Here is a 119,278-nt window from a genome sequence, read left to right as displayed (position 1 = left end):
GAAATAGTCATTAATAAGCAGTTCAATTGAGTTTTACAGTCTATTAATTTGTAATTGGTGGGCCTGTAACGGCTGTCTTACAAAATATTAAAAAACCCCATAATTCTCTTCGGTATTCTCACCCCGTTGCAAAGTAAGGCCAGAGCAACTATTATAGTTCGAAGCACGGCCATAGCAACTAGTTATACTAAATCCCACCATTGGCTTTTGGATAATCAACAAGCTGTAGCCAATGTTTTATTCAAAAAGAACAAAAATAAATATAAGCTGTTTAGCGTTTAATGCTTCCAACGATCATAAACATACAATAAAGTGTCTTAAGCTGATCCATAAAGATAGCAAGTGTGGGTATAGGTAAAAATAAGAGTAGATTAATCTACATTTCTACCTAATTTTAATATTTAAATATCCTAAATAATTTTAAATTTAAATACTATAAAATCTAAGAGTCTGTAATTCTTCTCTCGATGCAATAACACTGGACCAATCTTCGCAATCATAATAACTGCTATTATTTTTTTTACTGTGACACTCACCAACATCAGTCTTAAAGCAGTCTGGTACTAACACACCACACTCTTTACCACTCTGCGCACAGATAGATACTGCCCACTAAGTCTACGATACCGGCTCGAAAACGACTGATAAGGATTAAGAGAATACACCCCTATAACATCATCAGAAGACTCATCACCTACGTCTCAGCTTTATCTTGACGTCACGTCATTGACGACTGTCAAAGTCCCGATGTTTGGTGCCCAGTGCAGGGTATAGTAGTGGGTCAAAGTGCACTGCAGTCACTCTCATGCCGGCACCGGCCGGCACCGCTCTCCAACGTCAACATTTTGTTTATTTATTTTGGTTTATTTATATTTGCGAAGGTTCGTTTATTAGTACAACTAATCATCAAGATGTTGTTACAAACGTAAATGTGAATTAGGGGTTTTACAAGGCAGTGTTCCTGGTCCTACATTTTTTATTTTTTTAGTTTCTTACTCTTTGAACGTGAAAATAATAATGAACATGATATGTTAATGCTAATGGACAGGCAAACAGAAGATGATATATATTGGTTTTTGGATGTCAAAAGTTCCATAGTTTAACAAGGTTTAAAAATAACAACATCTAATTAGTACAGATTAAAATAATATTACTGTACTAGTGTACTATAGTTTTGGAACGGTCAGAGTGAGGCAGAGGTTCACTAATCGGCTTAGGTTGCCCGGGTCCGACTCCTATTGTTGGGGCGTCCGCACTGACATCCAAGGAAACAAGTGGCACTGACTCATAATAAATATGTCCAGTATAAATATGTAGCTTGGACAACTTTTGATGATTTACAAAAACAAATATCACTACGTTCTTTATCATGAAATTTTGTGACATTTGATATCAAATTTCGAACAAATCGGTTTAATTTTGCCTTTACAAGTAAATACTGTACTACAAGTACTGTGTAGATTTATTTTAATAACTGAAAACCACAAATATTATTACGTCCTCTGCAATGAGATGATGTGAATTTCGATATAAAATTACAAACGAATCGGTTTACTTTTACAAGTAACAACTACTGATTGATATTGACAAATCTGAAGGTTTAATGTTTATTGTGAAATTATTGTTATAGGTTAAAAATAAAAACAATAAAATATGTCAGTATTAACACCAGATTTAATTTTAATAAATACTTTACTTTTACACGTATCTACTTTGTACTATAAAAACAATAAAACTATATGTACATATTGACCATAAAAATTACATGAATATTAGCACCAGATTTAAGTTAAATAAATATGTTACCTTTCACATGTATTTAAAACAATACAGTATTAACTAGTATTTACAACAATATTAAGCAGCAAAGCAACCATTAACGCTATAACATTACACGAGTTCTGGTCTGTATCACGAAATATTATCACAGTCAAACATTAAAACTACATTTAAAAATACTAAAAAACCAAATCAAGACAAATACTATACAAATGACGATACTTTGATTGCTAATAAACTATGACTATTAAAAAGCTTATATATAATAATTATTACAATTAATTACAAATAGGAGGAAAATCATTTACAGTATCATTATATCTATCTGTTAGATAATGTAATTTTGAAGCTAAAATTTTGATGGGCCAACATATTACTTTGTATAAAAAAATATATGTACACATAAAACATTAAAATTACATGAATATAAAACCATATTTAAATTGTAACTATTTTACTCTTCCATGCATTTAAAACAATGCAGTAAACAGAATTTACTACAGTAGTAAGAAGTGGAGTAATTATTAACACATTAAATTTTAACTTTTAACGAATTTTGATCTGTATCAACGCTGTTGTTACAGTGTTGAAGACTTTTTAAGAAAACAATGATCTTAAGTTTTTAGATTTCATCCATAAGAAATATTGTTTTTATTTGTAAGATATTTTGTCTACACTATTACGCAGTTTGTAACGACTGTCAAAATAAAGATGTTTGAGTTTGAGTATCACGAATCATACCACAGTCAAATATTAAAACTACATAAACAAACCTTAAAACCCCGAATCAAGAAAAATACTATATAAACAATATTGAAAAGCGAATAAAGAGAATACTTAAACAAAATATATACAATGATTGCAAACTGTAATAAAAAACCGTTTCTACTGTCGTTATTTCTGATTTTCGATCAACATAATTTTGGTGAGAAATTGTTATACATATTACTTTGAATTACCAAAACAATAAAACTATATACAAAATGTCAAAAGCGTCCATACCAGTTGAATTTAAGGGTGTAGAGGAAGTGCCAAATCGTCCCACGAACCGTCGAAGTCATCTTCTTCATCGGTCTCGGTGTTGTAAGACGTTTCATCTTCTGAATCAGCATCATTCCCTGCGTCTAAAACGATTATTCTATCTTGAAGCTCATCAGAGATTAAGTCCATTTTCCACATCATTTCTTCGACGTTTTCGACATGAGCGACGAACTTTTTCCAGTCTTCAGAAGAAACTCTGTCGAGGGCGTTGCTTAGGAGAGTTTCGACAGATTTCAGTGTGTAGTCTGTATTGTTTCTTGCAACTTCACTCTTTACTTTTGCCCATGCTAGTTCAATAGGGTTTAAGTCATAGTGGTACGGGGGTAGACGCAAAACGCAATGGCCACACTCTTCCGCTAATTTGTCAATTTTGTACTGTTTCGCCGCCTGTCGAATGTGTCCTGGGATTCGCAAAAGGAGTTCTGCCTTTACGTCTTGGTGGTTAAAACTGACGCTATTTTCTTGTAACCAGTCCTGGATTTATTTTTTTCTCCAACTCATATTGGGAAGTTTTTTCACTGTCTCACTGTGGTAGGAAGCATTGTCCATTACAATTACACTATCAGAGGGTAGTAGGTGTAAAATGCCCGTAAACCAACTTTCAAATGCTGCAGCATTCATTTCGTCGTGGTGCGTAGCGTTCTGCATGTTTGCTGTTTTTTTTGCTCTGTAAACCCAGCGAGCGTCTTTGTTACTTGTGGGGTCGGTGGGGTCTTTTAAAAACCCGTTCTCATTTCCAATGTGAACAACTATATACCGTCCACCTTTTCCTGGTATGTCCTTAAGTCCTGTTGTCTCTCCATCCAAAAACGCTTGCTTCGCTGATTTAATGTAAGTTGGTGTCCAAGCTTTTTTTACAGTATGACCAGCATTACACCAAGTTTCATCCAAGTAGAATATATTTTTCTTTTGCTCTCTATACTCTTTTATTTTGATTAGATATTGTCTTCTCCATTGCACTATGTCCTCTCTTTCAATAAGGATCGATTTCCGCTGCCTTTTCACGAACTTAAAACCTAGATCGTTCATAAGTTTTCTCGTTGTACGAGCACTTACATTTGGGAGATCAGCATCGGCGTTTATCATTTCAGCTATTTTGTCTGATGTTGGTGGAATATTCTCCCTATACAACGAGTGCACTATTCTTCTTATTCCGTTCTTTTCAAAGTCGGTTAATTTTTCCATCCTCGTTCGTTTTCCTACTTGATGTGGTCTCTTCTTCCCGGGGGTTACAGGAGGTCCTTCATCAAACTCCTTTCGTAGCCGTTCTACAGTTGATCTACCACACCCTGTCAAGACTCCAACTCTTTCAGCAACATTTCTCTTTGACATATCTGGATTTTCTCTCCGCAAAACTGCATAAACATTTAATATGATTCGTCGCTCTCCACTTGTATACGCACGTTGAGTTTTCGGCGTGATGTATTTCTCGGGCGACTGCGGTCTCGGGTCTTCCTCTTCCATCGTCTACGTAAACTAAACACTCAAACGTTTAACACTAACACACCAACTCACACGAACTATAACGTTATATTAGCCGAACTTCTCTATGAGACGAACTAACACTGACTGAAGATCATAGCGATTTTCGATCATAACGAAGATCGGCGACAATCTTTGAATGGTTACTCACGAGGCAAAGGTCATCATGAGTCACTGGAAGGACGACTGAGAACAAATACGTGACAGCCAGATTTGTCAGACTGAAGCAGTAAACATCTGACACATCTTTTAAATATCCAAAATTATGATAATAGACACGATCATGACTATACTTCCTAACATTTTCAAAAGATTGAATGCAAGGCAGTGAATGCCTGGTTCGTATAAAACCGTTCATATTAAGTTTTTGATATTGCCTAGTCTATCACAAATCAATATTGAAAGTAACTTTTAAACCTGATTTGAATCTCTGCTGTCACCGAGTTCAAAAATAAGTTGTCAAAGATGTGTTTGTAGCACAACCAACCAGTAAATATAATATTTTTTTATTAACGGTTAGGTTTTCTTAATAACAATTCAATTACCGGTATTTGTTGCTTGAAAAGGCAAAATTAAACCGATTTGTTCGAAATTTGATATCAAATGTCACAAAATTTCATGATAAAGAACGTAGTGATATTTGTTTTTGTAAATCATCAAAAGTTGTCCAAGCTACATATTTATACTGGACATATTTATTATGAGTCAGTGCCACTTGTTTCCTTGGATGTCAGTGCGGACGTCCCAACAATAGGAGTCGGACCCGGGCAACCTAAGCCGATTAGTGAACCTCTGCCTCACTCTGACCGTTCCAAAACTTTAGGCGAAATTTGTGTGAGGCTATGAGGTATTGTAAACCATAGTTATTTGGAAACTCGTGTTACACATTATATTCTTCCTACAGTTACTATAAATCATATAAATAATACCAAGTCTTTCAAACACTGTACAACGCGTTTTAAGGTAAGGTTAATTAAATCCAAACATTGAACGAAATTGGAAACGCTTCACTAGCTGATCGTAGTCGAAATATCTCATCGAAATATAATTGTTGCCAACTTATTTTCAAGCGTACACGGATTACGTGCATAATAAAAGCACACTGTTTTTTGTTTGTTTGGAATACTGTACTGGTGTGCGCCAAAGCAAGAACTGTGCGCCAAAGTAAGAGGCTTTCTGTACTATAATCTGTGCAAGGAAGCCCACATTTTCGGATGACTGTAGGAAAAATGTCACCCGACAAAGTTGGCTTCCTTGTACTGTTTATAGTACAGAAAGCTGCTAATTGCTGCATATTTATACTTTGCCGTACGGTTTATACTTTGCCGTACGGTTTATACTTTGCCGCACATCAGGATTCCAACGAAACAACACAAAACAGCGTGGTTTTATTATGCACGTAATCCGTGTACGCTTGGAAATAGGTTGGCAACACTTAAAGATAATAATACTATGAGCAGCTAATTGACTATTATAACTACGATTTAACCTGTCATTTCGTGTTTATAGTTTCGGTATTTCTGAACTTTCTGGACTTTTCTTTTAAACGTTTTTAAAACATTCCTACCATCTTAATAAACAAGAAAATACCTTTAAAGCATTTTTTTTTAGGTGCGGAAACCACTTCAAATTAGAAAAACATACGGAACTATATTCTCAAAACGCGGAGCACTTTTCTTGCCGAGGAAAAATAGCGGAGTGATATGGACCGCGGGTACTACTTTCTCTAGGGCACCAGTTGTGTTGCCAGCTGAACCTAAAAACGTGTTGTATAGTGTTTGAAAGACTAATTATTTATATGCTTTATAGTGACTGTAGGAAAAATATAATGTGTAACACGAGTGAAAAAGGCCTTTGCTGCACTCGAGATCATTCCGCTCCGTCATTGCTCTCGTGTGCAGCAAAGTGCCACTTTCACCACTAGTTACACAAATAACTATTTCGTATCATTCAAAATTGGAAAGATAAGTAAATTTGATATACATTTGCCTACGTTGGTTTAGGCTTAGTCTTTTTCAGAAGAGGGCCGCCAGTTTTTAAACTGTGGAATAACCACAGTTCAGGTTGGTTTGGTTTAGGTTATGTTTGTTTATAGCTTTACTCACACTTTTATTTATTTACCGGACAGAAATAATCACAAAATCTCAAAAATCAACAAACCTAAACTGTGGTTAACTCATTATTAGTTCAGTAACATTTTACAACGGATAATGTTGAACAAATATTTTTTACAGCCAATAAGAAAATATAGTTTTTCCAGAAATTTAAATTAATTTTTTTTTTGTTTTGGATGTGGAAATGCCATCTGTCAGAACAACATCCAAGCCGTCTGTTCAGAAGCATTCGAAGGTATTTTTATTCATTTGATGTTGAAGCAAAAACGTTTTTAATGTGATTTTAGACAACTTGAAGGGATATTTATTTTGTATCTACATTTATAACGTTAGATTTGAGACGACAAACCTAAACCTATAGACAAAAGTCAATATCTAATGCAAACAATGATCTTGTAGTTTACTGGTTGTTATTTATATTTAATCTCTGCTTGCATGACTGCATGGGTAAAGTGCTACACTGTACAATCTTTGGGGAATAAAGTAAACAACATAGGCGGAACTCATTATTAAATAAACATAAACATTAACTGATATTGAACTAGAACTACACAAATCTATAACAAATTGATTCTGTTTTAATGAGATGTTTTAATTATCAAGAAATTAATTGTTATACTTTAATACTTTATCCTGAACAATTTTTTTTTGTTCGATTACTCATAGAGCCTATGCTAAATTTATTTCTAGCTCTTTACCGTCAGCTTTGCCCGACATACTGTTGAGTTTGGCTATGAACCGGCTGAAGTTGTGACTTCACTACGGGCTAACAGTGCCGGATTTAGGGTACTTGCGGCCCTAGGCCAAATTACTTGAGCGGCCCTCCCCCTGTGGTGAAAATTCCTTGCAATCGCGAAAGTAAGAGTGAATATCTTCTATGCATCAAGGGGACATCATCATCGACACCCGTGATCGTGGACGAAATCGTGGACCTCTCCTAAACCAAGTCAAAGCCATCATAGGTATCCGTGACCGCGGCAAAATCGTAAACATCCCCCGCGGGCTGCAAAAAAGGGACATCGTCCTCCACATTCCCGACCGCGGCGAAATCGTGATCATATCCCGTGAGCTGTGACCTTGAGGACACCATCACCGTCACCCGCCACCGCAGTAAAATCGTGAACATCTCCGCGGGCCGTAATCACGGCACAGAAAACGTAATACTATAACCAGTACGTTTTCTGTGATCACGGGGACATCATCATCGTTGTAACTAGAATTGGAATTGGCCGTCGGCAGGACTGGAAGTAAACTGAATCAGGTTCAGGTTATGACGGACCGATGACGTAGTCTCTGGATTGTCGTCTGCGTTTTCAACAGCTGGTATTTGACTATTGTAGTGACTGAGAAGAAAATATAATGGGATTCATAATTATTTGAGTGTTTTCACTCAACAATTTTGTGCTGTTCCTGGTTTTGTATTCATATATTTCAAACACCTAAAAGTATTTAATAAATTTCCTTTCGCACAGTACTGTACAATTTAGAGACCATCATTTATATCAAGCATATAAATTGGTTATTATTGTAAATAATTCATATTTATTTGAGTGTTTTCACTCAACAATTTTGTGCTGTTCCTGGTTTTGTATTCATATATTTCAAACACCTAAAAGTATTTAATAAATTTCCTTTCGCACAGTACTGTACAATTTAGAGACCATCATTTATATCAAGCATATAAATTGGTTATTATTGTCAATAATTTTGAATGGAAAACTCAATTATGAATCCCATTATATTTTCAACACTCTCCTCCGTCCCTTCAATAATTAGTCCAATATCAGCTTTTGATAACACAGACGACAATCCAGAGACCACGTCTTACCGTCATAACCTGATTCAGTTTACTTCCTGCCCGTGGCAATATACACGCGTGAACTGATCGTTTCGTGTTTTTTTTTTTTTTTTTTTTGTACAAACGGATTGTCTGACAATTATAAGATAACTTCACTTCGTCACAAAAACCTTTTGTACTGGAGGCAATTAAAGCATTGTGGGTATTTTGCCCGGCGATTTTTGTTGAAGGCAGCCTGGGAGTGGCGAGCAACAAAAGTCTGTCTAATTTCATGACTCTGCCTATAATTTTGAAACAAGATACTTTTTGCCAAAGTATTATCAATGCACTTAAAGCTGTTTTAATTCTTAAGCCCTGTAAAAATTAACGCCACACTGTGTTGGAGTAGAGTAATTCACCGAGTATATTGTTGTACGTTTTGAAGACGTTGTCTATTGCAATACTGAGCACATGTTGGCTGACAATACAGATCATGAATTGTAAATTGAAAAACTTCTAATTCGTGTATTAGTTAGATTAGATATAATGATGTATTTTTAAATGACGTTTCCTATTAAGCATTTAATTTTTATTATCAGCAAGTTTGTTTTTTGTACCTCAAATACTAAGTACTTGTACTCAAGTACTAAATACTTGAAATACTCTTTTTATGAGGTAAAGGAAAAATTGTCAGATAAATTGGTGGGGGGAGGGTAGGTTTAAATAGACGGCAGCATAAATTGGGGGGAACTACTCCTGTGGCTTGGGGGGGGGGATTGCGCCTCTGGGTTTGGGGGGATGGGCACCCTTGCTTCGGTGTAGGGGACCAAAGTAAACAATTACAGACGAACAAGTAACCTCAAAATTACGGACCCGCGTCGTGGTGGCGGAATTGTATCCCCCTGGAATTTCCCCCCTGAGCAAAACTGACGAATTCTATAAATACTGGTGGGGAACATAATATTATAATTTGTCAGCAAACCCAAAAAGATGACAAATCTATAAAGCGTATTTCAGTCCATGGTTAGTTATATTTCCCATTCAATTTTTTCTATTTGTTAATGCGTTACAAATACATGTAATCTCTTCCTGGATATGCATAGGGTTTAACAGTTCTTGAGAAATTACATCAACTCATCGTTAATAATACACATTATGTACTACATATGCGAAATAATCATCACGGAAATATTTTTGACATACTTCTCCCGTACTGTCAATAGTTATTTTGGATCAGCTGGAGTTGAGTTTCATGTTTACGTTGTTTTGTCGTCGGCTCGGTAGCTGTCACCGTCAGCACCAGCAATGCACCATTGTTTGTAATTTAACAGTGAACTAAAAGTAAAATTACCTTTTTATTGATAAAGTTTGTAAATCAAATTTATAACATGTAACTTTATATTTTTAACGTATTCTATATTGCATGCTTACTGTACAAGATTGGGTCAACAATGTGTTGTTAATAATTTTAGTATTTAAAGGTTAGAGAAATCAGTGTCTAGTAACTTAAACTTTTTTAGTGAATTTCTGTATCCAAGATCTTAAGTGAGTAGTATTTGTTAAAAATTGGTAATCTCAAGAAATTGTTAACTGTTGCTGGATGCCATAAACATGATTGATGATCAAACTTTGCTGATTGGTAAAGGTGGAACAGTAGCCCCTCTACATGGAAGTTCAAGAGACATGTATTTATCAAGTACAGATTCTGATACAAATTTATTAAGTTCAGATGAAAGGACAAGAAAGAAAAGTGTAATCAATATCAACACGGGTGCTTTATATACCACTGGCAAACCCGAAGTTAGAGATGGACTCTTGAATGTGCGAGCTCTCTTCTTCCTCATTTTATGGTACTTTTTCAGTGGATGTACATTGTTTCTGAACAAATACATCTTATCTTACACCGATGCTGACCCAACAATATTAGGTAAGAAAAAGCTTGATATTCTTCGATTATCTCATTTAATACGACCTAAAAATTGTAAAAACCATGAACAGTGTTTTGAGCATTAAGTTTAGAGTACCTAGCCTAAGCTACTCACAAAATATGGTTCATAGGTTTCACAGCAGACTCCCACAGAGTATCTGTAGCCTATAGCTGAGTTGTTAGGGCTTCTTCATATATGAAGGTTGTAAGATGAGTTCTTTGAAGAGCACACTGCTCACCACAAATATAGGCACCAAAATGAACCACCACTTTACACCATACACACACACATTAACATCCAACACTAAATGACATAACAAGAAAAAAGAAGATGACGATTCGATTCCCTAGTCTCTACGACTACGGTGAAGAGGACCAAGGTAAAAGGTAAAGGTAAAAGGTGTAAATTTTATCCTAAGTGGGATCAATTCTGAACATAGATGCCATTTGTCATAGAGAGACTAAATCAACGCCCAGGGCCTGGACCGTTCCATTAGGCCTACCTATTCAAAACCTTCAACTAATCTTAATTAATGCCAATGGCATAGAAAAAAAACCGACATGATTTTAGATCTGAAAATCTATTCTCTCTGTAGTTTTATTATTTTGGCAATCGTTGATTAGACAATTTTTAGAGTTAACACTAGGCTACGATTAATCGACAATTGGTCCATCTGCAACTTAATTTTGCAACATCCAATTTTGTTTTACAAAATGAAACATTTTGAAATGTATTAAAAAGATCTAGATTGATCTAAGTTTTACTTATATCCAAGTGATAGAAAACACAGTACTGAAGTACTGTAACTTAACTAATTGTAAAAGACCATAAGTTAGGCTATTGTAAAAGAAATATGCCTAGGGCCTACTGTCTTCACCAACTGGTTACCTACCTTCACAATTTTAGGCAAGTATTAAAACCACTCCACTACCTGCCACCGCACCGAATGGTCAATAAGGGATTTCAAAATAAATTAGGCTAATCAAACAAATTTGTATCAACAATTTGACTGTAGAAAAATTGGATAGAAGAATTGCCTGCCTGTCAATAACAAACGTTAAACTTAATAACTATGAATCGGTTTCAATACATTTTAAGCGAAATTATCTACCTACGCCAAAACCAAACAAATAGAAATGTTGGCAGCACAACCTAAGTTAATCTAACCTTACTTTAAATCATGAATTTGAAATACTTGATAATTGTGTGTTGTTGTTAAGGCTGAAACATTTACGTTTCCAGGTACATTCCAAATGTTAACTACCACGGTGTGTGGTTTCATCCAGCTGTATATACCTTGCGGCATGTATAAGCCGTCACAACGACTCTCCCGACCTCCCGGTTTCTATAAACACATGACCTTTGTTGGATGCACTAGGTAAGCTTTAGACTAATAACCTAGCTCAATATTATACTTAATTAATATTGTGACATTCACATTACAGCCCTATTTTTAGGAGTGTGTCACGTAGTGGTGTTTCTTAAGGTGGGAGGTAAAATACCTCAAAAGAGCTAAGCCTGTTGTTTAGCTCAAAATCAACTATAAGATATCAAGGTGATTTACATTTCGTCAAATATTAAAATTAGAATTTGGCTTTTCTTCTTTAGCACAAACGTAGAAGAGATGTTGGGTGCAGACATCTTTAGTAAATAATGGCTTGTTGTTATTAGTAATTATAATTATATGTAGTTTGGTGTAGACAAATTAAAATTAAAAAACTTGGTGATTTAGGTACGTCTAGTGTGGTACATAACAAGACAATGACATCTACATTCTTACTTTTTGAAAGTAAAACGCTATGGTTTTTAACGCCTGTGTAACAAAATAGTGAACCTAAGTGGTTAGTACAACTACCGTGCACTTGATTTTTCCTCTCTACAAATTTGATTTTTCTAATGTTATGAAATTTACTATATTAAAATTTAATAAGTATTGTTTTTGGTTCCAGGTTTACAACTGTGATACTCGGTCTAGTTTCCTTAAACTATGTAGCTGTAAGTTTCACTGAAACAATAAAAAGCTCGGCTCCAATTTTTACTGTCATCATTTCAAGAATATTGCTGGGTGAGTATATTTTTTAAGTCCATCAAACTATTATATGGTGAGATATTAATACAATTTCAGTCAAATACTTTAAGATTAAGTATCAAATGGTAGGCTATCTGAAAGTACTGTCATTTTTATATCCATTGACATTGCTATATTATTTTAATTTTTTTTTAACTACACCAGTTTTATTTAAGTTCTTTTAGGATTGTTTGTTTTTATCTGTTTATTTGAATGATATCTATGATATCCATCCATTCAATGGGGATTAGTAGCACCAAAAATATAATTGACTTTAGATACATAACAGAAATGGATATTGTCAAAGGTGATATCGTTGACTATTGGAGTTATTAATAGTCAAAGGTGATATCTAACAATAGTTCGTTAATAACAATTAGTATAGATTGATCAACAGGTGTTTAACAGTTGCTTTATAAGGTTGTCTGTTTCAACACAAGAGAAAAGTTAAAATATAGGCTAGCGAAAAAATACAGTATACAACTTTTAAAAATTATGGTAGCCTATCTATAGTAACTATAACTCATTTTCATGTACAGTAGGTACTTCCCTTTTTATTTTTTTAAATTTTAAAATAATAAATAATGGTTTAGTAATAAATGCATTTTAAAATAAATACCTAATAATGTAGTAAAATAATAAACGAATAAATCGGTGTTGTACATCAGTTTAGTTTTGTTGTTTGCAGCTTCTAACAGTCAACGTCTTGTTAAACTTAAATCAATCACAACCCTACAGTACGGTCCACGAGAGTCTGCAGTTGAGGGAGGAGCCTATTTACCACATGACTTTGAAGGAGCCAATGAGGACAGTGCGGTGTTGCCAAATCTAATAATACCAGCTGATTTGAAAATATTGTTTAGTATATTTTAATTAGTGTCGTAAAGTAGTAAACGGGTGATGTTGCAATGCCGCGCCAGTCCAGTCTTGGTATTTGCTGCCGCCAATACCGCCAACGACACGAGTCGAAATTTTAAGGTACAAACCTTGGCAAGTGCCTTAAAAACTTCTACGAGTGACTTTAACACTGTTCACGCGAGTTGCGTACACTACTTTACCTACGTCAGTGTTTTAATTACTAAAAATCACAACTGTACAACTCATAACTTCTAAGAGAGGTTATGTTTTCATTTATAACCTCTCATTGCCACTGACAGTGATGCAAAGAAACTTTGTACCAAACACTAATTGCACGGGTCTGACTTAGGGGAGGTACGAATGAGGCATTTAGTTCAAAATTCCTCCGCGAACAGCGCTGTAGTAGAGAGCACTTTGTCAATGAAGGTTTACTATTCGCAAAAATAGTTCTGTTCATAAAATAAAATTATAAATGCCTCAAATTAAATTTTATAATTTTTTATTTATAAAATTAAACTATCATAACCTAACCGAACTAACCAAACTTGCTGATAATTAAATAATATAAAAAAGATTAGTAATAGAAAAAATAATTATGTTTATTAAATAAATCTAGACATTGCTCAATTAAAATTTTATAATGACCTAATAATAAAATTAAACTGTCATAACCGAACCAAACCAACCAAACTTGCTGATAATGAAAAAATCTGAGACAAAAAGTTAATGCAACCAGCGAGATTCGAACCCGGGACCTTTTGCACGCCAGCCCGGCACGCTAACCACTAGACCACCGAAGCCGTTGTCCACACTCCGTATTGTTACGGTAATAGCGTTCCCTCAGCTAATAAGAAGCCCACAGCTGTCATCGTAGCCTCTTCCGTACCTCCCCTGAGTAAATACCCTAATTGCACCATTCAGCAATTAAATTGGCATGAACAGCTGATTAGTTGAAGTTCGAATCATTACAATTCTACTTATTCTCTTTCAATCCTTGATCCTCATTGGTCCATTACCTGTGTTGTTATAGTGGAAAATTTCTACTAAGGTTATTTCCTGAGTAAAACTATGCTGTTTTGAAAGTAAACAATGCTGTTACTGTATCTGAAACTTTTCAGTTCTACGGCTACTTTAAAAAAACGGTTTTAGGTAAACAAATTTCAAAACTTAAAAGTACTTTTGATTTTCACAAGTCATTATCTGCGTTACTTCCACAGGTGAGCACACTGGGTTATACGTCAACTTATCCTTGATCCCCGTAATGGGAGGTCTAGCTCTATGTTCCATCAACGAGCTTAGCTTCGACTTCCGAGGCTTTCTGGCTGCCATGGCCACCAACCTTACGGAATGGTGAATATAAAATATTTCTTTACTGTAGATTCTCTCTTGTTTGAAACTTTGAACATTACAAAGCCAGATTATTTTCTGAACCTTTAGTAAGTCCAGAAGAAAATGCGTTTGTTGCTAGCCTAGTAGTTAGCGTCTCTGACTTCAGTGTGTGAGAGAACAGGTTTAATCCTGGCTAGTTACTAAAGTTTGGACCCTTTCCCTAACAAGCGTTTGAAATCAGTTCATACACAAAATTCCAAATGGGTAGACACCACAATAAAAAATCAGATCGAAAGTAGAATGAGTTTACTGCACTCCAATTTTCGACAGTTGAATCCTCTTACTGTACATTCAATTAAGATTGTACAGAAATTAGTGGTACTTAAGTATTATCCGGAGGCCACTTATTTTAGAGGTTTTTTTTAATCGGAAACCAAAAATAACTAAACAATTGGAAAGAACATACTTTAATTGACTTACTGTTCACATTTGACATGATTACGATTAGTGGCCTTTGAGTTCTGCCTTCCAGAAGGCAGTGATGTCGGCGAAGATTGAGTTTGAATGCTCTCTGCCGCTAGCTGCCAGATGTACTCTGCCAAGTAGGTATACAGCAAGCTGGATAATACCAAAGTACCGTACCAAGTTAGCCTCACTATCACCTCATACAAAGTAACCTATGCGATTAAAAAAAAGTATATATATATAAGTTAATCACAAGAGGTTTAAAAAATATTGAACATTGTTGTAAAGATTAAAACGTTTCGTTATTTCCCTAAACTTCCATTATTTTAGTTCATTGGAGTTACTTCTATTATAACAACTAAATAAGCAGTATGTTTTGATAATTTGTATAAAAAATAATGCTTAACCTTGATTTTTTCCAGCTTGCAGAATGTATATTCAAAAATGCTAATTAGTGGAGAAAACTTCAAATACACGTAAGTATACTTTTTGTTGACTTTCAATGTTACTTCAGGATGCTTGTGCCGTGTTATTGATCTATCTTTTGACATAATAGCATGAGTATGTGATCAAATATTTAATTTAATCAATACTTTGTTTTGAATCTCAAAACCCACCAATCAAGTCTTAAAAATCTGAATTTTTTAAAAATTTTGATGATTCTGAGATTGGAAATTTGGTTTTGTCAAATCACTATTCCTCTATTTAAATCTTAAAATTTCTAATGTATTAAAACACTTAACTACAAAATAATAATGGTACAGAGTATTTGAAGCAAAATTATAACAATTACCACCCTGCAATCCACAGGCCAGCGGAGCTGCAGTTCTACACCAGCATGGCATCTGTGGTGGTCCAAATACCCGCCTCTGTGTTGTTGGTAGACCTGTCTGGAGTCAGGAGTACCACGACGCTCACACAACTAGCGCTGTATGTGCTCAACGGAGTGTTCTTCCACTTCCAGAGCATTACTGCCTACGTACTCATGGACTACATTAGCCCAGTCACGCACAGGTGAGTCGTGTCAATGTCAAAGTAAAACCTTTATTGTAGGAATGGGTTGATTTTTTAACTCTGTTGTCGGATTCACTGGTTTTCAGAAAAAACCTTAACTGAGAATTGTCAGTTTCGGTTTATCAGTTGTTGCGTAATATTTTCACCGAGATTGCAAAGACTGTATGTTTGCTGTACGTTTCTGTGCTAAGAAGTTGATTTCTACCAGACAACGGAAGATATTTAGGATTTTGCTGTGATTGCAGAAAATGTCCATGTGACCCTGGTAGATATTCATGATTTTCACATGAATGCTGATAATTATGCTAACATGACATGAAGGGTATTCAGATTTTAACGAGATAAAGGATTTCGGTAAACTTAAGTTGATGAGTTGTAGACCAATGTTGATTCTTGAATTTTGATTCTTGGGTTTAATAAACGTAACCTTTTTGTTAAAATGATGCTTTAACTAATTAATTTGATCCTTTTAATAGTTAAAGTATACATAATAATGTAATCATAAGTTGAATTTCTTTGTTTCATCATTTTCACGTATTTGGTAATAGGATACCCTCACGGAGTAAGTGTAAAACTATCAAAATGTATTGAGTTATCATTGTTTAAGTGGGTGTAATTGCTAAGAGGCTATTGTGTAGGCTTTAAAATTTGAAGATTGCTGGTTTAATCTTGAAACTCGAGCAGACCTACCTAAAGAAAAGGCTGACTGTAGTAACAAGACCCCAGTTTTGACTGATCCTTCACAAAAATCTAAAAAATACCAACGTTGAAAACACACAACTAAAAAAACCACCACCTATGTTCCCAGCGTTGCCAACACGGCCAAGCGAGCTTTCCTGATCTGGCTGTCGGTGCTCATGTTTGGTAACGATGTCACGGTGCTCAGCGGACTCGGGACTTGCACTGTCATAGTTGGTGTTCTTCTCTACAACAAGGCACAACAGATTGATCTGCAAATGTACAGCAAACTCGTCAAGGTAGGCCTATTTGAGTATTTTAATGGGTAAGATGAGGTACGGTACTTTAAAACAAGCTCATTTCATGCTGGGTTAAGTTAAATATGGATGAGTGTAAAATAAATTTGAATTTTTGGGGCTAAGCAACTAATGTTTTTTGTAATTGGGGTTGATATATACAAGGGTTACAGAACTGTTTCTGAAATAAAGCATCCTCTTGTCATATTAAAATTCAGATTTTATTCAATCCGGGGGCTCGGATCTCCTATTAGTCTGGGTTGATGAGTGTTTACTGTACAGTCCAAACACAATACCAAACACTGTACAGTTTATGTACTGTACAACCCTTCAATTTGGCCTCAGTCTTAAAGCTATTCATGTTTTGTTTACATTGAGTATGTCTTCAAAGCATGTCAACGGTTGAATTGAAAATTTGAAGAGACGCACACAGACTTTTTGACCGTGTACAATTAAAAAGCCATATTTCAGTAAGCATTATATTTTAATTCCTCAAAATCTTGGTGTAAAACATTTAATTTAAAACCTTCAGAATATGCTTAAGATGATAAAACATAAAATGGACACTTCTAACGGAATGATATACATCGAATTGTTTGTTTTGTGTAAACCGTTTCTTATACAAAAAATATAACAATAATAATAATATAAAAAATATAACAAAAAATATTTATAAAAATATATAAATATTTGTATAACTCAATAATGCCTCAAAAGTTTTTTTATGTATCTATAAATGACAAATACGTGCAAAACAAACTGTATAGTAGACTATAAAAACCTAGTTAGCTAAAATAAGCTCAGTTCTAAATTCTAAGGTCACAGTGTTCCTGGAATATGGTGTTGTGTGTTACGTACAGTAAAGGCTGACAATACCTGGAGGTATATTGACCAATAAATATAATTTTTTTGCAAAAAGTACAATACAATGTGTAATAATTTACACAGCTATGTGTGCTCTGGCTGGATATTGCAATGTCTTAATTATCTTAATATTGCGGTTCGCGGTGTTGCTCTGTCACGTAGCTGCCGTATTCTATTTTTAATTCACCCGACCCGGCCGACGGTTGACCTTGGGAACCACCCCTACCCCAATCACTCCTTTCTCCTACGGCAGTCTCAGCTGAGCTGCCAGCTTAGTTTGATGAGTGATAAGAGTTATTTACACTTAATGTTTAGGATCTCATATCTAAATGTGATAACGTGGTTTTCTTTTATTCTGTATAAAAATACAGAAACGGGCGCCAAAAAACCGTGCGACGGCCCTGTTCATAACCCTCTATTTCCTCTATCCCGGCAACAACTACTAATTACTAAATTATCCCAAATTACTAAATTTCAGCTTATTACCAACTGTGTTTATTGTATTGTAAACAAATGTTTCGTATAATATTTGCTGATATTATTTTACAAGTTTATCACATGTTTCAGTGTACTGTACATTCTACAAGGGGCTAACTATGATGTCCAAGATCTTGTAAAGTGTTCTTTTTATTTCATTAACATTATTTTGTTACCTTTATTCCAAAATGTTGTTTTTTTATTGAAAATATGTTTATAATTTGCAGAAGGAGAACAGTGGACTCCCGAGCACAATCAAGACAAGAACAATTTAAGCCTCACAAGCACGCCAGTTTTGAGGTTATGAGATGCATCACTGAAATCTGTCACAGATCTCGTCATAGATTGTCAATTGCTAACTGTCAAACTATTTCCATCTTTGTAGAACTTTTTATAGTACCATAACTCCTTTAGTTTTTATAAATGCCTATTTTTATAATTTTGTATTCTAGACCATGTAATACAAAGTGTAACAGTTTTTTTTTTTTACTTTGATGTTTTATATAAGAAGTTTTTCCAAATTTTAGTAGTTACTATCACGGTTGATCCTTTCCTTCCTGTTAAAGACAACTTTAAGGTAAAAAAAAGTTTTTGGTAGAGTCTTTGTTTTTTGGGGAAGTGGTTTTGTGGGTAAAGACAGCCAATTTTTGAACTAAAATAGAGCTCATCAATAAACAAATTTACCCAAACATGACAGCCAAAAATAGTGACAAGGTCAAAGTTAATTGCTTGGAACCATCCATTTTGTGACATGCTCCACTGTTAAATGTTGAAGTTCAACTGTCTTGACATATTGTTTTATAGTTTACACAGGCCCACTTTTATAAACGGGCAGACTCGGCATACGCCCAGGGGCGTCGAAGGTTTGTGGGGGCCCCGGGGCGCCCCTCATCTACTGCCTGCCCGCACTAGGAAAAAAGTGGGGGCACTGCTTTTGGGTTTGCCCAGGGCTTCACTGACCCTTAACGCGCCCTGAGTTTACATAACCTCCAAAGTTTATTCTGGCCATTTAATAAATATAGGTAAACATACTTCAACCTTATACTGTAGGGTAACTATAATTTTACAAGTCTGAACCTTCCATTATCAGGTCTAATTAACCTGAAAGTGAACAGGAAAACACATCCAATTATGTTACTGGCCCGAAAATAAACATTATTTAACATTGTTTAAATGGGCCAGTTAATTTGTTTGTGTTAATGATCAATACTGGTTTCTATTCTAATATTCATGGTAGAAACGTATTTACATTATTTGTCTTGAGTTGAATAAAGTTGGGTTTTAAATTTTTATTTTTAACTAGGCCTATTTTCTGTAAAAAAAAACAAATTACAATATGACAAAAACAATTACGGTACAAGTAAGATTTATTTATGCATTCAATTTGTACGATTTAACCCAGTATTATAATCAAGAAACTTCTGTAAAAGTATATTGAAATTGCAGATTTAACCATCTATCAAATTGCCAGCAGTTGATCGATCACAACGATAAGTGTAGGCATATCATTAAGTTTAGCTTTATGTTTTAAATAAACTGTTGCTTATTTTAATATTGCTTCAAACATTCCTTTCAAATCAGAGAAAGAAACCTTGATAAAATAATTAAAAGTATTAGGCTACTTTATTGAAAACAGAGTTTGGATGTCCTGGTTTAAAACTTTTGGTAATCATAGTAAAAAGGGTATTCCTCCTCCTGTTTTTTTCTTTACTAATACGAATAAAAATAAGTACCAACTTGGATTTCTATTCAACAAAGTGAATGGACCCTTACAGGACACCGAACACCATTAACTGATGGTTTCCCTTTATCTTCATTTTGATTTTAAACAGGTTAACACGTTCGCGGCGGCATGGGAGCGATCGCTCCCATACGGAACCCTAATGCCATCCTGGTGGGTGCGATCGCTCCCAAGCTGCAATGCAGTACGAAATGATTTATTTTTAAGCCAGTATTAGAGCTAGAAACTTGAAACCTCGCACAGCACTGCTCAATAGTATACTGTATTTTGTTGTGGTGTTGGTTGGTAGTAAATCTTCCCGTAAATCCCCGTCTGGCAATCTCAAAATTCTACTTTTGTCCCGTCTTTTTCCCTCCATTTGGCAATACAATTCCAATGGGACCGGCTACGTTACAAGCAGTGCTGCTATCTGTTAGTGTTTAGCGAACTACGTCGACTCTCGTTGTAAAGCAGGACATCCTCGCACGTTATTTGCTATTTGTCAGCCCGAAATTGGAAAGCCAATCACACGCGGCAATCGGGTTTGTTCGATGCTGAGGGCTGCGCCGGACCTGGGATACGCCCGCCATTTGACGTGCCGCCGCAAACGTGTTAAACACTCTAAAATCCTTTATAACCAATTGAACTTTTATTTTTTTAAATAATTCAATACAATTCCATCTTAAAAGGTGAATAAATAAGGGTTAAAACTTGTGCAATGGTTCTTGTTAGATTTTAGCTGTTGATGCAACAGTAAAAACTATTAGAAATAGAATTAATGTGATTTAATATCAGTATGAATAACTTTTGTAAATAAAGATTAAGCTGTAAATATATATCACGTATCCAATCTTACAACTTGTTTCATTTCATCAGTTTCCCTGAATAAAAGCCAAAGACAGGTTGTAAATCAAACATTACTACTTTACGTAAAATATTTATTCATGATGTGCTTTGGATTTTTTGCAACATGTCTTCAATCCAGTACTTCATTATAGGTTGTCCCTTCTTTGTTTTTTTATTAAGTCGTTTTAACTTTTGTGCTTTCTTTTCCTTATAACGTTGCAGTGCTTTGTTCATTTCTTCTTTTTTGTGTTTATTTTCTTCTCTTTGTCTCTGTTCTTCTTGCTTTTTAGATTTGTATTCTTCCAGAGCCTGGGCAAGTGCTCCTTTATGTCTGAAAATGTAATAGATCATCATAATTCAATGGTTCTACATCGATTGCGACAAAAAATGTTCAATAGGCTATGTAAAGACAATTAATAACATAAAGCTAGAGAATTGTTTTTGAATTCTAGGTCTACAGCATACTTGATTAATAAGCCTAACTTCTTAACCAAATCTTTACTGATTTGCATTTGATTGATTTAACGGGAAATAAAATGTATTTATTACTTTTATTAAGTTGAATTATTTTAAAACCTTAGATTAACTTAGTTATGATGCTTCCAAAAATTAAGTAGTCCATGATGCTAAGAACAACAGAAGACAGAAGCATATAAATCCTTTTCAAAATAATAAGCAAGTTAACCCTTTTCAATATAATAAAATAACCTTACAAAATCATCATTACAAGATTATAATAAATCTTAATAGCTTGTTTTTACTTACTTTTTATCATGCTTTGGGTTAAAAGAAGTTCCTCCAAACTTGTTTTTTAGTGGTTGAGCTGTATTTCTTGGCTTGAAGTCTTTTTTCTTAAAATTCTTATCTGGAACAAAATATTAATATAAAAAAATATTTAGGGGCGTACGAGTTTTTCTATTTATGTTAAATATACTGTTCAGACATAGATACTACATTTTGAGGTCTGTCATCGGCAGTAACTTATGCCTAATGGCTTCATGTGACTTAGGCCTACTGTGACTAGAATTACTGTCAACCTAGAATTACTGTTACTGTGCTGCTTAGTTTAGTGAAGGTAAGATGAAGAGAGTTAGGGAGAGGATGAAAAAGAATAAGAATATCGTTTATTATAGAATCACTTTCTAAGTGGCTGTAAATGCTTGTACCATTTTTTAAATAATTGTATTTGAATTGTAATATTTTAATCATTGAAAATAAATAACTACTCGGTTCATTATAATGTAAACATTACCTTACCAAATCTAACCTTAAACGCCTCCAGATATCTCGCTTGAATGTTAATCAAACATTTCACTTTTACACAAATTTTGTATACCTATATATATAAAAAAATTAATATATTTCAATGATACAAAGCCTTTCTATGTAAATAAATTACTTGATAACCTGTGTTATACTGTCTCCAAGATTGTATTTATTTTCTTTTTTTTACTAAAAAACGTTAGCGACCTGATTAAATTTCAGAGAGGTTACGTTGGTAATTCATGGAAAAAAGGTAAAAAATAAATAACTAAGCTCTGTTAAGTATATCACTGTAATTGTTAAGATATTGTGCAACAATTAACAAACAATATTTGTAATTTTAAGTAATATTTTTCTTTTTATTTCTTTTTCCATATTAAATATCCCTCAATTTGAAATTGACCCTGAAGCTGGTGATGGCCCGAAGATAAGTCGAGACAAGAAGACACATCCTCACTGGTTCTCAGGAGTCTAGAGATGCTATGGTTACGAGCGTAGTTATTCGGCTGGTATCTCCTTGTGAAGACAGATCTGGATCGAGTGCCCCTTGGAATGGTGAGGTCGATGTCGTTTAATAGCTCAGGACAATCGATGATCCCATTTACCAGTTTCTACATGAAGATGATGTCACAGATCCGTTGTCTCACTGGAAGAGGTTATATATCAAACTGCAGGGCCAGGGCTGTCACTGGTGTTTGCAGGAAGGGGAATCCAAGTTTAAGACCTAGCAGTCTGAGGAAACGTGTTTGGATTCTGTTTAGGATGTCCATGTGGCCTACTTGATGACCAAATGAGGGAGCTGTATTCTAAAATTGGCCTGTGCTAGTGACTTGTACAGGGTAACTAATGTCAAAGGGGATTTAAGGGGTCTTGTAGAGTGGTAGATAAAACCCAACAGAAGATACTCTAGAAGATATATGCACCCAATGTTCAAGTGGGCAAATGAAGGGAGTGGTAATCACACCAAGATACAGGAGCCTACTTAGTTCTCTGGACCATGACCACATTAAGACAGCTGTCATCGATGCAATAAACATACTCATGCATCACGCTACTTCGACTGAAGAACATAACCACACATTTTGAGACGTTGAGTTCCATAGCATTCAATTTACACCAGTTGCTAATGTTGTTGAGCGAGAGTTGGAGTTCTTCTTGGTTACCTATCTGTCGAAATGATTTTGTTCAAAATCTTTATGTCATCAGCAAACAGCAGGAACTTTGTTGTAATCGAATTGCAAATGTCAGGCCTAAATAAGTTACTTTTTAAGTTGAGCAAAGTTATGTTCGAACAGTGTCTAAGCCTACAAGTTACATCTTACAATAAAGAGCCCACCACCACATGTGAAACACTAGCTAAGCTTATTATTAGGCCTAAAGTTACTTACTTTTGTTCTGATGTTTATCATTGTCCTTTGTAAAGGCAAATTTCGGGTTAAGTCCCTTAATATCTCTTGCTGTAGACTTTCTATCCATGAAATAAGATATTGGGTACCGTATGTAAAATTCAGAATAAATAATATGAAAAGCAAGTAAAAAACTTAACAACAGTTAGGCTACCACATATTAAAAATAACAAGAAAAATTAGAAGATTAGGACGTATATAGCAAAACAGAACTAAACTGTATTATTTATTATTGTACAACAGTAGTACACCACTAAATAAAATAAATGTTTATGTTGCTTTTTGAGGTTATGTTTTGACACGGACACGGTCGTGTTTTGATGGGGTGGGAAGGTAGGTTCAGTGGTGCAGGCAGAGAGGAACGAGGAACGTGAGAATGACATATTAATCAAAATTATATTATATCGAACATCGAAGTAATTTGTCTAATCATGATAGACATTATGTAAAGTCCAACGTTTAATCCAGGACTACAAACATACATGTTTGTAGTACTGCGTTTAATCTATGGTATTCTCGTCAGTTCAGTGGAGTGGACTACCTACAAAGTTTTATTTTTTTAATTTACACTGGCAGCTAAAATAATACTACAACACAGTGCTACAACATTATTCTGTCGTAAGCCTACATAACCACAGCCAAGAGGATAAGTACTGACTGAAGTTTTATTTCATTTCTACATTCTTAACTACTTTAGAAAAAGTGCCTATTCCCTTACTGTGATTCAACATTACATTTTTAAATGTTCCTCCTAACAAGACTACAAACTCGCGCCACTTATACACTCTCCATTCATAGCTTAAAATACCTACTTTTGTATGGTTGCCATTTTAGAGTAAAGTAGTGTGGTTTCCTTCCTGGGTTAAAACTATAGAACTGCATAGCATTTTTCCCAGCTTGTCGTAAGAGGTAGTTAACAACTAACAAGGGTTAGGAGGAGATTCTTTTCTCTTTGTGTTCCCAACTTTCTCAGATGCCAGGTTTTAGTCTAATCCTTTGCCAAGACCTCGATATCTTTCTTATTTCATTTCAATCATTTTCCTTCGATCCCATGCGGGATTGTTTCCTCCTTCTGTTTCGACCTGCGTGCATTATAGGGCACTCCACTCATGTGCATGCATAGGGGCTGATGGTGTACAACTGTACATCTCGCACTCTCAGGTGACCCTTTCGGACCCTAGTCAGGGAATGTGTGGCACGGAATGTGTGGAGGTTGGAATCTGTACTGCCCCGGTACTGTGCAAACGGAGACCAGGCTCCGGGAAACTGGGGTAGGGGCTTTGTCCCAAGGTTGCACCATCAGTTTTCTGTTCTTCAGGGCTGTCGCTTGTTGCAAGATGTGCTGGCTCAAATCTTATGAAATTGTCAATTGCAGGAAGCATGGAGTTAACAAATGTAGTTATAACTGGCAACATTTCAGAGGGGATGACGTGTTGCTATATCACACCTAATCCTAAAACGATACCGAAAATACCGTTGGTGCCTTCATTGGGAACGGAACGATAACTTTTGCTAGCCTTGAAAATCTTGACAAAGAGAGTGAAATCGAAAGCCGGCTTCAAAACATTGAGACCTTCAACCATCAATTGAGGCAATGCTGGGCACATTCTACCCAAAAAGGTGTATAAACTTTAGTGGTCAAGAACGGCGTGGCCAAACTTGAGGATAACCTTGGTTTTGTCTTTGCAAGCAAATCATCCCACAGTAAGCTTAATGTCTGCTGAGTAAGGTGGTCTTGGATAAAAATGTATGAGAAGAATAAAACAGAGATCTTGGCTGAAGAATACAACATCAGTCCCTGCCTGAATACCTCAAAGATCCATCTTTTAAGAAACGTATGAGGCCTCCAATTTGGAAATCACTTTGAAAAAGGAAGAGGATAGTACAAAACCACAAGGTTTAAGCATTGGTAAGGCTAATTAGACGGACATTTCAACTGCTGCGCTGAAATTCTCTAATACGATGGCTTCTTCAACAAAGCGTCTCCCACAATACCCCTTAAGAGAAATATCGAAAAGTGGTAAAGTCACTCAGACACCAATTAAAGGCTGCGTGGATAAAGCACCTTTCCCGAAAGGAGGAGAGGCGATTGAGGCAGTGGAGGCGCAGACTACCAGAGAGTTCCAAACTGGGCCTGGCTCAGCCACGACTCCTTAAGTCACAGCTAAAATGAATTAGGACAGTTGCTATCATGGTTTAAACCCTCATGTAGGAAATCATTCACCAAAGCCTTGGGTGTAATCAAAGCCTAGGCTGAACTGGAGCAGACCAATATCCTCCTTGAACTTGAACAGAGCAATGCTTCTATACTAATTTTCGTATTTTATTTTTTGAAAAATTGTTCCTTTTTTGTATACTTATTGTGGAAATAAAACTGATTTTATTTTATTTTAGGTCAAAAGACAAAGCTGCTAACTTTAAGGCAGCTGTGCAACCATGCACTCTAACAGAAGAATACCATAGTCGATGTTTGGGACATTGATTGTGTCGACAAGTCCTGAAACGATTCATCCGGTTGTTGTGCGCCAACCGATTCATCCGATGGTTACTTTAGTTTTCATCTGGATGAACCATCCATTCTATCACTTCCGGACACATGCGAGTCAGCAATCAACTATATCTCATCTGACTGTAAAACCACCCGTTCCACGTTTTCATTCAATTGTAAAACTATCCATGTCGCATTTTCTTTCGTTTAACCTACGAATTAGTTATTTGACAACTGAAACTGTTAAATGAGTGAAAATTTAAAAACGTACGTTTTCAGGAAAAGCACTTTGCAAATTTTTTACCCCTTTTTTCAAAACTTTTATTATTTTTTTAAATTCATTAACATTTTAGGTTTCATAAAATGTCCATGGTAACACAATATCTTTGGTAGTTTTTTTAAAAAAGAGCATCTTTAGTGGAAAAACACAAAATCCTGTCACGACCATAACAGACATTTAAATGAATATTAAAAATAGTTAATATTATTTTTATAACTATGTTTTGCTATAAACTAATTTACTTTTATGACCATTATACAATAAAAAGGTCACTGAGCTTTTGGCATATTTGGTCTTTCCAGAAAAAAATAAAAAACCTCAAAAAATTAAAAAAAAGCCAATAAAATCTTTTTATGTTTGTATAACTCCGAAAAAACTTACCTGAGACCCGAAAAATCGTTATGTTTGTATAGAGGTGTGCTTCTTTTGTGTATAAAACATTGAAATATGACAATATTTTAATTTTTGAAATTTTTATGATAGAAATCATAAACGTGATGGTCAGGGACAAGCGGTACGGTCGTGAATTTTCTGAAATAATCTAAATCTTTCTTAACAATCCTTCAATTATACTGTTAGTTATAATAAAAATATGTGTTTCAATTGAACTAAACTGTTCAATTTACAATTATATTAAAGTTATTGTCACGACCAAACACACTAGAATCCATAAGGCTGGATTGGTCGTGAAAAAAACCGCGATGGTCGTGAAACTTTGGTCGTGAAATTACGTGTTATTTGGCTCTGTTCTGGTGGTAGCCCTGCACCTCATGTTCGAGGATACAAAGTGGACTTCTAGATTAATCTAACAATTGAAATATCTTATAAACAAAAATTAACACCATGTCTACTTCATTGAATGACTACGTACGGTCATGGACACACCAAAATTACAAAAAACACAATCTTTCCTTTATTAATCTTGTAATTCCTCCTTTCAACTCGAAACGACCGGAACTACAATCCTGACGTACACCCCGAACTAGTTTCTTAAACCAACTGACTCCATCAACGCCAGGCTTGCCTCTGTCGTGCTCCAAAGTAGAAAATTTTTCCCAAATGGTCGTGACGCCAAATCGAGGGACAGACTTATTTTGTCATGGTAGTCAGTTTGCAATGACAATAAAATTATAATATGCTCCTTTTTTGTAAGTTTAATAACCATTGATGACATAAAAATATAGCTTTATACATTTCGGCATGAATAATTAGTCTAAAAACAGCGTGAAAGTTGGAAAATGTACCCTAGGGACACGTCATGGTCGTGAATTTCGAGACTTTAAAATTACGAAAAAAATACCTAGAACCTATTTAAAACCAAATAAATGTGTGTAACATGTTGCCCCCGTCCCAAAAAATATTAAAACACTTTATAATAAACTACAAATCTAGTATCTACGAAGTAAAAGGCCAGGGACATGAAAACGTACGTTTTTAAATTTTCACTCAAATGGCGAAATGACAATTTTTTGGTATATGAGTTAATTTTTTTACCTTATTATCCACACAGGGGTATAAAATGGGTTATTTATTCATCCATTCTCGGGTGAATTATCTATTCATGCTCAGCACAACAGTAGCTTAAATGCATTTGCGCAGATATTATTAATTACGTAGTTTAAATTATTATAACTGGCTGGGTAGCTGAGTGGTTATAGTGCTCGCCTAGTAATCAAAGGTCGCCGGTTCGATCCTGAGAAAAGTCAGTAGCTTTTTGATGGTTCGAAACTGGACCCAGCTGTTCCTGATCACTGGGCTTTAAATAAATGATCCTGACTAATGAAACCGCTGATCTTAGTCAGTAACAAAGCTACACAGGTCATCACACACCATTCTACACTCATATTTGGGTTAAAATACGCACATAGGTGGCGTCCCCATCTCAATGATTGATAATTGATATGAAGTCTTAATTTGTACAAACAGCCTTGATACCTTTTTGACGTAAAATTATTATATGAGTAATAAATATCCAATATACCAGTGGTCATAATTTAAGACACATCAAAAGATTAAATAAATAATTGACTCCTTAAATAGTGAATAACAAACCTTAAGAAAACATGAATTATGTATTTTAAATAATTTCAACGAATGAAAAATAAACAAATATGTTTATTATAAAAATAAAATAACATAGAAGAGTAATTTTCTAACAGTACATGTTAGTTCTTTAATCATGCAAAACATAAATTTATCAATTTATTCATGAACGGGTATATTCTCCGAAACATGGCGCTGGATAGGAACGCCAAATGCCACAATACCAAAACTATCTATCTGATCAGGCGCACAAACTGATGGTTTATCCATTCATTCTCTAGTCGGATAGTTTTATCTATCTCCGGTAGCAGCACGGACGCTCCCCACCCACCCCACTACACTAAAACCCATCGGATGAATCATCCATCTGAAGACTATCGGATGAAAGCAAAACCATCAGATGGTTGAAATCAGTTGTTTGTCCCATCACTAGTCCTGATAGAATATGTCCTCGAGCTTGGCGGGCAAATGGCAGTTCTGAGGGTGGCTCACAAAGCCAAATAGCAGCAGATGGCAGACGCCGAAATGGTAAATCATATATTTGGAAATTGCCAAATTTAAACTATAGTCCCGAAGTGGGTGGGAGGTGTCAAAATACTGTTTCTTCAGCCAAGTACCAGCCAGTAAGGTCATGTTGACGAAGATTAGCTAGCGGGCCAGATCTTCTGACGACAGACTAGTTGATTTCTTCCCTTAGTCAGTAAACACATTCAGCTGTAGAAGGCAAACGTTTGCGGTCCAGTCTGTACTCCTGTATGGTGTTTAAGTGTGGGCAGACACGAGAAGGTGGACAGAAGGAGCTAGTGGCTCCGCAAATTCTATGTTTTCTGTATTAATTTGTGTAAGCCTGTTGTTTTAACATATTATCCACCATCAAATCAATATGAATTTATGGTAATTGCGAGACAAATTTGTAGTATTGTAAATAGTATTTATTACTTGAAGCTAACGCAAAAATAAGTTTCATTAATATAAGTTACCAGGACCATGAGCAATGTTAAATTTACAAAATTTAATTGGTCATATCAATAAGGTGAGTTATATCATTGACTATTGGGTACTGAAGTTGTATTAATAGTCAAAGATTATATATTTTGAAATAAAGTAAGAGAATACAGAGAGAAAACATAGGTTGTAGTTAACTAAAAAACAAGCCATATCATAGTTCTACATTTGGCAATTATAGCCACTTATGTGAGTCACAAGACAAATAAATTTTAGTGATTTATGTCAGCCAAAACAGATGATTACATTTTTCTCCTGACTCCCACAGACTGTACAAAAATGCAAGACCTAAGTAAAAATAGGGTTCAGGAAAAAACAGATTAAACATAAAAAACAAATCCCATTTATTATCCTATTGAGAACATAAACGAGACAGTGTTTATCCTTGTTTTTGCGCCAATTCACGAGCCTTGGCCTTCTCCAGTTTAGCGATACGCGCTGCAGATTTGCTGCCCAGCAGACCGCCTCCCCAGTGTCGCTTGATCTCCTCGTAACGGTCATTGTAGTTGGTCTTGACAGCCTCGAGTACCTTCGTAAGTGATGTGCGGTCTCCGGAGTCAACCTGTTAAAACAATATATTATTATTTAAGAAAACATATTCTTAGAATCATGTTCCCAGTGCTTGCTAATAGCCAGTGTAAACAGTATGCTGAGTGATCCCTTAAAAGCTAAGTGTAAGGGAATTTGCAAAAATTAACTTCCTTTATTTTCGGGTGCAGTTCAAAAACAACTCTTAAAATAGTCCTTGGAGCGTAGTCGTGCTAACTCAACTCATAAAACAGTTACAAAAATACAAACAAAATTTATTATTCAATAGCTCCCTTGATGTTTAAATTACCATCACTTTGGTATTCATTGCTCTTATGGCAGGCAAATCCAAAATGGCAGCTATTAAACAAGATTTAGTAGTAAATAACACTGGATAATACAACTTTATTTCCTTACTACTAAGTATCAACCAACCAAAGTCTGAATAAAATTATTTAGGGCTTGCATTACAATAAAACCTTGTTAACCCTCCGAGTGTCACGCGTCATAAAAACGACGCACAACACACTTTGTGTAGGGTCACGCGTCGCTTTTAAGACGCACAAACATCGTTTACGGCGAAGGCTCTATGACTGACTGAATCGGATTGAACTGGATCGAGTTAGGTATCGTTCTTTCCGTAATATTCTAAGCTTTCTCCAGAGGTCTGTCTCTAAGCGCTATTCATTTTAGTTCCGAAAATATTGTAGCAGACAGCTGACGTGCGTGTATTTGTAAACAGCTAGGTTCCCCCGGACCGATGACTGATGTGTTTTATTACGTTTATCATTGTTTTAGTGTTAAAAATCAAAAGTAGTGATATACGTGGTGCATTATAAGAAGATTTAAGTGGTTTTGAAGTGCTGGTTGATGATCCTGAAGAAGTAGGTAGTGATATTGATGTAAATTATCAGCCAGATTCCTACAGGGTGTCTAGTTTATTTCCATTATAAAATTCAAGACTAATTCCAGACTTTTCAAGACTAATTCCAGATTTTTCAAGACTAGTTTTTTCAACAATTAGTGGGTGTTGATACCAAAATGTATCGATTCTCGATTCTTTTAATAGCTTAAACAAATTTTCTAAATAATACTACACCAACCCCTGTCTTTGTCATAAAGTAGTATTATGATAATGTGGTGTTTTCAAGTAAAGAAATTATGCAGCAATAAAAAATTCTAACCAGCAAATTTGGTTTTTTTATCATGAAATCTTCCGCATACCGTACGTTTAGACATCATCATTGCAATCACGGCATAATCATGAACATTTCCCGCGGCCTTGTAGACATCAATGACATCATCGTCGTCTCCCGCGGTCTCGGAAACGTCATCGTCATCATCCGTGATCGCGGCAAAATCATGAACAATTCCCGCGGCTGTTTAGACATCACCTTCATCTCCCGCGGTCACGGAAACGTTATCGTCGACGTCCGCAATCACGGCAAAATCATGAACATTTCCCGCGGCCGTGTAGACATCATCGTCGTCACCCGCGGTCACGGAAACATCATCGTCGTTGTCCGCGATCGCGACAAAATCATGAACATTTCCCGCGGCCGAGCAGATACCATCGTCGTCTCCCGCTGTCACGGAAACGTCATTGTCGTCTCCCACGGTCACGGAAACGTCATCGTCATCTCCCGCGGTCACGGAAACGTCATCGTCATCTCCCGCGATCGCGACAAAATCATGAACATTTCCCGCGACCGAGCAGATATCATCGTCGTCTCCCGCGGTCACGGAAACGTCATCATCATCCGCGATCGCGGCAAAATCATGAACATTTCCCGCGGCTGTTTAGACATCACCGTCATCTCCCGCGGTCACGGAAACGTTATCGTCGACGTCCGCAATCACGGCAAAATCATGAACATTTCCCGCAGCCGTGTAGACATCATCGTCGTCTCCCGCGGTCACGGAAACATCATCGTCGTCGTCCGCGATCGCGACAAAATCATGAACATTTCCCGCGGCCGAGCAGATACCATCGTCGTCTCCCGCTGTCACGGAAACGTCATTGTCGTCTCCCACGGTCACGGAAACGTCATCGTCATCTCCCGCGATCGCGACAAAATCATGAACATTTCCCGCGACCGAGCAGATATCATCGTCGTCTCCCGCGGTCACGGAAACGTCATCATCATCCGCGATCGCGGCAAAATCATGAACATTTCCCGCGGCTGTTTAGACATCACCGTCATCTCCCGCGGTCACGGAAACGTTATCGTCGACGTCCGCAATCACGGCAAAATCATGAACATTTCCCGCAGCCGTGTAGACATCATCGTCGTCTCCCGCGGTCACGGAAACATCATCATCGTCGTCGTCCGCGATCGCGACAAAATCATGAACATTTCCCGCGGCCGAGCAGATATCATCGTCGTCTCCCGCGGTCACGGAAACGTCATCGTCGTCTCCCGCGGTCACGGAAACGTCATCGTCATCTCCCGCGATCACGGAAACGTCATCGTCATCTCCCGCGGTCACGTACGCGTCATCGTCGTCGTCCGCGATCGCGGCAAAATCATCAACATTTCCCGCGGCCGAGCAGATACCATCGTCGTCTCCCGCTGTCACGGAAACGTCATTGTCGTCTCCCACGGTCACGGAAACGTCATCGTCATCTCCCGCGATCGCGACAAAATCATGAACATTTCCCGCGACCGAGCAGATATCATCGTCGTCTCCCGCGGTCACGGAAACGTCATCGTCGTCGTCCGAGATCGTGGCAAAATCATGAAAATTTCCCGCGGCTGTTTAGACATCACCGTCATCTCCCGCGGTCACGGAAACGTTATCGTTGTCCTCCGCGATCGTGGCAAAATCATGAGAACATTTCCCTCGCCCGTGGAAACATCAACGTCATCTCCCGCGGTCACGGAAACGTCATCGTCATCTCCTGCGGTCACGGAAACGTCATCGTCATCTCCTGCGGTCACGGAAACGTCATCGTAGTCTCCCGCTGTCACAGAAACGTCATCGTCGTCTCCCGTGGTTTCAGAAACGTCATCGTCGTCGTCCACTATCGCGGCAAAATCGTGAACATTTCCCGAGGCCTTGTAGACATCATTCGCGGTTACGTAAACCCAAGACGACGATCGCGGCAAAATCATGAAAATTCCCGACTTTGAAATCAAATTTAAGACTAAATCCCGACTTTCAAGACCATTTTTTAATTCAATACTAATTCCCGACTTTCCCGATTTTCCCGACTACTAGACACCCTGTTCCTAGCTATGGTTAGGCTATGCATTCTTAGCTAAACGCTATGTACTGAAATCCGTTTTTCGCTCATAACTTATTTATTTGATAACTTACCTCGCTATATGATTATATATTTGTAATCCTCATTAAATTTAGAACAAAGTGGCTATTTTCAAATATTTATAGGCCTATAATTTATACAATTTCATTGAGCGCGAACTTATTTTTTTTTTGAAAATTTTCGAAATTATATTTTTTTTTACCTAAAAATTTTTTTTTGGAAAAAATGTTCCAAATTTTTTTTTGAAAAAATGTTCCTTATGTTTTATATATAATATTGAAGCCCATGATTTTCCAAACAAAATGGTATATAGAACATTAGAATTAACATTGTTTTAAGCTTCTCAGATCCGTTTTAATAAAACCTTGCAAAGGGGCCAAAAATAGGTGGACATTAAGGCCTAAACTATGGACACTCGGAGGGTTAATTTAGCATCTGGATAACCAGGGTCAGTTTGTAAAACATAAATTAAATTCATTATGCAAATATACACATTTGTTATTCTTTATCGGCCTTTTTCTACTGGCTGGTCCAACTCATTGAGGTCGTATTGTAAAATCTTAAGTTGAAAGCTAACATAGCCAACCATTAATATGACAAAAGACTGTACAATAATACTTAAACTTGTAATCGTAAAGTTTACATACGTTGGTCAGTGCCACTGCAGTGCAAGTCTTGCGATGGACTAGTCTACCAAGACGAGCTTTGCCCTTGACAATACAGTACGGCACTCCCATCTTGCGGCAGAGGGCAGGCAGGAACAGCACCAACTGAGAAAATCACAACAAATTAACCAATACATCAAATTCATATGAAAATCAGTATTTCTTAAGCTCAAACTGCAAAGATTTACAACTGAAGAACCTTCGCTAGGCTGGACAGGCTCCATTCCTTATACAGTTAAAAATACAAACTTTTCCCAAGACTGATTCTGTTAAATGTTGCAGCGTGCTTTTGAAAAGATCATAACTTGGAGCTGGATACAGAAAAATCGCAAGAACATCTTTAGTTTGCTGGCAAACGCAAACATAGACAAAGCTGTAAAAAATGCACTAAGCTATAGGCTAATAAAAAAATGTAATAATCCAATAAAAAAAACGCACTTCCTAGTTCCCAGTCAAAAAATTCACGATCAAATAGAGTTCCCAGTTTGCTCAACACACTGATTAAAGCCACTGACTGCTAATTTAGTGTTTCCATTAACGCCAGAATATTTTTTTATTTCTATATTAAATATCTCTTATAGGTTATGTAGACATTTTTATGTATTTTATCATAGTTGTGTTTCAACGCAATAAGTCCATGTTTAACCTAAATAAAAGCATGAAAAAAAAAGAAAAATCTGTATCCTCTGAACCAATGAAAAAAGAAGCAATAAAGGTGTTGTGTGCAATCCAGCAGTCCTTACTCACTAAATGTCCTCGCACAATTAGAGACCTCAACACTATACCCCAGTGCAATGCCTTAGCCAACTGAGCTACCATGCCACTGTCAGCTGATACACGACACTAGCGTTCATAGTTTAGATTAGCACTTGTGGATTAGCTGTACAGCACCCTTGCCACAAAATGCCTTGACAGATTGCACATGTGAGTCATCGTCACTGAGTTAACAAAATACTTATTTTTAATCTGTAGGTAACTTGGGCTTGACTGATTTAATTAGAAACATTTTTGGATAGGTTTTTATAAAAAAAAAACAAAAGAAAATAATGTACCTCAATAGGCTCAACGTCATGAGCGATGACAACTAGCTGGGCCTTCTTCTGTTCTACCAGCCTGGTGACAGAGTTGGCACCCTGAGACACAACATTAGGTTTCTTGGTAGGAGCCTCCTCCTTCTTGGCAACCTTCTGCTCAGCCTTAGCCTTCAACCTCTGCTTCTTGGCTGCGGCAGTCTCGGGCCTGTACTTCTCCAGGATTTTAAACAGTTGTGTAGCTGAAAAAATTAAACATTGTTTCTGTAACTTACTAAATGGGGTTAACAAATCAGGTCTTTTTTTGAGATTGAAATTTTTATTTACTAGACTGAGACTGTGTTTCTTTACTCACCTCTAATTATCAAGAAGACCAATTAGTTAAATTAGATTTATATAGCAAATAAATTATCAATTAGGGCCTATTTGAGATGGGGAAGCCGTCTAGGTACATACCCAAAAATGAGTGAAGGATGAGTGTAGAAGCTGTGTAGCTTTGTTACTGACTTAGCCAACTGTTTCACCAGTCAGGATCATTTATTTAAAAAGCCGAATGATCAGGAACAGCTAGGTCCGGTTTTAGAACTATCAAAAAGCTACTGACTTTTCTCAGGATTGGACCGGCCAGCTACCCAGCCAATTTTACATTTCATATCACCTGAGTACTCATTTATATGGAGAAGAGAAGTGTAGAATAAAGTCGACTAAGAAAAATAAAAAGCTTTATTACTGACTAAGGTTAGCTGGTTCTATTGCCTATACCATTTATCACAAGCCTATAGGTCAAGGGAAACTGGGTTGGATTTTCATTCATTAAAAAACTTCAGACTTTTCAATTTGACCCAAACAAAACCAACGAATAAACTGAGAAAGGTAGGTAGGACATAAAATTTATAGCCTAAGCAATATGGGAGTGCTCCTGAACACCAGATAAAATACGTTTAGTTAGAGCAACTCTCATAGGCCCATTGCAATTGGTTAAGCTTTAGATAGACTCAAATTTGGTACCTATACAAATTTTATGAGCTGAAATTGTTTGTAATGCCAGTGGTATTAAATAGTAGACTGTGTTTCCTATCAGCCACCATATTATTCTTCTGTTATGCATGCTTCTGTTATAGCCTAACTGGATTTACAAGTAGCCTAATATGAATTGCAAACGGAAAATGAGCTAATGGTGATATTACAAAAAAAGTATAAACTTACCAGTCTGTTTGTCAAGTGTTTGGGTGAACTGGTTGATTGGAGGAGGGACTTTCAGACGCTTCTGTAGGACGGCCTTCTGTCTCTGGATGCGGACATACTTTGGCCATCTGACAAATCTGCTTAGGTCACGTTTGGGCTGGATGTCCTGACCTGGAAATATGCCAGATCCATTTATAATATGGTTAATGTAATAATATAATATGATAGTATTGACTGTTGGTAGTGGCAAACATCCCATTTTCCATGTTTCGAGTTGTAGTTTTTATCACTGCCCATTAAGGTCTCACAACCACAACCTAATCAAAAATCCCGCAGTAAAGTATGTGCGTTGAGCATTGATCTTATAACACTTCAAGTTTGGAACGTTCCCTTTCAATACGTAAAAAATGCCACTGGCGTAAATACACACAAAATAAAATAAAATACACTACGTCTATTATATTTTGTACAGCGTTGACTGTTGAAATCAATAGCAAATTAGGCTATTACTGTCCATACTAGCCATAAAGATATTGCATTAGAAATATCAATATAAACTTTAGTCTGTTTCCACGAACCTACATGATTAGTTCAGAATCTTCTTTAGGACGGGTGAAAACTATGCCTAAAAGGCAGCCAAGTGTTATTGTAAATTAAACATTAAAAGTGCTAGTGACTAGTTTTGTTCCTCCAACTATTTTCCATTTGTAAATTCTTTCTTAAGCCCCGTTCACACGGGGCGAGTTTACAAGCTACAAGCCGGATTTTTTACACGCAGCTAGTAAAATAGCTCAGTGTGAACGACGTACTCGCTCAAAAGCTGCTTGTAAAAAAGCTCTGGAAAAAGTTGACGCTGCCGCTACTTTACACGCCAACTCGCCAGCTTTTGAGCGAGTAGGCGTGTAAAGTAGCCCAGTGTGAACACAGTTGCTTGTGCTTGTGAGCATGTTATTCGAAGATGTCGGAGGAATTAGTTCAAGCCTGCTACTGAGCGAGTGGAAAAAGCATCTTGTGAACGACTACATGCTCACTCGCCGACGTCTTTCTACACGTCGGCGAGTTGGCATGTGGACAAGCTCCTTGTGAACGACAAGCGCACTTGCCAACTTGCCGGCTTCTTACACGCCGGCGAATAGCGTGTAATCTTACAGTGTAGACCAAGGTCCTTGCATTTTGTTAGATAGAGCTATTTTAATAGGCTAGGGGATCGTTAAGTTTGATTTGGTATGCAGGATTCAATGGTATTACCAGATATCGATACTTGTGTCGGTTCAACTCAAAATTATTTTAAACTCACTATAAGGCCTAAGTGAATTAGTGAATAATAAATATTAAAATGTTTACCGTCATAACAATTAAATTATTACTAGCCACGTGGAACTAGATACTAGCTACATTGGGAATACATTCAAATTTACCACTTACCAATGCCAAAGTTTCTTGGCCTCTTTTCAAACAAGGGGTTGACAACTTTCTTGACTTCTTGTTTCTTTACTGCCAGAGGTGCTGCAGCAACTCTCTTGCCAGTCTTCTTCTTCGGCTGAAAATAAAGAAAGATGATGAATTGTGTGTAAACAAAAAGTAGGTGGTTTGTCCAAAGTAGGGATGAGCATCAATGATTTTATTTTTAAATATAAGTTACCCTAACTTAAGAGTTCCAATATTTTTAACAACAATGGTAACTTAAATTAAGAGACAAATTCCATTGCCAATAACAATGCTTCTGACAATTATTGACGTTTTTTCATGATTGAATTGGCTGAAGTTTTAATAAAAAATTTGAAAGCGTGTAATTGCTAAATTAACTTAATTATTCTATCATTGTTCCGCTGAATTGCTGATGAAATGTCCAATCCAAAACAATCCCATCATACAATTGGATTAGACTAACCAAGAATGAGAGTTTGACATTTAAACTTAAATAACTCACACCTTAAAAGAAATTAGCCTAAACCAACTTAAGTTGAGCATATATTGAATAAGTACCAGTAGGCCTAACTTACATTGCAGTCAGGGCAAGAAATTCTTGTTTGAAAAATCTAGGCCTATCAAAACCAATGAATACCTATGTAACTAAATAGATTGCGATGATAACACCCCTGGATGATTATAGGCCTAATTTAACAAGTCGGACAAAAAAACATACACGCAACTAAGTTATTACAAAAACCATCATAAATGTTTTTGCTCAGTAAACACCAATGTTTTCCTTCACTTCACAAGCTGATTTCTGTCATTTTTAATTCCCAACCATTGTCTATCAATGATTTCATATGATAGTAGGCAACATTGATTGACTTACATTGAGGCATTGACTTCAAACTTGATACCTAACCTAACTTAGTTACTTATTTAATGTTTCTCTAAGTGGGCCAAAACATTCAAAGAAGTCTGGATGCTTCGCTTATACAAGGATATAGTAGGCTACCACAGAGAATTTACGATGTAGGCCTACTTGAATAGGTACTTGGTATGTTCATCTTTGACCAACAAGATTGGATAGTAGATTGCATCTATTTACATTACTTATTTAAAACACTACACAGCAACAATGGCGGGAGAGGAGGTATTATTTACAAATACTAGAGGCTCGTCGAACATTTCTTACCAGGAGTATAACGATCGACTGAGCAAACCCTGGTATAAGTTAGTGTTGACTTGAATCGCTTTTGTCAAGAGAACAAACTCTGTGTAGGAGTTTAGAGTGTGACTGAGTCTGCAACGGGCAGGTCAAGATTACAGGCTCTATGCGTCCCGTGATCATGCTGCATGCTTACATCATGAAAGTTGTCATGAAGGATGACTCATTTTCTTTCAGGAGGGAGGTTGTTAAGCACATATTGACTATGTATTGTAAGGATACCAAGCTCCTTGAAAATTTACCGACAATGGTCAGTTGTACCATAGACATAAATAAATAAATATAGACTGTCAGCTGTGCTGCGGTTAGCTTATATTCCGGCGCCGATCACTAGGGGTAATGTGTAGTTACGGCGCACACCGCTGCAGCATCAAGCGCTAGCGACCGTTTCCATAACAACTTGGTAGTTGGTAGTTAGGAGTAGTGTTGCCAACTTTGGAGGAATTCCCCGGGATTGGAGTTTACTGACTTAGGCTACCTATATAATATTAGGCAATTAATTAATTAAAATGCCACCTTTTATCGTATTTTTTTAAACCATATAGGCCTAGCCTTTTTGTTATACTTTTGTAGATTCATTACAATGATTCAAAGTTTTTCCTTCCTAATCCATAATTTTAGAAAGTGGTTTATTGGAAGGTTTTGTTTTATAGGCTATTGCAAGGTAAAAATCTAACTAACCAGGGTGTCTAGTAGTCAGGGAAAACGGGAAAGTCAGGTACCTATTAGTAATAGTATTGAGTTTCAAAATGGTTTTGACAAGTTGGGACTTAGTCTTCCTTTATTTTGATATCAAAGTCGGGAAATTTCATGATTTTACCTCAATCGCGCTAAGTAGACAACGATCACGTTTCCGTGACGGCGCAAGACGATGATGATGTCTACACGACCGCGGGAGATGTTCTTAAACCACGACCATGCTAGACGACGTTTTCGTGACCTCGGGAAAAATGATCACGTCTTTTCTGCGATCACACAAGACGATAATGTCTACACGGCCGCGGAAGATGTTCATGATTTTGACGCGATTGCAGAAGACGACAATTAGCGATAGGCCTATAGTAAGCATTTCATTTGCAAGAGTGGTAGTGCTGGTAAAAGCTGGCGAGTAGTCGACGCCGACACCGAATCGAATACCGATATCGAACGGCGATAACGCTCTAGCGGCAGATCGCAAGACCTATCTTTGACAGTCTATATTTACTCTATTGTCTATGGTTGTACTCAACGGTGTTGTTATTCATACAGCCTTCTTTAGTAATACTTAGCAGCTGACTGCCGGCTCTAGGGTTAAGGGACCTTTAGAGAAATGCTAACAAAGACATAAGTTTGTAGGCTATTAGAAGTTTAGTTCTTTATTTCTATTAATTCATGAGTTTCATAAACTTAGTTAACCTTAAAACTGCAACAGCATATAATGGGGTGGCAGACTACACTCTAGAACTAAAAACACATAGGGTAACAGAAAATAAAACATTTATGTTACAGTACGCCAGACCTATAGGTAGATAGCCTATATTGAAATATTTTAAGTGACACTTATGACAAACTTTCATCTGATAATAGGCCTATACCAAATTCGCAGGTTCGCAGGTTCTCTGCTTAACTGTATCCTAACCTAAATAGGGTCGATATAAGGGGTAGGCCTAGTAGCCTATAGAAATTTAAAATTTTGAGAAGACCTAAACCCCTACGGTAATTGAAGGGGTATTATCAAATGGTGAGGGTAAATCATTTGTTTTAAAATCTTATAAAATAAAAAATACGATCAAAATTAAAAACTAGGGGACTAACAAGCGGTATTTCGTGAGTTGGAATATAACCATAACCTAACTTGTATAATACCAAGGGAAAGGATTTATTTTGCAAAAATATTACGTGTAAAATATAAATACTTAAAAATTTATTACTAATTAACATTAATTTGAGTGTATTACCTTTTTCTGGACCATTGTGGAAAGGATTAATTAGAATAAATCTATGAAAACTAACACACGTAAATTGTGTGTAGAATAGTCAAACCGGATGAAAGGAAAAGAAGTAAATAATCATCTATCAATCAACATCAACTGAGAAGAAACCAGTGGGGAGGAAATCGAAAAACGTGCATGGAGCTATCTACCCAAAGAGATATATAATATCAAGGAATATGGCATAAATAAGAAAATTTATTTTTATATGTATAATTTTAACTAATTTCATGTATATTTATTTTTCGATATGAATGTTACACCTAATGCCCATGTTAATAACTACAATCTTTAATAGCCAATGCTACAATTCAGTATTAAAGTTGAGAGTTGAATACTAATTGATTACACCAGGGGCCCGTTTCATAATAAACTAATAGTTACAAGTTACAGCTTGTAACTTGTAATTTCCATTAGATTTGCATTGGACGATCAGCTGATTTACTAATAATATTAGATTGTAGTTTATTATGAAATAGGCCCCTGCATTTCCCCAACTATAATCTCCCTCCTATAAATGTCCTATATACTATAACATGTTCTATACTATAATCTTCCTCCTTCTGGATATGCCTGCCGTCCCGCCGTAGCCGTATTGGGCACACTCATATCACATTCAATGTTATTAACTTGTAAAAATTGCCTTGCCAGCCATCCGTCCGTACCATGCCACCATCAATACAATATTGTATTTAAAAATAAAATGAATATAATAAAAAGAGCAATTAATTAATAACAATATGAAGAACAGTGCGAGAACAATAAAAACAACTATAAACAAACATTGAACAAATGAGATCATTTAAAAAATCAAAACATGGATATAGTTATTTGTGCAACTAGTGAGAAAAGTGAGCAATTGACTCACTCGAGAGAAATCCTTACTCACGAGCCGTAGGCGAGTGAGGAATGGTTTCTCGAGTGAGGCAATTGTACTTTGAACTCGAGTTGCACATTATACTTTTCCTACAGTTACCATAAAACATATAAATTTGTAAAGAAACATAACCTATTTTTACACAGAAGTGAACTTTTAATATAACATTCAATGTAAAGTGACAAATACAACAGTAAAACAGCTGACCAGCTGATTTACAGCCAGTGCTGCCAACGTATTTCGCGCGCATACGTCGTTGCCTGCATGTTACGCGCTCACTATTTCGTGCCTTCACGTTGCAAATCTGGAGTGAGACAAAGTAATTAGAGTGAGACAATGTTAACATTGTCTCACTGATGAGCGAATTGGCCACTTTGCTTTCTCAAATCAGTGAGAGAACATGTACATTGTTAGGTAACTGTAGGAAAAACATATTTTCAATCATCTCTTCTCTGCAAACAATTTTTTGTACAGCATTTGTTTCTGGTTCAATGAGGTTGTCACAGAAAAGTTGACAAAATAAGAACAATAAATTAACAATAATAACATTATCGTGGGTTCACCCAGATCTGAGACACCCTGTAACATAATTACCGTAATTTAACTAAACATATCCAATCTTCTTATGGTTATAATAGGCTTAATACATCCAAAAGATCTTGAGGGAGCCTTCGACGTAGCCTCACCTGTTCTCATAGTTGCTTCACCAAGATCAAAAGCTAGTGCACGTCAGGAACATTGTTTAAAGACTTCAGAAATTTGGAGGTGGTTTTTTTTTTCAATAAAGGCCGAGATAGACTCCATTCCTAGCTCTTCATGTATATGCCTGTTTCTAAAAATCCAGGGAGCATTAAATAAAATAAATAAAAAAGGTCTTTTTTCATGAGCGAATGTCAGTAACAATATACTGTTTTACAAATTAACTCAAAAGTCAGGACTAAAACTAAACAAAGATTCTTAACACTACAAAACAAAATAAAAATTTAATTACAAATTTTTCAGACAAGTTTTTAATTTGTTAGTGCTTTTAGTTTACAAGGAAGTGCACTGTACTGAGCTGGCCCGAAGTAAGAAAACCTCCTTCTACCAGCATCAAGAACAACCTTGATATGTCAAGCAACAAGTCCTGTCTAGTTCTGCGCTCTCTCAGCGGCCGACCTCGCTTTCGGGTTTTCCTTTAAATATTGCGGTGCCTCAGTCGACAAGTGTCTTGTGGACGATACAGACAACCTGCTTATCACAGCTCTCCTGGATGGAAATTGTATTCGACATCCTACGGTGACTTCTGATGAATACTTTTTAAGGTTGTATACGAACCTTGGAGAGAAATTCTGTAGCCTGTGTAGGATAGTGATCTGTTCTTGTGTTAAACTGTATAAAAAAACAGGTAGGCAGTAATTTAAGGTAGGGAAAATCAGGTATTTGACCAACCTCAACTTGATGTTTGTTGGGAGCAATGTTCTTAACCTACCTATTAAGAACTTTTAATTTTCCAACAACACTTGCTTATCTGTTTGACATGGTTAAAAAAGGTCACATGTGAGTCAATCGTCACCCCAAGAATCTTTTATGCTTTTGGAAGTTGATAGCTCTGAATTATCAACTGTGACTTTGATGCTGTGTTTTTCCAACTGCTCATTGATTGCTGCATTGGCAAAGTGCAAAGTGGAACATTATTCAGGGTTTAGTTTTAACCCATGATCCCTAGACCATTCACAAACCTTTGAAAGGTTACTCACATGTTGTAATGCCTCTCCAACCAAAGTAGGCTGGTATGATAAGAAGATTTGGCAGTCGTCAGCATAAGAATACATAATCTCGAAATCCAATACCTACTATACATATAAGATAGGACCAAGACAACTTCCCTGGGTAACACCGACTGTCTTTTCCAGTGACGACGAGAGCTGATTTCCCACCTTTGTAATCTGTGATCTCCCACTCAAATAACATTCACAGCTATTCTTTGAATTTTTGTTTGGATCACTTGAATTTTGAAGAGTTTGTTTTTTGCTATAGCTAATCCCAAAGATGCATTTGTAATCAAAGGCCGGATTATTGATTTGTAGATTAGAACTGTATACATGCTAGCTAAGAGTAGATTTCCTGATAAAAGGGAAAAGCTTTACAAGGCGAGCATAACCTTCGGATGGTTTTTTTTATTGACGTGGTAGTAAATAGGGACAATACAATACATATCGTTAACAAAAATCAGGTACAAGAATGATTTCCTTGTGGAACACCTTCTTAATTTGACTCGTCGAATACATGATTTGCTATGAATGATGACTCTGCAAACATTTGATGAAAATAATAAATAATTATATGTAATACAACAAAAACTACAACAGTTTACTTATTCTCCATAAGAATAACATGGGAATTTTAAATTTACAATTTTTTGGAATTTTCTCCGTAACCATTAGGCGCATAATAACGCTTCAATATACTAAATTATTTGTTTTTTTAAGCTCTACAAAATGGTTTGGAAAGAAATTGCTAAATTTTATGTTTTTTGGGTCAAAAATGGGAAAAATAACCTATTTTTACCCCATAAAACCCCCCGTAAACCCCCGTTCCCATGGTCCGATCATGCTGGATCGCGAACTCGTTCAAATAAACGTAGGTTTACACGTTTGTACCAAATTTCATCAAAATCGGATCATTTTCGCTCGAGTTATCGTGCTAACGCACACACACACATATATATATATATATATATATATTCATATATATATGAATTTGAACGGATGGTGTTTTTGGCCTCTAGGGACCTCAAAACGAAAAAAAAAATCGGTCCCGCGTCCAGGTCTTACCATGAGTACTACGGTAATAGCTTATTCCCTATATGGGAAATTCGCTAAAAATCAATTAAATAGAACAATATAAGCGATTTTTTACTTTGATAAAAATATTGACAACTGGTCCATATAGGTGGGATGTCTACTAACTGTAGTCTAAACATCTTCATTCCCTTGATATGGTAACACCATTAATATTATTATTATTAAATTACCTAAATATAACGGGTTTTTGTTTAATTAGTGGATATTAATGAAATAAAATCCCGTCATACATGACTATACGACATTTAACATTATACTATTTAGCTAAATACTTAATCGATGCACCTAAGAAGAGTTTGTTCTGTTGACTGTTTACAATTTTCTTTCATATGCATACCAAGGGATTTACTCAAGGGAGGTACAGAAGAGGATTCGATGACGTCAGCTCAGCTGTCAGAAAAAAAGTTGTTGACGTAATCGATTGAGCGATCTGTTGAAGGTGGAATATCGTACTCGTACTAAGTTTATCACTATCGTATCGTTTCGACTTTCGTTATTGTATGGCTGTCGGCTGCCGTTTGTTATGTTTATGTGCTTTCCTCATCACTCATCACTCTCCTCCTTCACTTCAACTAAGTTACTAAGTTTAAGTTTACTATTTATTTATAACCCTACATACAGTTTAAAGTTAAAGGTAAGTAATTATTCCTAATTAACTTTTGAGGTATTAATAATTAGGCTTAAGTTATGGCTATTTTTAATTTGTATTATGGACCACATGATAGTCCAAACCCAGAAAAACCTAATCTTAACCTGATTTGCTTAGTTAATATAGGCATAGGCTAGTCATTGATTTGTGTTTGTAAAAGTCAGGCCCAGAGTAGGATGACCAGGTTGTTTCAGAATAAAAACAGGACATTCAAACAAATCTCGGCCTCCCCCGTAACTTACAACACACACCTGAGTGTCTAATTAAATTACACAGAGGGTCTCTTATTTGCTAATTTTGTTGAGGTAGAAATCAAGTACGTTTAGGCCCTTTTATCAACCTGTTTTTAAGCTTTTAGACCAGTAAACTTACCTAATCTTATTTTCCATTAAAACTTATTTACACATCACAGGATTGTCATAGTTGTTTTAAAAATACATTAATGGCATGCAGCTAGGGGCTAGGCAAGGTAAATACTTTTGTGAATCACCACATAGGCCAACTGAGAATAAAATAATCCAACAAAATTTTTAAGGGTTTTAGATCTTAGGGTACAGTTTCTTAACTGGGCTATGCTAATATCGATTGAAACTATCGATTCGATTAGCAAACTTTCATGCGATTTTTTCACCATCAGCAAGTTTGGTTGGTTAGGTTAGGTTATGATAGTTTTTATAATAGATATATTTTAAAAAATTTAAAATATATAAAAAAAATTTATATTTTAAAAATATCGATTATTAATCAATATTTCCAATTCGATAGTTTCAATTGATATAAGCATAGCCCAGTTAAGAAACTGTACCCAGATCTTATTACAAGATTTATTACGGGTACAGTTTCTTAACTGGGCTATGCTAATATCGATTGAAACTATCGAATTGGAAATATTGGTTAATAATCGATATTTTAAAATTTATCTATTATAATGTAAAATTAAACTATCATAACCTAACCTAACCAACCAAACTTGCTGACGGTGAAAAAATCGCATGAAGGTTTACTAATCGAATCGATAGTTTCAATCGATATCAGCATAGCCCAGTTAAGAAACTGTACCGTACCCTTTATTACTAATAAAACATAGGTGGTAATAGCCTACCGGTATGTGAAACTAAGTTATTGATTTTAAGTATCATGAGCATCTTAAATTTAATTTTGTTATCGTTAATTTGTATGCTGGGAATAAACTTAGGCCTACAGTTAACTTATAAGTTAAATTAGGCCTATAGAAATTCATAATAAACTAAAAAAATGTTTTCTGTTTTGTTCTAAGAATAACTTGCTCACTTGCTTAAGAATAACATTAGGTTAAGTTATCCTTTTCGCAGAGGATACGCAACCGGGACCGTGGACGTGGATTATGCGTCCGGCAGTTATGCCTACAGTCATAACCTAACCTAACCAACCAAACTTGCTGATAATGAACAAATCAAATGAAGGTTAAATTCTGTTCATAAAATAAAAATAAATGCCAAAAATTCTAACCAAAGATGTACAGTTAAGAAGAAATGGGATTCTAAGCAAAATCTTTGACAAAAAGTTAGTAACTTCTAGGGCCTATCACCGATGTGATTCGATCTAGATACCTCATGTACATCAGCCATGTACTTTATCTACACCCCACGAACACCAATGGCTAAATATCGTATCGTTGTGGAAATGGTGTTCCGGTCTCCCACAACCCGGTGACGTCAATGCCGGGTGCTTAAGTAATCCACATTCGGTAACCAGACGCGTATCCTCTAATCTGCGTTTTTTTTTTTTTTATAAAGCAATAGGCCTTATTTACTTATAAAAGTTATAACCAAACAAATTGAAAAAAAAAAACAAAGTGAACTTAACCAATTTCAAATAATAATAGGCCTAAGTTAATACTATCTATAACCCTCTAAGATTTAGCCAATACATAGTGTAGGCTAATTGAGTTAAAACTTTGATATTCAAATTCATCGCCTCATATTACTATTGGTGTTTACAAACAAGTCAATCTATTGATTACCGGTACCTAAGTTATTTCACCTTCAATTAGTTACGGTAATCATATAGCAATAATGGTACATTCATTGAGTAGACCTAGGCCTATTTAATGTAAAACAAAAGTAAGAATGTAATGCATAATACGCTATGGTTGACGCGCCGAGACCCTGAGTCCTTATCTAACCCAACCCAACCACAATGCAATAATATCATTGTTTTAAATTATTCAAAAGTGTTATTATCATTAGTCGTAGAATCAAATCCAATCGACAAATTATAAATATGAACGACTAAGATTGATTAGTAAGAACAAAGTAGGCCTAACTTACTTATAGACTAAATTTTGTGTAGGCTACTTCAATGTGTATCGGCAATCAAACTGTCGATGTGTTCACATTTTGTGTTTTTCATACTAACCGATTAAACTGTCAGCACATGCAGGAGCCCGGAACATTTACATTCGAAGATAATGTGTGTTTTTAATAACTTAGCTGATTTGTTGTCACGTCAATTTATTACACGTTCTTATTAGACTATTTTGAAATAATGCCTTAGGCCTATGCAAATATTTAAATAAAATGAATAATGTTAAACTCTACTCTTTGACAAGCAGTCCTGATCATTCAAGACCCCAGCATGATTAATATTGACTACAATCATACCGATAATTAAGTTAATCTATTATATTTGTTTCAGGGCAAAAAGTGCTGCTTTCGCAACCATCAATGATTAGGATTGGAGTGGACGAAGAAACATTTATTTCCATTTTATTTGATTTTAAAAGTTTTTGTAATTTCTTTACATAATTTGGTTTTAACTTGCATAGAATATAATAAATAGTTTTGTCTAAACTTTGAGTTTTTATCCACCAAAAGTTGAAAAATAGATTTATTTTTTAATGTAAAATTTATAGTTGAAATAGATAACTGAACCAGACACTTTGTGTGTCACCAAAGATTGCGGCTTTTCACTGTTTTAGTCAAATAATCGTAATGTCCAATTGTACATAAATCGAATTACAGTTTTGTATCAAATTGATCATCAATTGGACTAAATATACACATCAATGTTTGTGACGTTTGTACATTCATTGAACATTAAATAGTCTCAATGTGTACAAACATGAATGTGCATATGATGTTCACTAGATGTCCAATTGAATCTTAATTTAACCTAAATTGAATAACAATTTGATGTAAAATTGATCATCAATTGATCGAGATACGCACATCATATGTATATCGATGTTTGTGACGTTTGTACAATAATTGAACGTTAAATAGTCGTAATTTGTACAAACATGAATGTGCATACGATGTTCAGTTGAACATTCTTGAACATAAATTTAATGTTCAATCGTATGTACATGTGTTATATGGGTAGGAATATATTAAAGTGAAGCAAACAAATGTTATGTAAACGGTTAAGGCCATTTACCAAATAAAAATATAGACATATGGAATATCAAAATGAAGCTTAGAGTGTGTTGATTTTCTGAAAAGTTTTGATATGGACAAACTCCCCAAGAGGTCTGTCCCACAGACTGATTTCCAAAGGGCTACGCCTTGCATGTTTTGGAAGTTAACGTTATTTGAGTAATTTAGTGAACAACAGCTGGCCAATGCAATTTACAATATAGTTTGTTGGTTTATGTTCTTAAAAGAGGTGCGGTGAATAGACAGTGAAGCTATCTCTAGCCGTTTGATACAAGTGAGTGGTTAAAGGTGTTCGAAACACGATGAATATGAGATTAACATGTATGTCGTTCGTTCCAAGAGGTTGTAACTGATTTTTAACAGGTCGCCATTTCATTGACAAGTATTTAAGTAAAGTATTAAAGACGTGAAAGAGAGCGGCGAGTTCAGGTACAACCCTACCCACCTTAGGACGTAAGGTTTGAAGGCTCCAATGTTTTTTTACCATCCTTTCAGATGACAATTTCTCGAACTTGGGCCCTTTAAATGAAATATAAAGTCAAAGTTGATTAAATTAATTTAATGGTGGCTTCTGTACACCCGTGAATTTGCGGGTAGAACCTCTTATATTGTTAATAGCAGTTTTCTTAGACTTAATAATATATTTTATCTAACAAAGTAATGTACCGGTAATGTCAAATCTGACGTGAGAAGCGAAGAGAGGATGATATGTTGTGTAAGTTAAGTGCCGTATCTTTTCCTGCAATTTCGTTGATCCTTTTTATTCCAAAAACTACAGTTTGAAACTATTTTATGCCAAATTTATTTTCAAAGTTAAGGTAAGTTTTTTGGATCTATTGTGACTCATACAAATTAGTTGGGGTCTATTATTGTTTTCAATTTAGGATTGTTGTTATCTTGCACTAGGCCTATATCATTATTCTGGTGGAAAGGTTGGTGAGATTTACATCCCTGGGTAAATCTTGACACCATCTTTGACCAAATGAAATTATTTGTACAGGAATATTATAGTAGCCTACCCGTTATAGCTTGCCTATATTCGATTAGGTACGTTAGGTGTAGCCTACCTATACATTATTCAAAATTCTTTATTGGGAGGATACAACTTAATAAAAAAAGCAAGACTTGTCCGCTTTAAATTATCAATAGTGCTGATTTATTAATGGCATTCTTAAAAATTAACTCCAAGACAGAAACTGGCCTAAGTTAATATAAATTGGCTTTGGAACCGTAATGAAAATGAATGCCTTTGAACCAGTCTTTAAAAGCTAAACGAAAAAGGGACCTAAATAAACCATTTTTTGTCAAGTTAACCAATCAATTCAAGCTAAAGATTTCTATTTCAACCGGTATATTTAACATAATTGATAAATGATTGATCTTATTTCATGGAAGCCCCTGAGTCTAAGTTTGGCAATGTTTTTGTAAATAGAGTACCGGTATAAGCATGGTATAAGTTAATACCTTGGATAAAGAACACTCAAACTGATGATTAATTTTTATTTATGTTAATACAGTATGAGTATGCTCCCATAGTGAGGGATTTCGCGGTATATTCCATATACACAACACACTGTCAATTTTTTTCAAGTGTCTGTCGTAACATAACCTAACCACAAACCAACCAGTCCGATTACGATTACGATGACGTAAACGTACGACTACGATGGGCAAATATCGATTGTAGTAGGATCTATCGATTATATCGATAGTTGGCGACTGACGACTCGAGTACTCGACCGAATCAACGATGACGTCATGGCCTGCTGTGCTCTCTAATACAGCGCTGTTCACGGAGGAAATTTGAACTAAATTTGCCTCATTTTTACCTCCCTTCAGTCAGACCCTGCATACCAACTACATTTACCTTTTTTGAACACCTGTCATGTCACTCACATCCGTTTCAATCGCGGATTACTCCTCTCATATTGCGCATGCGCGAGTAAACTATTCCGTGGAACTGTGACATATATCAGCTTTGAGATTTATCTGTTACAACTTACAACGGTCTGAAAGTCGTTTTATGCATAATACAATGATACGTTGTTATTTCACTTGGGCAGAAAAAGTAGGCAAAGTCGCCCAAAGCACTTGTTTGGCTTATTTTAACCTAGATCTATCTATGCACCCTTTTGACTTCCCTCCTCTAAAATCTCAATAATTTTAATATTGACTTACTATCCGTAGTTGCTGCCTTTTTTGGTTTGAAAGAACCAGCTATTGTATTTGAGATCGCCATGTTCTGAGTCAGCTATTACAATTAAAAATTATGGATCTAGGTCTCCATACAAACTTTACAATAGGTAACGAAAGCTAGGCCTGGATTGCAAATTAAACTTGAATTTTAATGGATTAATTGGTGTAAACTAAACTAGCCTAGGCCTGTCTAAAACATATTTAAACTAATATTATGTAAGTTAGTTATGCCAGTTAAGTATTACTAATCAATTAAAACTTATTTTTAGTTTGTGCTGAGACTAACACTTCGCTTCACACTGTAATGTTTGGGTCTTTAGGCCTGAATAAAATAAATAACACTCTTGTTGTTTATCAAAAGTAGTGATTAGGGTACTGTATAAAGCTTTTGGAATAATAAAAAGGAATGTGAGAAATTAGGTTCCTTTATTTGTAACACGGAGGTGAAGTTGGCCTGACCTAACAGGTGGTTTCAGTCTAGCTGTTACCCAGACAGCACACTTTCTCCTCAGGACATCCCACGGATATTGCGACAGGATATGCAAGATATCCCATAGTGGTCCTATGGTCAACTTGGGATATCACAGGATATCCACAGGAATGCCTAATGTCCCCGCCCGGGGATGTCCTACGGATAAGCCCACACGCATATCCGTGGGACATCCGAGGTCATCCCAGGGTAGTCCTCAGGACATTCTCAGGACATATGGGACTACTATGGGATGTCCCTGGGATAAAGTGTGGTCTGGGCCTGAACATAAAAAACACAAAATAATATAGATTTAGTATGAAAAGCTTAATTATAAGTTTAGTAAATTGATTAAATAGTTAATAAACACAAATTTTGAAGAAAAAAACGAGAAAAAAGTTTTTGGCCCAGACGGGTTTCGAACCTGGTACCTTCGCCTTGTGAGCCTCTTATCTTACCTCCTGAGCTATCTGCGCTTGTTGATTATGGGTGTTTTCAAGTGGTTAAAGAGTAGCCGACAGTTGCAATGGTCGCAATACTTGAAATATTTTTGATACTACAGTATAGGCTATATATGATTCTGTTAATCTGTTTAGACCTCAAGTAGTTGAATTGTTTTTCTGGTAGTTGGAGAGGATACTGGTATTTGAATATAGATTATTTAATCACCATTAGATTAGCACTGTAATAATTGATTGTTATATGATTAAAATTAGTTTTTTGTTGTTTTATTAATTTAAAGTTAGAATTAAATTCACATTTCACACAACTATGATAGAACTCTAGTTTTCCTGAACTCAGTGGTAGTAATATGTCAGTAAAGTAAAGTCAACCCTTGCTAGCCATAGCCATAGTATTAACAAGACATATTTTCAATCTGGGAAACCTTAAACTTTTAAAATAAATTATAAAACCTCAACATCTTAATGCGTGGGAATCTTATTTTTAGAAAAAAAAAAACAGACCAAAATTATTTGTTAAATAATGAAAGACGGCCCAATTATAAATTTGGAATTACTGAAAATAATTACATCAAGAACAACACTGTAACATATCCAAAATTCAAAAGATTAATTTTTCGAATATTATTTTTTATTTTTCCAATATCCTTTAAATCATCTGTTTTAACTTTGTTTAAAATTAATTTATTAAGTAAATATTTACTTTTTGTACTAGTGTAAACACAGCCTGAAGATGGAAACCAAGTTTCTGAAAGCACTAGTGAAAAAAACAAATTATTATACATTAGCCTTGTTGAACATTTAAATTTAGATATACATTTCATCAGTGGTAGTAGTTTTTTTTCCTTCAGTTTGTTACCGGGACATTACAGGATATCCAGTGGATTTTATACATGTCCCGGGATGTCATGGGACATATTGGGATATCCTATGGCATTCGTACATATCCCGGGACTTTACAGGATATCCTGAGGTTAACTTACAAATCCCGGGACATTACGGTATATTGTAGGATATCCTGTGGATTTCGTACTCGTCCCGGGATTTTGCGGGATATCCTGAGGATAGCGCACATATCCCGAGACATTCTCAGGACATTTGGGACTACTATGGGATGTCCCTGGGATAAAGTGTGCTGTCTGGGTAATTTCAGAATATAAAGTCACCTATGTTTACTCCGTTTTGACTTCACAACACAACTAAGGCTGCTACGATTGCTCTTGCTACGATCAAGGAGGAGGAGGCCGGGCCGAGGAGGGGTGGCGGTAAAGTAGAATCAAAGAGTTAGTGAGTGTGAGTGAGTTGACTTGGTGAACAAAGTGAGGTTAACCGGTCGCAGTCCTCCTCTTTCACTTCTCAGTACGTTAAGTATCCGTTCCATCCATCCAACGCTTGTCACAGCTCCCTCCCATGGAATAGTTTGTTTGCGCATGCGCATTGGAAAGGAGTAATCCGCGATTGAAACGGATGTTTTCACACATTTCATTTTTTTTATCCTGAATTGTCTATCTGTCATCTGCATTTGACATGTAAGCGATGGGACATGGGACGTCGAAGTCCGTAGATCTCTAGATCGTTGAAGTGGGTGATTTTATGGGCATTATGGCATCAATAAAGTGTCTGTTTTACTACTAAATCTGTGCAAGGGTTTCTGAATAGTATATTACTAACGGAGCAATAGTAAATAGATACATTAATTAGGTGATTTGATTGGAATCGAAGTACATAAGAGTGTAAGTGTTATGGAGTTTGATCAACTAAGTAAGATAGGGAATAAGTCAAAAATGGTCAATAAAAGATACTATAGTTTGGTATTTAAATACTTTATACATAATACAAATAATAAGATTTTTATCTGTTTGTTTTGAATCTAAATATTTGGACGAACTTGAAGGATTTTATTGGTCTCAACAATTTTGGGTAGTGATGTACTTAGGCCTAGGCCTATTAGCCTTAAGCATAGACAAAAAGAATTAAATATAGACTGTCAGCCGTGCAGTGGTTACCACAGGTTCTGGCGCACACCGCTGGGAGCGCCATGTAGTTACGTAGCGCGTAGGCTGTACTACGGCGCTACCAGCGGTGTGCGCCAGAACCTATGGTAACCGCAGTGCAGCTGACGGTCTATATTTAATTCTTTTTCTCTATGCCTTAAGTTAGTAGGCCTAACCAAATCACTACACATAAAAAAAACTTTAGTTACGGTACATATAAAAAATCACTTGCTGAGCCAATGTTATTTTTGTAGAATGCCAATGACGATTATCACTTGTTGAAGTAGGACGTAGTAGGTGACGCGAAATTTGGATTGAGGATTGAGTTATGTCTTGCCCAATAAGTTGTTTTAATGTGGAAGCGTATTTATAAATTTAGTTGAGTAAAGTTTAGTAGTTTAGTTTCAAGATTCTTTGGTAATTACTAAATATAAGTTAGGAATGTGATTAGTTCTATGGATTGAATTTAGTTTAAGTTAGGCCTACAAGAAAAATGAACACTTATTTCATCCAGTTTAGTTTTTCATTCACAAAAGTATTTGTTTATTTACAATCACCAACAAAATATCATCTGTGTTATAAAGCATATGAAAATAAATACATTTGTTATGTACAGTCTTATGGCTTAGCCACAGTAGGCTATATTAGTTATCGTGCCAATATGTAAATTGTGTAGTGTAGCATGATGAGGTAAAAATAGGGTTCTCAGAAACCCTCCATAAAATAAAGAGTAGGCTACAATAAAAACTCACGGGACTTGGGGGATGCTGGGTCACTTGTGAGCAGAGTGACAGTAAGGCAGTGTTAGTGTTGCTATTGTCTCTAAGTTAAGCTTTAAAAAAAATTTGATCCAAAGTGGAAACAAGACTTCTACAATTAAGATATTATTAATTTAGTGCAATGGTATTTTAAATTTGTTTAGAGTTTCATTCTCATTCTTGGTGAAGTTGGTTCAAGTGTTGAAAGCTGATTAGGGCTACGGTATTTATTGTGATTAATAGTGACCATGGGAACTTATCAGGTATATAGATTCAACAGAAACAAGATTTTTAGCTGAAAATAAAGGTGCAAAAATTTCTCTGCGCTCATATATATTAACGGAACTACGGCCGTTTAAAGTTTTGTTTAGCCTAAATTATGTAAAATGACTAGGCCTAACCTATTTCTTAGCCTATGATATTTCCTCACTAGAAACTTTATATCTTACGTTAATTCTAAGTGATTAATAAAGTAACTATTAAGAGTATTAGCTTTGACTAACTTATTAATGAAACTAGACATTCATTCCCATGTTAAATTTGTAGCCAGTTTTTTTACCCAGTTGGTTGATGTGAGCCACCGACAGATTGTGCTGATCTTAATTAGGTACTGATTTCTGTCGAATACACAATCTTCTTTATCAACTCAAACTAATGGAATGACTTATTGTGGACTATAGCAACTGTTATGACCCATCAACTTGGCCAGCAACAAAAAAATATGGTAGAAAATAGAGTTTTAGTCGCTAGCGCATTCTGTGACTAACTCACACAACTTCGTTCTTTTTAACAAAAAATAGGCTACAGCTGGTCCATATAGATGGGAAGTCTACTTTAGTATCCAATAGTCAATGTTATTAGACTCACTTTAAACCTGAAAATAAAAGGGCAATATTTTCGGAGGTCACGAATATTAACTAAGATACCGTAGTTTGAAGTGTTGATTTATTCTATATACATTCTTGTCTGCCTGCAGTCAACTAAAACTGAAATAAAATGAAAATACGAAAACTGAAAAGGAGAAGAGAAGAGGATAAAAATAAGTTAATGCAATGGCATTCAAAGTACATGTTTTACAGACATCTAAAACACAACTGAGTACTGAATTTTTTAATATCTTATTTAGGCATCTTATTTAGACTACATGCCTTCCACACATGCCTTTTCTGCCATAAAACACAACATTTAGGCTTTACAGCAAGTTTGGTTAGGTTATGTTAGCTTAGAACAATTTAATTTTATGATTAACATATTGTCTTAGTTTTGAAAGAGCTTTAAAACTATTCTAAAGCTATATGGTAAAAAAACTTAAGCCAAAGCAAGCATGGCATGGATTACTGGAAATGGATGAGCGGATGTATATCCAAATGTATCATGGCCGCGTTTAGTAACAATCAGTTTAGTTGTCTAGATGACAATTTTGTTGTTTTTTGTTTCCTAAACTATTAATACCGGTATGTTGATAAATAAGCGTATACTTTAAATAACCCATTAACTATTAGTGTGGGCCTAATATTCACTTTAAATCATTTAGAATCAACAGAAAATTGATAACTATAAGTATATAGTGAGGAAACATTGCATCAAAATTCAGTAGATTAAAAAAAGTAAACAAAACTTTAAACGGTTGTAGTTCCGTTAATATTTGTGAGCGCGGAGAAATTTTTGCAACATTATTTTCAGCTAAAAATCTAGTTTCTGGTGATATATATTTAAATATATATAGGTTCCCATGGTCACATTAATCGCAATAATTACCAGGCCTACTTAGGCATGCAGAAATAATTTTTAATTTTCTTCAAAAGTCGAAATCCCGGACGTTTTGCTGATAACCCCCCTGGTTGTTTCTACTTACCCTACCCAAAAAGAAAACGTGCAGAGAAATGGGGTTTTCTGGGATCCCTGGGTAAAATAAAAATAGTGTCCATTGGGTTCGAGCCCATACATTCGCTGGTGGTTTTTGGGTTTGCTTTAAGACAATAATTGTTAAGTTAAATGTTCTATTCAAGAGCATTTATCTTGAGAATGCCTATTGCATGTACATGCCTAACGGATAATAAAGATTTTCATTTCAATTCATTTTCAGGACTGTTTGATCTTATCATCACTCCTATAACATTGATACAATGTGAAATTTGGCAATATTTTTTTCTTAGAACTGCACACAAGTTACAGTTATATTTTAATGACAGTAGATATAGCCTATTTATTTATTTATTCCATCGGCAGTGTAGATTGTGTGTTAAGCGGCAGAACTTAAAATTATAGTTCTTTTATTCTATTAGATTTTCCTTATTAATTGATCTTAGCAATATTTACAAGTTATCAATTGAATTTTATTCTGTCAAAAATTATAAGACACATGCCATGCAATTTTGAACTATTGCTATTTAATAACGTGGTTGGGTTAGGTAGGTCATTTTTTTAACATTAAATAGGCTAACTCTATTAAACATTATAATATGAACGTATTATAATATGAAATGACTTAGATTTTACAATTTGGATATATAGCTTAAGTTGGCGTACTGTGGACATAATTTAAGATCAATCTCAATTTTTAGGAGCCATGATGGAACTTAGCCACAGCCTAACCCTTAACGAAGAAGCTTTAAATCAACTTCCCGAGTCCAAAAGGCCAGTGTTCGTTTTTGAGTGGCTCAGATTTTTAGACAAAGTATTGATTGCTGCACAAAAAGTAAGTACATTTATTTAAGATTTGTTCAATCAATTTATATTTAGCTTTAATCAACCAATAGTCTCCTTCAACATTTAAGGCAAATGATATAGAAACAAGGTTAGCCTACAGACATCTTTAGCAAAATGAGATACAGTAGGCCTAGTATCTATTTTTAATCATGTCTGTTTGTATAGATAGTATTTTTCCTACAGTCACCCCACAAAGTGGGCTTCCTTTCACAGATTATAGTACAGAAAGCCTTACTTTGGCACACAGTTTTTTACTTGGGCGCACACCAGTATTCCAATGAAACAATACAAAACATCGTGCTTTTATTATGCACATAATCCGTGTACATTTGAAAATAAGTTGGCAACACTTAAAGATATTATGACTACGATCAGCTGGTGCAGCGTTACCCATTTTGTTAAATGTTTTGATTTAACCTAACCTAAAAACGTGTTGTACAGTGTTTGAATAGTAACTGTAGGAAAAATATAATGCGTAACACGAGTGAAAACTGCCATTGCTGCACTTGAGAAACATTCCACAACAACATTTCTCTCGTGTTCAGCAAAGTGCCACTTCGCCCACTAGTTACGCAAGTAACTTTTGTTGGCTAAGTATGGTAGTATTTTTTCAGTCTAATTTTACAAGGCAATAAAACTTTCACAACAGTTTTAATATGGTATGGTCTCCTAGAAAAGTGTTGGTTTCATTAATAGACCCACATCTCTAGTTAGGTGACTGTACAGCCAACTAGTCTCAGACTTATTACTTTTCTGTCAAGATCTTGTACTTTAAACTTTGAAACTTGTACTTCTTCCTGCAAAGCCGCGGAGCTGATTTTGCCCAGTAGGCATTTTTCCTGTATATCTTGTAAACTTTCCCCTATTCATCACATACAAAATCAAATCAGCGATGTTCACTTGAATGTAGTATGCATTTTACTTGAGGATGATTTCTTTTCAGAATGACATCAAGGGATGTCAGAAGAAGCTTGTGGAACAGCTGAGCCAGCGGATACAAGAATGTCCCGGACCTCCGACTCGTCGTCTGGTTGCGCGATGTCTTGCGACTTTGTTCAGTGTGGGCGACACTTTTCTGTTGTTCGACACTGTCAACAAGTGCAATGACATCTTGCGAAATAAAGACGATTCCCCGAGCTTCTTGCCAACTAAGCTGTAAGTTTAGGCTATGTGTCAGTTCAAGTAGTTTTGTCAACGGTCATCCATCATTTCATTAAATTAACTTTTGTTTTGTTTTGATTCAATGTGAATACGTCGTGGTATTAATTTAAAGGCGAAGATAATCAAAGGATGAGTTTTGCATGGGTAAGATGATAGCTTTGTGATAGACCCAGATAAGCTGGTTTTTAAAGTGTTCAGTATCATCCACCGAGTAATATGTTGTTGTAGTGCTGCTATTTGCTGCATTGGTGCCATGTATGAGAAGCTTGGACGTATGATGGGACGATCTTACGAGGAGACAGTACAGATCCTTATCAAGTGCTTGAAAAGTGCAGAGTCCCAGACTCGTATTGAGATCATGTTGACACTTGAAAAGGTAGGTATTCAAAATTTATTAGTGTAATTTATGCAATTACCACTTTATTTTTTAGCACTAGGTAGTCCAGTATTTTCTTATCAATCTCTTCAACACTTTTTGCAGATTAGCAAGAGGCTGCTGGTTTTAGTAATATATTTTAATTGTTAAACCTAATTAGATTAAAGTAAGATGTGTTCAATTTTTTATCTCATACTTTAATACTTTTCATACTTTTCAATGAAATGGCGACCATACAAAGTAGGTATTTTAAGCCAAGTATGAATGGAGATGAGTGTAGGATGAGTGGCGCGATCTTGTAGTCTTGTTAGTGACTAAGGCCGACATATCCTTAGAAACAGCTGTTTAATAGTCCATACAGCTAATGGCAACTAAGGGACCTACAGTTTATAGTGGAATCCGAACCACATTTCTGCCTTGGTATCTACGAATTGGTCTAATTATAAGGATAGCACTGTGGATAGTCGTAGTACTCGCTCGTGTGGACGTTAATCCACACCAGGGAGTATCACATCCACAGTGCATGCCTATAAATATCCGCAATTCGTGTAAGTTTTGTAAGTGTTGTATTGTTTTTTAAGTCTTTTGTAGAACATACAATTAATTGTCTAAAATCAAAAGGGTTTTTTTTCTTTCTGAGAAAAAGTAACAATCCAGTATGTTGCCTTGTGAATGATACCTACTTTTTATATATTTTTTGAATTAACAATGCAAACCGCGGAAAAATGCAGTGCAATTTTGGAATAACCAGTAGTTTCAAGGTGAAACGGTAGCAAAACTTTTAATAAAATTTTGTTGTATGAATACTCTAGAAACATTTTTTTGTCCATTAAAAATATTTTTAAGGTATGTTTAACTACTTTGTATTTATTAGCTGCATCATGTTATTAGGAGGATCTGTTGTAAATTGGTAAATAGTAACTAGTCCTGTAAATTGATTTCTTAATCGATATTTAGTCTATGAGTATCTGTGCACCTATTTTCAATTTGATGTAATAAATAGAGCATTAAAGGGTAAGAGTATATTTAAAAAATATATAATAATCCTAAATAAAATTAATTACTAAATATTTTACCATAAACCAATACAAAATTTATTTGTTCTGCAAAGATCATTTTTTGTAATTGTTTACCTTCCGCTTAGGGAAAATTCTTTGCAAAAATAGGATTGGTCTAACTTTCTAATATCTTGTCTAATTACGTAGGTTTGCTGCGGAATGGGGAGCGCCATTTCCAACATGCACAAAGAAATCTACAAAGCCGCAAAACACTGTCTTACTGATAGAGTAATGGCTGTCCGCTGTGCTGCCTCCAAAGTAAGCAAGAACTTTAAGTTTTACTATTATGAATCATATATTGAATGATTAACTTTGTTAGTTCTTCCTGGTTGATTTCTTAGACTCAATTAGCCAATAGGCAATATCCCAATACTGTACCTAGGGTTAAGCTTTGTGAAAAAGGGTATTATTATTTTTTATAAATATGTTATTTGGCGAAAGTTTACCATACTGATAGGAGTTTTTTACCACTTAACTTAACTTCTCTAGAATATGGGATTGGTGAACGTAAAAAACACATTCGGTAATTGTGATTTGTTTGATTATATGTCAAATGCACTAAGTTCCAGATTTAAAGGACTAATTGAGCTGTTAGTGACATTTCTTGGTGTCTTGCTTTTTTAAGGTTTTCCGAATGTGCTCTTTCCCCTAATGTCTCGAACCACATTTTAGCCTCTCTTCCTTCAAAAAAATTTTTTTCATGTGACAAAATCACCTCTCACCATTAAGAGTTTTTTCTAATATTGCTCTTTCTTGTCAAAAATGCTGTCTCATATATTTATTTACAAGCCTCTCAGAAATTTCACTACAAAAACTTGTACATCACTCTTTGTGTTGAGTGTAATAATGTATGTATAGGCTATGTGACTGGGTAAAAGTACACAGTATCTTTTTGCTGCTTTTATATTAAGTTTTATGCTTTTACTCAGTGCAATGAAACTTAAAACTAACATTATATTTCTGTCCGCAGTGTATATTGGAGATGTTGAACCACGCGACGTTCATGCACACCACGGAGCTGGAGAACCTAGCAACTTTGTGTTTCCGAGCTTTCGACGGCTCCAACTATGAGGTTAGGTGCAGTGTGGCCAAACTGCTGGGTGGACTGATCGCTATCACCCAGCAACAGCAGCCGAAAGCCAACCAACCAGGTCAGTAAACTTATATTCAATATTTAAAATGTTTATTATAAGGGGAAAAGTCACACTTAATTACTTAGTCCCAGTTTCCAAATAAATCAGTTATATTGGCAGCACTACCAAAGCCCCTACACCTCTCTCGTTCTTCTGTGTCTTCCTTAGTTACTTATATTCTCCCCATATCAAGAATCACCCTGCTCAACCGTTCTCAGTTGTCTTTCTTCAGGATTCCTATTTTTTGAGATTATTGTCACCCCCTCTTCTCTAAATATGCCCATCTAATTGTTGCACATAAACTCACACATTACATTTATCATGCAAGGATTGAAAAAGTCAACTCCTGACCCCTCCATGATGAGTAGTGTAGTTTTCTTCAAGTTCATCTGTGTCTTTATAAGTACGAGTAATGTCCTGTGGTCGAAACTCGACCAAAAATTTGTAATGTACTCACTTATGTTAATGTTTCACCCCACACTGTAAATAAAACATGTGATTGGAGTTTCTTCCATTTGTTTTCATTTTCCGTTTATATTTCGTTGTTATTTCGTCACCAGCATGGCAACGCATAAGATCCATGTAAATTTTTTCAAATTTTTAAACTCATTTTTTGCGCTTATCTTTGAGCCTATTTAAATTTATAAAGGGATTCTGCACACCTACAGGAAAATAGCTTTCTAACGGTATGCGTAGATTTTCCCTACGATGCACACGAGCTGAGAAAAAAGGTTTTAAAGAAACATGCTTGCCTATTAATATATAGATAGATAAATAATTATAAATGTATTTTCTACTCCTGATAAACTATTTGTTATTTGGAATTTCCAATAATGTAAGTCTTCTTTAGTTTTGTCTGTAGTTTCTATAAATAAGAAGAACATGGTAAAATAACCGCTTGTGTTTACAGTCGCCCAAAACAAGGCAGCCAAGCCAGTGTCTCTAGAGGAGGCGCTGACTGTGCTGATGTCTGGGTTCCTCAGAGGCGGCGTTGGGTTCCTCAAGAACACCGGAGAAATCATCAAAGGCAGCTCCGGACTCAACAGGGAGGTTCGGGTCGGAGTGACCCATGTGAGTGTTGCCTTTGAACAAATGTGATGTAAAGAAAACATTTTTTAGATCAGATGTATCTGATGATATTAACAGGATCTGTGATTTTGTGAACCAGTGACGATCAAATTTAATGACCATGATAGCTCAGTGTCTTGGTCGGGCAATCCAGGCGTTGCTGGTTTGGGACTAGTCAGCACTTTCTGATACCCTCTTCCAGTAAAAAATCATATATATTTCTGTTTGTTCTCAAAACCTATACCTGCCTCCTTAGCTTTCTACTGTGTCCACTTAATGTCCTTAAGAACATAAATCCTTATACATTTCATTTACATCATCCTTTACCTGCGCTGTTGAATCCTCAAGAATTGTTTTAAATCCTTTCTATCAGTGAAAAATATTTACAATTTTCAAATGTGTGTCGTGATCATTCATCCCATCGGAAGCAGGTGTTTCAGTGGTGTTTATGTTTCATTTTGTAGAATTTCTTAGCTCTTCATCAATGCACAATATTTCAAATACAATTTTTCCGCAGGCGTACGTAGTGTTTATCCAACTAATGGGCAGCTCCTGGCTGGAGCGTAACCTGACCATAGTTTTGGGTCATGTACTGGACTTGGTGGCCAATCCCAAGGCAGCGTCGTCCCATGTGGACGCAGTTTACGCTCGCAAGTGCATCAACTTCATCCTCCGCTCAGTGCTCGGCCGCATGTTGCCGGAGAAGGCTCAGATAGCTGCTGTCAAAGAGATGACGCTCATTGTTGCCAAACAGATGACGTCCATAGGTACGTTGTGTTGTGTCGCAATAACTAGACTGTGCATAGTATTTGGATTGTTCAGATTTTTAATTTTCCTACAATTGATTAGTGGTAAGTATTAATCCTGTACAAGGCAAGTTTATGTAATCCTCTTTTTGTACAGCTGCTGTTATTAGATTCATCTAATAATAGTCTGTCAAGAACTTTGATAGTAAATTCAGGTCTCCTGCATAACCTATGGGACTCGTTTACAAAGATAAGGTTTCTGGGATTTTTAGACACTCCAATGATTATTACATTTGCAGGGGTTAGTATCACTCCCAAAGTGATTATTTGAAGTTATAAAATTGCCTGGTAGGCATCATGTTCCTGTTTATCACTTTATATCCTGTAAATTCAATTTCACATGATTTTTAAACCCATTTTGATATGTGTCTGCAGATTTTAACCCAGAGAACGCCAAGGACTGTAATCAAGAGACTCTGTATGGCCAACATCTGCTGGTCTGTGCTCTACAGGAGATGGCTTGTCTGATAGAAAGTCTCGGTACCACGGCCAGTAACCTGCTGACCTCTTCCAGTGAGTAGAGAAAAACCTTTCACAAGCTCTACAAATACTCATTCATTAGAGCTTTGTTGTTATTCCTGATGAGTATACTCGTTCTATATTGAAACATAATTCTGTGTTGCCTTTAAATCTACATGTTACACCCGGTTTACACACATTTTGATTAATATGGGGGGGGGGGGCTTAAGCTTGCGTCTGCTTGGTCGTAAAATACTTTGTATGTTGCAGACCTGATAGATGCAGTGATGGCTGTACTGATACACCCTTGTCAGGCGGCTAGGCTTGCCGCAGCGTGGTGTCTAAGATGTATATGTGTGGCTGTGCCGAGCCAGAACACACCCGTTATTGACAGGTCAGCATCTTTCTTACATTGAATAATGCTCTAAAGTAAGCTAGTTTCCATCATGAAGGTATACAACAATTTTATACCATGTGGTAGTAGCAGTAGTATCATAAGCTTCGGTGTGAGACAACATGCTAAACAAGACAATATGTGAGCAAAAAAATGTTTAGCATAATAAAGACGACCAAATTGGTGCATGAATTCATCTTCATAAACCTGGGTAGGTTTCTCAAAAATTGTCTGGAGTGTATACTTTTCGGGTCAAAATGTAAAATAATCATGTACAAATTAAACGATATGACTGAAGTCTTGATCCCCCAAAAGGGTTTTTATCAGTTTGGGTGTAAATTTACAGGTTAAGTACAATAAGCTCAATAACAATGGTTGTCTGTAAATTAATGTCTCCGTTGAGCTGCCATCACCATGAAGCGTCAGAAGTTAAAACCTTGAATCAATTCAGTGTTCTTTACTTCATCATTTCGTCTAGTTTGTACCCCTTTGTTGTGATTAATCTTGCCATAGTAGCCGAAAACAATGTAAAGAAAATCAATGCTCCTTCCAGTACACAATAAGCTGTACCAGCTGCAATGTAATCCAATGGTCACTTGTAAGCCTGGCCTATGTTAAAAAAAATATAAAAAACACTCCTGCCAAGTACGAACCCATAGAAACCTAATCACAGAATTTGATTCATACTTCCATTCGTGTCATTAACACCGAGTTCATCTCATCCTTTAAACCCTTATTCTTCAGCCATCTCCAGCTTGAAATACATAGACTGACGTGTCTGTGTTGAACAAATGTAATTTAATGTAACTAGCTGTTACCCACGGGCTTCACCCCGTTTGACTTCATAAGTATTAATTAATAACATTATTGATTGGTTAGGTTGGGCTGAAATAAACAAAACAGAATACAGTAATACAAACAAATAAGTACAGCTGAGGTATTTTAACATTAGGTATATGGAAAGTTCCCTTTAGAAAGGAATTACGACCTTAAAGGGCAATTTATGAAATAATGGATAGTTTTGCGCAAGGTTTCTCGTCATGACGAACATTTTAAGTATATGGTTTATGGGGGTGTGACTTGTAGTTTTCTCAAAAGTTCATGGGTACTTTTGGCTTTATATATAGAAGATGTTATACTAAAAACATTTATCTGATTTCGACTTGTAGGTGTGTGGAAAACATAGAGAACATGAGATCATCCCCAGAAGCCATTGCAGGATACAGCGCAGCACTGGCCGCTGTACTGGGGGGCGTCAAACTTTCCCCCCTGGGAGTACCTCACACCAAAGGAAAGGTAAGAAGCATTCCTCTCCACTCATGGATGTAGTCAAACTGTGTTATCCAACTCCATCATGTAAAAAAACAGTTGAACCAATAATATCAGTATTTTAAACTGTTTAATCTATACCTACTCTATTTTTGATAATTTTGCCATACTCTTTTATTCACAGAGTAAATAATTGTTATCAAGAGTAAAATGAGACAGACCTTCCACGATTATGGTTGTCATCAACAGAAAGGAATTTGACCACAGTTTTTTTTCACCATTTCCGATCATTCTGGCTAATTTTGAGAAGGGATAATTCCAAGTTATAGGGTGGGAAGGGGAATTTTAGGCGAAGTGTTTTACCACTGTGCCTATAACAGGCTATAACACAGTTAACTAAAAAAAAAACTAGGGATGGACGGGTCCCGAAATTTCGGGAATTTTTCGGGAAAAAAATATTCCCGATTATCGGGACGGGATTACATTTGACTCGGGAATTTTTCGGGACGGGATTTGGTCCGATCGTCGGCGATTTTTCCGCTTCGCGAGTGCCGATAACGCCGTTATTGCGAGCGACAGGTCCGCGAACGCAGGAGACGAAGTCATGTCGACGATTACGCCGTGACCGCGGAGTCCTACCGACGTCCGCGCCGTGACCGCGAGTCATACCGACGATCGCGCCGTGACCGCGGAGTCCTACCGACGATCGCGCCGTGACCGCGGAGTCCTACCGACGATCGCGCCGTGACCGCGAGTCATACCGACGATCGCGCCGTGACCGCGGAGTCCTACCGACGATCGCACTGTGACCGCGGAGTCCTACCGACGATCGCGCCGTGACCGCGGAGTCATGCTGACGATCGAGCCGTGATCGCGAGTCATACCGACGATCGCGCCGTGACCGCGAAGTCATACCGACGATCGCGCCGTGACCGCGAGTCATGACGACGATCGCGCCGTGACCGCGAGTCATGACGACGATCTCGCCGTGACCGCGAGTCATGACGACGATCGCGCCCTGACCGCGAGTCATGCTGACGATCGCGCCGTGACCGCGAGTCATACCGACGATCGCGTCGTGACCGCGAGTCATGACGACGATCGCGCTGTGACCGTGGAGTCATACCGACGATAACCCCGTGACCGCGGAGTCATACCAACGATCGCGCCGTGACCGCGAGTCATACCGACGATCGTGCCGTGACCGCGAGTCATGACGACGATCGCGCCGTGACCGTGAGTCATACCGACGATCACCCCGTGACTCGCGAGTCACAAATTTCTATAGGTTACCCATTTTTTGGTTTTTATAGATCAGTGCCACAAATGGTAAAAATTGATTTCGTATGTCTCTTTTGGTAACTGCAATACAGTACTTTCTTTTTATGCACAGAAAAAAATCCCGTCCCGTCCCGTCCCGAAAATCGGGAAGGAAATAAAAATCCCGTCCCGTCCCGTCCCGAACTAAAAATTCAATCCCGTCCATCCCTAAAAAAAACTAAATTTAAAGCACATCTTACCTAACACAACACTTCTTAGCCTGACTAAAAAAACCTAAACAAACCTTGCCTAACCAAACCAAAGGGAGTGGACCATGGGTATCATAATTTATTATCGAATAAAAGCACATCCATTACATTACAATTGTAAATAAATACAACTAAGGTGGATCCGCATTGATTCCTATCAATTTAATCAACGGAGTGGTACATAAAAGTTTTATTAAATTAGTGGTTAGCAATATTAGTTGCTGCATATTTGTTTCAGTTGTACTTCTGGTTTATTTATACATTTTATTTTTAATTCTGTAGGGCCTTTTTTAACACTCCATGTATCTAAGTTGATTTCAAAATGTCTGTTACAGGTGATCTTCAACACAGCAGAGGAGTTGCTTCGTAGCGCTAGTCAGAACAGTCGGCTCTCTCTAAACCGAACACAGTCCGGCTGGCTGCTTATTGGTGCAATTATGGCTCTGGGTAAATATGTCTTTACAATACACTTTAGTTTTCTTTGTCTAAACAGGTTTATGAAAGAGAAATTTACGCTTTCATTCAGGCCCAAAATGATTAGCAATGAAACAAAGAGTGATCAGGTTTCCTTATAGGCTATAAGAAACACTAAATATTGTTGAAATTGAATTTTATAAGTATACTATGTTTATGATAATATATAGTTATTTGTGTAACTAGTGAGCAAAGGGAGCAATTGACTCACTCGAGAGAAATACTTAGGAATGGTTTCTCGAGTTATCTTTTTGTCTCAATAAAGAAGGATTCATTTCATTTGTCTGCCTTTTTAAAATGATTTTTACTGTAACCACAGAGAATTAAGGTACAGAGGAAACATTCAATTGTACATTTCAGTGGTAACTAGCGCTAGTGCTGGTGTATATGACAAAGACCAACACCCTCCCCTCCCCCATCCCCTTTGCCCTCATGCACTTCAACACTCGCGGTGGAGGAAGACCCTGTGCCCTGAGCGATATGAATTTCCACACAGTGCTTGCTGTTCAGGCTGTTCCTTGCTTGTCACAAGTACATTTATGGCACAATATACCAGAGCTGAAAACGCACGGTCGTCCCATAAGCTCCTCTGGTCCCTACTTCACAACAAAATTAACAGCTGTAACAAAATTTTGTTTAAAGCTGAATTATCAAAGAAAGCTATGAAATTATTCCTAGATAAGTCAGATCTAGTTTTCAAACTAATACAAGTAGATGTGGTTTTGATCAAAATACAGATTTTAGGATTTGTATATGTATTACTAGCTGTTGTACCCGTGCTTTGCAACGGGAAGAGGACACAAAATAGAAACATTTTAATCTTTACATCTGTTGCATACAATAGTTACACATCCGCCAACGCTTTTAGAAACAAAATTCAGCTTTTATAGCCCTAATAGAAAAATTTAAGTAATATGACTTTTAAATCTGGTAAGTAGTGGATACCACCATTTTGGTTTTGATTAATTTTAAATCTTGTGTAGGCTGATATGAGAAAAACTTACCAAATCTTCGAATAAAACATTGACATACATGATTTACCTTCATCTTACATACTGTACCTATCTTTTAATTTATTATTGACATTTTAAATTTCAATTTTAAAGTTGCAAAAATACTAATTATTAAAATTAAATGAACAGTTTTTTTAGTCTTCTTTATATTAAATCACAAATCCTTCCATCTTCAGTTTCTTCACTCACAATAAATCATTAGCAAAACTAAGTCAGCTGTTATAAACTTTAGAAATATTGCTGTGCCATATCAATACAGTTTTTTGAAATATTAAAGAAACTATATCTATCTATAGGGTACTATAAATAATTAAACAAATAATTTAGCATTAAAGACAGCAGACAAAACGAATATGATTATCAAAGCATCAAGGACTAAAAAATGTAATAGCAAATACAGTATATGTTTCATTGCATCTCTGATTCTACTCTGCAAAAATATCAACAAACAACTTAATATACAAACTCATTCTTTTAATCAGTTCCATCGTCCATTGCTTTTACATTTTCACACTTACCATTAAGTAAACATAGTAACAGATATTTCATTGATTTTAGAAACAAAAGAACACTGTGTACTGCTTAGTTTTATGATATTTTCCTTGGTTTAATTTAATCAGTGGTGTGGCAAAACACAAATATTAAATGTATCAAATAAAGGAAATGTGAACTGAAAGCTATGTTAAGATAAAATAAGAGTATTTTGTATTACCATTTGATAATTAAATATAGTTACATATATACAACAGATTTTAGAAAACAAAAATCAACGTACAATTCAGTTATTGATGATATTCTTCCATTTAATTTAAGCATAGGTTTAGCAAAACACAATAACTTAATTTACCAAAATATACATATAAAAAACAATGTGATGTACAAGTTAATCTAACACATGTTAAGCAGTTAGAATTTATTTAAAGTAGCCTTCAAATTCATATAAAACATCTATACTTTGTAATTTTAATACTGTTTCCATGAAAACATATCAATAACATTATTTTCATAACTTAGACGCTTAAAAAAATCTAAAGCAGAGCCGAAGTTGATACAGCAACGGTTATAGAATCTTTTTTTTCTATAATCATTGACATAGTTTTAGAATAAATAATCCATGATAAAAGGTTAGATTAAAATAAACCTACCTCATAGTTATGGAAAATATTATATTAAATTTCTTTGTATCAGCTGTCTGAAATTGTGAAATATGCAGTTTAGCAGTTCTTCTTGTTTACATTTAAATGTCAAAGCAAATGTAAACAAACATTGTTAGTGTTCTCATCACAGCCATGGAGACCAATCAATATTTACTTTTAAAATGTTCACCTCAGAACTTTTAAAGCCAAAGGGGCAAAGCCTACGGTCAGAATCGGAATGTGAATAGTCCTATAATGGTCCTTGGTATGGTAGCTATATTTTCGTATAATTTAAGCCCAGTTGGTTCAGTAGTTTTTGCACCTATTAGTAATACACATACAGACACCATTAGATTTTTATATAATAGTATAGAAGTATAGATATAGATGTTTTAAACAATTACTTCTTTTCCGCAGGAGTGCCTGTAGTGCGAGGCTTGTTGCCGAGGATGTTGTTGTTGTGGAGAAACTCCTTCCCTCGGTCCAACAAGGAGTTAGAGTCCGAGAAAGCTCGTGGGGATGCCTTTACTTGGCAGGTATGTGCCCACTTCTTGTGTTAACAGTGAACTAATATTAGTTTCCTCATGACCAGGTAGACAGTTATAAACTTAAAAATTCTTGTGTCTCATTTGGAAAACACACCAGTTGCTGCTGTTAGCTAATCTACATGTACACAACAATTATGTCAATTAATGATTTGTTCTGAAATTAACACAATGTTTCACAGGTTACTCTAGAAGGCAGGGCTGGAGCTCTGTCCGCCATGCACAGTTTTCTGCTCTACTGTCCTGAACTACTGACTGATGATATCATCAGGAGATTGCTGACTCCCATAGAGGCTGCCCTGGCAATGCTCATCAAGTAAGTACGATGAAAACTGAAAATTTTTTCCATTTTTTTCTTGCTGTTACATTTTGAATTAAACAATAGCAAACACTTTTGAGGGAAAGCAGTCCAAATTAGAATTTTTGTGGAATGTCTGGGATTGAACCTATGCATAGTCTTAAGTCCTCTAGAATAGCAACAAGTTCAAGATGTCTTTTACTTTTCCAATAGTTGAGCCTAGTGACAACTAAGAGCGGAGTCTGTTCCCACTTGTGTACTGGCAATGTTGCTTACCCGTGATAGGCCTATCAGGCAAAACGTATTTATTTATTTATATGTCGTGCGTTAAATGTATTTGTCGCGTATTGAAAACAAAGCTATCCAAGTGGAATTAATGTATATTCCTGGTTTGAAGTGTTTGACAATGGTAGCTCGCCGAAACATGTAACATTTTGACTGAGGTTACAATTTGGAACTGATGCAAGGTAATGTAAAACCAATTGGTGTTAAAAAAGGTTTTATCGTTAACTTATTTTTTGTAAATATACTCTTAAAATGCCTGCTCTACTAGGGCTATTAAATTAGTAGAATGGTAGTACAACTAGCCTAATTAATTAAATTCCAAGGGTTGGTTTCAATATTTAGTGATTCAAAAATTACTTTTATGGCAAGAATAGTTTAGATAATACAATCAGTTCCAGTCGTGTAACTGAAATTATACTACGTTCTTCTGAAGAGCAAAATGTCAGAAGCAGATCAGCCCAGTTTGTTAGTTTTCTCTTTGAGGTGCAAAATATCATACTCAATGTAAAATGTTTGCTCCTATTACTCTTATCTTAGGTGAGTTAGTTGTTTATCTGTTCATTTATCTCTACAGAATGCATTTTACAGTACAGTATTTTAACAAAATTTGTTCTTTTCCAGCATCTCGTCGGTATTGAAGAGCTACGGGCAGCATTTGAAAGCTCCTGCTGCTATGGTGAGACTACGGCTGTATGAAGTACTATCCTTGCTGCCACCTCAGTCTTTTGAAGGTAGGCTTAGAAATTAACAAATTAGATTAGATTCATACTACCAAGTGTGACGGGGTGCAACTAAGTGTATTTCATTTTAACACAGTTATAAATTAAGAATGAGTGTTGAATGGCGTCAGATACTTTTTGTAGCCTTGTTACTGACTAAGATAAGATGTTTCTTTAGCCAGTTGGAGTGAGTCTAGTCATGTAGATTCTTTTCCAACAAAAGAATCTAAACCTAAATAAGATCTAGAATCCAACCCTTATATTCTTAAAATGACTCTTATTAATTACAAAATAATTAATAAATGCACGCATATTAACTCAACACAAAATCTATTTCATGAATGTTTACAAAACAAAAACAATAGAAAAACATATGATAGTAAAAATATGTATAAATGAATTATAAACAGTCTTAGAGAAGACATAACAGTCTCCCCCACTATTTTGAACTTGCAGTGTATTATTATGAAAGCACAAAGTCCTTGTATCGGCCCGGCATTTGCCTTTGTCGCCTTGATCTTTCTTGATTCTCAGGAATATGGCTATTGTTCGTTTCTGTTCCCTGAACTACTGGAACCTCTGCATTGTTTGCTTTGGGAGTTGGTGGTCTTTCGGAAATTGACGGTCCTTCGGAAGTTGATGGTCCTTCGGAAGTTGATGGTCTTTCAGGAGTTGATGGTCTTAAGGGAGTTGATGGTCTTTCAGGAATTGACAGTCTTTCAGGATTAGAACAAGTAACAGCCTTAGAATTTTCTTTTGTGCTGTGTTTAGAAGCCCGTGGAACATCAAATATGTGGATTGGTCCCGTGGTAACAATTTTTGGTTTTGGTATCAAAGTAGACCGCAATTGATCAATGTGTCGTTTAACAAGTCGGCCTGACTTGTCAAGGGAAACTAGATAGTGTCGAGTTCCCAACTTTTTGTTTACTTCTTCAAACTCCCAAACGTTCTTGTTGTTTATGAAGAGACGAACCTGAACTCTCTCCCCCTCGTTGAATGAACGTGCAGATGGAGCATTTCTAGTTGAAGCTTTTTGTACGTTGGGAAAAATGGCATCCATTCGTATTCTTAACTTCCTGTGGAGGTAAAGTTCAGCCGGTGATTTGCCACATGCTAGAGGAGTTGCCCGGTACCGCATTAAGATCTTCTGGACCTTTATTGCCATTGGTATGTTTTCCGAAGCTGTGGACTTCAGGCGGTTCTTCAATGTTTGAACAGAGCGTTCTGCTAAGCCGTTTGTTGCTGGATGTCCTGGAGATATGAATTTCTGGAAAATGCCGTGCAATTTGCAATAAGCTTGGAATGTATCACTTTGAAAAATTGAGGCGTTGTCAGATACCATAACATTCGGGTAGCCGTGTGTTGCAAAAATCTGTTCAAGCAGATTTATGGTATTGGAGCTGGATGGTGCATCTTTGATTACTTTTATCTCCGCCCATTTTGATCTAGCATCAATACACACGAGGAAGTTGAAGCCTTGAAACGGTCCTGCGTAGTCAATGTGTATTCTTTCCCAGTTCTCTTTTGGGATTTCCCACGGGTGATTGGGAGCTTTGGGCGGATTTGACCGTGTTAGTGCACAATTTTCACATCCTTTCACAAGATGCTCAATGTCCTTGTCAATATTTGGCCAGTAAACATAGCGCCGTGCTAGCTGTTTCATTTTTGTGATTCCAAGATGACTTTCGTGAAGTTCATTTAGAATCTTGTTTCTAAGTAGTGATGGAATGTAAACTCTTTCTCCCCGGAAAATAATGTTTTCGACCAACGTAAAATCAGAATCAGTTGAATTGGTGAGTAGGTCTTTCAAAATCTTAGAGAGCACTGGATCTTTGGCTGTCTCGTTCTTAATGATTTCAGCTGTGATTTCATGGCTTGAAATTTGAAAAATAACTTGGCTGCAGATTTGGTGTACCTCTTTTCCGATTTTCTTGTCTTTAGTAGAGTGCGTCTGTGTAAGAGGAGCTCTTGAAAGACAATCCACGTTTTTATTTTCCATGCCCTTTTTGAACACCAACTTGTAATTGAAACCTGACAGATATGATGCATATCTGAGTAAACGAGCTGAAGTCATTTGTGGTAGAGCCTTGTCATGTCTGAAGATCCTAGATATTGGCTGATTATCTGTTACAAGTTGAAATTGAGTCCCGAATAGGTAATAATAGAAGTGGGAGACACCAAAAACTATGGCTAATGCTTCCCGGTCTAGTTGACTATAGTTACATTCGGCATCAGTGAGTGAACGTGAGGCGTAAGCAATTGGCCTCTCAGTACCATCTATTAAGTGGCTAAGAACTGCAGCTAGTCCAGTAGGTGAAGCGTCTGTGGTGAGGACTAACGGTAGTTTTGGATCGAAAGGTACGAGTATCCTGTTACTGCAGAGCTCAGTTTTGATTCGTTGAAAAGCCTTTTCACATTCTGGTGTCCATTCCCATTTCTTATTTTTGCGTAACAAACGTCGCAAAGGAAAAGTGACAGTTGAAGCATCTGGAAAGAAACGAGAGTAGTAAGAAACCATTCCTAAGAATCGTCGTAATTCTTCAACTTTTGATGGACGTGACATTTCTTTAACAGCTTGAACTTTGGTAGGAGATTTCTTTATTTTGTTTAACTCCACCACTCGTCCTAGATATTCTATTTGTTCTTGAAAAAATGAACACTTCTGTTTGTTTATGTGTAAGTCAAAATCTGAGAGTCGTTGAAGACAGGCCTGTAGATTTCTTTTGCACTCATCCATTGTTGAGCCATGGCAAATTATGTCATCAAAGTAGGCCTCGGTTTTAGGCAACCCCTTCAAAATTTGTGTAAGAATTCGGTTGAATTCAGAAGGTGCTGTCTTTATTCCGAAACTTAGACGATTGACACGATATGTTCCACGGTGTGTTGACATTGTCTGGATAATACTGGACTCTTCGTCGACCTTGAGGTGCAGATAAGCTTTGTACAGATCAAGTTTACAAAAGTAACGAGATCCTCTCAAACTATCGAGTACATCGTCAATTTTTCGAATAGGATGGTTTGCCTGGATATTCGTTCATTCACACCACACTTGTAGTCGACACAGAGACGAACACTTCCATCTGCCTTAGGTATCACGACTAGTGGTGACCCCCAATCACTTGACGTAACAGGCGAAATGATTCCTTCATTTTCAAGTAAATCTAGTTCCTTGTTGACCTGATCAATAAGAGCATGAGGTACGTTCCGTTCACGATTGAAAATAGGCTTTGCTCCTGATCGAAGATGTAATGATACTGTAAAGTTTGGAACGCATCCAATTTTTGGCTCGAAAATTGGCGCAAATTTTTCAAACAGTTCCTCAACTGAATTTACTGGTTGTAATTGAAGGGTAGTAGCTGGTCGGTTCATTTCAGCGTCAATTTCACACAGTTCAATACCCAGTCCTCGGATCCATTGGCGCCCTAGAAGTGCATCATGACCTGAAGGGACGATGTGAAGGTCACCTTTGAACTGTTTACCCTTGTATGATACAGAAACTGATACCTTTCCCTCTGGTTTGATTATGTCTCCAGAGTAAGAACGGAAAGCTAGCCTTGATGGTTCTACAGGTACGTTCAGATGTAGACGTTCAAAGTCATTCTTCGCAAGGAGAGAAAATTTAGCCCCACTGTCAACTTCAAAACATTGCAATTTTCCATTTATAGTGACAGAAACAATGTACTTGTCTGAATCATATCCAACTTCAAATAAATCTACGACATCAAAGTTCTGGTAGATCGAATCAATTTTGTGCACTCCGTAATCAGAAGAGTCTTCACTAGAATAATCGTCATCATTTGATCCTGAATGTAGGTTGTTGGTTGAATTTAACTTTGATGTTGATTTCTTAGTCCTTGACATCAGTGTAGTTATGCAGACCGCAGAGACATGTCCTCGTTTTAAACACTCCCCACATTGGAGTTTATACTTGTGTCTGTTACAATTTGCAGCAATGTGTTTGTTACTTCCACATCTAAGACAGAGGCCTTCTATTCCGAGGGCATTGAAGTCAGGTCTTTTGTTATTTGAACGTTGTTTCCAGTTGAGAGATGTCTTGTTGGATGAGCGATTGTTAGAGAACTGGTGGGATCGTCTGGAAGACCTTGTAATTTTGTGCACTCCAGCCGAATCCATATTAAAGTTGTTAGAACATGCATGTTGGTGAAATTCTTTGCTTTCAACCTTTGATGCTTCAAGAGCAATAGCTTTCTCTAGAATGTCATCAAACTTTGTGTAAACGGATTGTAAAAGGTGTTCCCTAAGCCAATTGTCCTTCAATCCTCGTATGAACTGTGCCCGCAAGAAAACATCAGCAATTGACACAGATGTTCCACATTCATCGTTGGAGCATTCTACTGCAAATTCACATTCTTGAAGATCACGTCTGAGGTCGGCCACAAACTCTGAAATTGACTGGTTTTCTTTTTGAAAGATATTTAAGAAATAATGTTGAGCAACAACAACACTTTTCTTTGGAGTCAATAGTTTCTTGAAGTCATTCAACAGAGTTTCATAATCTAATGATTTGAGTGGCTTGTCTGGGCCCAAAAATGCAGATAGGTTGTTATAATGTTCACTACCTATAGAATTACACAAGAGCTGAGCAATTTTCTTCTTATCAGTCAAACCTTTCATTGTATAATAGTTTTCGAAACGTTCTAAATAGCTGGTAAACTTTTCTTGTTTGGCATTGAAGTTTTCGAATGTAGCAACATTTGACATTGTAGATTGACAGCTTTCTTCTCTGGGTTTTCCAATTGATGTAACAATTGTTTGAATTTGAGCTTGAAACATGTTTGACATCTCACGTACAAGTGCTTTTTGTTGTTCATTGAATGTGTTTAGAAGTAAGGTAAACTGTTGTGCATCCATTATAGTTTGAACTGTATAAAATATTAATGTATCTTGAAACTAGAAATTGAATGTAATTTTTAAAAGTAAATGTGTTGAATTTTTCAGTGGCTAGTTGATTTTCACACTCGTCGCCAATTAAAATGACTCTTATTAATTACAAAATAATTAATAAATGCACGCATATTAACTCAACACAAAATCTATTTCATGAATGTTTACAAAACAAAAACAATAGAAAAACATATGATAGTAAAAATATGTATAAATGAATTATAAACAGTCTTAGAGAAGACATAACAATTCTAGATCCCAAACGTCACAAAAATGTCCAAATTATTTCTTAAAAAAAAAATCCTCTACATTTTGTTTAGTACATGGGAAGTATTTTACTAACTTGAAAACCAGTGATATTTGGCCTTGACTTGTGAAGTTGTTGTTCAGTAGAATACATGACAGACTAAAAATCAATGGTAGCAATGTTGTGTTTCACATCTTAACATTCGTCTTTAAGTTTATCAGTATGGTTCACTCTTGTAATGGACCAGCTACCGTTTGCTTTGCTGTATATGTTCCATGCAGTGGCCCAAGGCCTATGTGGACTCAACTAATCTCTTACAAAATGTGTAATCCAGTGTTGAACTTTGCAACGTTGACTGTCTATCCTGTCCGTCTACAGGCTCCTACACACACTTGCTGCGACTACTTGTGGCGGAGTTCACGCTGAGTGAGAACTCGGCCAACACTACGACGTCCCAGCTGCGCTCCGTCTGTCACATTGACGAGTCTGTTATCCTGGGATCCTGGCTGCAGGAGACAGACCATCGCACTATAGAGGAACAGGTCGGTTTGTCATCTCTGACTTTTCTATTTACATTACAGGAATACTATACTCACATGATGGAGTATGGTTGATATAGAAATTTACTTAGAGCTGTTTGGTATTCAATCTGTTCATTAAGACGTTCGCTGCGGTCAGGTGTAGGAACTAATGTGCTACAAAGGATGAATAGAGTGTGCGAAAATGTTGAAATTTAGTTTCATCCAATAGGAGAGGCAGTTGTAGCATGTATTGTGCTCCAGTCATTGTGGAAGTAGTTTTACAAGAAACCATCAGATAGCAGCACTAAAAAAAAGGGCGGAGAGTATAAACCAGGGCGAAGTACCCATAAAAAATATCACAGAAAAGGCCTCAAAGCACTAAAGCCAAACCCCCACACTACACTGTTCAAAAAGCACTGCCACAGTAAGATACAAAGATGGCTGATCCGAAAACGATTTGCAACAAAATAACATACGAAACCAGCACTACACGTATCGACAATAACAATTAACTCACGGTAGTTTTAATTTAAATAATTGTTTTATCGAAGCATGTTGTAAAAATCACATTTCAGAAAAGGGACTTCTTGTTGGCCCTATATTATTTCTCCAAAAGATAATTAAGGTACCTCTTTTCGGGACGACAAAATTTGTGAGATATTGTGTTCTCCGTAAACTGAACTTTGTTGTAGTTCTCTAAATTTCCATTAGAATGCAGTACAATTCATTTTTTGGACTAAAGTCTGTTTATAAAGTGAATATTAAAAATGGGACCTCTTGTCGTTATGGCAAAATAACATTAAACAACAAGAGGTACCTTTTCTCAGACCATGCAGAGGCTAACACAATGATTTATCAACATGGCTAACATAATGGCTAACATAATACTAGGCCTATAGTAATAATAAAAATCAAAATTAAAAAAAAAATTAAAAGTAAAAAAAAAATAATAATAAAAAAATGACATATTGATGCCTGATCTATATTCAGGCTTTGTTCACAACAGCATTGGTGGCACCCCAACCTATACTCGAGCATACAATCAATGTGTTTTAAAAGTTCGAGGTTCAATTCCAACTTTACTGTTGTTGTTTAGATGGACTCTGGTCGCAGATCTGATGGCGAACATGTAAGTCCAGTGGTTTGGACTGCATGGATTGTTGGTTTTGTTTTTAGTTTATTTATTTTTATTTTTGTCCAGCTCATATTGTGCATCACTATGTAGGCTAAACTACAGAAAATGAGATCTTTTGGAAATTGAACTAAATTTTTTATTTATAATTAAAAGTTAGTAAGTGTTCTTGATATAAATTATCTTGCAAATTTTTTCAGACAGGAAGATTTTTTAAAAATTGCCTTTATGTTTATGAAAAATAGTTGTTAAAATAACAAGTAATCTCTTTTGCCTCTAAGTTTATTGCACATATTTATTATAACTAATAATCATACAATTTATTTTATAACTTCTCCCTGTAACTTTCATTAATGGTGTTGCTGTATTCCTTCCTTGTTGGAAGGTTGGAAGGTACGCCTTGTAGATGTTTGAAAGTCTTGATTTTGTTTCACCAATTTGTACCTGATCTTTCTGTAGTTTACTTTCTCATTGCACTTAGCGTTATCAAAGGGGTTGTAAGTGTTGTGTCTTTTAAGTTTGCAACCATGATTTGTTAAATTTCCCTGATTGATTGCTGTCTTATTTTTTTACACCTTCATATAGAATATTGGTTTCATCTATGTTCTGGATTGTTTTATGTTGATTTATAAGTGTTGGGAACACTATTTCCTCAATTCTTTTTTTGTAATTTTATGTGTGACGTTCCATGTATATTTATTTGTTATTTCTTAGCTTCAATTTACCACAAGCAACGTAGTCTAATTTAAGGTACTAGTCCATTTAGTGTTGATTAAAGCTTGTACGTGGGGTATTTATATATTAGCAGCTGCGTTAATTAAAACACAAAACCAAGAGTGGTAAATTCATTGATTGCAGGGCTTCTTTTCATAGACCCGATTGGCCCGGGCCCAGGGGCGCAAAAGGTTTTAGGTTGTTTAGGCGTGAGGAAAATAAAAATTCCCCTAAGAATGAGGGGGGGTGGCACAATTATTTCTCGGGTTCATAGAAAATATGTCACACAACACAACATACAACTTGGTACATGCAACTTACAGGCCTGATTGTTTAACAATTAATAATTATTATAATAAAAAACAATAAAATATTCGTACGTTGAATTCTTGATAGAAAAGTGATCCATAAAACCTATATGGTTTAGGTTTAGCCCAATCCTGTTAAGCTATAATTTGATTAGCTTCCTTTTGACTAAAGAGCATTTTTCTTCTCTGCCTTAAATGTAAGTTGTAAAACACCTTTGTTATTTTTGAGCTAGATCTATATAAAACATTAAAATTAAAAACTATTGAAAAACAAAATAAAAACAAACCACTATTAAAATGAGTCTTTTGTTGAGTGTTAAATCTACAGTATACAAGTATTAGTAAGTACTCATTGAGGTTTTATTAATTAAAATTGTTTTATGATAATTGTGATTCCCTTTACAGTTGCAGCCTAACAGTGCCGCTGGATCGGGTGCTTTGGAACATGATGGCTGCTGCTTGTTCCGTCCCGTCCCTACAGTAAGTGAAATTAGATTGGTGATGAAGATAATAGATTTATTATACCGGATAAATGTTTGTGTTTTGAGATTAATCCAAGGTGACTAAAATATTCACTGAATAAAGTCACATTCAAAAAATGACAAAATTAGAAGCTGTATTGTTCAAGATACCTAGAGCAAAACTTTTTCTAATTGAAAAAAAACATACCAATCACTTTGTATAAATTGAAAGAAATTGAAAATTAAAGTTGTAGACAGTTTCTAGGTCTAATCATTAATATAAAGCAAGCTGGGATAAACACAAAAAATATTGGGAATGTTTTTTCGTGAAATCTTTACATTTCCAAGAAATTTGTCTTTATTTTGTTTTATTTTACCTTATCTAGGGAGAGAAGATCCCTGGTCCGTTACCGCTGGGTGTGGCTGTGATTGACGCCTCGGTCGTGTTGTTCGGCTGTGTGTTTCCCAGAGTGGCCAACAAACATCGGCTACAGATGCTGGAACACTTTGCCGAGTGTATGAAGGCAGCCAAGAGTTGTCGCGCGGACGCTGTCACTCTCAATGTGTTTGCGGCTCTGCTCTCAGGCCTCAAGGGGCTTACAGACAATAAGGCTGGGATCGGACAGGATGACGTGAAGAAGAACGCAACTGCTTTGATTATTGTGAGAAATTCAGTTAATGTAGTAAATATGGTTTGGTTTTTTATTTCATATGATTCCCATTTGGAATACAAACATACAGTTGAATCTCGTTAATCTGACATTCGATAGTTCAAAATACTCATGAGTCAATGTTGACATTGGACGTTGATTTACGTTGTGACAAAAAGACGTTCTTATCTTTCTGGTTACAATGTCCAGTGCCATTTTGTGGTCTTATAATGAATGGAGTGATGATTGTTACCCTCTCACTCCCAAAAGCGTTAAATTATCTAAAGTTAAGTGTTTTTCCTAGTCTTAGTTCATTTACTGAGTAGCCGAGTAGGGTCAAAAAGTTAGGATTGATCATTATATTGATCATTGGGTCTTAATTAATGACAATGACTGAAAAACACTACACTCTTAGTGATTAAAAAAGCTAGAAAAATCTTTGTACTCATCCGTCATATCTAATTTGTATTTGCCTTGAAATATGTCCTAGTTTCCAACATATCCCAGAAAAGTTATCTAAAGCGAAAAGTTGTTTAGGCTGGTCCCTATAAAAGAAGCAGATTGGCAAGATAAGGCAAATGGCTTACTGATTCCCTTTTATCCTTTATGTGAAATAACCGCTGTATTATAATCCAAATTTTGACGATCCCTAAAAATGATTGCTGGGGGCAAGTGCTTAGTCTGCCGAGTATTTCCAAAGGCTTGGGTTTGATTCTCTGCTGATTCCGCAGGGTGTGCTGACCAACGGCAGCTCCATGTTGCGCTGTGCCGCCGCCGAGTGTCTGGGTCGCTTGGCGCAAGTGGTGGGAGACCCAAGGTTCACGGCTGAGCTAGCGCAGACAAGCTTTGACAGGTTGAAACTTGCTCGTGATGTTGCCAGTCGGACAGGTAATGTCATGGTTTTGTTGGTAGATAATATTGTTTGGCCGATTGAGATTTAAAATTATTATGAAAAAATTATTTTTGATTGTATTACTAAAGTGTGTTCAATTTGTATTACAGCTGAATTCATTAAATTATTGAAAAGAATTAAAATATAATATTTTTTTTTATTTAATTATCCTATCACAACCTAACATAATTTGTTTTTGGAAGTTTATTTCTGCTAACATTTGTAGTTCTTTTACACAATCTGAAGCTATATCATGTTTAATTAAACCACCCTAAAAGCGCTTTTCAAGGCTAAAGCCCTTGGCAAAAAGGACAAACGAACTACTTGTTCTTGTTTGTAGGTCACTCGCTCGCCCTGGGTTGTCTACATCGCTACGTAGGCAGTCTCGGTTCTAGTCAACATCTGAACACCAGCATTAGTATACTACTTGCTTTGGCTCAGGACTTGTCTTCCCCTACTGTACAGGTAGGTCTACCCTTCAAACACACTGATATTCTACTGTGCTGCCTTTCCTGTCCTGGATCATGTGTTTACTTATTACTCCTTAAAATCATATTTAGTCTCGGTTTGGAAAATACTTTTGGAGCATTGTAATAGCCCAAAAACTGTAATATTTACTTGGGATTTATTAATTTCAGCCAATCCAATAACCACATTCACGCACGATACAAAGGAGTTGAATTGAAACTCTTTTTGGAATCTATGATTTTATACCTAACTTGGTGTACTATTTTTATATGTCTTAAAATGTTATACAGTATTACAATAGGCAAATGTAAATCCATCATGTTTGTAGCTTTGAAATTGCTGGAGCTGGAGTATTTAAAATGCAGGATAAATTGCGCTACTTGAAAATAGCGGTTATTGTCAGGAAATCTGAAATATTGCTATAACAGAAAGACAAAAGAGCTACTTTGGTTAACACCACCTCTACTAATTGTAACAATAAAAACTAGAACTAAAAAAAAGGTGCTCAACTCCTTTATGTTTCTTGTTTGGACATTAAATAAAAAATAATAAAAAAATAAAAGAATGAGTACATGACCTTTAAACATTGCTAGGAGTATGGGTTTAATTTCTAATAGTTTATCATAAAAATCTGTGGCTAAATAAGGGGTTGATTAAACAAAAATATTATAAGATAAATTTATAAAACATTTCTAATAATTTTCTTCATATAGTCTACCAAATATTACCCAATCACCTTTGTCATGTTAGGTGTGGGCGCTACACGCGCTGGCTCTAATAGCCGAGTCTGGAGGACCGATGTTGCGAGGTTACGTAGAACCTTCACTCTCTCTGGCTCTCAAACTGCTACTCAACGTCTCCCAGTTCCATGTTGATGTACATCAGTGCATCGGGAAGGTGGTGTCTGCTCTCATCACGACTGTGGGACCAGAGCTGCAAGGTCAGTGAAGTTATGAGTGAAAATAGAAGAATGATTTAGATATATTATATAATAAGATTAATTGTATTAGATTTATATTTATGACACTAACACACCATTGTGCGTGTATTTGGAGGTGATTATGTGAGTTGACAGCTTTGTTATGTGGCTTACACTCACTATCCCTAATTCACAGAATGTATACAGCTGTTAGATATCCCCAATCTCCAGAAAAGTCCTTGCCATTTCAGCTAGATCCTGGATGTTCACAAAAATCTACAGTATTTTTTATCTACACCATATAATATGTAGCTTGTAAATGTTTAAATTTTTCACCTAGGAACTTTAATGCAGTTATATCTTGGGTTTTTTCATTTAGAGTTTGAGCATGATTATGTTAGGTTAGTCTACTTGTGGTAAGTCACTTATATCTGATGACAGTAGGTATAAGTGTTGTCTTACTGGCATGTAAGCCTACAAAGTCAGTCTATAAGTCGTCTGCAAGATGGCGGGTGGTGAGTCTGAAAGTATTTGTAGCTCGTGCGATAAACTAGTCCAGAATCGTCATAACGCAGTGAAGTGTTATGGGTGGTGTAAAAAATGGTGGCATATCGCCTGTGCTAGCATTTCAAAAACCAATTTCGATCATTTTAAGTGTATTTTTCAAATGAAAGGAATAAATTGGTACTGCCAATCGTGTTCAGAACGAGTTGCGATCATACTGGCGAACGACTCCGTGAACAACTCGGGATTCGGAACTGATGAGTCGTCTAAGAACTGCCCACAGAACGCTTCGGATCTGACTCAAATCATTAAGGAGCTGAACGAGATAAGGAAAAGTAACTTGTCTATGTCTGAAGGGCTCACTAGACTAGAAAGTGAGAGCGAAATTATTAGATCTAAATTAAATCAAGTTTTGAGTGATACTTGCCAACCTACCAAGACTCTTGCGACAGAACCATCTCTCCAGAACAACTCCCGTTCAACCAGTTCCAAGCAGACGAATCAAGATCGGGAAGATGGTTCCTCTACCATAAATGTTATGATGACGCCGGTTGATAACCCCAAGAAAGCAGATTTTGACCGTGAACCATTACCCTGTGTTTGGAATATTGAGAAGACGTCTGTGAATGGAAATAACGTAATATCCAGTGACTCTTTCCCCGAAGTGAGTGCTTCTAACTCCATCAGAAACCCATGGAGGACAGTTAGGCACAAGAAGAGAACTACCGTGCAAAATAGGTCTAATCCTAACCTAGAAAATGGAAGGCCAGAACTAACGAATCAAGAAACTGTTAGGCCTACTAAACCTAAAGGAAATGGCAGGCCCACCCGGAAAGTATTAACTGGCACTGGTAAGTTGACAAACAGTAATGACAGTTCTAACCTGAAGGCAGTGAAAAGGACTAAATTTATTTTTGTTTCGAGACTTCAACCTTCGGTCGAAAAGGCCGATGTCGTAAACCATCTTACATCATTCAAAAGTGGCGATTATGTTGTTGAAAAGCTGAATACCAAGTATCCAACCTATAACTCCTTCAAAGTTGGTGTTCCAGAATCGCTATGGGATAGCATTTTTTGTGAGGACTTTTGGCCGGAAAACACTTTCATCAGTGAATTCAAACTTCCAAGGCGCAATTTAAACTCTCAACGCACGGCCGAGACTGGGGCAAACATAGCCTAAACCCAGTAAATGATAACCTTAATGTCTTGTTTCTTAATGTGCAGGGGTTACATTCCAAGGAAAACATCTTAGGCCTACATGCTGTGAGTAATCAGTATGACTTTCTCTGCCTTAGCGAGCATTGGTTGAACCCAAACGAGGCAGGTTATGTTATCGTTGAGGGTTATGAGCTTTCATCGATATTTTGTCGTAAAACCCATATAAGAGGTGGCGTCGCAATATTCGCCAATAATAGCAAGCCTACTAGGCCTACCTTCCAAGTGTTGGACATTGAATGTTTTTGTCATGAAATAAGCTTTGAATGTGTGGGAATAGTTTTAGATAATCCTAAAATCATAATTGTTTGTATATATCACTCTCCTGCAGGGGATGAACTTATATTTCTGAATAATCTGGAGCTACTACTGATCCACCTGAGTAAATTGAAGATGAATATTGTTATTGGTGGCGATGTAAACTCAAGATTTGATGTTACCCGAGATCAGCCTAGTGTTAGAAGATTACTTAACCTACTCAGGCAATTTGATTGTGTTTACTTAAATGACAAGCCTACTCGCAAAAAAGCTTGTCTGGACAATATTTTTACAAATGTCCCGACCAACTCCTGCTCCACACACATCGTTCACCCTGACATAGCTGATCACGAAGGCCTGGAGTTGAGGCTAATAACGGCATCAGAAGCTGCTAAACCATATATTGAGGAAATTATGCACCGCAGTCTTTCCCCAAGGTGCTTAAACAACTTTAAAGCTGAACTGGGGAATGTGAACTGGCCTAACATCCTGAACAGTAACCGTGCGGCCGATCAGTCAGCTGAAGAGACTTTCAATTTATTTTTTAACAAGCTGATTGATATTTTCAACTTAACTTGTCCTGTTAGTTACCTAACCGCAAAGAAGATTTCCGGACGTAAGGACAATAGGCCTAAAAGTGGAGTGGCCTGGTATAGTGATGACCTCAAGAAACTTAAGGAAACAGTTATGGCTTACCGTACTGTCTACATGAACCTTAGAACTGATGCCTCGTACAGTGCCTACAAAGAACTAAGAAACCTCTATAAAAACGTTGCGAACAGAGCAAAATTAGCCGCAAACGCTGACTTCATTGAGCGATCAGCAAACAAATGCCAAGCAGCGTGGACGATAGTAAGGCGAGTTTCTGGAGAGAAGAAGGAGGTCAGCAACAACCATTCTGCCGAGGACTTCAATAGATTCTTCATCAACTCCGTAAACGATGTTCGAGCCAGCATTCCTGTGAGTCCCCTGCCTGCGGATCACTTCCTGCAGCAAGTGAAGAGGCCCAGCACCCAACTTGAGTGGAATGAAGTGTCATGTGATGATGTGCTCAGTGCAGTGTCAAAAATGAAATCCTCAAAAAGCAAAGATGTGTATGGTCTCACAAGCAATATTGTTAAACACATTATCTTTGAAATAGTAATGCCCCTTGTCTTTTGTATCAACCTATGTCTGAAAGAAGGTGTTTTCCCAACCTCCCAAAAAATTTCTCGAGTCATCCCAATTTTCAAAAAAGGGGAAAAATCACAGATTAAAAATTATCGTCCTATTTCTCTGGTCCCTATAATTGGCAAGATCATTGAAGCTGTCATCAAACCTCAGGTATGTTCTTTTTTTGACACAAACAAAATTTTTTCAAATTTTCAATTTGGTTTTCGTAAAAGTTTGTCTACCGTGGATGCCCTGGACCACCTTGTTTCTAAGATTTTGAGAGCTTTTGAGGAGTCGAGCTTTGCTCAGATCACAGCTTGTGATCTGAGTAAAGCATTTGACTGTATTGATCACAACATACTCATCACTAAGCTGGAGTACTATGGCATCCGCGGTATACAGCTTAAGTTTTTTGATTCATACCTGAGAGAGAGAACTCAATTCGTTGATGCAGGAGGCAAGATGTCAAGCTGCTTGAAAGTTAGCTCAGGTGTGCCACAAGGCTCGATTATAGGCCCCCTTCTTTTTATCACAGTCATCAATGACCTACCAGCCAATATTAAAAGATCCTCTACCATCATGTTTGCGGACGACACCAATTTTTTGAGTGTTCATCCCAACTTTTATGATCTTATGTCAGTAACTGAGCTCACAACTGATTCAGCTTATATGTGGTTTAATGCTAATAGCCTTTGTCTTAATAAGAATAAAACTCAAAATCTATTGTGTAGTCTTAAAAACATTCCAGTAGAGTCACAAGATGTAAACAATGAAAATGTAATTACAGTTTTAGGAATAAAAATTGATAAATGTTTAAGCTGGTCTCCTCAGATAGATTTGGTTTGTGCAAGATTGTCCAGAGTAATCTGTTTGCTTAGAAATCTTATGGGTGTTGTACCTGAAACCTACATAAGGGTAGCCTACTTTGCATTTTTCCAATCCATAATTAGCTACGGCTTGATTCTTTGGGGAAACAGTAGTCACATAAGTGAAGTGTTAATACTCCAAAAGAAGGTAGTTAGAATAATAAACAAAGCTCCAATTGAAGAGCATTGCAAACCATTGTTCATAAGAAGTAGAATATTGACTGTGATTAATCTGTACATATTTATGTGTTTACTTAGGGTTAAGAAAAATACTAGTTCCCATGTTTATAGGTTTAATATCCATTCACACAACACACGTAATCAGTTCCTATTAGACGTGCCTTATTGTAGGTTAAGTAAATGTAAAAATAGTTACCATGTTATTTCATTAAGATTATTTAATAAGCTTAGCATCAATGCCAAAGAATTGGACCTTAAGTCATTTAAAAAAAGAGCTCAGGATTGGTTACTTTTAAATCCTTTTTATGACTTAGAAGAATATTTTAAGGTTGACGAAGTTAACTTTTAATGTCCTCACATTTCCACATTGTTTTTTATTTGTAAGCATATGTATTAGTATAGCCTATTTTGACTTGTTTTTAGGCTTGTTTTGTTTTGCCTAAAAATAGGCTGTTTATGTAATAGCTGAATTTTCTTGACTTTTGTCTATTGCATTTGTTGTAAATGTTGAAGGACAATAAAACGTTTCTGATTTCTGATTTCTGATTTCTGATATACTTAGTCCATTTGGCTTAAGAAGTCCTGTTCTGTCATTTTTATTAAGGACTTCTTCTGTGTAACATACAAATCTTACTTTTTGTCTTATATTCCGTTCACAAAATTTAGGCGGTTTATGGGAAGAAATCCATCCGCTCGACGTAATCCTACCTTTAAAACAATAGCTCAACAGATTATATTAACAAAAGCCTATGTAGTTACGCCCCTTTGTCTTGTCAATGACGATTTATTCAACTCACTATTGCATCATACCTTAGACCACTCATAAACACTCTTAAAAAGGTAGGTTAACATTAAAATAAAACGCTTGGTTAATAAAGTACTAAAATACATTTTAGGATTTAATTAGGGAGGTTAATATCAGTGATCTTCCGCAGGTAACAGCGCTAGTGTTTGTCTGACGCGCAGCTCGCTGCTGTGTGCGTGTGCCATCATGCAGGACCATCAGGAGCCACTGGTTCAGGCGGAGGCGACATCTTGTCTTCAACAACTCCATCTGTTCGCCCCTCGTCACGTCAACCTGTCCTCACTGGTGCCAATGCTTTGTGTAAGCTACTTTCCCACAGTCATTTTATTGCTAGTTAGATTGGCTAGAAACATTAACTTTACTTTATGGACCAGCAGTAGCCTATATTTTATTCAAATTTAATTTAGTTTAATTTAATTTAATTAGGCAATACCCCCATCCCATCCCACTCTAAGGCAAGAAAATATTAAATAACTGCATTTTAAAACTCCATATAAACAATATTCAAGACTAAACTTTTGGAAGTGAACCAATAATTTATGAATGGAGACTGTTGATTACACTTTAAAACATTAATAAATAAAATAGAAGCCTCTTCAATAACTTTTACTTTGTGATTCACAGAAAACACTAGCCAGCAATCACCTGCTGTTGCGTAAAGCCGCTGTTTCTTGCTTGCGTCAACTTACACAGAGAGAGGCAAAAGAAGTTTGTGAACATGCTTTGACGCTGGCTGGAGAATACAGGGATTCTGACTCAGTTGAAGGTAACATTTTTTATGTTTAAAAAATGTTTTGTATTTCCATCAGAATTAAACACTTCTGACAAAACTGCTACAACAGGAACATATACAGGGTGGCTGAAAAGTTTGCAACCCCCTCCCCCTTAATTTTTCAACCATTTGAGATATTTGAAATCGGTTTGCGGCAACCTTCTTAGATATGAGGGGCTACAATAATTATGGCCAATTTTGAAAATTTTGCCCTTAGGGGTAGCAGGGGTAGGGGTTAGGTCAAAATTTTAAAATGACAAGTATAGTCGAGTTTGGTATCATTTTACAGGTCTTGACGAAACATAACAAATAACATAAAGAAAATAAATAAATAAATAAATCAAACCATTAATAACAAAATGGCAGCTAAAAATGATTAAGGCAATGGTTATTTAAAGTAAGTTTGAACTGCCATTTTGTTATTAATGGTCCGATTTCCATTTCCTTTATGTTAATTGTTATGTTTTGTGAAGACCTGTAAAATGATACCAAACTCGACTATACTGTCATTTGAAAATTTTGAGCTACCCCCACCCACGCTACCCCTAAGGGCAAATTTTTTAAAGCTGACCATAATTATTGTAGCCCCTCATATCTAAGAAGGTTGCCGCAAACCGATTTCAAATATCAAATGGTTGAAAAATTAAGGGGGGTGGAGGGTGCAAGTTACTTTTCAGCCACCCTGTATACAGTAGCTAAGAGATGTGTCAATACTAAAATTCATTGATTCTTGATACCCGATACGAAAACCTGAAAAATTTACTCTCAAATATTATACTAATACAATTTGTTTGTATTTTACCTAATTTTCCATACAGATTGGTTATAAGCCAACCCTCTGATGAACTTACACAGAGTAAATTTAGGAGACTGGGTTGTTTTTTAAGTAGGCGAAGCAAATAACCAGACAATTAAAATTTCAACCTAAAACACCATCATTCTCTTTTGCGACAGTAGCAAAATCCAGGATATTTGTATCAGTCACAGAAACATCATCGTCTTCTGTGATTGCGTTAAAATCATGAACATCACTAATGTATTCCACGATCGCGGCAAAATCCTGAATATTCCCTGCAGTAAGGAAACTTTGCTTTCTGCAATGGCGGCAACATTCTGATTATCTCCTGTGGTGAAGTATACATCATCATCGGTCAATGAAACATGATTATCGTCATCCACCATCCTGGCAAAATTCTGATTATCTCCTGTGGTGAAGTATACATCATAATCGGTCAATGAAACATGATTATCGTCATCCACCATCCTGGCAAAATTCTGATCATCTCCTGTGGTGAAGTATACATCATAATCGGTCAATGAAACATGATTATCGTCATCCACCATCCTGGCAAAATTCTGATTATCTCCTGTGGTGAAGTATACATCATCATCGGTCAATGAAACATGATTATCGTCATCCACCATCCTGGCAAAATTCTGATCATCTCCTGTGGTGAAGTATACATCATAATCGGTCAATGAAACATGATTATCGTCATCCACCATCCTGGCAAAATTCTGATTATCTCCTGTGGTGAAGTATACATCATAATCGGTCAATGAAACATGATTATCGTCATCCACCATCCTGGCAAAATTCTGATCATCACCTGTGGTGAAGTATACATCATAATCGGTCAATGAAACATGATTATCGTCATCCACCATCCTGGCAAAATTCTGATTATCTCCCACAGTCACAGAAATGTTATCGTCGTCAATTAAAATCATGTGAATTTTTTGATCGCACATCTTTGCAGACGTGTTGAGGGTTTCAGTATCGGCATAGACTTTAGGATTGTTCTCAAAGTATAACCTAAAATGATTTTTTACATCACTATCATTGTTCTATGTGTGTCAGGTCTTGTGATCACAGAGTCCGGACTGCCCGGTGTGTTATTCTCTATGTTGGACACTGAGACTGATCCACGTATGATCAGAGAAATCCACGACACTCTCACCTCCATGCTGCAAGTGCTGGCTGCGGACAATCTGTCCCAGTGGCTCTCGCTGTGTAAAGTCGTGCTGACTGTTGCCACAGGTATGTTAGCTAATAGTGTATGCGATTTGTCACATTGCAGTTTTAATATATAAACGAGGGGATCCATCGGCAAATTGCACAGTTTAATACGGTGCAAAATGAAACCAGTGCAATACCCAGCACACCTTTTAACCTTGTCCCAGCAGTACCTTTTAAGATTATGTTTGTTTCGGACATTTATTAGGTGAAGAGAACTACTAATTTGCAATAAATTTGTAGATCTACAACATGGTTTACTTACCTCAATCAAGTCACAGTTGTCATAAAAGTAGCATATTAAATATACATTTTCACACTGTTTAGTCTCTTGTTTACAATCTGACTGTGGTTAAACATTCAACATTCAACAGCTCTGTTAAATTACAATTCATATTTAAACTGTTGTAAAGAAAGTTGGCCAGCATAACTATATCTTTAAAATTGACTCTAGGGATAAGTTAAATGTCAGGGAGGCAAAGTCCTAAAGTACTTTACCTTTTTAATTACCATTCGTAGCTGGGCTAGATAAAAACTTCCCTTCGCATGAAACTTCCCTTCATTGAGGTGTCATGAGCTTTAAAATGACACCTCAATCATAAAAACTGTGAAATAGGACAGCTGGAAAAAGGATATAACAGGGAACACTTGTATTAATAAGAGTGTATGGATATTTTTATCGATTTTTAAAATTGTTGTCCAGGTTTATTCAGGTTAGATTCATAAGCATCAATCATGGATGATTCAGTCCGAAGGAAAATTTTGAAATAAACTTGTATTGTTTTGTTATTGATAATATTACTAATTGCTTGAGTAAGCTTAACATACTAACGAGTGTTTCAATACTGCAAGTACTTGGTTCTATTATTGTTTTTTTCAATCTGGCTGGAGTTATTAAAGCTTAATATCGGAATTATTATAATTTTGGTCTGTACTTTGTTCAGTAGTCTAAATAAAATAAGACATTGTTTACACAAATAAACTAAGGGTTGTTTGAAAACTGTCTTTATTTGTATAGCAATGTTTATATGCAAGTTATAACTTTTTTCATACAATTTAAAATCACACTCTATTTTATCTATATTTACTAAATGGAACAAAACCTTCTATTCACAGACACCAACAGTATTGGTGAGGGAGACGGTCTGTCAGTGAAAGGCGCAGAAGAGGGAGATGAAGAAGAAGAAGGTGACGACGACCATGCAGAGTTCCACACAGGCGAGTCGAGTACTCGTACGTTGGTTGTACAGCCGCGCTGGCCAACCAGGGTGTTCGCTGCGGAATGTGTGCGACGTATCGTGGTCGCGTGTCAGGCTTGCCGTAACACACCTGCACACTTTGACCTGTCCATTGCGAAGGAGATGCAGTTTACTAAGAGCCGAGGTGAGATCATGCTACTTTGATGTTGGTAGGAGTGGATCATACATTTGACAGCTGATCCAAAGTAAAAAGTTGGCATTCATATTCCATTTTTTATTCACCGCGCAGTAGGGAGAGTCAAAGAAGCAAGCAGAGTGAAAGAAGAATGGATAAGATGATAGTTTTGTTAATGACTAAGATAATTTGTTTCTTCAGCTAGGATCATTAAAAATCCCCCGTGATCAAAATAGCTGTGTCTGGTTTCAAACAGTCAAACAAACTTTTAACTTTTCCCATGATGGAACCAGTTTTAATCTATACACTCAGCTTTGATTTGATTATATACATTCAGCTATCCAGCTATTTTAATTTAGGAGATGCAGAAGATGATTTAATCCATACCATCATCCATACAAACTGACAATCTTGTGTAGCTTTGGTACACCAAATTGGTCACCTCTCTTCGCCCTATGACATGTCGTGGTACAATTAGTTTGTATCAATGTTTCTCATCATTAACAATGTTGTTCCCAGGAGACTACCTTGTGCTACACCTGTCAGACCTCGTGAGGATGGCCTTCATGGCAGCCACCAGTGATTGTGATCCCCTTAGGCTGGAGGGACTACAAACTCTACACCAGATCATCGACAAGTTCGCCAAAGTACCAGAACCGGAGTTTCCCGGACATTTGCTCTTGGAACAGTTCCAGGCCCAGGTAAACATAAATTAATTTATTTTTCCCTAGTATAAAACACAGCTTACACACATAATAATCATTAAAAAATCAGTGGGGGGATTCGGTTTGAGATGACTAAATACATATAAAACACAATGTTATACTAACAAGTAAGTGCTATAACTTACTGTTGAGAACTAAGCCAAGTGATTGTTTTTTTACAAAAATAATTGAAATTTCTTGCATAAATTATTTAAAGTTGTTAATTGAAAATCTTTGGAGCCAAGTATTAAAATAAATGACAGAAATACTTAATTTCTAGTAACTTTGAGCAAAGGGAAATGTTAAGTTTTAAATTTTTGAAAAGTTTAGAATAAGTCTCTCGATTCCAGCTGTTGGTTGTATGAACCGAATAAATAGGATTGTTCTATATCAACCCATTAAGGGCAGGTTTTCAAGCTAGCTGAGAAAAGGAATACCTAAAATATGGGGAGTTAGTTAGTTAGTTGAAGTTGAAGTTTGAAGGATTTCTAGGGTATGTAATTTATTGGCAAGTTGACTCCCATCTGAAAAGGAACCTGTTGTAATGGTCTTTAATTAAACAATTTAATACTTTGGTGGTATTTATCATCGTGGATGGTTATACTACGTTATTATGTTTTATACTCATATTGTTTCTTGTGTGTACTGTTGTTGTACTGATTGTATAACTTTGTATCTTTTTCCATGGCACTTGTTGTATAATGGTTTTTCCCGTAAATAAATTAATTGAATTGAATTGATGGCTGTGGGTTTCCCCTGTAATTATTGAGGGTTGCCTGTGTCCTCTGATCCGCTCTCCGATGGTTTGTGTCTTGAGACCTAAATGAAGTGAAATGACTAAATGTCACAGGTTGGGGCCGCTCTGAGACCTGCGTTCTCACCAGAGACTCCGTCACACGTGACTGCCGCAGCGTGCCAAGTGTGTTCTGCATGGATTGCTTCCGGTGTTGCCCGCGACCTCAACGACCTCCGACGAGTCCACCAGCTACTAGTGTCTTCCCTCGCTAAGTTACAGAGAGTGTCAGACTCTCCGTACATATACAACGAGAGTCTCGCCACATTGGAACGTCTCTCCATACTCAAGGCTTGGGCGGAGGTGAGAACTTCAATTGTAGAACCTCAATAACAAGACTCTCATGGGGATTATTAAATTATACTTGTTATCAAGGTTGACTTCTTATTGAGGTTTGTAATAACATGTGATTAAGGGTAAAATAAATTTGAGGGGATTTGAAAATTACACTTTTTATCAAGGATGACTTTTTATCGAGGGCCTTCTTATCAAGGTTCTACTGTATAATGTAGTCGGATTTGTGACAAGAATGTTATCAGATTAAGGTTTAGAAAGTTAATGAGGGTGTAGAATGGCGTTTAGGTAGTGTAATAGAGAATGAAAACTTCCCCCTACACTCTTCCCCTTCTCATGTATGCTAATTTAGTTCTTAACGGTAATTTTTGTTATGATTACAAAATAACAAAAGTGTTGGTGGTGGGGAAGGGTTGTAATGTGCATTCCCATCCTGCTTGCCACTCTGGATTATTCAATCCATACCTGTGCTACTATTTCATCATTTCTAGTATAAATCAACCATAGCTTTTACATTTTGACAATTATTGCTGCTATTAAAAAAATCTTCTCACACAGTTTGTCAGGAGTTTTAAATAAAAGTAACAAGGAACACAACAGACATACTTGAGAAACATTTATTCAATACTAGTTGAACATTTGCTGATCAAGCAGTATCCATATTCTAGGATGTGGGTATGTCTTCTCACCATAGTAACAATATCCCTTCACAATAATCTCAACCCATAGGTATATGGATCTCCTAACCCTACACTCATTTACCCCTCCATAATGCTGTACTTTACATTTGTATGATATGTCGCCAGGTGTACATCGTAGCCATGAGTGACACCAGCAAAGAAGGTGACCAAGAGTCCCGAGGCGAGAGTCTACTGTCTCTGGTGCAGCCGGAGCTAGTCAGTCTGTCACGTCATTGGCTAGCAGCACTCAAAGACCATGCGCTACTCTCATTACCTCCAGGTATACGGGGTGTTTTGGAATCTGTCCTAGTGTTAAGATGGTTATGTGACACTAACGGTTTTGTCCGCTCCTCGTATGGTTAAACTTTTGAATCGTCAAATAAATTCATTACCTGTGGAATATTGCAGTAAAAATTGGGGATCATCATCAGATTATGGAAATAAGCTACCAATTTGCATACTTAACACCCTGAACGAATGCATGAAGCTGCTTTCGACAATTTGTTTTCTCCAACAAAGTCATCCGGAAAGCACTGTTGTATTTGTTTAACAAAATCAGGGTGATTGCCATTACAAACATTTTAAAGATGAATAAGGCACTTTCCCACTGCCGCTTTTGCTTCACCTTTCCGTTTTAGGGCATTGCAATGATATTGTTTTGTATGACAGTGTAATATGAATATGTTAATCCAGTGTCTGGTTTTATTGCAAATTTGTTATTCTACGCTGTAATAGTTTTAAAAATCTTCCCCATATTTCTGAAAAGCGGGTTGATTTACCTCCTGATTATTCAGTTTGTGCTTGAAAACACCATCTCTGTGCACATCGAGGTTGTTCTGGCTTTATTTGACAACAGCAGCGCTTTTAACTTATTGATTTTGTACTCACCATTTAAGCAGCATCTTGTAATAGTTTTTTCACGCTGTTTTGAAAATGGCCACTTCTGACATTGCCACTGAACTTCAGGTGGTTCTTTGGTGCTTCCTCTTCCCTAAAAAAAATAATTTTCCATTCCGAAACATTTTGAACACACAGCCAAACAATCATGATTCTGCAATCAATTCGCAGGTTGAACTGTATGTTGTCATCTTGAGTATTTATTGCTTGTAATTATTGGTAGGAATAGTTGTCTACTGTCACTGTAATTGCATGATCTCAATTTTTTTTAACACAATACCAGCTCTTCGCAAGTTTTTGAGATGCAAAGCTGTCCAGTAATTTCATTAAATTGCTAGAAAATATCCCTGATTATATTGTTACAAAAAGCTGTCTAACGAACTAATAATTTGAGAGAGTAAGATGTGACTATGTCTGAACCAACTTGCCACTGATGGACGGGAAGCTAGTAGCAGGCCAAAATCAAACACACAAGTTAATAAATGGTCTTGACCAAAGAAACTAGGGATGGTCAAGTCTCGAAATTTCGGGAAATTTTCGGGAAATTTTAAATCTCGTTACACGAGACGAGATTTCTTTTTGGCTGAGATTTTTATCGAGACGAGAATAAAAAAAAATAAAATAAAATAAAAAATAAAAAAAAATTAAAAACGCCTGCAGAAAGTCAATGCAATACCCGCAATACAGGAGCGTGTTGTAGTTGCGTTTCCTTTGCGAAGGCGTTCTTATTTAATTAATTCTATAAGTGTAAATATTACTTTAATTATTTTAATAATATTACTTTAATAACATTTGAGAAGTTTTGTTAAGTGTAAGCAGTGTGAGGAATGTTTTATTACTATAAAAAGTCAAAACAAGTAACTATTTTATAAAAATTAATATTGCTTTTATTTTATGATTTATTTTATTTTAGGATAAGTTGAACTCTATCCTAACTGATATCACTATGTTTCCTAATCGTAGGCATTTTTAATAAGTTAGGCGTGATTAATAAAAAAAATGTTATTCTAATGTTAAAAGATTGTAAATATTCTTGCCTATTATCATTATTTTTGTATTTAAACAGTCATCTAACAATGTTACAAAATCAGGTAAAAATTTTGAACGTGCATTTCCCGTTGTGAAAATCCCGTCTTGATCTCGTCTCGAAATTTTATGAGAAATAAAAAATCTCGTCTCGTCTCGTCTCGAACTAAAAATTCAATCTCGTCCATCCCTAAAAGAAACAGATGGTCAGTAAAAGCTATTGTCTCATTCACTCAACAACTATCACTCAAATGTATCAGAGTCGTGTAAACTTAATCCATTCCCGCATTTGCCTTGCAGAGTTTTCCAGCCAGTTGCCCCATGATGGCGGAGCGTTTTACACCACAGACACGATGGACAGTTGTCGCCCCCACTACGCAGCCACCTGGCCCCCGCTACTGCACGCCGCAGCACTCTGGCTCAACGCTAGTGACTTCCACATCGACAACGACACCGAGACACCCAGCAACCGCTTCCACCTACTGTTTGGTATAATTTTTGTAAATTTTGAATACATGGCTTTCACGACTTATTATATGTTTTTTTTTCAATGTCTTGCAGAACTAGAAACCTAGATTTAGTAAATGTTCTTAGCAATTACTTTTTTGTGTGCATGGGTTTTGTTTGGGGGAGGTTACACAGGGGTAGGCCTACTCCTGAACAAAATTGCCAGTTATGTAGAAGAAAGTTGAAAAATGTTGTAAATTGGTCAAGGACTTTAACTTACTAATTAGCCTGGTATTATTTCTTAATAATTGAGTTTTCAGCATCCCTCAAGCCCAAAAGTCAATATTTTGGTCCTCAAACGTAACGCGTAACATAACCTAACATACTTCGTGACTGTCTATGTACTCATTCAAAACAGTTGAAAGCAGTGTTTCCTCACGACCAAAACAAAAATCCCGCTAGCTAGCCCTCTAGTTAGTTTCACCCCTCTTTTAAACAATAAAAAAATCAAATTTTATCCCACATGAATTTAATCATTCTATCCTGAGTGATCTTTTTGACGTAAATGTTTTAATAGCTTATCAAACCTTTCAATAATTCTGCTCTAATATAATTTAATCAATTAGGGTTAGTTTTTATCTTAAAAGCAGGATAAAAAAGAAATGTAGGTGTTCGGGTCCAAAATCCCATTTTATCTCACACTCCGTTTTAAGGTGCTTAAAGACTAAAAATCCCCTCCTCGTGATAAAAATTCCTCTTATAGAAACACTTGTTGAAAGCTCTACCTGATACGTGCCGCAATGTGGAAGCTAAGTTTAAACTAATGTGTTTGGGTTTACCAGTATTGTCAGTGATATTAACATTAGATCTGAAGTAGGAACGGATCGGTTATTAAAGTCCATTGTTGGTTTGCCGTTCTTTAGCAAACCACCGAAACCGAGAATTGACATAGCCAAACGAGTCAATTGTTTGTGTTTAAAGTATACTTTAGCTTATTTGTGTTCTAACTAGCTACTATTTCGCCGCAGGTATCTGCATGGAAGCTCTATGTAGTCCAAGGCTCTCCGAGCCTTCAGAAAACACTGTGATTTGCTTGAAGGCCCTTTACACACTGTTTGAGGGACAGGAGCCGTGTAGAATGCTGATGGAATCAAAATCACTCTCTATCGAACTCTGCAACGTCTTGCATAGGTAAATTAGTTTACTGCAGAGTTATTAATTTGGGTAATCAGTATTTAAGTGGTAAGTTTACAACGTTGTCTATGAGAGAGGATGTATCAACGGAAAATGTTCAGGTTTGTTTTAAGTGGAAAAGCAATTGGTTCCTAAACAAAAATCATGTTAAGAATGTTGGATTTTCAACTGACCATTGTTCATTCAGATTTTTTGTGAGAATACCAAGCTTACTGAATGAAAAATAGCCCAAACTAGCAATTTTGGACTCTTTCCCATTCAGGTAAGCCTGCTCATAAAATATCCTAAAAATCTAGGCCCTTGTGCTCTATGTTACATCCTTGTTGCTTTTTTGCCTAAATGCTTATACAATTTTTCCGTTTCCACATATTTTGTTCCTTTGAGTCATGTTAATCGAGTTTGTTCAAGAATATACAATTTTCTATGGTTGTAAAGTTTTTCTATCATACCAAGACATATAGGCCAAGGCCGAATACAGTAACAATTAATTGTATTTTGTGCTAATTGGTAAACTATGCTTACTCTTTTGAGGATCCTTAATCGTAACACGAATAACAAGGCAATATGCTTTAAGAATTTCTTAGGAAAGTAATAGCTTTCATGTAGGTACTGGAAAGAGTCCACCGAGAAACACAAAACTAAACTTTTACACTAACTAACTATATTATAATTAGAATATTTCACTATCTTTGACATCATTTTCAGCCAAGAAAGGTTTGAATTTAAGAGAGAATTCAGATGTTTAGTTTTTCTTTCTTTAACAAAATTGCCATCGTGTTGCAGACAACTGCTGATCACAACTGACAGTCCCGAGAATCAGCTGTTGGTGATAGAAGTGCTGAAGCAGGTGCTTAATGCAGCGCAGGACTATCTGGATAAGACCAAGAAGAAAACACTTAGAGGTATGTGTGTGAACAGTTATAGTTCACAGGAGTGCACGGTCTGGGCCTTGTTTATATCGCTAGGCTTAGGAGAGAACTGTAATAGTCAACAAGGGAAAAGCCATTGTCTCCTTCCTCATATGGATGACAAATTATGTAAACTGCCTTTGTGGAAAACAATTATACAAATATTAGAATTATTTATTCCTATAAACAAGATGAAAGTTTACAATTTATCAGTGTATATTTTGAAGGAAGAGCACTTGACCGAGGAATGCATGAAGAATAAGTAATGAATGCACAATTAACTTAAAGAAAAGGGTTCAAGTCTTCAAGTGTGTTATCAATTGGTGCATTTTATGTTTCAGTAAGCTATCTAAATAGAATTATTATCTCAGATAGGTAAGTAGTGATCATTCTTCCTAAGTCTATACAGTTTAAATAGCAGTTATAAGCACAACAAGTTCTGAGAACCACTGGGTGATTATAAAGCAGCCTTCATCACCTAAAATAGTGTACGCTCGTCTCAGTGACCTCTGACCTTACAGAGATGGTGCCAGCCAACCAGGAGTCTCTGGCCCAGCAGGAGGTGGACTTGCTAGGTGAGGGAGGTGTGTTGGGAGAGCTACCTACCGAGAGTTCCCTGGTGTTTGCTGCTCTAGAGGTTTGTCTGTGTGCGCTGGTAGGACAGTACTCTGGACTGAGCCCGACTCCTCCACATATCAACACGTCACGACCTCGTCACCACTCTCCTCTGCTTGTGGCTAACACACTTGCCGTGCTGGAGCAGCTGCCTCGGCTGTGCTCACCACAAGGTATATTTTTTTATTAAAATTGAATTTTTTTGTAAGGAAGGACCTGTCCTGGAATTTTAGCAAATGTATATTTCTAATCTTTGGGACGGATTTACATTATTGCAGGTTTTTAGCGAATTTCCTATATAGGGTATAAGCTATTACCGTAGTACTCATGGTAAGACCTGGACCCAGGACCGATTTTATTTTTTGTTTTGAGGTTCCTAGAGGCCAAAACACCATCCGTTCAAATTCATATATAGATCTATGAATAACATGCAAGAAAATAATATATACAAGTGTACATGTTGCTCGAAATCGAGCAATTGCTAAGAAGTAAAGCATTTGTTTAAAAACAAATAACTTATTTAAAACCTAATAAACGTCATAATTTCCGATGAGTTTAAAAGACTCAACTCATAGATCACGTACCTAACAGTTCCATATAATCAACATTTCTTGTAAATATTTTATCAATAACAAATAAATGCTACAAATAATGCCCACTTATAGCCGCATTAGGTTGTCCATGTTGATCTTCCATAAGATATATAAGAGGTTTAGTACATAATAGGTTAACTGTAAGAAAGGACCATGTGGTCCTAATGTTCGCCTCAATAAAAAAGTATTTTCATTTCATTTCATTTTTCATCTTCGTCAATGATAATGTAGTCTGCATGGTACTACCCATTTTTGCCAGCACGTTTACAAATTTCTGTAATTTTTTTACAACGATAACATTTTGTTTACATTACTTAAGAACTGCCTGATTTTCTGCATAACCTCTCTATCACTGTATTTGCTTCAACTGGCAATAATTTGGCTAGTTACTGTTATAACGTATGTTATATCATTGAGTACATGTATATTCAATTATATACGTGTATACTCAATGGATAAATTTACCTGAAAAAATGCAGAATTGAAAGGCCTAATATTGTTCAGATGGTTTTTTTGTTTCCCTTGAATGTGAATAATGCAAATCCTTCAATGAAAGTTTTATTAAAGTTTTTTGGATGTAGTCATATTATTTTAAAATCACTTGACTTTTATTAAAACATATATTTCCAAACAAATTTTTAATTTTGATATCTTACTTTATAGTTTTTTACCTCCTGAATCCAAATATACCATTATTTTTCACTGCTGATGAATATTTCTCAAGATATCGCCGTAAAAACATACTTAACATTACAATAAACAATTGAAATGATTGAAGTGAATTGAATTGAAAGGCCTAATATTGTTCAGATGGTTTTTTTGTTTCCCTTAAATGTGAATAATGCAAATCCTTCAATGAAAGTTTTATTGCAGTTTTTTTGGATGTAGTCATATTATTTTAAAATCACTTGACTTTTATTAAAACATATATTTAATGTCCTTGCCGTACCAGTTTAATGGAGCCTTAGAGTGTTTTCTTTTTCCAATCATCATAAAGTTAAGTCCGTGTTTCCTACAAAATAGTAACACTTCGACTAACATCCTTGTTTATTTTTTGTGGGAATATTCATACTGTAAGTGTTCTTCATTATATAGGAGGTAAAATACCTATATCAAATTGCCAAGGCTTTCTCGATTATTTAAATTGTAAATTAAAGTAGTACATTTATTTCATTTCTATTCAACAAAAATCAGTAAATGAACCCAATGCGTTTAGTTGAATTGAAAGATAAATAACAGCAATTAAATTATACAGCTGATCAAAATGTAAACAATTATGTTCTTCATAAGGATAACATAGGAACTTTAACAGCCACTGGGGCAGAGCTTAAGGGACTTTTTCATAAATGTAAGGCCAGTTTGCAAATCTACTCGACACGCTCTTTCCAATGAGACGTAAATAGATAAAATCGGTTAAGAAATGGCGGAGGAGTTCAACCGACAAAGTTTCATGTTGCGTATTAATTATATAGATATATATATATATATATGTCCGTTAGCGCGATAACTCGAGCAAAAATTATCCGATTTTGATGAAATTTGGTACAAACGTGTAAACCTACGTTTATTCAAACTAGTTCGCGAACCAGTATAATCTGATCATGGGAACTGGGGTTTATGGGGGGGGGGGGGGGGTTTATGGGGTAAAAATAAGATTTTCCCATTTTTGACCCTAAAAACAAAAAGGTTTGGAATTTCTTTTTAAACCGTTTTGTAGAGCTTAAAAAAAGAAATAATTTAGTATATTGAAGCGCTGTTGTATGCGTAATGGTCACGGAGAAAACTCAAAAATAGTGTAATTTAAAATTCCCATGTTATTCTTATGGAGAAAATGAAAACTGTAGTTTACTGGTTTATGGATATATATTGGTAAAATTTGGCAAATTTATTTATTTCATCCTATAGTATGATGTATGGTCAAAAAAAACTTTTTACCTTCGCTGTAGCAGCAAACCTAAGCACTCGTTAATTCTAATGTTATTTAAATTATAAATATCTTTATTTATGGAAATATTTTAGTAAAAATGTAATCAGACAAGTTGAAATTCGCTTAGTCTGCAGGTTTGCTGCGTCGGGGGTATTTTTAACTGTCAGCGATTTTTCGTGTCACCAGTGACGATGATTACGTCTTTGCAGTTGCGGAACATGTTATCGGTGGTTTTGCTCTGGAGTGACCGCAAGAGAGGTGTACGATTTTGCTGTGATTGCAGGACACATTCATGATGGTGCTGTGAACGCAGAGTTGATGATGATGTATCTGTAATATGGGAACATGTCATGATGGCATCGCGATCACATGTGATGTTTTATTGTTTACATTGTCTCTGCAATAGCGGGAGATATCCTCAATAAAAAAACAAGGTTCCCTTTTGGCCCAGTCCCAAACTAAAAGTATGATTCCGCCAATCTATAATTTTTATAAGTTTTTAGCTGCATAACATAGATATATAGTTGGACCGCTCTTCATTAACGGTAGAAAGTTAATTTTGACTAGCCAAATTTCAGTTGAAAAATGAGTTTACTCTCTAGCATTCAAAGTAAATATAACACTAAAAAATTGTTGTATGTACCTGCATTTTTGCAATCCGGAATGCTTACCTAGGGCAACTAGTTATGTCAACTAAAATAGTCATCTTCAGGCTCAGAACTGGATGTCTCGTCACTTTTGAATGCATCAACTCAAATAACGAACACGTATGCGAGGCGTATGTTGAGGCGAAGATGATTAAAATAAAGTGATTCTTCAGCTTGGACCATTTATTTAAAGCCCCAGTGATCATGGACAATTGAGTCCTTGGTGTAGTTTTCCACAGTATAGTTTAACCAAAATGCTGGATGGTCCAGGTGCCGTGTCTATTCTGCCGACCCTGCTGTACCTGACCACCGGTGTGCTGAAGGAGTGTTCGACCAAGAGCGCCAGTGACTTTACAGTGTTGAGCGCCAGCCCGGTACTCAAGGCAGTGCTGCACTGTCTCATGGTGCTGTGTACAGACAAGTACTGTCGAGATGAGCGCTCCTCCAACCAGTGGAAGAGTCTGTTGCAGAGCGCACTGGCTAAGATCATCGACCTCACCAAGACAGGTTGGTGCAATAAGATAATGATAGTTACATTTTGATAATTTATTCCATAATTTCGAGCAGAAGATAGTTTAATCATTTGAACAAGTTATCACTAAATCAGGTATGTTTGATTTTAAAAATCTGTTTGAGGAATTTCTTTGATGCCTTTGTTCACTATACTTGTGTATGTACAGGGTGTGAGGAGACCAAGCAGGATGAGGTGGCCATGTTGATGGCAGTGTCAGTGTTTGTACTACATGCCCCGCCAGAGGTGGTGTTGGCCCCCAATCTGAGATACCCTTGTATCAACCATATGACTCAGTGTGCTCAAAGTTCAAACATCCAGGTGCGTAATCCAACCAACAAATGATTTTTTATTGGATATAAGGAGCCTGCATGCCAGACTTTTTTACTTCAAGTTGGGTCAGGTTAGGTCATGTTGATCCTTGAGTCTTGTCTAAGGTAAAAATGGGGTCGGGCGAGCTAAAATCTGGTTGCTATGAAAGTATTGATTTTTAAAATAAGATTTATTGTCACACAATCAGTTTATACAACAACATGATCATCCTGATATGGAGGATGAAATTGTGAACTCCTACAATCACGTCCAAATCACTAACAACTTTGTGGTCTCTAAGAAATTATCTAAATCTTCCCCAGTCATGGTGAAATCATAAACATCTACCGAGGTCTTGCTGAAAACTAGAACATCTTCTGCAGTCTTGGTAAGACAGTGAACGTCTACCACAGTCTTGATAAAATCTTAAACTTCTTCCTCAAACAATGTGAAATTGTCATTGTCTTCCATGGTAATAGCAAAATTGTGAACATCAGAGATCACAAAGACACCTGGAATATCTTCTGTGATGTGAGCGTCACTGCGGTCACAGCAAAATAAACGTTTTCTGCGGTTATGGATAAATATTGAACACCTTCCGTGATCATTGTGAAATCATGAACATTATACGCAAATATGTTATGACCAAAAACATATTCTGTGGTTACAGCAAAGTTGTGAGCATATTTCTCAGTCACGGCAAATTCATAAAAACCTTTTACAGTCAAGGCAAAAATCTGAGCATCTTTTCGGTAGCTCAACTCAACTAAGTTCACTTGTTCAAAAATTGGTTTCAGCTTTAATATTCAAATGAAATGTTAGTTCCATCAGTAATCAAAGATACCACATAGCAACTTATCCATTCTTCCAGGTCCAGATCAAGTGCATGCAGACTTTCCGCAGCATACTAGGTCACTCTGCAGCTAACGTCTCTGCGGGGTTCATCCATGCTCTGGCGCCCAAGGTGCTGCAGTACCTGCATGGTGAGCAGGCTCGGCGTGTGACCACCGACCTTGACCTGGTGCTTACCTTGGAGAGTCTCGGGGTAGTGGAGGCGCTGGTGCGTTTGGCAGAGCCGCAACACCGTAAGTACACAACACACTGTGACAGTTCACGTTGATATCACTCAGTCATCCTTTATTTAGAGTATATTCTTCATGATGATGTGTTATTTGAGGATGAATCGTGGAAATTTTTTATTATGATTAGTAAAATAAGGTTTTCACAGCAGAAAATCTGCTTCTAAAAGGTCCCGGGTTCAAATCCCACCAATCACCAATGGATTTTATCCATGTTATAATGCTGTGACCCTCTATAAGCATAGCCTGAAACTGAAGTAATATGTAGGTCGATTCTGGGCTGGAAATCCTTCTTAGAATGTGAAAGTTAGTCCAAAAGAATTAACAAAAAACCGTACAAATACAGTTTAAAGTAAAACCATGAACAAATTGTCACAAAAATATAACTCAAGGAAGAATGAACCTACATCTTGTGTAGACATGTGTATTGTTTTCTGATCAGTTTTCAGATCCCAAATTGTTGGGACAACTTACTTAGTAGGCCTAATCGTAATGAAAAAGGTTAACAATAATCCCTCAAATAACATACAGTAAAGTAGTGTAGAAAATGTCCTAACATAGTGGATCTTGCTAAAGTGCATCAATACTGCACAAGCAAACACACACACATTTGATTTGGCAATGTACAAAAATGTAGTGTAAAAATGTACAAACATATTTGTTTATTGAAAACCCCAACTCTAGAAGTGGTACGTTATTTTCTTCTGTATCTGTATTCCAATAAAATCTACTTTGCTCATGTGGTCTAACTGAACTCTATCCTTTTTTTAAGACAAACTTTAAAAGATCCATCTAAATGAACCACCTTAAACGTCATGTTTGATTCAAATCAAATCAAATCGTCTTTATTTCATATTGGAATGGCGTCAAAAACTATATCTAAAACTTAACATAAAGAAATCAAGTCTAATAGAAATAAAACACTAATTTAACATATATTCTTCTTAAGAGTATAGAGGTAGTAACAACAAGTGGTACTTCAAATGTTTTTTAAATTTGAAAAAAATATTTTCTTTCTTTATGTGATCAGGCAGTTAATTATAGACAATAATTAGACATTTACAAATTGAGTATTTTTGTACAAATGCTTTGGAAATAATGTATATAGTTTAGGTCTGTAGATCTCTTTTTAGGCTTTCTGTTGACAAAATGTGTATTTGTGTTTACTTTATTTGTTAGATTAAATTCTTCGACTTTTAAGAAGACATTTTTTAGAAAAAGAAATGGAAGAAAGATAGAGTTATATTTTGGTGAATTACAATTTATACTTATAACAATAAGCTTTTTTATTCCACAGCTGGAATTTTCCAAAGGAGCTTAAATGTGATTTACTAACTAGACTTAGTTATATTACATAAATTTCTTGTTTAAACTTTTTATATTTTGTCAAATTTGTGAATTATACGAGGTCTGTTCAAAAAGTATCCAACCTTGTTCAGGAAAAGCATAATTTATTGATCAATTTATAATTTATTTTAACATGTGATTTCGTTCAAAATAGTCACACACTTATCCCAGTGCTCCTGCCACTTTTGGAAACAAGCCTGGAACTCTTCCTTCCTAATGGACTTGTGACGAGCTGTTACATTATCCTATTTCTGCTCTGAAATCAGGTCCCTTTAAGCAGTGTCTTCAAGGTATGGAACAGCCAAAGTCACACGGTGCCATATCCGGTGAGTTGGGGTACTGACTACTGGCGAAGCATTCTGAATGCATGTCTTGCGCTACTTCAAGCCGCAAGTTTTTTTGTTCATGTCAAGTTCTTTAGGACAAATTTTGTAGCAACTATGCGCATAGCCAAATCTTATCTGTAAAAATTAACTGAACCAATGCTGATTCCAACTTCCGTAGCAAGTTCACAAACAGTATTACATCGATCCTCGAAACTCGAACTTGATGGATAACTTCATCGTTTCCACTTGGTCTCCAAGAACGAGGTTCACTGCCCACCAAAATGCAGCCATAATTGAATCTGTTGTACCACTCTTTTATCAGTGTTACACCCATAGCGTCATCTCCAAAGGCATGCTGAATCTTAAGAATCGTTTGAGTTGGGTATCACCCAGATTCTGGCAAAATTTAATGCAGTATCGGTGATCCACCCGTTCCCTAATTTTGCTTAGCACAAAACTCGACAAACACAACGTACACAGTTTCACGTATGGCGGCTGACAATGAACTCACGCCATATCACGTAACGTGTTTTACAGTTGCCTCGATCTACGCGCCAGGGTGCAGCTAAATGCAGTTGGATTACTAGATAAAGAAAGGTTGGAGACATTTTGAACTGACCTCATATTTCTCATCAGTAGTTATTACTGTTATACATTTCCACAAAGTGGACTTCCATACTCATGTTACATTTTGTCACCAGTTTTAGAAAAAAAAAAAAAAAAAAAAAAAAAACTAAGAGTCATGTTCCTGTGAGCCACAAACAGTTTGTGCAGTCATAAAATGCTGTTCCTCTCTTGTACACCAACTAGTTAAACAGCTGATACCACCATCTAAGGTCAATGGCAGTAGTGATTATTTTCACATTCTTTAGTGACTCAACCACACTACACCAATGTACAGTGTTCATCCCACTTTAATCCTGCAAAAAACCAGAGTCTCACCCATAATGCAATGTTCTTAACAGCTGTGTATTATATGAGAATAACTCCTTAGTCCTCTGTTTTGCTTTCTAGAGGATATGCTTCAAGGCAAGTAGTCCAATCCTTCATATTTTTGTATCCATTTTGTCCACTTTGCGCTTTGGATTTGTTTCACTTTCATTTAAGATTTTTATTTGTGAATCACATTAATTTGCTCTCTGTGTATTTGAATGTTGCATTTATTGTGTAAATTGTGTAATGGTTTATTTACAGCAAACACATAATAAAAGTGTGGTTGCTGTTTTTTTGTTGGATAATTTTGCAATGGCTCTCAAGCAACACACACTAGAAAAAAATATTTTTTTTGTATTCCAAAGAATTGAGTTTTATGAGAGTGCATGAAATGCTTTCCACCCTTTTTAGAGTTGAATTTCTTTAACATGTATTCGTAATTTTACTATTCATATATTTACAAAATAATCTGTTTGTATTTTTTAAACATTATTAGTATCCAGAACACTGAAAATAAAATCAGCCATTGTTAAAACCTTTGAATACCAAACAGAACCACAAGTCATTTTTATCAAACTGTTTATTATACAGGGTGTCCCGGAACTCTCTACTAATATTTTAGGGCATTGGTCCTGGGTAAGAAACGTACCTAAATATCATATTTAATTTGTCCGGGAGTCCTTAGTTACTCACACAGCAGCTATTTTGTTTTTTTCAGTTATTAATTTTTTTCTAAAGAATGGTTAAACATACGAAATGGAAACTTTGCACAAACATTTATGACAACTAGACAAAGCTACAAAAAAATTATGACAAGTTCATAAAGCAAAATAGCGGCCATTTAAAATTTTCTTTCTTAAATAACTCAAAAACCATTGATTTTACCAAAATTTGAAATGGCTACCATTTTGTTTTATGATTTTGAAAAATCGTCATAATTTTTTGGTAGCTTTGTATATTTGTATTTTTTTGACACCCTGTATATTTCTTGGGTAAGTTAATTGTGCATCCATCCTTCATCGTCTGTGTATTCCTTTTTTCCTAAAAAATCTATATTATGTCTCAGTCTCTCAGTGTTAATTTTTTACACTTTTACCGGATAGCTCGGTTTTTTTCAAATTTGGGACTTTTAGGTGCACATTATTATTTAGTAATACATGCTGTACTCTCTATTTCAAATTGTAAAACTATTTGAGAATTTGTATTTTTCAACCATTTTTTAACTTGTTATGCAATGTAGGGATCCAGATGTTGAGTTTATTGGTGCCAATCTTGGTGGATTACCTGCTAGAATCTCCATCAGCCAACAAACATTTGTGGACCCTACATGAACATTGTCTGCAGATGCTGAAACAGATCGGCCCTCAATACCCCCAGGTGATTAAACTACCTTATAGAACTGTATAAATAGGATTACAGTCGTTATATTTAGTATTTTAAACCAGTCAAACTTTCAAAACCACGTTTGTCTATAGGTATCATGGCTATAACATGTTGCAGAAACTCAAAATATGTTTTGAATTGCTTTATAAAACAATATCCTTTATGTAAAACAATGTCACAAGCTTTAAATTTAACTATAAAAGGTATAAAATTACCCGAGTACTGCCAGAGTGATCCTGTTTGTCCCTTACGGATAACGCGTTTCGAAGACTAAGTCTTCATCATCAGATCTTGTACAAGAACATTAAAACACTGTCACTTCGAAAAGGTCGTCAAGAGCTTACATACAAAACACGGAAACATTACACTCCAGAGTCCATTTATTGTTGGGTTATCAACCAATGAGGCTATCTAACAAACGGTCAATGTTGGATGGTTCATTGACCAGGGTTTGGATTGGACCGTTCCTCACAAAAACGTTAAAAAAAAATTCCAACAGCATAAAATACAGAAAAAATAAAGCTTGGAAAATAACGGCCAAGTTTTACTTAATAATATAATGTTTTCTAAAGAGAATAGGATAGACCTAATAATTTTATTGTTACTAAATGTTTAGTCAGTTTGCCTAAGAATATTCCTATAATTTATGAAAATAGTTGTACAGTAATTAAAAAACCTCAGCTTTTAGCTTTTTTATTAGAGCATTTTCATAATTTGTATTTGGTGTGTATTATTGGTAATATGGAATCTGGAGGCGATACATCACTATAAAACTGTTTTAGGAGTTCAAGTCTATCATGGCACAGTCGGCCAACCTGCGTACAAGACTTGAAACTGCAATACGCAATAGTCAAACACAGAAACAGTCGCAGACCACTCAACGAACTGCCACGCAGAAAACCAACATTACCACTCCAACGATTAAGCTGAAGACTGACTTCCGCAATTTTACCTCTTAAACACTTTCTTCCTGTGATTAGAGTTAGCTAATTAATCTTTAGTAAGGTTCAACGTGTAGCCTAGAGTATATTTATTGAATTTTAATGTTTAGGACTGTAGATAATTACCAAGTTGTTTGTAACATTTTGAATATAATTTTAGACCCTATACCTTGTAATAATATAATTATTTTAAAAACTGTATAGCCTTTATTAATTCCCAATTTCAATTGTGTTATATATTTAATCTAAATTTATTCATAACAATCTCAGTAATCCTAAAATGAAATTAATTTAATGAAATGTTTAAAAATTACAACTAAAAGCAAGCAATTATAGTAGGCCTACAAAATATGAAAAATGTATGAGAATAATGTTTCTTGCTTTATAAATTAATGAATTATGCTAGTGAAGGCACCCCTAAGCAGTTATACAAGATACAAGAAATCTTTTGTTAGTAAAATATAATGTGGTACATTATTATCTCCTAACTCGTCAATTAACCCTAAACCTAAACATAATTTTATTAATTTTAATTAATTTTATTACCGGGTATCCAAAAGAAAAAGCCCTCCTAACGCTTAAAGCTTTCCTAAACATGATTTTTCTCTTCCACCCACTTTTTGACAACAATTTTAGTCGCCCTCGTTACCGATTATTATTTTTAGGATCTGAATTTTTGTGGGTTTCAAAACTATCACAATTTGTCTTGAGTTCATTTAACACAACACATTTTTTTGAATCAAAATCTGTGAAATAATGTTCACACTACATCCTTTCCTTGGCAGTTTTCATTGTCTACAACAGTTTTTGGGTAGTGCTAGACCTGCCCACACCAAGACCAGAGGACAAAACAAAAAGGTAAAAGGGAATTGTTAAAAGGCATTTGTACCTCGACCACCCATGGTTAATGAAGGGGTTGGTAAATAAAAGATGACATGCATGGACACAAGCTCTTTCAACTTGAATATGATAGATCCTGCTAAAAATCATCTGCAATCTTGAGGAGATTTTTTTCTTGGAAGAACATTATTCAATTGCAGATTCTTTTCTTTCCTGTTCTGTGGCCAATCCCTAAATATTCTTCTGCAGCAAACATCCAGATTCGATTAAAGAAAACTTTCTCAAAACCAGGGCCCTAGTGTCAGTTGATGATGGCCTCACTTGAGGAATGCTTAAGGTTTCAAAGGAAATGTTTTCTCTGATGAAATTAAAAAGATTTTATCAGTAACCTAGAAGGGCAATACAGCCGTTCATAAGTATCTGCGAGGATTGCGCGATCTTAAAATCAAAATTTTGCCACTATCGCTGAAGACGACGACAAAGTCTTTGCGACAACTGGAAATGTTCATAATTCCGCCGCAATAGCGAAAGATGTCCATGATTACACTATGGAGCAAAGCAACGCTCATGATTTTGCTGTGACAGAGGACGATTTTCTTCATTTTCTTTTTTGGTTCAAAATTTTGCTGCCATATCGCAGAAGCCTTTGGACTAATTATTCAACAAAAATTAATATTTTTTCAAACTAACTTATACTCCGTTCACAGAATTTATGCGGTTTTAGGGGAAGAAATCTATCTCCTCCACTTAATCATACCTTTAAAACAATAGGGCAACAGCTGAGTTTTGCCAAAACATCAGCTGCAACATTACACATTTAACAGTAGGTAATGGGAGAACTTCCCCTCAAACCGCCTAAATTATTCTATGTTCCAAAAAGAATCATTTATCATAGTCTCCTAGGTATATTTGTCATTCGGATCATCGAATAAAAAGGGTCGAGCTCACAGAGTTGGAGAAATTGAGCAGTGCCACGTTATTTCTGAACACCCTTAGTTACAGCCACGTCACCCTGGTGTTAGCCGCCGGGGGCCTTATAGATTCTAAACATCAGAGAAATAGGTGGTTCATGTACCGAACTTCGTCAATTCCCGTGGTCAATATGTAAGGTCTTTCCGTTTCCATCACAGATAAACCATCTAGAATTCAATCCAAATCTCTTATTTTCTTATCATAACATCCTGGATTCCCTACTAAGTGTTACGATAGCTATGTCAGTGAGGGGTATTCGTCTCCAATGTTATCAATGATCAGAAAATGAGCTACAACGCAGGCTACAAACTGGTATACTGACTGTGACAGTTACACAACCATTTACAAACATACTCCTGACAAATTCCAAATTCACGTACTATCAAACAAACTTTCTTTATTCGTGTTATTTCCTTAAAATCTTTGACTTATAGATACTAGTTACACTACACTAAAGGCCACACATTACATATTACTAGTGGTCGTCCTGTGGTCGAAACTCGACCAAAAATAATTAATGTACAGACTTCTCTATTTTCTCCCCACACTGTAAATAAAACATGTGATTGGGATTTCTTCCATTTGTTTTGATTTTCTGTTTACATTTTGTTGTTATTTCGTCACCATCATGGCAACCCAGTTGGTCCATGTTAATTTTTTGAAGTTTTCAAATTCGTTTTTTGTGCTTATTTTTTAGCCTATTTTAATTTATAAAGGGATTCTGCACATCTACAGGCAAATATCTTTCTAACAGTATGCGTAGATTTCCCCTGCGATGCACACGAGCTGAGAAAAAAGGTTTTAAAGAAACATGCTTGCCTATTAATATATAGACGAGAGGTCGTCCAGTGGTCGAAACTCGACCAAAAATATGTAATGTACTCACTTCTCTATTTTCACCCCACACTGTAAATAAAACATGTGATTGGAGTTTCTTCCATTTGTTTTGATTTCCTGTTTATATTTCGTTGTTATTTCGTCACCAGCATGGCAACGCATAAGATCCATGTTAATTTTTTCAAATCTTTAAACTAATTTTTTGTGCTTATCTTTGAGCCTATTTAAATTTCTAAAGGGATTCTGCACACCTACAGGAAAATAGCTTTCTAACGGTATGCGTAGATTTTCCCTACGATGCACACGAGCTGAGAAAAAAGGTTTTAAAGAAACATGCTTGCCTATTAATATATAGACGAGAGGTCGTCCAGTGGTCGAAACTCGACCAAAAATACGTAATGTACTCACTTATCTATTTTCACCCCACACTGTAAATAAAACATGTGATTTGAGTTTCTTCCATTTGTTTTGGTTTTCTGTTTATATTTCGTTGTTATTTTCGTTACCAGCATGGCAACGCATAAGATCCATGTTAATATTTTCAAATTTTTAAACTCATTTTTTGTGCTTATCTTTGAGCCTATTTAAATTTATAAAGGGATTCTGCACACCTACAGGAAAATAGCTTTCTAACGGTATGCGTAGATTTTCCCTACGATGCACAGGAGCTGAGAAAAAAGGTTTTAAAGAAACATGCTTGCCTATTAATATATAGACGAGAGGTCGTCCAGTGGTCGAAACTCGACCAAAATAATGTAATGTACTCACTTCTCTATTTTCACCCCACACTGTAAATAAAACATGTGATTGGAGTTTCTTCCATTTGTTTTGATTTCCTGTTTATATTTCGTTGTTATTTCGTCACCAGCATGGCAACGCATAAGATCCATGTTAATTTTTTCAAATCTTTAAACTAATTTTTTGTGCTTATCTTTGAGCCTATTTAAATTTCTAAAGGGATTCTGCACACCTACAGGAAAATAGCTTTCTAACGGTATGCGTAGATTTTCCCTACGATGCACACGAGCTGAGAAAAAAGGTTTTAAAGAAACATGCTTGCCTATTAATATATAGACGAGAGGTCGTCCAGTGGTCGAAACTCGACCAAAAATACGTAATGTACTCACTTATCTATTTTCACCCCACACTGTAAATAAAACATGTGATTTGAGTTTCTTCCATTTGTTTTGGTTTTCTGTTTATATTTCGTTGTTATTTTCGTTACCAGCATGGCAACGCATAAGATCCATGTTAATATTTTCAAATTTTTAAACTCATTTTTTGTGCTTATCTTTGAGCCTATTTAAATTTATAAAGGGATTCTGCACACCTACAGGAAAATAGTTTTCTAACGGTATGCGTAGATTTTCCCTACGATGAACACGAGCTGAGAAAAAAGGTTTTAAAGAAACATGCTTGCCTATTAATATATAGATAGATAGATAGATCCCATTATATCGATATTTTCTCCGGCCAAGACCCTGTACCGAGCAGGTAGAAGGGAGGTAAATGTAAGCAAAATTTCAATCCGAACATTTCTCCGAACAAGACCAAATTTACTGTCACCTCCAGCCATGCGTCGCAGCTGATGTTGGCAGATTATACCCGCTAAATATATGTTACATAGGCTTTTAGTGAGGGTGTAACACGTTCACAGAAACAATATTGTGATAACTTGCGATTGTTTTAGAACGGAATAAAATCTATACAAGCAAGACCAACGTGGGCCAGACAAGTTCTAGCGAGTGCGGCAAAAGGGAGTTTAGAGAGAGGTGGAGAGTGTGTTTTTCCCTGCTCGGTCCGGAGTCTTGTTTGGTGAAAAGAAAGATCGATAGTGTGTCACCGTTTTAAGGGTCTCGTTCCGGATAGGCTCAAAAGAGCGTGCGTCTGCGTCACGGCACGGAGCGTCCCGTGAGCCTTGCAAAAACTGGACCGTGGATCCGTTCCCGACAGATGTTACAGTGTCGCATGTTACGCACATGAAGAAGATATCATGGTCGTTTTGAAGTTGTAGCAATTGAATAAAAAATCTTAGTTGAGTTATATTGTAATATGACGTTTTTGTCTTGAACAGTATAGTTGGACCGTTGGACTAAAAAAATATCAACTTAGTCTATTAAGAATAAATACCCCCGCCGCAGCAAACCTGCCGACTAAGCGAATTTCCATTTGTCTGAATTGATTTTCAGTTAAATATATTTTAATAACATTAGGTTTAACGAGTACCTAGGTTTGCTGCTACAAGGAAACTAATAAAGTGTGTTTTTGAGTAAAATATTGATAGCTTAGTAGAAAATAAATAAATTTGCCAAGTTTGATCAAAATATATTCATAAACAATCAAACTACAACATTTGACAATATTCTCCATAAGAATAACATGGGAATTTTAAATTTACAATTTTTTTAATTTTCTCCGTTACTAATAATCGAACAAAAATACTTTCATATACTAAATTATTTGTTTTTTTAAGCTCTTTAAAAAGGTCTAAAGAGAAATTGGGAAATTTTGTGTTTTGAGGGTCAAAGTAGTGGCAATATGATGGTTTAACATCACTTTAGGCACGTTTTCCCCATAAGAATAACATGGTGAGCTTTTTTTGACCACTTTTTTAAAAATCCAGCTCTCGGCCTATACAAGCCTATATAAATGTTCAATACCATTGTATAACACTATTACTATTTCAAATCCACATCCATTCACAAAATCATCAACTTGACAGTGTGAGGTTTGCACGCGAACTCGTGCGTGCTCCCACATATAAAATGCATGCTACCCATATAAAATAATGTTAAATTTTTTTAACACTACGTTTGCCAGAATTTCAACCGTTTTGCCGTATCTCAAGCCGTTTTCGAGATATAAGCGTTTTTAGATAGTTTTTACGGACTTAGACGATTTTTCATGGTAAATATAAAATAATGTTAAATTTTTTTCTTACTTTTAGATTTTTTTATGTTGTAATATTGTTTATAATCAAAAGTTGACACCCACTACGTTTGCCAGAATTTCAACCGTTTTGCCGTATCTCAAGCCGTTTTCGAGATATAAGCGTTTTTAGATAGTTTTTACGGACTTAGACGATTTTTCATGGTAAATTTTATTCCTACCCATATAAAATAATGTTAAATTTTTTTCTTACTTTTTGATTTTTTTATGTTGTAATATTGTTTATAATCAAAAGTTGACACCCACTACGTTTGCCAGAATTTCAACCGTTTTGCCGTATCTCAAGCCGTTTTCGAGATATAAGCGTTTTTAGATAGTTTTTACGGACTTAGACGATTTTTCATGGTAAATTTTATTCCTACCCATATAAAATAATGTTAAATTTTTTTCTTACTTTTTGATTTTTTTATGTTGTAATATTGTTTATAATCAAAAGTTGACACCCACTACGTTTGCCAGAATTTCAACCGTTTTGCCGTATCTCAAGCCGTTTTCGAGATATAAGCGTTTTTAGATAGTTTTTACGGACTTAGACGATTTTTCATGGTAAATTTTATTCCTACCCATATAAAATAATGTTAAATTTTTTTCTTACTTTTTGATTTTTTTATGTTGTAATATTGTTTATAATCAAAAGTTGACACCCACTACGTTTGCCAGAATTTCAACCGTTTTGCCGTATCTCAAGCCGTTTTCGAGATATAAGCGTTTTTAGATAGTTTTATGGGCACTGTCACAAGGGCCAAGTGAAGCGGTCATGCGACTGGGGAATCCCCAGGCGTGTGACGTCACCGGGGACGAGCCTATATATAGAAGTGGCATCCGGGTGATATTTCATTCTCGTGCGTGATGCCGACCTGTCAACACTGCTCCGCCTCGCTGTCCAAGAAGAGCAATTTGGTCCGCCACTACAAGCTAGTACATCAAATGAAGGTGAAACTGTGCAAGGTATGTGATTTAATCTGTGATGATAATGTGGTTCTAAAATCGCATATATTACAAAGTCATAAGAATTGTAATTTTTGTGAGAAAAATGTGGTTGGTCATTTTAAAAGACATGTCAATTCTTGCAATAATTGTCCATATACAATGATTGAATTTGTTGGTGAATCGATTAGAACTGAACTTAAAAATACTCTTCAGTCTTGTCCTCTGCCAATAAAATGGACTTTAGTAAGGAGAATTAAATTTATAAAATATTCAATGGATCAAAGTGGACAATTAGTTAATGAAAAAGAATGTATTGCAGATTTTAGAAGCCTTACTACCTTAACTATTGAGAAAAGAGATTTAAAGCCTCAAATTGAAAATGCACTTTTAAAGATTGATGCTTCCATACACAAATACCAAGCCCAAGGCAGTGGATGGATATATGACCATACTAAGTATTGGCAGTTGCACGTTTACAAATACAAGCCCTTAACTCCAAAGTCATATATTCCCACACCAGAGAGTATTAAATCGAAACATGCAGTTTTAAATATAAAAAATGATGATAATAAATGTTTTCTTTGGTCGGTATTAGCAGCTTTATATCCAAGGAACTCTAATGAAAATGCTAATAGAGTCTCCAGCTATGCACCCTACATAGGTCATCTGAATATGACAAACATAAAGTATCCTGTGAAAATATCTGATATAGATAAATTTGAAAGACAAAATAATATAAGCGTTAATGTATTTGGGGTTGAAGATGATAAATGTATATATCCATTAAGAACAACCAAACTAAATAGTAATACTCACATCGATTTATTATTATTACAAGAAGGTCGTAAATCACATTACTGTTTAATTCGTGATTTTGATAGGTTAATGTTCCACTCTACAAAACATATGAATAAGAAGCATTTTTGCAAGTTGTGTTTGCAACATTTTTACACTAGTGATAAATTAGAACGTCATATAACATATTGTAAAAACTTTGATGCCCAACGAGTGGAAATGTCGAAACAAGATACATTACAATTTAAAAATTATAAATATCAACTTAAAGCCCCATTTGTAATTTATGCTGATTTTGAGTGCTTTATAAACTCTAACAACCATATTCCATCTGGATTTGCATTTGTTGTAGTGAGAGATTCTAAGATTATTTCTGAAGAGTTATATAGTGGTGCAAATGTTATGGATGTATTTTTCAAAAGGTTATTTGAGACTTATGACTTCATTAAACGTCAAATGTTGATATATATTCCTCTTGTAATGACTCCTGAACAAGAGGCATCTTTCCAAAACTCAACGCATTGTCATATTTGTGAAAAACCCCTATATTTTGATAGGGTGCGAGATCATTGTCATTCATCTGGCCGATACCGTGGAGCTGCCCACAATGATTGTAATTTAAACTATAAAGTAACAAAGAAAATCCCAGTATTCTTCCATAACTTGAAAAATTACGATGGACATTTAATAATGCAACACTTGGGAAAATATGATCGTAAATTAAATTGCATAGCCAAAGATATGGAAAAGTACATTTCATTCTCTGTTGATGATTTAGTGTTTTTGGATTCCTATAACTTTCTGTCCCTTCCATTATACAAATTAGCTTCCAATTTAAATACATTTAGATTCATAGACAATCCACTACTACAACGTAAAGGCGTATTTCCCTATGAATATATGACGGGACCAGATAAGTTTGCAGAGTCTCTACCCCCAATTGAAGCATTTTACAGTACTCTAACTAAAGAACATATCTCTCCCATTGAATATGAACATGCTAAAAATGTCTGGACCCATTTTAATATAAATAATTTACAAGAATATCATGATTTATATCTTAAAACAGATGTATTGCTACTGGCTGATGTCTTTGAGACTTTTAGAGACCTGTGTTTAAAGGATTATAAACTTGACCCCGTACATATGTATTCACTTCCTGGATTAACATGGGAGGCCTGTCTTAGAATGACTGGTATAAAATTACAATTATTTCAAGATATTGACATGCATTTGTTCATAGAAAGTGCAATCAGAGGAGGAGTCAGTATGATTTCCACACGTTATGCTAAAGCCAATAATAGATATATGGGTGAACACTATGATCCCAATCAAGAGAGTGTGTATTTAATATATTTAGATTGTAACTCGCTATACTCTACAGCAATGTGCGAGCCACTGCCTGTGGATGAATTCCGTTGGACTAATGAGATAGACTACAAATACAATCAAAATTATGAGTTTGGTTACATTTTAGAAGTTGATTTAAAATATGATAAAAGCTTACATGATTTACATAATGACTATCCATTGGCACCAGAGAAAATGAATGGGAAATTAATACCAAATTTAAATGACAAAACTAAATATATTTTACATTATAAAGCATTACAAAAATATGAGGAATTGGGGTTGGTTGTTACAAAATACCATAGAATTTTAAAATTTAGACAATCAAAATGGCTTGCACCCTATATTAATTTTAATATTGAAAAACGAAAAAGTGCTAATAATGATTTCGAAAAAGACTTTTACAAATTGTTAAATAATAGTCTCTTTGGTCGAACAATTATGAATCAACGAAAGTTCCGTGACATATATCTCAAGGATGAGTCACTATTAACAAAATATGTCACTAATCCAAGGTTTGACTGTAGCAAAAAGTTCGATAACAATTTACATGCTATACATTTAAATAAATTAGTTGTAAAGTTTAATAAACCAATATATTTAGGAATGACAATTTTGGATATTAGTAAAGTAATAATGTATGATTTCCACTATAATTATATGTCAAAATTTAAGAATAAAAGATTTCTAATGACAGATACAGATTCATTAATGTATGCAATAGTTACAGAGGACTTTTACAAGGAAATAGAATGTGACTTGCACTATTTTGATACCTCTGGATATAGTAAAGACCATTTCTTATACTCTGATAAAAATAAAAAAGTCACTGGAAAGTTTAAAGATGAATTAGGTGGTCATATTATGTATGAATATTGTGGTTTAAGACCAAAGTTATATTCTTACATTCCTCTAAAATGGTTATATGAAGAAGACAAGCAAGCTTTAGAGGCGAAGAAAGCTAAAGGAGCTGATGGTGCCACTGTTAAACATCTCCTCAGACATCAACATTATTTGAACTGCCTTGCAACTGGGCAAGATTACTATGAGAATGTGACAAGAATTAAATCTACAAATCATCATCTTCAAACCTTGACCATGAATAAGAAAGTACTATCCTTTGACGATGACAAGAGGTTTATTCTGGAAGATGGTATCAATACTCTTGCGCTTGGTCATTATAAAATTGATCAAACATAGTTATGTTCAAATGTATGTAGATATATAATAAATACAAATGTTAAAAAACTCCAGTCTTTTATTTATTTACCATTACCATCCTCTTGATAGAATTGGTCAAACATAAATCTATATTTGCCATTATTCTTTGACCTTTCTTTGTCTATTACGAAAAAGCCATATTTAGTTTTATCCCAACATTGATGACAGAGATTTTTAAATTGGTCAAATGAAAAGTCATTACCAACATGATTGTGATATACATGTTTTAAATTTAAATCATCTTGTTTGAATAATATTAGGAAACTTACATTATCGCGTAAATGTTTGTGTACTTTGCTGTAAGATTGACACAAGTAAAAACAGTTAATATTTTTGTGTTGACCCATTGAGAAAAATTGTGTAATATTTGGACTATTTATGTCATCAAATACAACAACTGACTGTGATTTTACATCATTTGGTGTGATTTCACAGTCAGTAAACGTGTGTAATTTCACTTCGTCAAACAAACTAAATATTTCAATTATTTTTTTATATTTTTCTTGTTCTAAAGATTTAGATATTAAATATAAGTTTGTAAATTTTAATCCTTCCTTTCTTACAATTAAATTGTAAATTACAACCGTCTTCCCACTTCCACTTGGACCACAAATAACACATCGAATATTGGTAGGAAATAGACCCAACTTCTTTGGTATATTTTCCTTAGTACAGTATGTACTATTTTAAATTTATGTTTTTGTTGAATAAAAGACATTTTTTATATAATAAAAATGGTAAAAAATGATAAGAAAACATGTAAAAAGGGCAAAGGTTTATTCCTAAAGCCTTACAGGGGTCGAGGGTTATTGAATACTCTTATAAATAACCTTCCATTCCCACTTCACATACCATCATAT

At 35.9% G+C, this 119,278-nt stretch overlaps 5 protein-coding genes and 1 long non-coding RNA gene across 9 annotated transcripts; 3 read left to right on the top strand and 3 right to left on the bottom strand.

Annotated features, from left to right (window-relative positions):
- Positions 1-2,790: 2,790 nt before the first annotated feature.
- Positions 2,791-4,284, bottom strand: LOC128993075 (uncharacterized). The gene is made up of 2 exons (XM_054416832.1): positions 3,348-4,284; positions 2,791-3,221 (listed from the first exon to the last, which is right to left on the bottom strand). Exons 1-2 carry the CDS (start codon positions 4,282-4,284, stop codon positions 2,791-2,793), a joined length of 1,368 nt encoding a protein of 455 aa, XP_054272807.1.
- A 5,396-nt stretch (positions 4,285-9,680) lies between these two features.
- Positions 9,681-19,441, top strand: LOC128992146 (solute carrier family 35 member E2B-like). Its single transcript, XM_054415581.1, has 8 exons — positions 9,681-10,120; positions 11,364-11,499; positions 12,071-12,186; positions 14,265-14,397; positions 15,264-15,317; positions 15,652-15,855; positions 16,664-16,832; positions 18,398-19,441. Exons 1-8 carry the CDS (start codon positions 9,805-9,807, stop codon positions 18,443-18,445), a joined length of 1,176 nt encoding a protein of 391 aa, XP_054271556.1. The 5' UTR covers positions 9,681-9,804; the 3' UTR covers positions 18,446-19,441.
- A 1,373-nt stretch (positions 19,442-20,814) lies between these two features.
- On the bottom strand, positions 20,815-23,570 carry LOC128992500 (thyroid transcription factor 1-associated protein 26-like). The gene is made up of 3 exons (XM_054416095.1): positions 23,388-23,570; positions 21,502-21,601; positions 20,815-21,067 (listed from the first exon to the last, which is right to left on the bottom strand). The coding sequence occupies exons 1-3, from the start codon at positions 23,473-23,475 to the stop codon at positions 20,833-20,835; spliced, it is 423 nt and encodes a 140-aa protein (XP_054272070.1). The 5' UTR covers positions 23,476-23,570; the 3' UTR covers positions 20,815-20,832.
- A 5,978-nt stretch (positions 23,571-29,548) lies between these two features.
- On the bottom strand, positions 29,549-40,581 carry LOC128992737 (60S ribosomal protein L7a-like). The gene is made up of 6 exons (XM_054416467.1): positions 40,477-40,581; positions 37,324-37,438; positions 35,920-36,069; positions 34,735-34,955; positions 33,665-33,787; positions 29,549-29,783 (listed from the first exon to the last, which is right to left on the bottom strand). Exons 1-6 carry the CDS (start codon positions 40,489-40,491, stop codon positions 29,601-29,603), a joined length of 807 nt encoding a protein of 268 aa, XP_054272442.1. The 5' UTR covers positions 40,492-40,581; the 3' UTR covers positions 29,549-29,600.
- A 4,138-nt stretch (positions 40,582-44,719) lies between these two features.
- On the top strand, positions 44,720-47,712 carry LOC128992664 (uncharacterized). The gene is made up of 2 exons (XR_008490730.1): positions 44,720-44,866; positions 47,558-47,712. It is a non-coding gene; the product is annotated as an uncharacterized LOC128992664 (long non-coding RNA).
- A 5,276-nt stretch (positions 47,713-52,988) lies between these two features.
- LOC128991267 (HEAT repeat-containing protein 5B-like) lies at positions 52,989-108,723 on the top strand. 4 transcript variants are annotated; one of them, XM_054413981.1, is made up of 39 exons: positions 52,989-53,156; positions 56,740-56,873; positions 57,828-58,039; positions 58,274-58,421; positions 59,627-59,737; positions 60,450-60,630; positions 61,523-61,683; positions 62,198-62,447; positions 62,862-62,999; positions 63,216-63,339; positions 64,509-64,635; positions 66,473-66,584; positions 69,178-69,296; positions 69,488-69,621; positions 70,510-70,619; positions 76,138-76,301; positions 77,377-77,409; positions 78,840-78,914; positions 79,282-79,557; positions 80,277-80,433; positions 80,778-80,902; positions 81,656-81,845; positions 86,935-87,104; positions 87,429-87,570; positions 89,438-89,617; positions 90,710-90,976; positions 91,487-91,668; positions 92,522-92,767; positions 93,565-93,718; positions 95,662-95,850; positions 96,837-96,999; positions 97,786-97,904; positions 98,432-98,698; positions 101,963-102,199; positions 102,373-102,524; positions 103,387-103,600; positions 106,282-106,296; positions 107,441-107,577; positions 108,366-108,723. In XM_054413981.1, exons 2-39 carry the CDS (start codon positions 56,745-56,747, stop codon positions 108,540-108,542), a joined length of 6,087 nt encoding a protein of 2,028 aa, XP_054269956.1. In that variant the 5' UTR covers positions 52,989-53,156; positions 56,740-56,744; the 3' UTR covers positions 108,543-108,723. The 4 variants fall into 4 exon arrangements, with proteins under 4 accessions (XP_054269956.1, XP_054269958.1, XP_054269957.1 ...); XM_054413983.1 differs by lacking the exon at positions 77,377-77,409; XM_054413982.1 differs by lacking the exon at positions 106,282-106,296.
- Positions 108,724-119,278: the final 10,555 nt, after the last annotated feature.

Source organism: Macrosteles quadrilineatus, unplaced genomic scaffold (assembly GCF_028750875.1).
Source record: "Macrosteles quadrilineatus isolate MER2022 unplaced genomic scaffold, UCM_ALF_1.0 Scaffold_4__1_contigs__length_99947679, whole genome shotgun sequence".
Classification (NCBI taxonomy): Eukaryota; Metazoa; Arthropoda; class Insecta; order Hemiptera; family Cicadellidae; genus Macrosteles; species Macrosteles quadrilineatus.
Note: the sequence above shows the minus strand (reverse complement) of the source record. Positions and strands in the feature narration are given on the sequence as shown.

What these genes read in the sequence shown, in the direction of transcription:
- LOC128993075 (XM_054416832.1), bottom strand. Translation starts at nt 4,284, where the DNA reads ATGGAAGAGGAAGACCCGAGACCGCAGTCGCCCGAGAAATACATCACG. An exon ending in GGACAATGCTTCCTACCACA is followed by an intron (nt 3,222 to 3,347) that starts GTGAGACAGTGA and finishes TGCGAATCCCAG; the next exon opens with GACACATTCGACAGGCGGCG.
- LOC128992146 (XM_054415581.1), top strand. Translation starts at nt 9,805, where the DNA reads ATGATTGATGATCAAACTTTGCTGATTGGTAAAGGTGGAACAGTAGCC. An exon ending in CATTTCAAGAATATTGCTGG is followed by an intron (nt 12,187 to 14,264) that starts GTGAGTATATTT and finishes TTACTTCCACAG; the next exon opens with GTGAGCACACTGGGTTATAC. An exon ending in GCCACCAACCTTACGGAATG is followed by an intron (nt 14,398 to 15,263) that starts GTGAATATAAAA and finishes GATTTTTTCCAG; the next exon opens with CTTGCAGAATGTATATTCAA.
- LOC128992500 (XM_054416095.1), bottom strand. Translation starts at nt 23,475, where the DNA reads ATGGATAGAAAGTCTACAGCAAGAGATATTAAGGGACTTAACCCGAAA. An exon ending in TGATAAACATCAGAACAAAA is followed by an intron (nt 21,602 to 23,387) that starts GTAAGTAACTTT and finishes ATTTTGTTCCAG; the next exon opens with ATAAGAATTTTAAGAAAAAA. An exon ending in AACCCAAAGCATGATAAAAA is followed by an intron (nt 21,068 to 21,501) that starts GTAAGTAAAAAC and finishes TTACATTTTCAG; the next exon opens with ACATAAAGGAGCACTTGCCC.
- LOC128992737 (XM_054416467.1), bottom strand. An exon ending in ATGACGTTGAGCCTATTGAG is followed by an intron (nt 33,788 to 34,734) that starts GTACATTATTTT and finishes TGATTTTCTCAG; the next exon opens with TTGGTGCTGTTCCTGCCTGC. An exon ending in CTGCAGTGGCACTGACCAAC is followed by an intron (nt 29,784 to 33,664) that starts GTATGTAAACTT and finishes TTGTTTTAACAG; the next exon opens with GTTGACTCCGGAGACCGCAC.
- LOC128991267 (XM_054413981.1), top strand. Translation starts at nt 56,745, where the DNA reads ATGATGGAACTTAGCCACAGCCTAACCCTTAACGAAGAAGCTTTAAAT. An exon ending in TGTTCCGTCCCGTCCCTACA is followed by an intron (nt 78,915 to 79,281) that starts GTAAGTGAAATT and finishes TACCTTATCTAG; the next exon opens with GGAGAGAAGATCCCTGGTCC. An exon ending in CAAGAAGAAAACACTTAGAG is followed by an intron (nt 97,905 to 98,431) that starts GTATGTGTGTGA and finishes CTGACCTTACAG; the next exon opens with AGATGGTGCCAGCCAACCAG.